This window comes from Ambystoma mexicanum, chromosome 3q (assembly GCF_040938575.1).
Source record: "Ambystoma mexicanum isolate Mex_15411 chromosome 3q, UKY_AmexF1_1, whole genome shotgun sequence".
Lineage (NCBI taxonomy): Eukaryota > Metazoa > Chordata > Amphibia > Caudata > Ambystomatidae > Ambystoma > Ambystoma mexicanum.
Genome location: NC_090926.1, coordinates 199,763,543 through 199,907,721, shown reverse-complemented (window position 1 = coordinate 199,907,721; position 144,179 = coordinate 199,763,543).

Genomic DNA, 144,179 nt, shown 5'->3' with positions numbered 1-144,179 from the left:
AGAAGCCTATTGAAATGAAGGGGTGTGCACCTCTCACTGGCCTCTGTTTACCCTCTGGCTAACTGAAATTAGTTCTGGGCTTTCCAGGCAAATGTATCCATTTCGGGAGAGAGCTAGGAATAGGAAGGCTCTTTCTGCAGGCTCGGTGGGAAAGAGTCAGAGAGCTACATGCCTGAGGCATCTTTCTTCCTCCTTCGCTCATTGTGTTCCCTAACTTCTAACTCTCTGCCAGGCCAGGCCCTGTTTCTTTTACTGCCAACCCCCCCTAACCCCTCGTCTTACACCTACTTCCCGCTCTATTATGCCTTCTCCTTTTTTGCTCTCTTCTGTGGCCCTTTGAAAATGAATGCAGGCCTAGCTAAGCCTCATGAAGGAAATCTACCAACAAAAGATGCATTCCTTGCTTATGGGAGGCGGGGTAGATCTAGAAGGGCATGGCGTAGGTTCCCTGGTAAAGGGAGGAAGAAAGAATAGAGGCGGCCAGGAAGTGCACGTTAGTGCCGGATGAGGATAAAAATTTCAGCCCATTGTGGGGTCCATTCCATCTTCCCCCTTCCTCATGGCCCCTTTCCCCACATTAGAACCCTCCCTCCACTATTCAGGGCCCACTTTATCCCACATCCCCATGCTTCTCTCGTTCTACCACCCCCCACTCACCCAGGCCGCTCCTCTTCTCCACAGGGACCCCTTCATCCAGCCCTACCTTCACTTTTTGCCTACCCGGCCTCCTCCTTTATTTACTCTGCACTTCCTCTCCCCCACCTCTACAGTCCTGCCTCTTTTCCACCCTCCCATTACCAGGGAACTCATTACATAACCACTGAACCTTTTAGAAGGACTGGGTCCCCTCAACTGATTACCCAACTACTCTGTTTCTGTGCCGAAAGCAGGACTCGAACCCAGGCCCCCAGTGCTGTAACACAAGCACTTAACCTCTAGGCCACTGCAGTTAGCTGGTGTTTGGTGGAGCGGGGGGCCAGATGGTCTATCCTCCTTGGCTCCAGTGAACATGTTTCACAACTGAAATGGTTATGCTCATGGGGGCATGCAGAAGAAAGATATATACGCCCAAAAGCTACCCTCAGAAGCACAGCCACCAGTCTTGGAATGCTGGAGACCTGAGTTCTAATCCAATGTCTGCAATCTCCTGGGCATGTTTTTTTTTAATTAAAAAAATATATTTTTTAATTGAAAATGGGTATGCATTGCCCTGAGCAATCAGCCAACAGCCAATGCCCCTTCAATACCTGCATTCCTACTAGCAGTTGTGCCTTTGTTTTCTGCACTCTGGCCTAGGTAACACCCATACAAAAGTTTGTCTCTCTGGCCCCAGTTGACTGGAAAAAAACGAGGGGAAAAGGTGTAATCTACGGGTCATGGTTGATACAATAATTGCCCTGGGACTCAAACAGGACACCTTCACGAGGTGCTATGAGGTGACCACCGGCCCCTGCATAGCAAGCAAACCTGTATCAGCATCTCACCAGCAACTGAATGTGTCGCCTGCAGGCTACACATAAGAGGCTGCAGTAGGTGCATTAACCCATCGGGCTGTGGACCCTCCTTCCTCTGAGAGCAGGAAACTGAATTTCCATGTTGCCTTCCTTTGGCACATTTGATCTATCTTTCAACCCAATTCAGAGGATGTTTTGCTTCACGGAGAGATGATAATCATTGTGAGGTGTCAGCCACTAATAGCTAAGCAGGTCAGTTAAATCTTTGACTTTGTCATTGGGGTGTACTGATATGCGCTGGGCAGTCTTCTGTCCTGTGCTACTGTATGCATTCTTATTGCTGCTTGTTCACGATTCCTAAATGTAAACAGTGAAATATTTGAAAGACTCTTGATGCAACAAGCATTTCCCACTCTTTGCCCTGGGGGTGAGAGGGCTGCTTTCGGCCTTCAACACCCTCAATTTTGGAGTGGCCGGCTCCACCACTGAGAATGAGGGGCTAATCCTGGTCGGAAACGGGCAGAGGTCTGCGCCCTGCGTCCTCCACGCGTCCCTAACGCTCCCAAACGCGACTACAGCCCTTACGGGCACAGCCCTATGTCGGTGCAGCCTCTATGGTGCAGCCACCCAGGTAGCTTAGGGTTAGGATATGTGCTCTTCAACATAAGCCTGGCCAACCAGGCCCTGGAGAGTGTCACAGCATGCTCTGTAATCCCCTAGTGATGGTGGCCTTGGTGACGATGATCTTGCTGGAATACTGATGCCTTTTTTCCTCCCAGAAGCCCCAGAAGCCTATTGAAATGAAGGGGTGTGCACCTCTCACTGGCCTCTGTTTACCCTCTGGCTAACTGAAATTAGTTCTGGGCTTTCCAGGCAAATGTATCCATTTCGGGAGAGAGCTAGGAATAGGAAGGCTCTTTCTGCAGGCTCGGTGGGAAAGAGTCAGAGAGCTACATGCCTGAGGCATCTTTCTTCCTCCTTCGCTCATTGTGTTCCCTAACTTCTAACTCTCTGCCAGGCCAGGCCCTGTTTCTTTTACTGCCAACCCCCCCTAACCCCTCGTCTTCCACCTACTTCCCGCTCTATTATGCCTTCTCCTTTTTTGCTCTCTTCTGTGGCCCTTTGAAAATGAATGCAGGCCTAGCTAAGCCTCATGAAGGAAATCTACCAACAAAAGATGCATTCCTTTCTTATGGGAGGCGGGGTAGATCTAGAAGGGCATGGCGTAGGTTCCCTGGTAAAGGGAGGAAGAAAGAATAGAGGCGGCCAGGAAGTGCACGTTAGTGCCGGATGAGGATAAAAATGTCAGCCCATTGTGGGGTCCATTCCATCTTCCCCCTTCCTCATGGCCCCTTTCCCCACATTAGAACCCTCCCTCCACTATTCAGGGCCCACTTTATCCCACATCCCCATGCTTCTCTCCTTCTACCACCCCCCACTCACCCAGGCCGCTCCTCTTCTCCACAGGGACCCCTTCATCCAGCCCTACCTTCCCTTTTTGCCTACCCGGCCTCCTCCTTTATTTACTCTGCACTTCCTCTCCCCCACCTCTACAGTCCTGCCTCTTTTCCACCCTCCCATTACCAGGGAACTCATTACATAACCACTGAACCTTTTAGAAGGACTGGGTCCCCTCAACTGATTACCCAACTACTCTGTTTCTGTGCCGAAAGCAGGACTCGAACCCAGGCCCCCAGTGCTGTAACACAAGCACTTAACCTCTAGGCCACTGCAGTTAGCTGGTGTTTGGTGGAGCGGGGGGCCAGATGGTCTATCCTCCTTGGCTCCAGTGAACATGTTTCACAACTGAAATGGTTATGCTCACGGGGGCATGCAGAAGAAAGATATATACGCCCAAAAGCTACCCTCAGAAGCACAGCCACCAGTGGCTCATGTGGTAAGTGCTTGGTCTTGGAATGCTGGAGACCTGAGTTCTAATCCAATGTCTGCAATCTCCTGGGCATGTTTTTTTTTTAATTAAAAAAATATATTTTTTAATTGAAAATGGGTATGCATTGCCCTGAGCAATCAGCCAACAGCCAATGCCCCTTCAATACCTGCATTCCTACTAGCAGTTGTGCCTTTGTTTTCTGCACTCTGGCCTAGGTAACACCCATACAAAAGTTTGTCTCTCTGGCCCCAGTTGACTGGAAAAAAACGAGGGGAAAAGGTGTAATCTACGGGTCATGGTTGATACAATAATTGCCCTGGGACTCAAACAGGACACCTTCACGAGGTGCTATGAGGTGACCACCGGCCGCTGCATAGCAAGCAAACCTGTATCAGCATCTCACCAGCAACTGAATGTGTCGCCTGCAGGCTACACATAAGAGGCTGCAGTAGGTGCATTAACCCATCGGGCTGTGGACCCTCCTTCCTCTGAGAGCAGGAAACTGAATTTCCATGTTGCCTTCCTTTGGCACATTTGATCTATCTTTCAACCCAATTCAGAGGATGTTTTGCTTCACGGAGAGATGATAATCATTGTGAGGTGTCAGCCACTAATAGCTAAGCAGGTCAGTTAAATCTTTGACTTTGTCATTGGGGTGTACTGATATGCGCTGGGCAGTCTTCTGTCCTGTGCTACTGTATGCATTCTTATTGCTGCTTGTTCACGATTCCTAAATGTAAACAGTGAAATATTTGAAAGACTCTTGATGCAACAAGCATTTCCCACTCTTTGCCCTGGGGGTGAGAGGGCTGCTTTCGGCCTTCAACACCCTCAATTTTGGAGTGGCCGGCTCCACCACTGAGAATGAGGGGCTAATCCTGGTCGGAAACGGGCAGAGGTCTGCGCCCTGCGTCCTCCACGCGTCCCTAACGCTCCCAAACGCGACTACAGCCCTTACGGGCACAGCCCTATGTCGGTGCAGCCTCTATGGTGCAGCCACCCAGGTAGCTTAGGGTTAGGATATGTGCTCTTCAACATAAGCCTGGCCAACCAGGCCCTGGAGAGTGTCACAGCATGCTCTGTAATCCCCTAGTGATGGTGGCCTTGGTGACGATGATCTTGCTGGAATACTGATGCCTTTTTTCCTCCCAGAAGCCCCAGAAGCCTATTGAAATGAAGGGGTGTGCACCTCTCACTGGCCTCTGTTTACCCTCTGGCTAACTGAAATTAGTTCTGGGCTTTCCAGGCAAATGTATCCATTTCGGGAGAGAGCTAGGAATAGGAAGGCTCTTTCTGCAGGCTCGGTGGGAAAGAGTCAGAGAGCTACATGCCTGAGGCATCTTTCTTCCTCCTTCGCTCATTGTGTTCCCTAACTTCTAACTCTCTGCCAGGCCAGGCCCTGTTTCTTTTACTGCCAACCCCCCCTAACCCCTCGTCTTCCACCTACTTCCCGCTCTATTATGCCTTCTCCTTTTTTGCTCTCTTCTGTGGCCCTTTGAAAATGAATGCAGGCCTAGCTAAGCCTCATGAAGGAAATCTACCAACAAAAGATGCATTCCTTGCTTATGGGAGGCGGGGTAGATCTAGAAGGGCATGGCGTAGGTTCCCTGGTAAAGGGAGGAAGAAAGAATAGAGGCGGCCAGGAAGTGCACGTTAGTGCCGGATGAGGATAAAAATGTCAGCCCATTGTGGGGTCCATTCCATCTTCCCCCTTCCTCATGGCCCCTTTCCCCACATTAGAACCCTCCCTCCACTATTCAGGGCCCACTTTATCCCACATCCCCATGCTTCTCTCGTTCTACCACCCCCCACTCACCCAGGCCGCTCCTCTTCTCCACAGGGACCCCTTCATCCAGCCCTACCTTCACTTTTTGCCTACCCGGCCTCCTCCTTTATTTACTCTGCACTTCCTCTCCCCCACCTCTACAGTCCTGCCTCTTTTCCACCCTCCCATTACCAGGGAACTCATTACATAACCACTGAACCTTTTAGAAGGACTGGGTCCCCTCAACTGATTACCCAACTACTCTGTTTCTGTGCCGAAAGCAGGACTCGAACCCAGGCCCCCAGTGCTGTAACACAAGCACTTAACCTCTAGGCCACTGCAGTTAGCTGGTGTTTGGTGGAGCGGGGGGCCAGATGGTCTATCCTCCTTGGCTCCAGTGAACATGTTTCACAACTGAAATGGTTATGCTCATGGGGGCATGCAGAAGAAAGATATATACGCCCAAAAGCTACCCTCAGAAGCACAGCCACCAGTCTTGGAATGCTGGAGACCTGAGTTCTAATCCAATGTCTGCAATCTCCTGGGCATGTTTTTTTTTAATTAAAAAAATATATTTTTTAATTGAAAATGGGTATGCATTGCCCTGAGCAATCAGCCAACAGCCAATGCCCCTTCAATACCTGCATTCCTACTAGCAGTTGTGCCTTTGTTTTCTGCACTCTGGCCTAGGTAACACCCATACAAAAGTTTGTCTCTCTGGCCCCAGTTGACTGGAAAAAAACGAGGGGAAAAGGTGTAATCTACGGGTCATGGTTGATACAATAATTGCCCTGGGACTCAAACAGGACACCTTCACGAGGTGCTATGAGGTGACCACCGGCCCCTGCATAGCAAGCAAACCTGTATCAGCATCTCACCAGCAACTGAATGTGTCGCCTGCAGGCTACACATAAGAGGCTGCAGTAGGTGCATTAACCCATCGGGCTGTGGACCCTCCTTCCTCTGAGAGCAGGAAACTGAATTTCCATGTTGCCTTCCTTTGGCACATTTGATCTATCTTTCAACCCAATTCAGAGGATGTTTTGCTTCACGGAGAGATGATAATCATTGTGAGGTGTCAGCCACTAATAGCTAAGCAGGTCAGTTAAATCTTTGACTTTGTCATTGGGGTGTACTGATATGCGCTGGGCAGTCTTCTGTCCTGTGCTACTGTATGCATTCTTATTGCTGCTTGTTCACGATTCCTAAATGTAAACAGTGAAATATTTGAAAGACTCTTGATGCAACAAGCATTTCCCACTCTTTGCCCTGGGGGTGAGAGGGCTGCTTTCGGCCTTCAACACCCTCAATTTTGGAGTGGCCAGCTCCACCACTGAGAATGAGGGGCTAATCCTGGTCGGAAACGGGCAGAGGTCTGCGCCCTGCGTCCTCCACGCGTCCCTAACGCTCCCAAACGCGACCACAGCCCTTACGGGCACAGCCCTATGTCGGTGCAGCCTCTATGGTGCAGCCACCCAGGTAGCTTAGGGTTAGGATATGTGCTCTTCAACATAAGCCTGGCCAACCAGGCCCTGGAGAGTGTCACAGCATGCTCTGTAATCCCCTAGTGATGGTGGCCTTGGTGACGATGATCTTGCTGGAATACTGATGCCTTTTTTCCTCCCAGAAGCCCCAGAAGCCTATTGAAATGAAGGGGTGTGCACCTCTCACTGGCCTCTGTTTACCCTCTGGCTAACTGAAATTAGTTCTGGGCTTTCCAGGCAAATGTATCCATTTCGGGAGAGAGCTAGGAATAGGAAGGCTCTTTCTGCAGGCTCGGTGTGAAAGAGTCAGAGAGCTACATGCCTGAGGCATCTTTCTTCCTCCTTCGCTCATTGTGTTCCCTAACTTCTAACTCTCTGCCAGGCCAGGCCCTGTTTCTTTTACTGCCAACCCCCCCTAACCCCTCGTCTTCCACCTACTTCCCGCTCTATTATGCCTTCTCCTTTTTTGCTCTCTTCTGTGGCCCTTTGAAAATGAATGCAGGCCTAGCTAAGCCTCATGAAGGAAATCTACCAACAAAAGATGCATTCCTTGCTTATGGGAGGCGGGGTAGATCTAGAAGGGCATGGCGTAGGTTCCCTGGTAAAGGGAGGAAGAAAGAATAGAGGCGGCCAGGAAGTGCACGTTAGTGCCGGATGAGGATAAAAATGTCAGCCCATTGTGGGGTCCATTCCATCTTCTCCCTTCCTCATGGCCCCTTTCCCCACATTAGAACCCTCCCTCCACTATTCAGGGCCCACTTTATCCCACTTCCCCATGCTTCTCTCCTTCTACCACCCCCCACTCACCCAGGCCGCTCCTCTTCTCCACAGGGACCCCTTCATCCAGCCCTACCTTCCCTTTTTGCCTACCCGGCCTCCTCCTTTATTTACTCTGCACTTCCTCTCCCCCACCTCTACAGTCCTGCCTCTTTTCCACCCTCCCATTACCAGGGAACTCATTACATAACCACTGAACCTTTTAGAAGGACTGGGTCCCCTCAACTGATTACCCAACTACTCTGTTTCTGTGCCGAAAGCAGGACTCGAACCCAGGCCCCCAGTGCTGTAACACAAGCACTTAACCTCTAGGCCACTGCAGTTAGCTGGTGTTTGGTGGAGCGGGGGGCCAGATGGTCTATCCTCCTTGGCTCCAGTGAACATGTTTCACAACTGAAATGGTTATGCTCATGGGGGCATGCAGAAGAAAGATATATACGCCCAAAAGCTACCCTCAGAAACACAGCCACCAGTGGCTCAAGTGGTAAGTGCTTGGTCTTGGAATGCTGGAGACCTGAGTTCTAATCCAATGTCTGCAATCTCCTGGGCATGTTTTTTTTTAATTAAAAAAATATATTTTTTAATTGAAAATGGGTATGCATTGCCCTGAGCAATCAGCCAACAGCCAATGCCCCTTCAATACCTGCATTCCTACTAGCAGTTGTGCCTTTGTTTTCTGCACTCTGGCCTAGGTAACACCCATACAAAAGTTTGTCTCTCTGGCCCCAGTTGACTGGAAAAAAACGAGGGGAAAAGGTGTAATCTACGGGTCATGGTTGATACAATAATTGCCCTGGGACTCAAACAGGACACCTTCACGAGGTGCTATGAGGTGACCACCGGCCCCTGCATAGCAAGCAAACCTGTATCAGCATCTCACCAGCAACTGAATGTGTCGCCTGCAGGCTACACATAAGAGGCTGCAGTAGGTGCATTAACCCATCGGGCTGTGGACCCTCCTTCCTCTGAGAGCAGGAAACTGAATTTCCATGTTGCCTTCCTTTGGCACATTTGATCTATCTTTCAACCCAATTCAGAGGATGTTTTGCTTCACGGAGAGATGATAATCATTGTGAGGTGTCAGCCACTAATAGCTAAGCAGGTCAGTTAAATCTTTGACTTTGTCATTGGGGTGTACTGATATGCGCTGGGCAGTCTTCTGTCCTGTGCTACTGTATGCATTCTTATTGCTGCTTGTTCACGATTCCTAAATGTAAACAGTGAAATATTTGAAAGACTCTTGATGCAACAAGCATTTCCCACTCTTTGCCCTGGGGGTGAGAGGGCTGCTTTCGGCCTTCAACACCCTCAATTTTGGAGTGGCCGGCTCCACCACTGAGAATGAGGGGCTAATCCTGGTCGGAAACGGGCAGAGGTCTGCGCCCTGCGTCCTCCACGCGTCCCTAACGCTCCCAAACGCGACCACAGCCCTTACGGGCACAGCCCTATGTCGGTGCAGCCTCTATGGTGCAGCCACCCAGGTAGCTTAGGGTTAGGATATGTGCTCTTCAACATAAGCCTGGCCAACCAGGCCCTGGAGAGTGTCACAGCATGCTCTGTAATCCCCTAGTGATGGTGGCCTTGGTGACGATGATCTTGCTGGAATACTGATGCCTTTTTTCCTCCCAGAAGCCCCAGAAGCCTATTGAAATGAAGGGGTGTGCACCTCTCACTGGCCTCTGTTTACCCTCTGGCTAACTGAAATTAGTTCTGGGCTTTCCAGGCAAATGTATCCATTTCGGGAGAGAGCTAGGAATAGGAAGGCTCTTTCTGCAGGCTCGGTGTGAAAGAGTCAGAGAGCTACATGCCTGAGGCATCTTTCTTCCTCCTTCGCTCATTGTGTTCCCTAACTTCTAACTCTCTGCCAGGCCAGGCCCTGTTTCTTTTACTGCCAACCCCCCCTAACCCCTCGTCTTCCACCTACTTCCCGCTCTATTATGCCTTCTCCTTTTTTGCTCTCTTCTGTGGCCCTTTGAAAATGAATGCAGGCCTAGCTAAGCCTCATGAAGGAAATCTACCAACAAAAGATGCATTCCTTGCTTATGGGAGGCGGGGTAGATCTAGAAGGGCATGGCGTAGGTTCCCTGGTAAAGGGAGGAAGAAAGAATAGAGGCGGCCAGGAAGTGCACGTTAGTGCCGGATGAGGATAAAAATGTCAGCCCATTGTGGGGTCCATTCCATCTTCCCCCTTCCTCATGGCCCCTTTCCCCACATTAGAACCCTCCCTCCACTATTCAGGGCCCACTTTATCCCACATCCCCATGCTTCTCTCCTTCTACCACCCCCCACTCACCCAGGCCGCTCCTCTTCTCCACAGGGACCCCTTCATCCAGCCCTACCTTCCCTTTTTGCCTACCCGGCCTCCTCCTTTATTTACTCTGCACTTCCTCTCCCCCACCTCTACAGTCCTGCCTCTTTTCCACCCTCCCATTACCAGGGAACTCATTACATAACCACTGAACCTTTTAGAAGGACTGGGTCCCCTCAACTGATTACCCAACTACTCTGTTTCTGTGCCGAAAGCAGGACTCGAACCCAGGCCCCCAGTGCTGTAACACAAGCACTTAACCTCTAGGCCACTGCAGTTAGCTGGTGTTTGGTGGAGCGGGGGGCCAGATGGTCTATCCTCCTTGGCTCCAGTGAACATGTTTCACAACTGAAATGGTTATGCTCATGGGTGCATGCAGAAGAAAGATATATACGCCCAAAAGCTACCCTCAGAAGCACAGCCACCAGTGGCTCAAGTGGTAAGTGCTTGGTCTTGGAATGCTGGAGACCTGAGTTCTAATCCAATGTCTGCAATCTCCTGGGCATGTTTTTTTTTAATTAAAAAAATATATTTTTTAATTGAAAATGGGTATGCATTGCCCTGAGCAATCAGCCAACAGCCAATGCCCCTTCAATACCTGCATTCCTACTAGCAGTTGTGCCTTTGTTTTCTGCACTCTGGCCTAGGTAACACCCATACAAAAGTTTGTCTCTCTGGCCCCAGTTGACTGAAAAAAAACGAGGGGAAAAGGTGTAATCTACGGGTCATGGTTGATACAATAATTGCCCTGGGACTCAAACAGGACACCTTCACGAGGTGCTATGAGGTGACCACCGGCCCCTGCATAGCAAGCAAACCTGTATCAGCATCTCACCAGCAACTGAATGTGTCGCCTGCAGGCTACACATAAGAGGCTGCAGTAGGTGCATTAACCCATCGGGCTGTGGACCCTCCTTCCTCTGAGAGCAGGAAACTGAATTTCCATGTTGCCTTCCTTTGGCACATTTGATCTATCTTTCAACCCAATTCAGAGGATGTTTTGCTTCACGGAGAGATGATAATCATTGTGAGGTGTCAGCCACTAATAGCTAAGCAGGTCAGTTAAATCTTTGACTTTGTCATTGGGGTGTACTGATATGCGCTGGGCAGTCTTCTGTCCTGTGCTACTGTATGCATTCTTATTGCTGCTTGTTCACGATTCCTAAATGTAAACAGTGAAATATTTGAAAGACTCTTGATGCAACAAGCATTTCCCACTCTTTGCCCTGGGGGTGAGAGGGCTGCTTTCGGCCTTCAACACCCTCAATTTTGGAGTGGCCGGCTCCACCACTGAGAATGAGGGGCTAATCCTGGTCGGAAACGGGCAGAGGTCTGCGCCCTGCGTCCTCCACGCGTCCCTAACGCTCCCAAACGCGACCACAGCCCTTACGGGCACAGCCCTATGTCGGTGCAGCCTCTATGGTGCAGCCACCCAGGTAGCTTAGGGTTAGGATATGTGCTCTTCAACATAAGCCTGGCCAACCAGGCCCTGGAGAGTGTCACAGCATGCTCTGTAATCCCCTAGTGATGGTGGCCTTGGTGACGATGATCTTGCTGGAATACTGATGCCTTTTTTCCTCCCAGAAGCCCCAGAAGCCTATTGAAATGAAGGGGTGTGCACCTCTCACTGGCCTCTGTTTACCCTCTGGCTAACTGAAATTAGTTCTGGGCTTTCCAGGCAAATGTATCCATTTCGGGAGAGAGCTAGGAATAGGAAGGCTCTTTCTGCAGGCTCGGTGTGAAAGAGTCAGAGAGCTACATGCCTGAGGCATCTTTCTTCCTCCTTCGCTCATTGTGTTCCCTAACTTCTAACTCTCTGCCAGGCCAGGCCCTGTTTCTTTTACTGCCAACCCCCCCTAACCCCTCGTCTTCCACCTACTTCCCGCTCTATTATGCCTTCTCCTTTTTTGCTCTCTTCTGTGGCCCTTTGAAAATGAATGCAGGCCTAGCTAAGCCTCATGAAGGAAATCTACCAACAAAAGATGCATTCCTTGCTTATGGGAGGCGGGGTAGATCTAGAAGGGCATGGCGTAGGTTCCCTGGTAAAGGGAGGAAGAAAGAATAGAGGCGGCCAGGAAGTGCACGTTAGTGCCGGATGAGGATAAAAATGTCAGCCCATTGTGGGGTCCATTCCATCTTCCCCCTTCCTCATGGCCCCTTTCCCCACATTAGAACCCTCCCTCCACTATTCAGGGCCCACTTTATCCCACATCCCCATGCTTCTCTCCTTCTACCACCCCCCACTCACCCAGGCCGCTCCTCTTCTCCACAGGGACCCCTTCATCCAGCCCTACCTTCCCTTTTTGCCTACCCGGCCTCCTCCTTTATTTACTCTGCACTTCCTCTCCCCCACCTCTACAGTCCTGCCTCTTTTCCACCCTCCCATTACCAGGGAACTCATTACATAACCACTGAACCTTTTAGAAGGACTGGGTCCCCTCAACTGATTACCCAACTACTCTGTTTCTGTGCCGAAAGCAGGACTCGAACCCAGGCCCCCAGTGCTGTAACACAAGCACTTAACCTCTAGGCCACTGCAGTTAGCTGGTGTTGGGTGGAGCGGGGGGCCAGATGGTCTATCCTCCTTGGCTCCAGTGAACATGTTTCACAACTGAAATGGTTATGCTCATGGGGGCATGCAGAAGAAAGATATATATGCCCAAAAGCTACCCTCAGAAGCACAGCCACCAGTGGCTCAAGTGGTAAGTGCTTGGTCTTGGAATGCTGGAGACCTGAGTTCTAATCCAATGTCTGCAATCTCCTGGGCATGTTTTTTTTTAATTAAAAAAATATATTTTTTAATTGAAAATGGGTATGCATTGCCCTGAGCAATCAGCCAACAGCCAATGCCCCTTCAATACCTGCATTCCTACTAGCAGTTGTGCCTTTGTTTTCTGCACTCTGGCCTAGGTAACACCCATACAAAAGTTTGTCTCTCTGGCCCCAGTTGACTGGAAAAAAACGAGGGGAAAAGGTGTAATCTACGGGTCATGGTTGATACAATAATTGCCCTGGGACTCAAACAGGACACCTTCACGAGGTGCTATGAGGTGACCACCGGCCCCTGCATAGCAAGCAAACCTGTATCAGCATCTCACCAGCAACTGAATGTGTCGCCTGCAGGCTACACATAAGAGGCTGCAGTAGGTGCATTAACCCATCGGGCTGTGGACCCTCCTTCCTCTGAGAGCAGGAAACTGAATTTCCATGTTGCCTTCCTTTGGCACATTTGATCTATCTTTCAACCCAATTCAGAGGATGTTTTGCTTCACGGAGAGATGATAATCATTGTGAGGTGTCAGCCACTAATAGCTAAGCAGGTCAGTTAAATCTTTGACTTTGTCATTGGGGTGTACTGATATGCGCTGGGCAGTCTTCTGTCCTGTGCTACTGTATGCATTCTTATTGCTGCTTGTTCACGATTCCTAAATGTAAACAGTGAAAGATTTGAAAGACTCTTGATGCAACAAGCATTTCCCACTCTTTGCCCTGGGGGTGAGAGGGCTGCTTTCGGCCTTCAACACCCTCAATTTTGGAGTGGCCGGCTCCACCACTGAGAATGAGGGGCTAATCCTGGTCGGAAACGGGCAGAGGTCTGCGCCCTGCGTCCTCCACGCGTCCCTAACGCTCCCAAACGCGACCACAGCCCTTACGGGCACAGCCCTATGTCGGTGCAGCCTCTATGGTGCAGCCACCCAGGTAGCTTAGGGTTAGGATATGTGCTCTTCAACATAAGCCTGGCCAACCAGGCCCTGGAGAGTGTCACAGCATGCTCTGTAATCCCCTAGTGATGGTGGCCTTGGTGACGATGATCTTGCTGGAATACTGATGCCTTTTTTCCTCCCAGAAGCCCCAGAAGCCTATTGAAATGAAGGGGTGTGCACCTCTCACTGGCCTCTGTTTACCCTCTGGCTAACTGAAATTAGTTCTGGGCTTTCCAGGCAAATGTATCCATTTCGGGAGAGAGCTAGGAATAGGAAGGCTCTTTCTGCAGGCTCGGTGTGAAAGAGTCAGAGAGCTACATGCCTGAGGCATCTTTCTTCCTCCTTCGCTCATTGTGTTCCCTAACTTCTAACTCTCTGCCAGGCCAGGCCCTGTTTCTTTTACTGCCAACCCCCCCTAACCCCTCGTCTTCCACCTACTTCCCGCTCTATTATGCCTTCTCCTTTTTTGCTCTCTTCTGTGGCCCTTTGAAAATGAATGCAGGCCTAGCTAAGCCTCATGAAGGAAATCTACCAACAAAAGATGCATTCCTTGCTTATGGGAGGCGGGGTAGATCTAGAAGGGCATGGCGTAGGTTCCCTGGTAAAGGGAGGAAGAAAGAATAGAGGCGGCCAGGAAGTGCACGTTAGTGCCGGATGAGGATAAAAATGTCAGCCCATTGTGGGGTCCATTCCATCTTCCCCCTTCCTCATGGCCCCTTTCCCCACATTAGAACCCTCCCTCCACTATTCAGGGCCCACTTTATCCCACATCCCCATGCTTCTCTCCTTCTACCACCCCCCACTCACCCAGGCCGCTCCTCTTCTCCACAGGGACCCCTTCATCCAGCCCTACCTTCCCTTTTTGCCTACCCGGCCTCCTCCTTTATTTACTCTGCACTTCCTCTCCCCCACCTCTACAGTCCTGCCTCTTTTCCACCCTCCCATTACCAGGGAACTCATTACATAACCACTGAACCTTTTAGAAGGACTGGGTCCCCTCAACTGATTACCCAACTACTCTGTTTCTGTGCCGAAAGCAGGACTCGAACCCAGGCCCCCAGTGCTGTAACACAAGCACTTAACCTCTAGGCCACTGCAGTTAGCTGGTGTTTGGTGGAGCGGGGGGCCAGATGGTCTATCCTCCTTGGCTCCAGTGAACATGTTTCACAACTGAAATGGTTATGCTCATGGGTGCATGCAGAAGAAAGATATATACGCCCAAAAGCTACCCTCAGAAGCACAGCCACCAGTGGCTCAAGTGGTAAGTGCTTGGTCTTGGAATGCTGGAGACCTGAGTTCTAATCCAATGTCTGCAATCTCCTGGGCATGTTTTTTTTTAATTAAAAAAATATATTTTTTAATTGAAAATGGGTATGCATTGCCCTGAGCAATCAGCCAACAGCCAATGCCCCTTCAATACCTGCATTCCTACTAGCAGTTGTGCCTTTGTTTTCTGCACTCTGGCCTAGGTAACACCCATACAAAAGTTTGTCTCTCTGGCCCCAGTTGACTGGAAAAAAACGAGGGGAAAAGGTGTAATCTACGGGTCATGGTTGATACAATAATTGCCCTGGGACTCAAACAGGACACCTTCACGAGGTGCTATGAGGTGACCACCGGCCCCTGCATAGCAAGCAAACCTGTATCAGCATCTCACCAGAAACTGAATGTGTCGCCTGCAGGCTACACATAAGAGGCTGCAGTAGGTGCATTAACCCATCGGGCTGTGGACCCTCCTTCCTCTGAGAGCAGGAAACTGAATTTCCATGTTGCCTTCCTTTGGCACATTTGATCTATCTTTCAACCCAATTCAGAGGATGTTTTGCTTCACGGAGAGATGATAATCATTGTGAGGTGTCAGCCACTAATAGCTAAGCAGGTCAGTTAAATCTTTGACTTTGTCATTGGGGTGTACTGATATGCGCTGGGCAGTCTTCTGTCCTGTGCTACTGTATGCATTCTTATTGCTGCTTGTTCACGATTCCTAAATGTAAACAGTGAAAGATTTGAAAGACTCTTGATGCAACAAGCATTTCCCACTCTTTTCCCTGGGGGTGAGAGGGCTGCTTTCGGCCTTCAACACCCTCAATTTTGGAGTGGCCGGCTCCACCACTGAGAATGAGGGGCTAATCCTGGTCGGAAACGGGCAGAGGTCTGCGCCCTGCGTCCTCCACGCGTCCCTAACGCTCCCAAACGCGACCACAGCCCTTACGGGCACAGCCCTATGTCGGTGCAGCCTCTATGGTGCAGCCACCCAGGTAGCTTAGGGTTAGGATATGTGCTCTTCAACATAAGCCTGGCCAACCAGGCCCTGGAGAGTGTCACAGCATGCTCTGTAATCCCCTAGTGATGGTGGCCTTGGTGACGATGATCTTGCTGGAATACTGATGCCTTTTTTCCTCCCAGAAGCCCCAGAAGCCTATTGAAATGAAGGGGTGTGCACCTCTCACTGGCCTCTGTTTACCCTCTGGCTAACTGAAATTAGTTCTGGGCTTTCCAGGCAAATGTATCCATTTCGGGAGAGAGCTAGGAATAGGAAGGCTCTTTCTGCAGGCTCGGTGTGAAAGAGTCAGAGAGCTACATGCCTGAGGCATCTTTCTTCCTCCTTCGCTCATTGTGTTCCCTAACTTCTAACTCTCTGCCAGGCCAGGCCCTGTTTCTTTTACTGCCAACCCCCCCTAACCCCTCGTCTTCCACCTACTTCCCGCTCTATTATGCCTTCTCCTTTTTTGCTCTCTTCTGTGGCCCTTTGAAAATGAATGCAGGCCTAGCTAAGCCTCATGAAGGAAATCTACCAACAAAAGATGCATTCCTTGCTTATGGGAGGCGGGGTAGATCTAGAAGGGCATGGCGTAGGTTCCCTGGTAAAGGGAGGAAGAAAGAATAGAGGCGGCCAGGAAGTGCACGTTAGTGCCGGATGAGGATAAAAATGTCAGCCCATTGTGGGGTCCATTCCATCTTCCCCCTTCCTCATGGCCCCTTTCCCCACATTAGAACCCTCCCTCCACTATTCAGGGCCCACTTTATCCCACATCCCCATGCTTCTCTCCTTCTACCACCCCCCACTCACCCAGGCCGCTCCTCTTCTCCACAGGGACCCCTTCATCCAGCCCTACCTTCCCTTTTTGCCTACCCGGCCTCCTCCTTTATTTACTCTGCACTTCCTCTCCCCCACCTCTACAGTCCTGCCTCTTTTCCACCCTCCCATTACCAGGGAACTCATTACATAACCACTGAACCTTTTAGAAGGACTGGGTCCCCTCAACTGATTACCCAACTACTCTGTTTCTGTGCCGAAAGCAGGACTCGAACCCAGGCCCCCAGTGCTGTAACACAAGCACTTAACCTCTAGGCCACTGCAGTTAGCTGGTGTTTGGTGGAGCGGGGGGCCAGATGGTCTATCCTCCTTGGCTCCAGTGAACATGTTTCACAACTGAAATGGTTATGCTCATGGGTGCATGCAGAAGAAAGATATATACGCCCAAAAGCTACCCTCAGAAGCACAGCCACCAGTGGCTCAAGTGGTAAGTGCTTGGTCTTGGAATGCTGGAGACCTGAGTTCTAATCCAATGTCTGCAATCTCCTGGGCATGTTTTTTTTTAATTAAAAAAATATATTTTTTAATTGAAAATGGGTATGCATTGCCCTGAGCAATCAGCCAACAGCCAATGCCCCTTCAATACCTGCATTCCTACTAGCAGTTGTGCCTTTGTTTTCTGCACTCTGGCCTAGGTAACACCCATACAAAAGTTTGTCTCTCTGGCCCCAGTTGACTGGAAAAAAACGAGGGGAAAAGGTGTAATCTACGGGTCATGGTTGATACAATAATTGCCCTGGGACTCAAACAGGACACCTTCACGAGGTGCTATGAGGTGACCACCGGCCCCTGCATAGCAAGCAAACCTGTATCAGCATCTCACCAGCAACTGAATGTGTCGCCTGCAGGCTACACATAAGAGGCTGCAGTAGGTGCATTAACCCATCGGGCTGTGGACCCTCCTTCCTCTGAGAGCAGGAAACTGAATTTCCATGTTGCCTTCCTTTGGCACATTTGATCTATCTTTCAACCCAATTCAGAGGATGTTTTGCTTCACGGAGAGATGATAATCATTGTGAGGTGTCAGCCACTAATATCTAAGCAGGTCAGTTAAATCTTTGACTTTGTCATTGGGGTGTACTGATATGCGCTGGGCAGTCTTCTGTCCTGTGCTACTGTATGCATTCTTATTGCTGCTTGTTCACGATTCCTAAATGTAAACAGTGAAAGATTTGAAAGACTCTTGATGCAACAAGCATTTCCCACTCTTTGCCCTGGGGGTGAGAGGGCTGCTTTCGGCCTTCAACACCCTCAATTTTGGAGTGGCCGGCTCCACCACTGAGAATGAGGGGCTAATCCTGGTCGGAAACGGGCAGAGGTCTGCGCCCTGCGTCCTCCACGCGTCCCTAACGCTCCCAAACGCGACCACAGCCCTTACGGGCACAGCCCTATGTCGGTGCAGCCTCTATGGTGCAGCCACCCAGGTAGCTTAGGGTTAGGATATGTGCTCTTCAACATAAGCCTGGCCAACCAGGCCCTGGAGAGTGTCACAGCATGCTCTGTAATCCCCTAGTGATGGTGGCCTTGGTGACGATGATCTTGCTGGAATACTGATGCCTTTTTTCCTCCCAGAAGCCCCAGAAGCCTATTGAAATGAAGGGGTGTGCACCTCTCACTGGCCTCTGTTTACCCTCTGGCTAACTGAAATTAGTTCTGGGCTTTCCAGGCAAATGTATCCATTTCGGGAGAGAGCTAGGAATAGGAAGGCTCTTTCTGCAGGCTCGGTGGGAAAGAGTCAGAGAGCTACATGCCTGAGGCATCTTTCTTCCTCCTTCGCTCATTGTGTTCCCTAACTTCTAACTCTCTGCCAGGCCAGGCCCTGTTTCTTTTACTGCCAACCCCCCCTAACCCCTCGTCTTCCACCTACTTCCCGCTCTATTATGCCTTCTCCTTTTTTGCTCTCTTCTGTGGCCCTTTGAAAATGAATGCAGGCCTAGCTAAGCCTCATGAAGGAAATCTACCAACAAAAGATGCATTCCTTGCTTATGGGAGGCGGGGTAGATCTAGAAGGGCATGGCGTAGGTTCCCTGGTAAAGGGAGGAAGAAAGAATAGAGGCGGCCAGGAAGTGCACGTTAGTGCCGGATGAGGATAAAAATGTCAGCCCATTGTGGGGTCCATTCCATCTTCCCCCTTCCTCATGGCCCCTTTCCCCACATTAGAACCCTCCCTCCACTATTCAGGGCCCACTTTATCCCACATCCCCATGCTTCTCTCGTTCTACCACCCCCCACTCACCCAGGCCGCTCCTCTTCTCCACAGGGACCCCTTCATCCAGCCCTACCTTCCCTTTTTGCCTACCCGGCCTCCTCCTTTATTTACTCTGCACTTCCTCTCCCCCACCTCTACAGTCCTGCCTCTTTTCCACCCTCCCATTACCAGGGAACTCATTACATAACCACTGAACCTTTTAGAAGGACTGGGTCCCCTCAACTGATTACCCAACTACTCTGTTTCTGTGCCGAAAGCAGGACTCGAACCCAGGCCCCCAGTGCTGTAACACAAGCACTTAACCTCTAGGCCACTGCAGTTAGCTGGTGTTTGGTGGAGCGGGGGGCCAGATGGTCTATCCTCCTTGGCTCCAGTGAACATGTTTCACAACTGAAATGGTTATGCTCATGGGGGCATGCAGAAGAAAGATATATACGCCCAAAAGCTACCCTCAGAAGCACAGCCACCAGTGGCTCAAGTGGTAAGTGCTTGGTCTTGGAATGCTGGAGACCTGAGTTCTAATCCAATGTCTGCAATCTCCTGGGCATGTTTTTTTTTAATTAAAAAAATATATTTTTTAATTGAAAATGGGTATGCATTGCCCTGAGAAATCAGCCAACAGCCAATGCCCCTTCAATAGCTGCATTCCTACTAGCAGTTGTGCCTTTGTTTTCTGCACTCTGGCCTAGGTAACACCCATACAAAAGTTTGTCTCTCTGGCCCCAGTTGACTGGAAAAAAACAAGGGGAAAAGGTGTAATCTACGGGTCATGGTTGATACAATAATTGCCCTGGGACTCAAACAGGACACCTTCACGAGGTGCTATGAGGTGACCACCGGCCCCTGCATAGCAAGCAAACCTGTATCAGCATCTCACCAGCAACTGAATGTGTCGCCTGCAGGCTACACATAAGAGGCTGCAGTAGGTGCATTAACCCATCGGGCTGTGGACCCTCCTTCCTCTGAGAGCAGGAAACTGAATTTCCATGTTGCCTTCCTTTGGCACATTTGATCTATCTTTCAACCCAATTCAGAGGATGTTTTGCTTCACGGAGAGATGATAATCATTGTGAGGTGTCAGCCACTAATAGCTAAGCAGGTCAGTTAAATCTTTGACTTTGTCATTGGGGTGTACTGATATGCGCTGGGCAGTCTTCTGTCCTGTGCTACTGTATGCATTCTTATTGCTGCTTGTTCACGATTCCTAAATGTAAACAGTGAAAGATTTGAAAGACTCTTGATGCAACAAGCATTTCCCACTCTTTGCCCTGGGGGTGAGAGGGCTGCTTTCGGCCTTCAACACCCTCAATTTTGGAGTGGCCGGCTCCACCACTGAGAATGAGGGGCTAATCCTGGTCGGAAACGGGCAGAGGTCTGCGCCCTGCGTCCTCCACGCGTCCCTAACGCTCCCAAACGCGACCACAGCCCTTACGGGCACAGCCCTATGTCGGTGCAGCCTCTATGGTGCAGCCACCCAGGTAGCTTAGGGTTAGGATATGTGCTCTTCAACATAAGCCTGGCCAACCAGGCCCTGGAGAGTGTCACAGCATGCTCTGTAATCCCCTAGTGATGGTGGCCTTGGTGACGATGATCTTGCTGGAATACTGATGCCTTTTTTCCTCCCAGAAGCCCCAGAAGCCTATTGAAATGAAGGGGTGTGCACCTCTCACTGGCCTCTGTTTACCCTCTGGCTAACTGAAATTAGTTCTGGGCTTTCCAGGCAAATGTATCCATTTCGGGAGAGAGCTAGGAATAGGAAGGCTCTTTCTGCAGGCTCGTTGGGAAAGAGTCAGAGAGCTACATGCCTGAGGCATCTTTCTTCCTCCTTCGCTCATTGTGTTCCCTAACTTCTAACTCTCTGCCAGGCCAGGCCCTGTTTCTTTTACTGCCAACCCCCCCCTAACCCCTCGTCTTACACCTACTTCCCGCTCTATTATGCCTTCTCCTTTTTTGCTCTCTTCTGTGGCCCTTTGAAAATGAATGCAGGCCTAGCTAAGCCTCATGAAGGAAATCTACCAACAAAAGATGCATTCCTTGCTTATGGGAGGCGGGGTAGATCTAGAAGGGCATGGCGTAGGTTCCCTGGTAAAGGGAGGAAGAAAGAATAGAGGCGGCCAGGAAGTGCACGTTAGTGCCGGATGAGGATAAAAATGTCAGCCCATTGTGGGGTCCATTCCATCTTCCCCCTTCCTCATGGCCCCTTTCCCCACATTAGAACCCTCCCTCATTCAGGGCCCACTTTATCCCACATCCCCATGCTTCTCTCGTTCTACCACCCCCCACTCACCCAGGCCGCTCCTCTTCTCCACAGGGACCCCTTCATCCAGCCCTACCTTCCCTTTTTGCCTACCCGGCCTCCTCCTTTATTTACTCTGCACTTCCTCTCCCCCACCTCTACAGTCCTGCCTCTTTTCCACCCTCCCATTACCAGGGAACTCATTACATAACCACTGAACCTTTTAGAAGGACTGGGTCCCCTCAACTGATTACCCAACTACTCTGTTTCTGTGCCGAAAGCAGGACTCGAACCCAGGCCCCCAGTGCTGTAACACAAGCACTTAACCTCTAGGCCACTGCAGTTAGCTGGTGTTTGGTGGAGCGGGGGGCCAGATGGTCTATCCTCCTTGGCTCCAGTGAACATGTTTCACAACTGAAATGGTTATGCTCATGGGGGCATGCAGAAGAAAGATATATACGCCCAAAAGCTACCCTCAGAAGCACAGCCACCAGTGGCTCAAGTGGTAAGTGCTTGGTCTTGGAATGCTGGAGACCTGAGTTCTAATCCAATGTCTGCAATCTCCTGGGCATGTTTTTTTTTAATTAAAAAAATATATTTTTTAATTGAAAATGGGTATGCATTGCCCTGAGCAATCAGCCAACAGCCAATGCCCCTTCAATACCTGCATTCCTACTAGCAGTTGTGCCTTTGTTTTCTGCACTCTGGCCTAGGTAACACCCATACAAAAGTTTGTCTCTCTGGCCCCAGTTGACTGGAAAAAAACGAGGGGAAAAGGTGTAATCTACGGGTCATGGTTGATACAATAATTGCCCTGGGACTCAAACAGGACACCTTCACGAGGTGCTATGAGGTGACCACCGGCCCCTGCATAGCAAGCAAACCTGTATCAGCATCTCACCAGCAACTGAATGTGTCGCCTGCAGGCTACACATAAGAGGCTGCAGTAGGTGCATTAACCCATCGGGCTGTGGACCCTCCTTCCTCTGAGAGCAGGAAACTGAATTTCCATGTTGCCTTCCTTTGGCACATTTGATCTATCTTTCAACCCAATTCAGAGGATGTTTTGCTTCACGGAGAGATGATAATCATTGTGAGGTGTCAGCCACTAATAGCTAAGCAGGTCAGTTAAATCTTTGACTTTGTCATTGGGGTGTACTGATATGCGCTGGGCAGTCTTCTGTCCTGTGCTACTGTATGCATTCTTATTGCTGCTTGTTCACGATTCCTAAATGTAAACAGTGAAAGATTTGAAAGACTCTTGATGCAACAAGCATTTCCCACTCTTTGCCCTGGGGGTGAGAGGGCTGCTTTCGGCCTTCAACACCCTCAATTTTGGAGTGGCCGGCTCCACCACTGAGAATGAGGGGCTAATCCTGGTCGGAAACGGGCAGAGGTCTGCGCCCTGCGTCCTCCACGCGTCCCTAACGCTCCCAAACGCGACCACAGCCCTTACGGGCACAGCCCTATGTCGGTGCAGCCTCTATGGTGCAGCCACCCAGGTAGCTTAGGGTTAGGATATGTGCTCTTCAACATAAGCCTGGCCAACCAGGCCCTGGAGAGTGTCACAGCATGCTCTGTAATCCCCTAGTGATGGTGGCCTTGGTGACGATGATCTTGCTGGAATACTGATGCCTTTTTTCCTCCCAGAAGCCCCAGAAGCCTATTGAAATGAAGGGGTGTGCACCTCTCACTGGCCTCTGTTTACCCTCTGGCTAACTGAAATTAGTTCTGGGCTTTCCAGGCAAATGTATCCATTTCGGGAGAGAGCTAGGAATAGGAAGGCTCTTTCTGCAGGCTCGGTGTGAAAGAGTCAGAGAGCTACATGCCTGAGGCATCTTTCTTCCTCCTTCGCTCATTGTGTTCCCTAACTTCTAACTCTCTGCCAGGCCAGGCCCTGTTTCTTTTACTGCCAACCCCCCCTAACCCCTCGTCTTCCACCTACTTCCCGCTCTATTATGCCTTCTCCTTTTTTGCTCTCTTCTGTGGCCCTTTGAAAATGAATGCAGGCCTAGCTAAGCCTCATGAAGGAAATCTACCAACAAAAGATGCATTCCTTGCTTATGGGAGGCGGGGTAGATCTAGAAGGGCATGGCGTAGGTTCCCTGGTAAAGGGAGGAAGAAAGAATAGAGGCGGCCAGGAAGTGCACGTTAGTGCCGGATGAGGATAAAAATGTCAGCCCATTGTGGGGTCCATTCCATCTTCCCCCTTCCTCATGGCCCCTTTCCCCACATTAGAACCCTCCCTCCACTATTCAGGGCCCACTTTATCCCACATCCCCATGCTTCTCTCCTTCTACCACCCCCCACTCACCCAGGCCGCTCCTCTTCTCCACAGGGACCCCTTCATCCAGCCCTACCTTCCCTTTTTGCCTACCCGGCCTCCTCCTTTATTTACTCTGCACTTCCTCTCCCCCACCTCTACAGTCCTGCCTCTTTTCCACCCTCCCATTACCAGGGAACTCATTACATAACCACTGAACCTTTTAGAAGGACTGGGTCCCCTCAACTGATTACCCAACTACTCTGTTTCTGTGCCGAAAGCAGGACTCGAACCCAGGCCCCCAGTGCTGTAACACAAGCACTTAACCTCTAGGCCACTGCAGTTAGCTGGTGTTTGGTGGAGCGGGGGGCCAGATGGTCTATCCTCCTTGGCTCCAGTGAACATGTTTCACAACTGAAATGGTTATGCTCATGGGGGCATGCAGAAGAAAGATATATACGCCCAAAAGCTACCCTCAGAAGCACAGCCACCAGTGGCTCAAGTGGTAAGTGCTTGGTCTTGGAATGCTGGAGACCTGAGTTCTAATCCAATGTCTGCAATCTCCTGGGCATGTTTTTTTTAAATTAAAAAAATATATTTTTTAATTGAAAATGGGTATGCATTGCCCTGAGCAATCAACCAACAGCCAATGCCCCTTCAATACCTGCATTCCTACTAGCAGTTGTGCCTTTGTTTTCTGCACTCTGGCCTAGGTAACACCCATACAAAAGTTTGTCTCTCTGGCCCCAGTTGACTGGAAAAAAACGAGGGGAAAAGGTGTAATCTACGGGTCATGGTTGATACAATAATTGCCCTGGGACTCAAACAGGACACCTTCACGAGGTGCTATGAGGTGACCACCGGCCCCTGCATAGCAAGCAAACCTGTATCAGCATCTCACCAGCAACTGAATGTGTCGCCTGCAGGCTACACATAAGAGGCTGCAGTAGGTGCATTAACCCATCGGGCTGTGGACCCTCCTTCCTCTGAGAGCAGGAAACTGAATTTCCATGTTGCCTTCCTTTGGCACATTTGATCTATCTTTCAACCCAATTCAGAGGATGTTTTGCTTCACGGAGAGATGATAATCATTGTGAGGTGTCAGCCACTAATAGCTAAGCAGGTCAGTTAAATCTTTGACTTTGTCATTGGGGTGTACTGATATGCGCTGGGCAGTCTTCTGTCCTGTGCTACTGTATGCATTCTTATTGCTGCTTGTTCACGATTCCTAAATGTAAACAGTGAAAGATTTGAAAGACTCTTGATGCAACAAGCATTTCCCACTCTTTGCCCTGGGGGTGAGAGGGCTGCTTTCGGCCTTCAACACCCTCAATTTTGGAGTGGCCGGCTCCACCACTGAGAATGAGGGGCTAATCCTGGTCGGAAACGGGCAGAGGTCTGCGCCCTGCGTCCTCCACGCGTCCCTAACGCTCCCAAACGCGACCACAGCCCTTACGGGCACAGCCCTATGTCGGTGCAGCCTCTATGGTGCAGCCACCCAGGTAGCTTAGGGTTAGGATATGTGCTCTTCAACATAAGCCTGGCCAACCAGGCCCTGGAGAGTGTCACAGCATGCTCTGTAATCCCCTAGTGATGGTGGCCTTGGTGACGATGATCTTGCTGGAATACTGATGCCTTTTTTCCTCCCAGAAGCCCCAGAAGCCTATTGAAATGAAGGGGTGTGCACCTCTCACTGGCCTCTGTTTACCCTCTGGCTAACTGAAATTAGTTCTGGGCTTTCCAGGCAAATGTATCCATTTCGGGAGAGAGCTAGGAATAGGAAGGCTCTTTCTGCAGGCTCGGTGGGAAAGAGTCAGAGAGCTACATGCCTGAGGCATCTTTCTTCCTCCTTCGCTCATTGTGTTCCCTAACTTCTAACTCTCTGCCAGGCCAGGCCCTGTTTCTTTTACTGCCAACCCCCCCTAACCCCTCGTCTTCCACCTACTTCCCGCTCTATTATGCCTTCTCCTTTTTTGCTCTCTTCTGTGGCCCTTTGAAAATGAATGCAGGCCTAGCTAAGCCTCATGAAGGAAATCTACCAACAAAAGATGCATTCCTTGCTTATGGGAGGCGGGGTAGATCTAGAAGGGCATGGCGTAGGTTCCCTGGTAAAGGGAGGAAGAAAGAATAGAGGCGGCCAGGAAGTGCACGTTAGTGCCGGATGAGGATAAAAATGTCAGCCCATTGTGGGGTCCATTCCATCTTCCCCCTTCCTCATGGCCCCTTTCCCCACATTAGAACCCTCCCTCCACTATTCAGGGCCCACTTTATCCCACATCCCCATGCTTCTCTCCTTCTACCACCCCCCACTCACCCAGGCCGCTCCTCTTCTCCACAGGGACCCCTTCATCCAGCCCTACCTTCCCTTTTTGCCTACCCGGCCTCCTCCTTTATTTACTCTGCACTTCCTCTCCCCCACCTCTACAGTCCTGCCTCTTTTCCACCCTCCCATTACCAGGGAACTCATTACATAACCACTGAACCTTTTAGAAGGACTGGGTCCCCTCAACTGATTACCCAACTACTCTGTTTCTGTGCCGAAAGCAGGACTCGAACCCAGGCCCCCAGTGCTGTAACACAAGCACTTAACCTCTAGGCCACTGCAGTTAGCTGGTGTTTGGTGGAGCGGGGGGCCAGATGGTCTATCCTCCTTGGCTCCAGTGAACATGTTTCACAACTGAAATGGTTATGCTCATGGGGGCATGCAGAAGAAAGATATATACGCCCAAAAGCTACCCTCAGAAGCACAGCCACCAGTGGCTCAAGTGGTAAGTGCTTGGTCTTGGAATGCTGGAGACCTGAGTTCTAATCCAATGTCTGCAATCTCCTGGGCATGTTTTTTTTTAATTAAAAAAATATATTTTTTAATTGAAAATGGGTATGCATTGCCCTGAGCAATCAGCCAACAGCCAATGCCCCTTCAATACCTGCATTCCTACTAGCAGTTGTGCCTTTGTTTTCTGCACTCTGGCCTAGGTAACACCCATACAAAAGTTTGTCTCTCTGGCCCCAGTTGACTGGAAAAAAACGAGGGGAAAAGGTGTAATCTACGGGTCATGGTTGATACAATAATTGCCCTGGGACTCAAACAGGACACCTTCACAAGGTGCTATGAGGTGACCACCGGCCCCTGCATAGCAAGCAAACCTGTATCAGCATCTCACCAGCAACTGAATGTGTCGCCTGCAGGCTACACATAAGAGGCTGCAGTAGGTGCATTAACCCATCGGGCTGTGGACCCTCCTTCCTCTGAGAGCAGGAAACTGAATTTCCATGTTGCCTTCCTTTGGCACATTTGATCTATCTTTCAACCCAATTCAGAGGATGTTTTGCTTCACGGAGAGATGATAATCATTGTGAGGTGTCAGCCACTAATAGCTAAGCAGGTCAGTTAAATCTTTGACTTTGTCATTGGGGTGTACTGATATGCGCTGGGCAGTCTTCTGTCCTGTGCTACTGTATGCATTCTTATTGCTGCTTGTTCACGATTCCTAAATGTAAACAGTGAAAGATTTGAAAGACTCTTGATGCAACAAGCATTTCCCACTCTTTGCCCTGGGGGTGAGAGGGCTGCTTTCGGCCTTCAACACCCTCAATTTTGGAGTGGCCGGCTCCACCACTGAGAATGAGGGGCTAATCCTGGTCGGAAACGGGCAGAGGTCTGCGCCCTGCGTCCTCCACGCGTCCCTAACGCTCCCAAACGCGACCACAGCCCTTACGGGCACAGCCCTATGTCGGTGCAGCCTCTATGGTGCAGCCACCCAGGTAGCTTAGGGTTAGGATATGTGCTCTTCAACATAAGCCTGGCCAACCAGGCCCTGGAGAGTGTCACAGCATGCTCTGTAATCCCCTAGTGATGGTGGCCTTGGTGACGATGATCTTGCTGGAATACTGATTCCTTTTTTCCTCCCAGAAGCCCCAGAAGCCTATTGAAATGAAGGGGTGTGCACCTCTCACTGGCCTCTGTTTACCCTCTGGCTAACTGAAATTAGTTCTGGGCTTTCCAGGCAAATGTATCCATTTCGGGAGAGAGCTAGGAATAGGAAGGCTCTTTCTGCAGGCTCGGTGGGAAAGAGTCAGAGAGCTACATGCCTGAGGCATCTTTCTTCCTCCTTCGCTCATTGTGTTCCCTAACTTCTAACTCTCTGCCAGGCCAGGCCCTGTTTCTTTTACTGCCAACCCCCCCTAACCCCTCGTCTTCCACCTACTTCCCGCTCTATTATGCCTTCTCCTTTTTTGCTCTCTTCTGTGGCCCTTTGAAAATAAATGCAGGCCTAGCTAAGCCTCATGAAGGAAATCTACCAACAAAAGATGCATTCCTTGCTTATGGGAGGCGGGGTAGATCTAGAAGGGCATGGCGTAGGTTCCCTGGTAAAGGGAGGAAGAAAGAATAGAGGCGGCCAGGAAGTGCACGTTAGTGCCGGATGAGGATAAAAATGTCAGCCCATTGTGGGGTCCATTCCATCTTCCCCCTTCCTCATGGCCCCTTTCCCCACATTAGAACCCTCCCTCCACTATTCAGGGCCCACTTTATCCCACATCCCCATGCTTCTCTCGTTCTACCACCCCCACTCACCCAGGCCGCTCCTCTTCTCCACAGGGACCCCTTCATCCAGCCCTACCTTCCCTTTTTGCCTACCCGGCCTCCTCCTTTATTTACTCTGCACTTCCTCTCCCCCACCTCTACAGTCCTGCCTCTTTTCCACCCTCCCATTACCAGGGAACTCATTACATAACCACTGAACCTTTTAGAAGGACTGGGTCCCCTCAACTGATTACCCAACTACTCTGTTTCTGTGCCGAAAGCAGGACTCGAACCCAGGCCCCCAGTGCTGTAACACAAGCACTTAACCTCTAGGCCACTGCAGTTAGCTGGTGTTTGGTGGAGCGGGGGGCCAGATGGTCTATCCTCCTTGGCTCCAGTGAACATGTTTCACAACTGAAATGGTTATGCTCATGGGGGCATGCAGAAGAAAGATATATACGCCCAAAAGCTACCCTCAGAAGCACAGCCACCAGTGGCTCAAGTGGTAAGTGCTTGGTCTTGGAATGCTGGAGACCTGAGTTCTAATCCAATGTCTGCAATCTCCTGGGCATGTTTTTTTTTAATTAAAAAAATATATTTTTTAATTGAAAATGGGTATGCATTGCCCTGAGCAATCAGCCAACAGCCAATGCCCCTTCAATACCTGCATTCCTACTAGCAGTTGTGCCTTTGTTTTCTGCACTCTGGCCTAGGTAACACCCATACAAAAGTTTGTCTCTCTGGCCCCAGTTGACTGGAAAAAAACGAGGGGAAAAGGTATAATCTACGGGTCATGGTTGATACAATAATTGCCCTGGGACTCAAACAGGACACCTTCACAAGGTGCTATGAGGTGACCACCGGCCCCTGCATAGCAAGCAAACCTGTATCAGCATCTCACCAGCAACTGAATGTGTCGCCTGCAGGCTACACATAAGAGGCTGCAGTAGGTGCATTAACCCATCGGGCTGTGGACCCTCCTTCCTCTGAGAGCAGGAAACTGAATTTCCATGTTGCCTTCCTTTGGCACATTTGATCTATCTTTCAACCCAATTCAGAGGATGTTTTGCTTCACGGAGAGATGATAATCATTGTGAGGTGTCAGCCACTAATAGCTAAGCAGGTCAGTTAAATCTTTGACTTTGTCATTGGGGTGTACTGATATGCGCTGGGCAGTCTTCTGTCCTGTGCTACTGTATGCATTCTTATTGCTGCTTGTTCACGATTCCTAAATGTAAACAGTGAAATATTTGAAAGACTCTTGATGCAACAAGCATTTCCCACTCTTTGCCCTGGGGGTGAGAGGGCTGCTTTCGGCCTTCAACACCCTCAATTTTGGAGTGGCCGGCTCCACCACTGAGAATGAGGGGCTAATCCTGGTCGGAAACGGGCAGAGGTCTGCGCCCTGCGTCCTCCACGCGTCCCTAACGCTCCCAAACGCGACCACAGCCCTTACGGGCACAGCCCTATGTCGGTGCAGCCTCTATGGTGCAGCCACCCAGGTAGCTTAGGGTTAGGATATGTGCTCTTCAACATAAGCCTGGCCAACCAGGCCCTGGAGAGTGTCACAGCATGCTCTGTAATCCCCTAGTGATGGTGGCCTTGGTGACGATGATCTTGCTGGAATACTGATGCCTTTTTTCCTCCCAGAAGCCCCAGAAGCCTATTGAAATGAAGGGGTGTGCACCTCTCACTGGCCTCTGTTTACCCTCTGGCTAACTGAAATTAGTTCTGGGCTTTCCAGGCAAATGTATCCATTTCGGGAGAGAGCTAGGAATAGGAAGGCTCTTTCTGCAGGCTCGGTGGGAAAGAGTCAGAGAGCTACATGCCTGAGGCATCTTTCTTCCTCCTTCGCTCATTGTGTTCCCTAACTTCTAACTCTCTGCCAGGCCAGGCCCTGTTTCTTTTACTGCCAACCCCCCCTAACCCCTCGTCTTCCACCTACTTCCCGCTCTATTATGCCTTCTCCTTTTTTGCTCTCTTCTGTGGCCCTTTGAAAATGAATGCAGGCCTAGCTAAGCCTCATGAAGGAAATCTACCAACAAAAGATGCATTCCTTGCTTATGGGAGGCGGGGTAGATCTAGAAGGGCATGGCGTAGGTTCCCTGGTAAAGGGAGGAAGAAAGAATAGAGGCGGCCAGGAAGTGCACGTTAGTGCCGGATGAGGATAAAAATGTCAGCCCATTGTGGGGTCCATTCCATCTTCCCCCTTCCTCATGGCCCCTTTCCCCACATTAGAACCCTCCCTCCACTATTCAGGGCCCACTTTATCCCACATCCCCATGCTTCTCTCCTTCTACCACCCCCCACTCACCCAGGCCGCTCCTCTTCTCCACAGGGACCCCTTCATCCAGCCCTACCTTCCCTTTTTGCCTACCCGGCCTCCTCCTTTATTTACTCTGCACTTCCTCTCCCCCACCTCTACAGTCCTGCCTCTTTTCCACCCTCCCATTACCAGGGAACTCATTACATAACCACTGAACCTTTTAGAAGGACTGGGTCCCCTCAACTGATTACCCAACTACTCTGTTTCTGTGCCGAAAGCAGGACTCGAACCCAGGCCCCCAGTGCTGTAACACAAGCACTTAACCTCTAGGCCACTGCAGTTAGCTGGTGTTTGGTGGAGCGGGGGGCCAGATGGTCTATCCTCCTTGGCTCCAGTGAACATGTTTCACAACTGAAATGGTTATGCTCATGGGGGCATGCAGAAGAAAGATATATACGCCCAAAAGCTACCCTCAGAAGCACAGCCACCAGTGGCTCAAGTGGTAAGTGCTTGGTCTTGGAATGCTGGAGACCTGAGTTCTAATCCAATGTCTGCAATCTCCTGGGCATGTTTTTTTTTAATTAAAAAAATATATTTTTTAATTGAAAATGGGTATGCATTGCCCTGAGCAATCAGCCAACAGCCAATGCCCCTTCAATACCTGCATTCCTACTAGCAGTTGTGCCTTTGTTTTCTGCACTCTGGCCTAGGTAACACCCATACAAAAGTTTGTCTCTCTGGCCCCAGTTGACTGGAAAAAAACGAGGGGAAAAGGTGTAATCTACGGGTCATGGTTGATACAATAATTGCCCTGGGACTCAAACAGGACACCTTCACGAGGTGCTATGAGGTGACCACCGGCCCCTGCATAGCAAGCAAACCTGTATCAGCATCTCACCAGCAACTGAATGTGTCGCCTGCAGGCTACACATAAGAGGCTGCAGTAGGTGCATTAACCCATCGGGCTGTGGACCCTCCTTCCTCTGAGAGCAGGAAACTGAATTTCCATGTTGCCTTCCTTTGGCACATTTGATCTATCTTTCAACCCAATTCAGAGGATGTTTTGCTTCACGGAGAGATGATAATCATTGTGAGGTGTCAGCCACTAATAGCTAAGCAGGTCAGTTAAATCTTTGACTTTGTCATTGGGGTGTACTGATATGCGCTGGGCAGTCTTCTGTCCTGTGCTACTGTATGCATTCTTATTGCTGCTTGTTCACGATTCCTAAATGTAAACAGTGAAAGATTTGAAAGACTCTTGATGCAACAAGCATTTCCCACTCTTTGCCCTGGGGGTGAGAGGGCTGCTTTCGGCCTTCAACACCCTCAATTTTGGAGTGGCCGGCTCCACCACTGAGAATGAGGGGCTAATCCTGGTCGGAAACGGGCAGAGGTCTGCGCCCTGCGTCCTCCACGCGTCCCTAACGCTCCCAAACGCGACCACAGCCCTTACGGGCACAGCCCTATGTCGGTGCAGCCTCTATGGTGCAGCCACCCAGGTAGCTTAGGGTTAGGATATGTGCTCTTCAACATAAGCCTGGCCAACCAGGCCCTGGAGAGTGTCACAGCATGCTCTGTAATCCCCTAGTGATGGTGGCCTTGGTGACGATGATCTTGCTGGAATACTGATGCCTTTTTTCCTCCCAGAAGCCCCAGAAGCCTATTGAAATGAAGGGGTGTGCACCTCTCACTGGCCTCTGTTTACCCTCTGGCTAACTGAAATTAGTTCTGGGCTTTCCAGGCAAATGTATCCATTTCGGGAGAGAGCTAGGAATAGGAAGGCTCTTTCTGCAGGCTCGGTGGGAAAGAGTCAGAGAGCTACATGCCTGAGGCATCTTTCTTCCTCCTTCGCTCATTGTGTTCCCTAACTTCTAACTCTCTGCCAGGCCAGGCCCTGTTTCTTTTACTGCCAACCCCCCCCTAACCCCTCGTCTTACACCTACTTCCCGCTCTATTATGCCTTCTCCTTTTTTGCTCTCTTCTGTGGCCCTTTGAAAATGAATGCAGGCCTAGCTAAGCCTCATGAAGGAAATCTACCAACAAAAGATGCATTCCTTGCTTATGGGAGGCGGGGTAGATCTAGAAGGGCATGGCGTAGGTTCCCTGGTAAAGGGAGGAAGAAAGAATAGAGGCGGCCAGGAAGTGCACGTTAGTGCCGGATGAGGATAAAAATGTCAGCCCATTGTGGGGTCCATTCCATCTTCCCCCTTCCTCATGGCCCCTTTCCCCACATTAGAACCCTCCCTCCACTATTCAGGGCCCACTTTATCCCACATCCCCATGCTTCTCTCGTTCTACCACCCCCCACTCACCCAGGCCGCTCCTCTTCTCCACAGGGACCCCTTCATCCAGCCCTACCTTCCCTTTTTGCCTACCCGGCCTCCTCCTTTATTTACTCTGCACTTCCTCTCCCCCACCTCTACAGTCCTGCCTCTTTTCCACCCTCCCATTACCAGGGAACTCATTACATAACCACTGAACCTTTTAGAAGGACTGGGTCCCCTCAACTGATTACCCAACTACTCTGTTTCTGTGCCGAAAGCAGGACTCGAACCCAGGCCCCCAGTGCTGTAACACAAGCACTTTACCTCTAGGCCACTGCAGTTAGCTGGTGTTTGGTGGAGCGGGGGGCCAGATGGTCTATCCTCCTTGGCTCCAGTGAACATGTTTCACAACTGAAATGGTTATGCTCATGGGGGCATGCAGAAGAAAGATATATACGCCCAAAAGCTACCCTCAGAAGCACAGCCACCAGTGGCTCAAGTGGTAAGTGCTTGGTCTTGGAATGCTGGAGACCTGAGTTCTAATCCAATGTCTGCAATCTCCTGGGCATGTTTTTTTTTAATTAAAAAAATATATTTTTTAATTGAAAATGGGTATGCATTGCCCTGAGCAATCAGCCAACAGCCAATGCCCCTTCAATACCTGCATTCCTACTAGCAGTTGTGCCTTTGTTTTCTGCACTCTGGCCTAGGTAACACCCATACAAAAGTTTGTCTCTCTGGCCCCAGTTGACTGGAAAAAAACGAGGGGAAAAGGTGTAATCTACGGGTCATGGTTGATACAATAATTGCCCTGGGACTCAAACAGGACACCTTCACGAGGTGCTATGAGGTGACCACCGGCCCCTGCATAGCAAGCAAACCTGTATCAGCATCTCACCAGCAACTGAATGTGTCGCCTGCAGGCTACACATAAGAGGCTGCAGTAGGTGCATTAACCCATCGGGCTGTGGACCCTCCTTCCTCTGAGAGCAGGAAACTGAATTTCCATGTTGCCTTCCTTTGGCACATTTGATCTATCTTTCAACCCAATTCAGAGGATGTTTTGCTTCACGGAGAGATGATAATCATTGTGAGGTGTCAGCCACTAATAGCTAAGCAGGTCAGTTAAATCTTTGACTTTGTCATTGGGGTGTACTGATATGCGCTGGGCAGTCTTCTGTCCTGTGCTACTGTATGCATTCTTATTGCTGCTTGTTCACGATTCCTAAATGTAAACAGTGAAAGATTTGAAAGACTCTTGATGCAACAAGCATTTCCCACTCTTTGCCCTGGGGGTGAGAGGGCTGCTTTCGGCCTTCAACACCCTCAATTTTGGAGTGGCCGGCTCCACCACTGAGAATGAGGGGCTAATCCTGGTCGGAAACGGGCAGAGGTCTGCGCCCTGCGTCCTCCACGCGTCCCTAACGCTCCCAAACGCGACCACAGCCCTTACGGGCACAGCCCTATGTCGGTGCAGCCTCTATGGTGCAGCCACCCAGGTAGCTTAGGGTTAGGATATGTGCTCTTCAACATAAGCCTGGCCAACCAGGCCCTGGAGAGTGTCACAGCATGCTCTGTAATCCCCTAGTGATGGTGGCCTTGGTGACGATGATCTTGCTGTAATACTGATGCCTTTTTTCCTCCCAGAAGCCCCAGAAGCCTATTGAAATGAAGGGGTGTGCACCTCTCACTGGCCTCTGTTTACCCTCTGGCTAACTGAAATTAGTTCTGGGCTTTCCAGGCAAATGTATCCATTTCGGGAGAGAGCTAGGAATAGGAAGGCTCTTTCTGCAGGCTCGGTGGGAAAGAGTCAGAGAGCTACATGCCTGAGGCATCTTTCTTCCTCCTTCGCTCATTGTGTTCCCTAACTTCTAACTCTCTGCCAGGCCAGGCCCTGTTTCTTTTACTGCCAACCCCCCCTAACCCCTCGTCTTCCACCTACTTCCCGCTCTATTATGCCTTCTCCTTTTTTGCTCTCTTCTGTGGCCCTTTGAAAATGAATGCAGGCCTAGCTAAGCCTCATGAAGGAAATCTACCAACAAAAGATGCATTCCTTGCTTATGGGAGGCGGGGTAGATCTAGAAGGGCATGGCGTAGGTTCCCTGGTAAAGGGAGGAAGAAAGAATAGAGGCGGCCAGGAAGTGCACGTTAGTGCCGGATGAGGATAAAAATGTCAGCCCATTGTGGGGTCCATTCCATCTTCCCCCTTCCTCATGGCCCCTTTCCCCACATTAGAACCCTCCCTCCACTATTCAGGGCCCACTTTATCCCACATCCCCATGCTTCTCTCGTTCTACCACCCCCCACTCACCCAGGCCGCTCCTCTTCTCCACAGGGACCCCTTCATCCAGCCCTACCTTCCCTTTTTGCCTACCCGGCCTCCTCCTTTATTTACTCTGCACTTCCTCTCCCCCACCTCTACAGTCCTGCCTCTTTTCCACCCTCCCATTACCAGGGAACTCATTACATAACCACTGAACCTTTTAGAAGGACTGGGTCCCCTCAACTGATTACCCAACTACTCTGTTTCTGTGCCGAAAGCAGGACTCGAACCCAGGCCCCCAGTGCTGTAACACAAGCACTTAACCTCTAGGCCACTGCAGTTAGCTGGTGTTTGGTGGAGCGGGGGGCCAGATGGTCTATCCTCCTTGGCTCCAGTGAACATGTTTCACAACTGAAATGGTTATGCTCATGGGGGCATGCAGAAGAAAGATATATACGCCCAAAAGCTACCCTCAGAAGTACAGCCACCAGTGGCTCAAGTGGTAAGTGCTTGGTCTTGGAATGCTGGAGACCTGAGTTCTAATCCAATGTCTGCAATCTCCTGGGCATGTTTTTTTTTAATTAAAAAAATATATTTTTTAATTGAAAATGGGTATGCATTGCCCTGAGCAATCAGCCAACAGCCAATGCCCCTTCAATACCTGCATTCCTACTAGCAGTTGTGCCTTTGTTTTCTGCACTCTGGCCTAGGTAACACCCATACAAAAGTTTGTCTCTCTGGCCCCAGTTGACTGGAAAAAAACGAGGGGAAAAGGTGTAATCTACGGGTCATGGTTGATACAATAATTGCCCTGGGACTCAAACAGGACACCTTCACAAGGTGCTATGAGGTGACCACCGGCCCCTGCATAGCAAGCAAACCTGTATCAGCATCTCACCAGCAACTGAATGTGTCGCCTGCAGGCTACACATAAGAGGCTGCAGTAGGTGCATTAACCCATCGGGCTGTGGACCCTCCTTCCTCTGAGAGCAGGAAACTGAATTTCCATGTTGCCTTCCTTTGGCACATTTGATCTATCTTTCAACCCAATTCAGAGGATGTTTTGCTTCACGGAGAGATGATAATCATTGTGAGGTGTCAGCCACTAATAGCTAAGCAGGTCAGTTAAATCTTTGACTTTGTCATTGGGGTGTACTGATATGCGCTGGGCAGTCTTCTGTCCTGTGCTACTGTATGCATTCTTATTGCTGCTTGTTCACGATTCCTAAATGTAAACAGTGAAAGATTTGAAAGACTCTTGATGCAACAAGCATTTCCCACTCTTTGCCCTGGGGGTGAGAGGGCTGCTTTCGGCCTTCAACATCCTCAATTTTGGAGTGGCCGGCTCCACCACTGAGAATGAGGGGCTAATCCTGGTCGGAAACGGGCAGAGGTCTGCGCCCTGCGTCCTCCACGCGTCCCTAACGCTCCCAAACGCGACCACAGCCCTTACGGGCACAGCCCTATGTCGGTGCAGCCTCTATGGTGCAGCCACCCAGGTAGCTTAGGGTTAGGATATGTGCTCTTCAACATAAGCCTGGCCAACCAGGCCCTGGAGAGTGTCACAGCATGCTCTGTAATCCCCTAGTGATGGTGGCCTTGGTGACGATGATCTTGCTGGAATACTGATGCCTTTTTTCCTCCCAGAAGCCCCAGAAGCCTATTGAAATGAAGGGGTGTGCACCTCTCACTGGCCTCTGTTTACCCTCTGGCTAACTGAAATTAGTTCTGGGCTTTCCAGGCAAATGTATCCATTTCGGGAGAGAGCTAGGAATAGGAAGGCTCTTTCTGCAGGCTCGGTGGGAAAGAGTCAGAGAGCTACATGCCTGAGGCATCTTTCTTCCTCCTTCGCTCATTGTGTTCCCTAACTTCTAACTCTCTGCCAGGCCAGGCCCTGTTTCTTTTACTGCCAACCCCCCCTAACCCCTCGTCTTCCACCTACTTCCCGCTCTATTATGCCTTCTCCTTTTTTGCTCTCTTCTGTGGCCCTTTGAAAATGAATGCAGGCCTAGCTAAGCCTCATGAAGGAAATCTACCAACAAAAGATGCATTCCTTGCTTATGGGAGGCGGGGTAGATCTAGAAGGGCATGGCGTAGGTTCCCTGGTAAAGGGAGGAAGAAAGAATAGAGGCGGCCAGGAAGTGCACGTTAGTGCCGGATGAGGATAAAAATGTCAGCCCATTGTGGGGTCCATTCCATCTTCCCCCTTCCTCATGGCCCCTTTCCCCACATTAGAACCCTCCCTCCACTATTCAGGGCCCACTTTATCCCACATCCCCATGCTTCTCTCGTTCTACCACCCCCCACTCACCCAGGCCGCTCCTCTTCTCCACAGGGACCCCTTCATCCAGCCCTACCTTCCCTTTTTGCCTACCCGGCCTCCTCCTTTATTTACTCTGCACTTCCTCTCCCCCACCTCTACAGTCCTGCCTCTTTTCCACCCTCCCATTACCAGGGAACTCATTACATAACCACTGAACCTTTTAGAAGGACTGGGTCCCCTCAACTGATTACCCAACTACTCTGTTTCTGTGCCGAAAGCAGGACTCGAACCCAGGCCCCCAGTGCTGTAACACAAGCACTTAACCTCTAGGCCACTGCAGTTAGCTGGTGTTTGGTGGAGCGGGGGGCCAGATGGTCTATCCTCCTTGGCTCCAGTGAACATGTTTCACAACTGAAATGGTTATGCTCATGGGGGCATGCAGAAGAAAGATATATACGCCCAAAAGCTACCCTCAGAAGTACAGCCACCAGTGGCTCAAGTGGTAAGTGCTTGGTCTTGGAATGCTGGAGACCTGAGTTCTAATCCAATGTCTGCAATCTCCTGGGCATGTTTTTTTTTAATTAAAAAAATATATTTTTTAATTGAAAATGGGTATGCATTGCCCTGAGCAATCAGCCAACAGCCAATGCCCCTTCAATACCTGCATTCCTACTAGCAGTTGTGCCTTTGTTTTCTGCACTCTGGCCTAGGTAACACCCATACAAAAGTTTGTCTCTCTGGCCCCAGTTGACTGGAAAAAAACGAGGGGAAAAGGTGTAATCTACGGGTCATGGTTGATACAATAATTGCCCTGGGACTCAAACAGGACACCTTCACAAGGTGCTATGAGGTGACCACCGGCCCCTGCATAGCAAGCAAACCTGTATCAGCATCTCACCAGCAACTGAATGTGTCGCCTGCAGGCTACACATAAGAGGCTGCAGTAGGTGCATTAACCCATCGGGCTGTGGACCCTCCTTCCTCTGAGAGCAGGAAACTGAATTTCCATGTTGCCTTCCTTTGGCACATTTGATCTATCTTTCAACCCAATTCAGAGGATGTTTTGCTTCACGGAGAGATGATAATCATTGTGAGGTGTCAGCCACTAATAGCTAAGCAGGTCAGTTAAATCTTTGACTTTGTCATTGGGGTGTACTGATATGCGCTGGGCAGTCTTCTGTCCTGTGCTACTGTATGCATTCTTATTGCTGCTTGTTCACGATTCCTAAATGTAAACAGTGAAAGATTTGAAAGACTCTTGATGCAACAAGCATTTCCCACTCTTTGCCCTGGGGGTGAGAGGGCTGCTTTCGGCCTTCAACATCCTCAATTTTGGAGTGGCCGGCTCCACCACTGAGAATGAGGGGCTAATCCTGGTCGGAAACGGGCAGAGGTCTGCGCCCTGCGTCCTCCACGCGTCCCTAACGCTCCCAAACGCGACCACAGCCCTTACGGGCACAGCCCTATGTCGGTGCAGCCTCTATGGTGCAGCCACCCAGGTAGCTTAGGGTTAGGATATGTGCTCTTCAACATAAGCCTGGCCAACCAGGCCCTGGAGAGTGTCACAGCATGCTCTGTAATCCCCTAGTGATGGTGGCCTTGGTGACGATGATCTTGCTGGAATACTGATGCCTTTTTTCCTCCCAGAAGCCCCAGAAGCCTATTGAAATGAAGGGGTGTGCACCTCTCACTGGCCTCTGTTTACCCTCTGGCTAACTGAAATTAGTTCTGGGCTTTCCAGGCAAATGTATCCATTTCGGGAGAGAGCTAGGAATAGGAAGGCTCTTTCTGCAGGCTCGGTGGGAAAGAGTCAGAGAGCTACATGCCTGAGGCATCTTTCTTCCTCCTTCGCTCATTGTGTTCCCTAACTTCTAACTCTCTGCCAGGCCAGGCCCTGTTTCTTTTACTGCCAACCCCCCCTAACCCCTCGTCTTCCACCTACTTCCCGCTCTATTATGCCTTCTCCTTTTTTGCTCTCTTCTGTGGCCCTTTGAAAATGAATGCAGGCCTAGCTAAGCCTCATGAAGGAAATCTACCAACAAAAGATGCATTCCTTGCTTATGGGAGGCGGGGTAGATCTAGAAGGGCATGGCGTAGGTTCCCTGGTAAAGGGAGGAAGAAAGAATAGAGGCGGCCAGGAAGTGCACGTTAGTGCCGGATGAGGATAAAAATGTCAGCCCATTGTGGGGTCCATTCCATCTTCCCCCTTCCTCATGGCCCCTTTCCCCACATTAGAACCCTCCCTCCACTATTCAGGGCCCACTTTATCCCACATCCCCATGCTTCTCTCGTTCTACCACCCCCCACTCACCCAGGCCGCTCCTCTTCTCCACAGGGACCCCTTCATCCAGCCCTACCTTCCCTTTTTGCCTACCCGGCCTCCTCCTTTATTTACTCTGCACCTCCTCTCCCCCACCTCTACAGTCCTGCCTCTTTTCCACCCTCCCATTACCAGGGAACTCATTACATAACCACTGAACCTTTTAGAAGGACTGGGTCCCCTCAACTGATTACCCAACTACTCTGTTTCTGTGCCGAAAGCAGGACTCGAACCCAGGCCCCCAGTGCTGTAACACAAGCACTTAACCTCTAGGCCACTGCAGTTAGCTGGTGTTTGGTGGAGCGGGGGGCCAGATGGTCTATCCTCCTTGGCTCCAGTGAACATGTTTCACAACTGAAATGGTTATGCTCATGGGGGCATGCAGAAGAAAGATATATACGCCCAAAAGCTACCCTCAGAAGCACAGCCACCAGTGGCTCAAGTGGTAAGTGCTTGGTCTTGGAATGCTGGAGACCTGAGTTCTAATCCAATGTCTGCAATCTCCTGGGCATGTTTTTTTTTAATTAAAAAAATATATTTTTTAATTGAAAATGGGTATGCATTGCCCTGAGCAATCAGCCAACAGCCAATGCCCCTTCAATACCTGCATTCCTACTAGCAGTTGTGCCTTTGTTTTCTGCACTCTGGCCTAGGTAACACCCATACAAAAGTTTGTCTCTCTGGCCCCAGTTGACTGGAAAAAAACGAGGGGAAAAGGTGTAATCTACGGGTCATGGTTGATACAATAATTGCCCTGGGACTCAAACAGGACACCTTCACAAGGTGCTATGAGGTGACCACCGGCCCCTGCATAGCAAGCAAACCTGTATCAGCATCTCACCAGCAACTGAATGTGTCGCCTGCAGGCTACACATAAGAGGCTGCAGTAGGTGCATTAACCCATCGGGCTGTGGACCCTCCTTCCTCTGAGAGCAGGAAACTGAATTTCCATGTTGCCTTCCTTTGGCACATTTGATCTATCTTTCAACCCAATTCAGAGGATGTTTTGCTTCACGGAGAGATGATAATCATTGTGAGGTGTCAGCCACTAATAGCTAAGCAGGTCAGTTAAATCTTTGACTTTGTCATTGGGGTGTACTGATATGCGCTGGGCAGTCTTCTGTCCTGTGCTACTGTATGCATTCTTATTGCTGCTTGTTCACGATTCCTAAATGTAAACAGTGAAAGATTTGAAAGACTCTTGATGCAACAAGCATTTCCCACTCTTTGCCCTGGGGGTGAGAGGGCTGCTTTCGGCCTTCAACACCCTCAATTTTGGAGTGGCCGGCTCCACCACTGAGAATGAGGGGCTAATCCTGGTCGGAAACGGGCAGAGGTCTGCGCCCTGCGTCCTCCACGCGTCCCTAACGCTCCCAAACGCGACCACAGCCCTTACGGGCACAGCCCTATGTCGGTGCAGCCTCTATGGTGCAGCCACCCAGGTAGCTTAGGGTTAGGATATGTGCTCTTCAACATAAGCCTGGCCAACCAGGCCCAGGAGAGTGTCACAGCATGCTCTGTAATCCCCTAGTGATGGTGGCCTTGGTGACGATGATCTTGCTGGAATACTGATGCCTTTTTTCCTCCCAGAAGCCCCAGAAGCCTATTGAAATGAAGGGGTGTGCACCTCTCACTGGCCTCTGTTTACCCTCTGGCTAACTGAAATTAGTTCTGGGCTTTCCAGGCAAATGTATCCATTTCGGGAGAGAGCTAGGAATAGGAAGGCTCTTTCTGCAGGCTCGGTGGGAAAGAGTCAGAGAGCTACATGCCTGAGGCATCTTTCTTCCTCCTTCGCTCATTGTGTTCCCTAACTTCTAACTCTCTGCCAGGCCAGGCCCTGTTTCTTTTACTGCCAACCCCCCCTAACCCCTCGTCTTCCACCTACTTCCCGCTCTATTATGCCTTCTCCTTTTTTGCTCTCTTCTGTGGCCCTTTGAAAATGAATGCAGGCCTAGCTAAGCCTCATGAAGGAAATCTACCAACAAAAGATGCATTCCTTGCTTATGGGAGGCGGGGTAGATCTAGAAGGGCATGGCGTAGGTTCCCTGGTAAAGGGAGGAAGAAAGAATAGAGGCGGCCAGGAAGTGCACGTTAGTGCCGGATGAGGATAAAAATGTCAGCCCATTGTGGGGTCCATTCCATCTTCCCCCTTCCTCATGGCCCCTTTCCCCACATTAGAACCCTCCCTCCACTATTCAGGGCCCACTTTATCCCACATCCCCATGCTTCTCTCCTTCTACCACCCCCCACTCACCCAGGCCGCTCCTCTTCTCCACAGGGACCCCTTCATCCAGCCCTACCTTCCCTTTTTGCCTACCCGGCCTCCTCCTTTATTTACTCTGCACTTCCTCTCCCCCACCTCTACAGTCCTGCCTCCACCCTCCCATTACCAGGGAACTCATTACATAACCACTGAACCTTTTAGAAGGACTGGGTCCCCTCAACTGATTACCCAACTACTCTGTTTCTGTGCCGAAAGCAGGACTCGAACCCAGGCCCCCAGTGCTGTAACACAAGCACTTAACCTCTAGGCCACTGCAGTTAGCTGGTGTTTGGTGGAGCGGGGGGCCAGATGGTCTATCCTCCTTGGCTCCAGTGAACATGTTTCACAACTGAAATGGTTATGCTCATGGGGGCATGCAGAAGAAAGATATATACGCCCAAAAGCTACCCTCAGAAGCACAGCCACCAGTGGCTCAAGTGGAAAGTGCTTGGTCTTGGAATGCTGGAGACCTGAGTTCTAATCCAATGTCTGCAATCTCCTGGGCATGTTTTTTTTTAATTAAAAAAATATATTTTTTAATTGAAAATGGGTATGCATTGCCCTGAGCAATCAGCCAACAGCCAATGCCCCTTCAATACCTGCATTCCTACTAGCAGTTGTGCCTTTGTTTTCTGCACTCTGGCCTAGGTAACACCCATACAAAAGTTTGTCTCTCTGGCCCCAGTTGACTGGAAAAAAACGAGGGGAAAAGGTGTAATCTACGGGTCATGGTTGATACAATAATTGCCCTGGGACTCAAACAGGACACCTTCACGAGGTGCTATGAGGTGACCACCGGCCCCTGCATAGCAAGCAAACCTGTATCAGCATCTCACCAGCAACTGAATGTGTCGCCTGCAGGCTACACATAAGAGGCTGCAGTAGGTGCATTAACCCATCGGGCTGTGGACCCTCCTTCCTCTGAGAGCAGGAAACTGAATTTCCATGTTGCCTTCCTTTGGCACATTTGATCTATTTTTCAACCCAATTCAGAGGATGTTTTGCTTCACGGAGAGATGATAATCATTGTGAGGTGTCAGCCACTAATAGCTAAGCAGGTCAGTTAAATCTTTGACTTTGTCATTGGGGTGTACTGATATGCGCTGGGCAGTCTTCTGTCCTGTGCTACTGTATGCATTCTTATTGCTGCTTGTTCACGATTCCTAAATGTAAACAGTGAAAGATTTGAAAGACTCTTGATGCAACAAGCATTTCCCACTCTTTGCCCTGGGGGTGAGAGGGCTGCTTTCGGCCTTCAACACCCTCAATTTTGGAGTGGCCGGCTCCACCACTGAGAATGAGGGGCTAATCCTGGTCGGAAACGGGCAGAGGTCTGCGCCCTGCGTCCTCCACGCGTCCCTAACGCTCCCAAACGCGACCACAGCCCTTACGGGCACAGCCCTATGTCGGTGCAGCCTCTATGGTGCAGCCACCCAGGTAGCTTAGGGTTAGGATATGTGCTCTTCAACATAAGCCTGGCCAACCAGGCCCTGGAGAGTGTCACAGCATGCTCTGTAATCCCCTAGTGATGGTGGCCTTGGTGACGATGATCTTGCTGGAATACTGATGCCTTTTTTCCTCCCAGAAGCCCCAGAAGCCTATTGAAATGAAGGGGTGTGCACCTCTCACTGGCCTCTGTTTACCCTCTGGCTAACTGAAATTAGTTCTGGGCTTTCCAGGCAAATGTATCCATTTCGGGAGAGAGCTAGGAATAGGAAGGCTCTTTCTGCAGGCTCGGTGGGAAAGAGTCAGAGAGCTACATGCCTGAGGCATCTTTCTTCCTCCTTCGCTCATTGTGTTCCCTAACTTCTAACTCTCTGCCAGGCCAGGCCCTGTTTCTTTTACTGCCAACCCCCCCCTAACCCCTCGTCTTACACCTACTTCCCGCTCTATTATGCCTTCTCCTTTTTTGCTCTCTTCTGTGGCCCTTTGAAAATGAATGCAGGCCTAGCTAAGCCTCATGAAGGAAATCTACCAACAAAAGATGCATTCCTTGCTTATGGGAGGCGGGGTAGATCTAGAAGGGCATGGCGTAGGTTCCCTGGTAAAGGGAGGAAGAAAGAATAGAGGCGGCCAGGAAGTGCACGTTAGTGCCGGATGAGGATAAAAATGTCAGCCCATTGTGGGGTCCATTCCATCTTCCCCCTTCCTCATGGCCCCTTTCCCCACATTAGAACCCTCCCTCCACTATTCAGGGCCCACTTTATCCCACATCCCCATGCTTCTCTCGTTCTACCACCCCCCACTCACCCAGGCCGCTCCTCTTCTCCACAGGGACCCCTTCATCCAGCCCTACCTTCCCTTTTTGCCTACCCGGCCTCCTCCTTTATTTACTCTGCACTTCCTCTCCCCCACCTCTACAGTCCTGCCTCTTTTCCACCCTCCCATTACCAGGGAACTCATTACATAACCACTGAACCTTTTAGAAGGACTGGGTCCCCTCAACTGATTACCCAACTACTCTGTTTCTGTGCCGAAAGCAGGACTCGAACCCAGGCCCCCAGTGCTGTAACACAAGCACTTAACCTCTAGGCCACTGCAGTTAGCTGGTGTTTGGTGGAGCGGGGGGCCAGATGGTCTATCCTCCTTGGCTCCAGTGAACATGTTTCACAACTGAAATGGTTATGCTCATGGGGGCATGCAGAAGAAAGATATATACGCCCAAAAGCTACCCTCAGAAGCACAGCCACCAGTGGCTCAAGTGGTAAGTGCTTGGTCTTGGAATGCTGGAGACCTGAGTTCTAATCCAATGTCTGCAATCTCCTGGGCATGTTTTTTTTTAATTAAAAAAATATATTTTTTAATTGAAAATGGGTATGCATTGCCCTGAGCAATCAGCCAACAGCCAATGCCCCTTCAATACCTGCATTCCTACTAGCAGTTGTGCCTTTGTTTTCTGCACTCTGGCCTAGGTAACACCCATACAAAAGTTTGTCTCTCTGGCCCCAGTTGACTGGAAAAAAACGAGGGGAAAAGGTGTAATCTACGGGTCATGGTTGATACAATAATTGCCCTGGGACTCAAACAGGACACCTTCACGAGGTGCTATGAGGTAACCACCGGCCCCTGCATAGCAAGCAAACCTGTATCAGCATCTCACCAGCAACTGAATGTGTCGCCTGCAGGCTACACATAAGAGGCTGCAGTAGGTGCATTAACCCATCGGGCTGTGGACCCTCCTTCCTCTGAGAGCAGGAAACTGAATTTCCATGTTGCCTTCCTTTGGCACATTTGATCTATCTTTCAACCCAATTCAGAGGATGTTTTGCTTCACGGAGAGATGATAATCATTGTGAGGTGTCAGCCACTAATAGCTAAGCAGGTCAGTTAAATCTTTGACTTTGTCATTGGGGTGTACTGATATGCGCTGGGCAGTCTTCTGTCCTGTGCTACTGTATGCATTCTTATTGCTGCTTGTTCACGATTCCTAAATGTAAACAGTGAAAGATTTGAAAGACTCTTGATGCAACAAGCATTTCCCACTCTTTGCCCTGGGGGTGAGAGGGCTGCTTTCGGCCTTCAACACCCTCAATTTTGGAGTGGCCGGCTCCACCACTGAGAATGAGGGGCTAATCCTGGTCGGAAACGGGCAGAGGTCTGCGCCCTGCGTCCTCCACGCGTCCCTAACGCTCCCAAACGCGACCACAGCCCTTACGGGCACAGCCCTATGTCGGTGCAGCCTCTATGGTGCAGCCACCCAGGTAGCTTAGGGTTAGGATATGTGCTCTTCAACATAAGCCTGGCCAACCAGGCCCTGGAGAGTGTCACAGCATGCTCTGTAATCCCCTAGTGATGGTGGCCTTGGTGACGATGATCTTGCTGGAATACTGATGCCTTTTTTCCTCCCAGAAGCCCCAGAAGCCTATTGAAATGAAGGGGTGTGCACCTCTCACTGGCCTCTGTTTACCCTCTGGCTAACTGAAATTAGTTCTGGGCTTTCCAGGCAAATGTATCCATTTCGGGAGAGAGCTAGGAATAGGAAGGCTCTTTCTGCAGGCTCGGTGGGAAAGAGTCAGAGAGCTACATGCCTGAGGCATCTTTCTTCCTCCTTCGCTCATTGTGTTCCCTAACTTCTAACTCTCTGCCAGGCCAGGCCCTGTTTCTTTTACTGCCAACCCCCCCTAACCCCTCGTCTTCCACCTACTTCCCGCTCTATTATGCCTTCTCCTTTTTTGCTCTCTTCTGTGGCCCTTTGAAAATGAATGCAGGCCTAGCTAAGCCTCATGAAGGAAATCTACCAACAAAAGATGCATTCCTTGCTTATGGGAGGCGGGGTAGATCTAGAAGGGCATGGCGTAGGTTCCCTGGTAAAGGGAGGAAGAAAGAATAGAGGCGGCCAGGAAGTGCACGTTAGTGCCGGATGAGGATAAAAATGTCAGCCCATTGTGGGGTCCATTCCATCTTCCCCCTTCCTCATGGCCCCTTTCCCCACATTAGAACCCTCCCTCCACTATTCAGGGCCCACTTTATCCCACATCCCCATGCTTCTCTCCTTCTACCACCCCCCACTCACCCAGGCCGCTCCTCTTCTCCACAGGGACCCCTTCATCCAGCCCTACCTTCCCTTTTTGCCTACCCGGCCTCCTCCTTTATTTACTCTGCACTTCCTCTCCCCCACCTCTACAGTCCTGCCTCTTTTCCACCCTCCCATTACCAGGGAACTCATTACATAACCACTGAACCTTTTAGAAGGACTGGGTCCCCTCAACTGATTACCCAACTACTCTGTTTCTGTGCCGAAAGCAGGACTCGAACCCAGGCCCCCAGTGCTGTAACACAAGCACTTAACCTCTAGGCCACTGCAGTTAGCTGGTGTTTGGTGGAGCGGGGGCCAGATGGTCTATCCTCCTTGGCTCCAGTGAACATGTTTCACAACTGAAATGGTTATGCTCATGGGGGCATGCAGAAGAAAGATATATACGCCCAAAAGCTACCCTCAGAAGCACAGCCACCAGTGGCTCAAGTGGTAAGTGCTTGGTCTTGGAATGCTGGAGACCTGAGTTCTAATCCAATGTCTGCAATCTCCTGGGCATGTTTTTTTTTAATTAAAAAAATATATTTTTTAATTGAAAATGGGTATGCATTGCCCTGAGCAATCAGCCAACAGCCAATGCCCCTTCAATACCTGCATTCCTACTAGCAGTTGTGCCTTTGTTTTCTGCACTCTGGCCTAGGTAACACCCATACAAAAGTTTGTCTCTCTGGCCCCAGTTGACTGGAAAAAAACGAGGGGAAAAGGTGTAATCTACGGGTCATGGTTGATACAATAATTGCCCTGGGACTCAAACAGGACACCTTCACGAGGTGCTATGAGGTGACCACCGGCCCCTGCATAGCAAGCAAACCTGTATCAGCATCTCACCAGCAACTGAATGTGTCGCCTGCAGGCTACACATAAGAGGCTGCAGTAGGTGCATTAACCCATCGGGCTGTGGACCCTCCTTCCTCTGAGAGCAGGAAACTGAATTTCCATGTTGCCTTCCTTTGGCACATTTGATCTATCTTTCAACCCAATTCAGAGGATGTTTTGCTTCACGGAGAGATGATAATCATTGTGAGGTGTCAGCCACTAATAGCTAAGCAGGTCAGTTAAATCTTTGACTTTGTCATTGGGGTGTACTGATATGCGCTGGGCAGTCTTCTGTCCTGTGCTACTGTATGCATTCTTATTGCTGCTTGTTCACGATTCCTAAATGTAAACAGTGAAAGATTTGAAAGACTCTTGATGCAACAAGCATTTCCCACTCTTTGCCCTGGGGGTGAGAGGGCTGCTTTCGGCCTTCAACACCCTCAATTTTGGAGTGGCCGGCTCCACCACTGAGAATGAGGGGCTAATCCTGGTCGGAAACGGGCAGAGGTCTGCGCCCTGCGTCCTCCACGCGTCCCTAACGCTCCCAAACGCGACTACAGCCCTTACGGGCACAGCCCTATGTCGGTGCAGCCTCTATGGTGCAGCCACCCAGGTAGCTTAGGGTTAGGATATGTGCTCTTCAACATAAGCCTGGCCAACCAGGCCCTGGAGAGTGTCACAGCATGCTCTGTAATCCCCTAGTGATGGTGGCCTTGGTGACGATGATCTTGCTGGAATACTGATGCCTTTTTTCCTCCCAGAAGCCCCAGAAGCCTATTGAAATGAAGGGGTGTGCACCTCTCACTGGCCTCTGTTTACCCTCTGGCTAACTGAAATTAGTTCTGGGCTTTCCAGGCAAATGTATCCATTTCGGGAGAGAGCTAGGAATAGGAAGGCTCTTTCTGCAGGCTCGGTGGGAAAGAGTCAGAGAGCTACATGCCTGAGGCATCTTTCTTCCTCCTTCGCTCATTGTGTTCCCTAACTTCTAACTCTCTGCCAGGCCAGGCCCTGTTTCTTTTACTGCCAACCCCCCCCTAACCCCTCGTCTTACACCTACTTCCCGCTCTATTATGCCTTCTCCTTTTTTGCTCTCTTCTGTGGCCCTTTGAAAATGAATGCAGGCCTAGCTAAGCCTCATGAAGGAAATCTACCAACAAAAGATGCATTCCTTGCTTATGGGAGGCGGGGTAGATCTAGAAGGGCATGGCGTAGGTTCCCTGGTAAAGGGAGGAAGAAAGAATAGAGGCGGCCAGGAAGTGCACGTTAGTGCCGGATGAGGATAAAAATGTCAGCCCATTGTGGGGTCCATTCCATCTTCCCCCTTCCTCATGGCCCCTTTCCCCACATTAGAACCCTCCCTCCACTATTCAGGGCCCACTTTATCCCACATCCCCATGCTTCTCTCGTTCTACCACCCCCCACTCACCCAGGCCGCTCCTCTTCTCCACAGGGACCCCTTCATCCAGCCCTACCTTCCCTTTTTGCCTACCCGGCCTCCTCCTTTATTTACTCTGCACTTCCTCTCCCCCACCTCTACAGTCCTGCCTCTTTTCCACCCTCCCATTACCAGGGAACTCATTACATAACCACTGAACCTTTTAGAAGGACTGGGTCCCCTCAACTGATTACCCAACTACTCTGTTTCTGTGCCGAAAGCAGGACTCGAACCCAGGCCCCCAGTGCTGTAACACAAGCACTTAACCTCTAGGCCACTGCAGTTAGCTGGTGTTTGGTGGAGCGGGGGGCCAGATGGTCTATCCTCCTTGGCTCCAGTGAACATGTTTCACAACTGAAATGGTTATGCTCATGGGGGCATGCAGAAGAAAGATATATACGCCCAAAAGCTACCCTCAGAAGCACAGCCACCAGTGGCTCAAGTGGTAAGTGCTTGGTCTTGGAATGCTGGAGACCTGAGTTCTAATCCAATGTCTGCAATCTCCTGGGCATGTTTTTTTTTAATTAAAAAAATATATTTTTTAATTGAAAATGGGTATGCATTGCCCTGAGCAATCAGCCAACAGCCAATGCCCCTTCAATACCTGCATTCCTACTAGCAGTTGTGCCTTTGTTTTCTGCACTCTGGCCTAGGTAACACCCATACAAAAGTTTGTCTCTCTGGCCCCAGTTGACTGGAAAAAAACGAGGGGAAAAGGTGTAATCTACGGGTCATGGTTGATACAATAATTGCCCTGGGACTCAAACAGGACACCTTCACGAGGTGCTATGAGGTGACCACCGGCCCCTGCATAGCAAGCAAACCTGTATCAGCATCTCACCAGCAACTGAATGTGTCGCCTGCAGGCTACACATAAGAGGCTGCAGTAGGTGCATTAACCCATCGGGCTGTGGACCCTCCTTCCTCTGAGAGCAGGAAACTGAATTTCCATGTTGCCTTCCTTTGGCACATTTGATCTATCTTTCAACCCAATTCAGAGGATGTTTTGCTTCACGGAGAGATGATAATCATTGTGAGGTGTCAGCCACTAATAGCTAAGCAGGTCAGTTAAATCTTTGACTTTGTCATTGGGGTGTACTGATATGCGCTGGGCAGTCTTCTGTCCTGTGCTACTGTATGCATTCTTATTGCTGCTTGTTCACGATTCCTAAATGTAAACAGTGAAAGATTTGAAAGACTCTTGATGCAACAAGCATTTCCCACTCTTTGCCCTGGGGGTGAGAGGGCTGCTTTCGGCCTTCAACACCCTCAATTTTGGAGTGGCCGGCTCCACCACTGAGAATGAGGGGCTAATCCTGGTCGGAAACGGGCAGAGGTCTGCGCCCTGCGTCCTCCACGCGTCCCTAACGCTCCCAAACGCGACTACAGCCCTTACGGGCACAGCCCTATGTCGGTGCAGCCTCTATGGTGCAGCCACCCAGGTAGCTTAGGGTTAGGATATGTGCTCTTCAACATAAGCCTGGCCAACCAGGCCCTGGAGAGTGTCACAGCATGCTCTGTAATCCCCTAGTGATGGTGGCCTTGGTGACGATGATCTTGCTGGAATACTGATGCCTTTTTTCCTCCCAGAAGCCCCAGAAGCCTATTGAAATGAAGGGGTGTGCACCTCTCACTGGCCTCTGTTTACCCTCTGGCTAACTGAAATTAGTTCTGGGCTTTCCAGGCAAATGTATCCATTTCGGGAGAGAGCTAGGAATAGGAAGGCTCTTTCTGCAGGCTCGGTGGGAAAGAGTCAGAGAGCTACATGCCTGAGGCATCTTTCTTCCTCCTTCGCTCATTGTGTTCCCTAACTTCTAACTCTCTGCCAGGCCAGGCCCTGTTTCTTTTACTGCCAACCCCCCCTAACCCCTCGTCTTCCACCTACTTCCCGCTCTATTATGCCTTCTCCTTTTTTGCTCTCTTCTGTGGCCCTTTGAAAATGAATGCAGGCCTAGCTAAGCCTCATGAAGGAAATCTACCAACAAAAGATGCATTCCTTGCTTATGGGAGGCGGGGTAGATCTAGAAGGGCATGGCGTAGGTTCCCTGGTAAAGGGAGGAAGAAAGAATAGAGGCGGCCAGGAAGTGCACGTTAGTGCCGGATGAGGATAAAAATGTCAGCCCATTGTGGGGTCCATTCCATCTTCCCCCTTCCTCATGGCCCCTTTCCCCACATTAGAACCTGCCCTCCACTATTCAGGGCCCACTTTATCCCACATCCCCATGCTTCTCTCGTTCTACCACCCCCCACTCACCCAGGTCGCTCCTCTTCTCCACAGGGACCCCTTCATCCAGCCCTACCTTCCCTTTTTGCCTACCCGGCCCCCTCCTTTATTTACTCTGCACTTCCTCTCCCCCACCTCTACAGTCCTGCCTCTTTTCCACCCTCCCATTACCAGGGAACTCATTACATAACCACTGAACCTTTTAGAAGGACTGGGTCCCCTCAACTGATTACCCAACTACTCTGTTTCTGTGCCGAAAGCAGGACTCGAACCCAGGCCCCCAGTGCTGTAACACAAGCACTTAACCTCTAGGCCACTGCAGTTAGCTGGTGTTTGGTGGAGCGGGGGGCCAGATGGTCTATCCTCCTTGGCTCCAGTGAACATGTTTCACAACTGAAATGGTTATGCTCATGGGGGCATGCAGAAGAAAGATATATACGCCCAAAAGCTACCCTCAGAAGCACAGCCACCAGTGGCTCAAGTGGTAAGTGCTTGGTCTTGGAATGCTGGAGACCTGAGTTCTAATCCAATGTCTGCAATCTCCTGGGCATGTTTTTTTTTAATTAAAAAAAATATTTTTTAATTGAAAATGGGTATGCATTGCCCTGAGCAATCAGCCAACAGCCAATGCCCCTTCAATACCTGCATTCCTACTAGCAGTTGTGCCTTTGTTTTCTGCACTCTGGCCTAGGTAACACCCATACAAAAGTTTGTCTCTCTGGCCCCAGTTGACTGGAAAAAAACGAGGGGAAAAGGTGTAATCTACGGGTCATGGTTGATACAATAATTGCCCTGGGACTCAAACAGGACACCTTCACGAGGTGCTATGAGGTGACCACCGGCCCCTGCATAGCAAGCAAACCTGTATCAGCATCTCACCAGCAACTGAATGTGTCGCCTGCAGGCTACACATAAGAGGCTGCAGTAGGTGCATTAACCCATCGGGCTGTGGACCCTCCTTCCTCTGAGAGCAGGAAACTGAATTTCCATGTTGCCTTCCTTTGGCACATTTGATCTATCTTTCAACCCAATTCAGAGGATGTTTTGCTTCACGGAGAGATGATAATCATTGTGAGGTGTCAGCCACTAATAGCTAAGCAGGTCAGTTAAATCTTTGACTTTGTCATTGGGGTGTACTGATATGCGCTGGGCAGTCTTCTGTCCTGTGCTACTGTATGCATTCTTATTGCTGCTTGTTCACGATTCCTAAATGTAAACAGTGAAAGATTTGAAAGACTCTTGATGCAACAAGCATTTCCCACTCTTTGCCCTGGGGGTGAGAGGGCTGCTTTCGGCCTTCAACACCCTCAATTTTGGAGTGGCCGGCTCCACCACTGAGAATGAGGGGCTAATCCTGGTCGGAAACGGGCAGAGGTCTGCGCCCTGCGTCCTCCACGCGTCCCTAACGCTCCCAAACGCGACCACAGCCCTTACGGGCACAGCCCTATGTCGGTGCAGCCTCTATGGTGCAGCCACCCAGGTAGCTTAGGGTTAGGATATGTGCTCTTCAACATAAGCCTGGCCAACCAGGCCCTGGAGAGTGTCACAGCATGCTCTGTAATCCCCTAGTGATGGTGGCCTTGGTGACGATGATCTTGCTGGAATACTGATGCCTTTTTTCCTCCCAGAAGCCCCAGAAGCCTATTGAAATGAAGGGGTGTGCACCTCTCACTGGCCTCTGTTTACCCTCTGGCTAACTGAAATTAGTTCTGGGCTTTCCAGGCAAATGTATCCATTTCGGGAGAGAGCTAGGAATAGGAAGGCTCTTTCTGCAGGCTCGGTGGGAAAGAGTCAGAGAGCTACATGCCTGAGGCATCTTTCTTCCTCCTTCGCTCATTGTGTTCCCTAACTTCTAACTCTCTGCCAGGCCAGGCCCTGTTTCTTTTACTGCCAACCCCCCCCTAACCCCTCGTCTTACACCTACTTCCCGCTCTATTATGCCTTCTCCTTTTTTGCTCTCTTCTGTGGCCCTTTGAAAATGAATGCAGGCCTAGCTAAGCCTCATGAAGGAAATCTACCAACAAAAGATGCATTCCTTGCTTATGGGAGGCGGGGTAGATCTAGAAGGGCATGGCGTAGGTTCCCTGGTAAAGGGAGGAAGAAAGAATAGAGGCGGCCAGGAAGTGCACGTTAGTGCCGGATGAGGATAAAAATGTCAGCCCATTGTGGGGTCCATTCCATCTTCCCCCTTCCTCATGGCCCCTTTCCCCACATTAGAACCCTCCCTCCACTATTCAGGGCCCACTTTATCCCACATCCCCATGCTTCTCTCGTTCTACCACCCCCCACTCACCCAGGCCGCTCCTCTTCTCCACAGGGACCCCTTCATCCAGCCCTACCTTCCCTTTTTGCCTACCCGGCCTCCTCCTTTATTTACTCTGCACTTCCTCTCCCCCACCTCTACAGTCCTGCCTCTTTTCCACCCTCCCATTACCAGGGAACTCATTACATAACCACTGAACCTTTTAGAAGGACTGGGTCCCCTCAACTGATTACCCAACTACTCTGTTTCTGTGCCGAAAGCAGGACTCGAACCCAGGCCCCCAGTGCTGTAACACAAGCACTTAACCTCTAGGCCACTGCAGTTAGCTGGTGTTTGGTGGAGCGGGGGGCCAGATGGTCTATCCTCCTTGGCTCCAGTGAACATGTTTCACAACTGAAATGGTTATGCTCATGGGGGCATGCAGAAGAAAGATATATACGCCCAAAAGCTACCCTCAGAAGCACAGCCACCAGTGGCTCAAGTGGTAAGTGCTTGGTCTTGGAATGCTGGAGACCTGAGTTCTAATCCAATGTCTGCAATCTCCTGGGCATGTTTTTTTTTAATTAAAAAAATATATTTTTTAATTGAAAATGGGTATGCATTGCCCTGAGCAATCAGCCAACAGCCAATGCCCCTTCAATACCTGCATTCCTACTAGCAGTTGTGCCTTTGTTTTCTGCACTCTGGCCTAGGTAACACCCATACAAAAGTTTGTCTCTCTGGCCCCAGTTGACTGGAAAAAAACGAGGGGAAAAGGTGTAATCTACGGGTCATGGTTGATACAATAATTGCCCTGGGACTCAAACAGGACACCTTCACGAGGTGCTATGAGGTGACCACCGGCCCCTGCATAGCAAGCAAACCTGTATCAGCATCTCACCAGCAACTGAATGTGTCGCCTGCAGGCTACACATAAGAGGCTGCAGTAGGTGCATTAACCCATCGGGCTGTGGACCCTCCTTCCTCTGAGAGCAGGAAACTGAATTTCCATGTTGCCTTCCTTTGGCACATTTGATCTATCTTTCAACCCATTCAGAGGATGTTTTGCTTCACGGAGAGATGATAATCATTGTGAGGTGTCAGCCACTAATAGCTAAGCAGGTCAGTTAAATCTTTGACTTTGTCATTGGGGTGTACTGATATGCGCTGGGCAGTCTTCTGTCCTGTGCTACTGTATGCATTCTTATTGCTGCTTGTTCACGATTCCTAAATGTAAACAGTGAAAGATTTGAAAGACTCTTGATGCAACAAGCATTTCCCACTCTTTGCCCTGGGGGTGAGAGGGCTGCTTTCGGCCTTCAACACCCTCAATTTTGGAGTGGCCGGCTCCACCACTGAGAATGAGGGGCTAATCCTGGTCGGAAACGGGCAGAGGTCTGCGCCCTGCGTCCTCCACGCGTCCCTAACGCTCCCAAACGCGACCACAGCCCTTACGGGCACAGCCCTATGTCGGTGCAGCCTCTATGGTGCAGCCACCCAGGTAGCTTAGGGTTAGGATATGTGCTCTTCAACATAAGCCTGGCCAACCAGGCCCTGGAGAGTGTCACAGCATGCTCTGTAATCCCCTAGTGATGGTGGCCTTGGTGACGATGATCTTGCTGGAATACTGATGCCTTTTTTCCTCCCAGAAGCCCCAGAAGCCTATTGAAATGAAGGGGTGTGCACCTCTCACTGGCCTCTGTTTACCCTCTGGCTAACTGAAATTAGTTCTGGGCTTTCCAGGCAAATGTATCCATTTCGGGAGAGAGCTAGGAATAGGAAGGCTCTTTCTGCAGGCTCGGTGGGAAAGAGTCAGAGAGCTACATGCCTGAGGCATCTTTCTTCCTCCTTCGCTCATTGTGTTCCCTAACTTCTAACTCTCTGCCAGGCCAGGCCCTGTTTCTTTTACTGCCAACCCCCCCTAACCCCTCGTCTTCCACCTACTTCCCGCTCTATTATGCCTTCTCCTTTTTTGCTCTCTTCTGTGGCCCTTTGAAAATGAATGCAGGCCTAGCTAAGCCTCATGAAGGAAATCTACCAACAAAAGATGCATTCCTTGCTTATGGGAGGCGGGGTAGATCTAGAAGGGCATGGCGTAGGTTCCCTGGTAAAGGGAGGAAGAAAGAATAGAGGCGGCCAGGAAGTGCACGTTAGTGCCGGATGAGGATAAAAATGTCAGCCCATTGTGGGGTCCATTCCATCTTCCCCCTTCCTCATGGCCCCTTTCCCCACATTAGAACCCTCCCTCCACTATTCAGGGCCCACTTTATCCCACATCCCCATGCTTCTCTCCTTCTACCACCCCCCACTCACCCAGGCCGCTCCTCTTCTCCACAGGGACCCCTTCATCCAGCCCTACCTTCCCTTTTTGCCTACCCGGCCTCCTCCTTTATTTACTCTGCACTTCCTCTGCCCCACCTCTACAGTCCTGCCTCTTTTCCACCCTCCCATTACCAGGGAACTCATTACATAACCACTGAACCTTTTAGAAGGACTGGGTCCCCTCAACTGATTACCCAACTACTCTGTTTCTGTGCCGAAAGCAGGACTCGAACCCAGGCCCCCAGTGCTGTAACACAAGCACTTAACCTCTAGGCCACTGCAGTTAGCTGGTGTTTGGTGGAGCGGGGGCCAGATGGTCTATCCTCCTTGGCTCCAGTGAACATGTTTCACAACTGAAATGGTTATGCTCATGGGGGCATGCAGAAGAAAGATATATACGCCCAAAAGCTACCCTCAGAAGCACAGCCACCAGTGGCTCAAGTGGTAAGTGCTTGGTCTTGGAATGCTGGAGACCTGAGTTCTAATCCAATGTCTGCAATCTCCTGGGCATGTTTTTTTTTAATTAAAAAAATATATTTTTTAATTGAAAATGGGTATGCATTGCCCTGAGCAATCAGCCAACAGCCAATGCCCCTTCAATACCTGCATTCCTACTAGCAGTTGTGCCTTTGTTTTCTGCACTCTGGCCTAGGTAACACCCATACAAAAGTTTGTCTCTCTGGCCCCAGTTGACTGGAAAAAAACGAGGGGAAAAGGTGTAATCTACGGGTCATGGTTGATACAATAATTGCCCTGGGACTCAAACAGGACACCTTCACGAGGTGCTATGAGGTGACCACCGGCCCCTGCATAGCAAGCAAACCTGTATCAGCATCTCACCAGCAACTGAATGTGTCGCCTGCAGGCTACACATAAGAGGCTGCAGTAGGTGCATTAACCCATCGGGCTGTGGACCCTCCTTCCTCTGAGAGCAGGAAACTGAATTTCCATGTTGCCTTCCTTTGGCACATTTGATCTATCTTTCAACCCAATTCAGAGGATGTTTTGCTTCACGGAGAGATGATAATCATTGTGAGGTGTCAGCCACTAATAGCTAAGCAGGTCAGTTAAATCTTTGACTTTGTCATTGGGGTGTACTGATATGCGCTGGGCAGTCTTCTGTCCTGTGCTACTGTATGCATTCTTATTGCTGCTTGTTCACGATTCCTAAATGTAAACAGTGAAAGATTTGAAAGACTCTTGATGCAACAAGCATTTCCCACTCTTTGCCCTGGGGGTGAGAGGGCTGCTTTCGGCCTTCAACACCCTCAATTTTGGAGTGGCCGGCTCCACCACTGAGAATGAGGGGCTAATCCTGGTCGGAAACGGGCAGAGGTCTGCGCCCTGCGTCCTCCACGCGTCCCTAACGCTCCCAAACGCGACTACAGCCCTTACGGGCACAGCCCTATGTCGGTGCAGCCTCTATGGTGCAGCCACCCAGGTAGCTTAGGGTTAGGATATGTGCTCTTCAACATAAGCCTGGCCAACCAGGCCCTGGAGAGTGTCACAGCATGCTCTGTAATCCCCTAGTGATGGTGGCCTTGGTGACGATGATCTTGCTGGAATACTGATGCCTTTTTTCCTCCCAGAAGCCCCAGAAGCCTATTGAAATGAAGGGGTGTGCACCTCTCACTGGCCTCTGTTTACCCTCTGGCTAACTGAAATTAGTTCTGGGCTTTCCAGGCAAATGTATCCATTTCGGGAGAGAGCTAGGAATAGGAAGGCTCTTTCTGCAGGCTCGGTGGGAAAGAGTCAGAGAGCTACATGCCTGAGGCATCTTTCTTCCTCCTTCGCTCATTGTGTTCCCTAACTTCTAACTCTCTGCCAGGCCAGGCCCTGTTTCTTTTACTGCCAACCCCCCCTAACCCCTCGTCTTCCACCTACTTCCCGCTCTATTATGCCTTCTCCTTTTTTGCTCTCTTCTGTGGCCCTTTGAAAATGAATGCAGGCCTAGCTAAGCCTCATGAAGGAAATCTACCAACAAAAGATGCATTCCTTGCTTATGGGAGGCGGGGTAGATCTAGAAGGGCATGGCGTAGGTTCCCTGGTAAAGGGAGGAAGAAAGAATAGAGGCGGCCAGGAAGTGCACGTTAGTGCCGGATGAGGATAAAAATGTCAGCCCATTGTGGGGTCCATTCCATCTTCCCCCTTCCTCATGGCCCCTTTCCCCACATTAGAACCTGCCCTCCACTATTCAGGGCCCACTTTATCCCACATCCCCATGCTTCTCTCGTTCTACCACCCCCCACTCACCCAGGTCGCTCCTCTTCTCCACAGGGACCCCTTCATCCAGCCCTACCTTCCCTTTTTGCCTACCCGGCCCCCTCCTTTATTTACTCTGCACTTCCTCTCCCCCACCTCTACAGTCCTGCCTCTTTTCCACCCTCCCATTACCAGGGAACTCATTACATAACCACTGAACCTTTTAGAAGGACTGGGTCCCCTCAACTGATTACCCAACTACTCTGTTTCTGTGCCGAAAGCAGGACTCGAACCCAGGCCCCCAGTGCTGTAACACAAGCACTTAACCTCTAGGCCACTGCAGTTAGCTGGTGTTTGGTGGAGCGGGGGGCCAGATGGTCTATCCTCCTTGGCTCCAGTGAACATGTTTCACAACTGAAATGGTTATGCTCATGGGGGCATGCAGAAGAAAGATATATACGCCCAAAAGCTACCCTCAGAAGCACAGCCACCAGTGGCTCAAGTGGTAAGTGCTTGGTCTTGGAATGCTGGAGACCTGAGTTCTAATCCAATGTCTGCAATCTCCTGGGCATGTTTTTTTTTAATTAAAAAAAATATTTTTTAATTGAAAATGGGTATGCATTGCCCTGAGCAATCAGCCAACAGCCAATGCCCCTTCAATACCTGCATTCCTACTAGCAGTTGTGCCTTTGTTTTCTGCACTCTGGCCTAGGTAACACCCATACAAAAGTTTGTCTCTCTGGCCCCAGTTGACTGGAAAAAAACGAGGGGAAAAGGTGTAATCTACGGGTCATGGTTGATACAATAATTGCCCTGGGACTCAAACAGGACACCTTCACGAGGTGCTATGAGGTGACCACCGGCCCCTGCATAGCAAGCAAACCTGTATCAGCATCTCACCAGCAACTGAATGTGTCGCCTGCAGGCTACACATAAGAGGCTGCAGTAGGTGCATTAACCCATCGGGCTGTGGACCCTCCTTCCTCTGAGAGCAGGAAACTGAATTTCCATGTTGCCTTCCTTTGGCACATTTGATCTATCTTTCAACCCAATTCAGAGGATGTTTTGCTTCACGGAGAGATGATAATCATTGTGAGGTGTCAGCCACTAATAGCTAAGCAGGTCAGTTAAATCTTTGACTTTGTCATTGGGGTGTACTGATATGCGCTGGGCAGTCTTCTGTCCTGTGCTACTGTATGCATTCTTATTGCTGCTTGTTCACGATTCCTAAATGTAAACAGTGAAAGATTTGAAAGACTCTTGATGCAACAAGCATTTCCCACTCTTTGCCCTGGGGGTGAGAGGGCTGCTTTCGGCCTTCAACACCCTCAATTTTGGAGTGGCCGGCTCCACCACTGAGAATGAGGGGCTAATCCTGGTCGGAAACGGGCAGAGGTCTGCGCCCTGCGTCCTCCACGCGTCCCTAACGCTCCCAAACGCGACCACAGCCCTTACGGGCACAGCCCTATGTCGGTGCAGCCTCTATGGTGCAGCCACCCAGGTAGCTTAGGGTTAGGATATGTGCTCTTCAACATAAGCCTGGCCAACCAGGCCCTGGAGAGTGTCACAGCATGCTCTGTAATCCCCTAGTGATGGTGGCCTTGGTGACGATGATCTTGCTGGAATACTGATGCCTTTTTTCCTCCCAGAAGCCCCAGAAGCCTATTGAAATGAAGGGGTGTGCACCTCTCACTGGCCTCTGTTTACCCTCTGGCTAACTGAAATTAGTTCTGGGCTTTCCAGGCAAATGTATCCATTTCGGGAGAGAGCTAGGAATAGGAAGGCTCTTTCTGCAGGCTCGTTGGGAAAGAGTCAGAGAGCTACATGCCTGAGGCATCTTTCTTCCTCCTTCGCTCATTGTGTTCCCTAACTTCTAACTCTCTGCCAGGCCAGGCCCTGTTTCTTTTACTGCCAACCCCCCCCTAACCCCTCGTCTTACACCTACTTCCCGCTCTATTATGCCTTCTCCTTTTTTGCTCTCTTCTGTGGCCCTTTGAAAATGAATGCAGGCCTAGCTAAGCCTCATGAAGGAAATCTACCAACAAAAGATGCATTCCTTGCTTATGGGAGGCGGGGTAGATCTAGAAGGGCATGGCGTAGGTTCCCTGGTAAAGGGAGGAAGAAAGAATAGAGGCGGCCAGGAAGTGCACGTTAGTGCCGGATGAGGATAAAAATGTCAGCCCATTGTGGGGTCCATTCCATCTTCCCCCTTCCTCATGGCCCCTTTCCCCACATTAGAACCCTCCCTCCACTATTCAGGGCCCACTTTATCCCACATCCCCATGCTTCTCTCCTTCTACCACCCCCCACTCACCCAGGCCGCTCCTCTTCTCCACAGGGACCCCTTCATCCAGCCCTACCTTCCCTTTTTGCCTACCCGGCCTCCTCCTTTATTTACTCTGCACTTCCTCTCCCCCACCTCTACAGTCCTGCCTCTTTTCCACCCTCCCATTACCAGGGAACTCATTACATAACCACTGAACCTTTTAGAAGGACTGGGTCCCCTCAACTGATTACCCAACTACTCTGTTTCTGTGCCGAAAGCAGGACTCGAACCCAGGCCCCCAGTGCTGTAACACAAGCACTTAACCTCTAGGCCACTGCAGTTAGCTGGTGTTTGGTGGAGCGGGGGGCCAGATGGTCTATCCTCCTTGGCTCCAGTGAACATGTTTCACAACTGAAATGGTTATGCTCATGGGGGCATGCAGAAGAAAGATATATACGCCCAAAAGCTACCCTTAGAAGCACAGCCACCAGTGGCTCAAGTGGTAAGTGCTTGGTCTTGGAATGCTGGAGACCTGAGTTCTAATCCAATGTCTGCAATCTCCTGGGCATGTTTTTTTTTAATTAAAAAAATATATTTTTTAATTGAAAATGGGTATGCATTGCCCTGAGCAATCAGCCAACAGCCAATGCCCCTTCAATACCTGCATTCCTACTAGCAGTTGTGCCTTTGTTTTCTGCACTCTGGCCTAGGTAACACCCATACAAAAGTTTGTCTCTCTGGCCCCAGTTGACTGGAAAAAAACGAGGGGAAAAGGTGTAATCTACGGGTCATGGTTGATACAATAATTGCCCTGGGACTCAAACAGGACACCTTCACGAGGTGCTATGAGGTGACCACCGGCCCCTGCATAGCAAGCAAACCTGTATCAGCATCTCACCAGCAACTGAATGTGTCGCCTGCAGGCTACACATAAGAGGCTGCAGTAGGTGCATTAACCCATCGGGCTGTGGACCCTCCTTCCTCTGAGAGCAGGAAACTGAATTTCCATGTTGCCTTCCTTTGGCACATTTGATCTATCTTTCAACCCAATTCAGAGGATGTTTTGCTTCACGGAGAGATGATAATCATTGTGAGGTGTCAGCCACTAATAGCTAAGCAGGTCAGTTAAATCTTTGACTTTGTCATTGGGGTGTACTGATATGCGCTGGGCAGTCTTCTGTCCTGTGCTACTGTATGCATTCTTATTGCTGCTTGTTCACGATTCCTAAATGTAAACAGTGAAAGATTTGAAAGACTCTTGATGCAACAAGCATTTCCCACTCTTTGCCCTGGGGGTGAGAGGGCTGCTTTCGGCCTTCAACACCCTCAATTTTGGAGTGGCCGGCTCCACCACTGAGAATGAGGGGCTAATCCTGGTCGGAAACGGGCAGAGGTCTGCGCCCTGCGTCCTCCACGCGTCCCTAACGCTCCCAAACGCGACCACAGCCCTTACGGGCACAGCCCTATGTCGGTGCAGCCTCTATGGTGCAGCCACCCAGGTAGCTTAGGGTTAGGATATGTGCTCTTCAACATAAGCCTGGCCAACCAGGCCCTGGAGAGTGTCACAGCATGCTCTGTAATCCCCTAGTGATGGTGGCCTTGGTGACGATGATCTTGCTGGAATACTGATGCCTTTTTTCCTCCCAGAAGCCCCAGAAGCCTATTGAAATGAAGGGGTGTGCACCTCTCACTGGCCTCTGTTTACCCTCTGGCTAACTGAAATTAGTTCTGGGCTTTCCAGGCAAATGTATCCATTTCGGGAGAGAGCTAGGAATAGGAAGGCTCTTTCTGCAGGCTCGTTGGGAAAGAGTCAGAGAGCTACATGCCTGAGGCATCTTTCTTCCTCCTTCGCTCATTGTGTTCCCTAACTTCTAACTCTCTGCCAGGCCAGGCCCTGTTTCTTTTACTGCCAACCCCCCCCTAACCCCTCGTCTTACACCTACTTCCCGCTCTATTATGCCTTCTCCTTTTTTGCTCTCTTCTGTGGCCCTTTGAAAATGAATGCAGGCCTAGCTAAGCCTCATGAAGGAAATCTACCAACAAAAGATGCATTCCTTGCTTATGGGAGGCGGGGTAGATCTAGAAGGGCATGGCGTAGGTTCCCTGGTAAAGGGAGGAAGAAAGAATAGAGGCGGCCAGGAAGTGCACGTTAGTGCCGGATGAGGATAAAAATGTCAGCCCATTGTGGGGTCCATTCCATCTTCCCCCTTCCTCATGGCCCCTTTCCCCACATTAGAACCCTCCCTCCACTATTCAGGGCCCACTTTATCCCACATCCCCATGCTTCTCTCGTTCTACCACCCCCCACTCACCCAGGCCGCTCCTCTTCTCCACAGGGACCCCTTCATCCAGCCCTACCTTCCCTTTTTGCCTACCCGGCCTCCTCCTTTATTTACTCTGCACTTCCTCTCCCCCACCTCTACAGTCCTGCCTCTTTTCCACCCTCCCATTACCAGGGAACTCATTACATAACCACTGAACCTTTTAGAAGGACTGGGTCCCCTCAACTGATTACCCAACTACTCTGTTTCTGTGCCGAAAGCAGGACTCGAACCCAGGCCCCCAGTGCTGTAACACAAGCACTTAACCTCTAGGCCACTGCAGTTAGCTGGTGTTTGGTGGAGCGGGGGGCCAGATGGTCTATCCTCCTTGGCTCCAGTGAACATGTTTCACAACTGAAATGGTTATGCTCATGGGGGCATGCAGAAGAAAGATATATACGCCCAAAAGCTACCCTCAGAAGCACAGCCACCAGTGGCTCAAGTGGTAAGTGCTTGGTCTTGGAATGCTGGAGACCTGAGTTCTAATCCAATGTCTGCAATCTCCTGGGCATGTTTTTTTTTAATTAAAAAAATATATTTTTTAATTGAAAATGGGTATGCATTGCCCTGAGCAATCAGCCAACAGCCAATGCCCCTTCAATACCTGCATTCCTACTAGCAGTTGTGCCTTTGTTTTCTGCACTCTGGCCTAGGTAACACCCATACAAAAGTTTGTCTCTCTGGCCCCAGTTGACTGGAAAAAAACGAGGGGAAAAGGTGTAATCTACGGGTCATGGTTGATACAATAATTGCCCTGGGACTCAAACAGGACACCTTCACGAGGTGCTATGAGGTGACCACCGGCCCCTGCATAGCAAGCAAACCTGTATCAGCATCTCACCAGCAACTGAATGTGTCGCCTGCAGGCTACACATAAGAGGCTGCAGTAGGTGCATTAACCCATCGGGCTGTGGACCCTCCTTCCTCTGAGAGCAGGAAACTGAATTTCCATGTTGCCTTCCTTTGGCACATTTGATCTATCTTTCAACCCAATTCAGAGGATGTTTTGCTTCACGGAGAGATGATAATCATTGTGAGGTGTCAGCCACTAATAGCTAAGCAGGTCAGTTAAATCTTTGACTTTGTCATTGGGGTGTACTGATATGCGCTGGGCAGTCTTCTGTCCTGTGCTACTGTATGCATTCTTATTGCTGCTTGTTCACGATTCCTAAATGTAAACAGTGAAATATTTGAAAGACTCTTGATGCAACAAGCATTTCCCACTCTTTGCCCTGGGGGTGAGAGGGCTGCTTTCGGCCTTCAACACCCTCAATTTTGGAGTGGCCGGCTCCACCACTGAGAATGAGGGGCTAATCCTGGTCGGAAACGGGCAGAGGTCTGCGCCCTGCGTCCTCCACGCGTCCCTAACGCTCCCAAACGCGACCACAGCCCTTACGGGCACAGCCCTATGTCGGTGCAGCCTCTATGGTGCAGCCACCCAGGTAGCTTAGGGTTAGGATATGTGCTCTTCAACATAAGCCTGGCCAACCAGGCCCTGGAGAGTGTCACAGCATGCTCTGTAATCCCCTAGTGATGGTGGCCTTGGTGACGATGATCTTGCTGGAATACTGATGCCTTTTTTCCTCCCAGAAGCCCCAGAAGCCTATTGAAATGAAGGGGTGTGCACCTCTCACTGGCCTCTGTTTACCCTCTGGCTAACTGAAATTAGTTCTGGGCTTTCCAGGCAAATGTATCCATTTCGGGAGAGAGCTAGGAATAGGAAGGCTCTTTCTGCAGGCTCGGTGGGAAAGAGTCAGAGAGCTACATGCCTGAGGCATCTTTCTTCCTCCTTCGCTCATTGTGTTCCCTAACTTCTAACTCTCTGCCAGGCCAGGCCCTATTTCTTTTACTGCCAACCCCCCCTAACCCCTCGTCTTCCACCTACTTCCCGCTCTATTATGCCTTCTCCTTTTTTGCTCTCTTCTGTGGCCCTTTGAAAATGAATGCAGGCCTAGCTAAGCCTCATGAAGGAAATCTACCAACAAAAGATGCATTCCTTGCTTATGGGAGGCGGGGTAGATCTAGAAGGGCATGGCGTAGGTTCCCTGGTAAAGGGAGGAAGAAAGAATAGAGGCGGCCAGGAAGTGCACGTTAGTGCCGGATGAGGATAAAAATGTCAGCCCATTGTGGGGTCCATTCCATCTTCCCCCTTCCTCATGGCCCCTTTCCCCACATTAGAACCCTCCCTCCACTATTCAGGGCCCACTTTATCCCACATCCCCATGCTTCTCTCGTTCTACCACCCCCCACTCACCCAGGCCGCTCCTCTTCTCCACAGGGACCCCTTCATCCAGCCCTACCTTCCCTTTTTGCCTACCCGGCCTCCTCCTTTATTTACTCTGCACTTCCTCTCCCCCACCTCTACAGTCCTGCCTCTTTTCCACCCTCCCATTACCAGGGAACTCATTACATAACCACTGAACCTTTTAGAAGGACTGGGTCCCCTCAACTGATTACCCAACTACTCTGTTTCTGTGCCGAAAGCAGGACTCGAACCCAGGCCCCCAGTGCTATAACACAAGCACTTAACCTCTAGGCCACTGCAGTTAGCTGGTGTTTGGTGGAGCGGGGGGCCAGATGGTCTATCCTCCTTGGCTCCAGTGAACATGTTTCACAACTGAAATGGTTATGCTCATGGGGGCATGCAGAAGAAAGATATATACGCCCAAAAGCTACCCTCAGAAGCACAGCCACCAGTGGCTCAAGTGGTAAGTGCTTGGTCTTGGAATGCTGGAGACCTGAGTTCTAATCCAATGTCTGCAATCTCCTGGGCATGTTTTTTTTAATTAAAAAAATATATTTTTTAATTGAAAATGGGTATGCATTGCCCTGAGCAATCAGCCAACAGCCAATGCCCCTTCAATACCTGCATTCCTACTAGCAGTTGTGCCTTTGTTTTCTGCACTCTGGCCTAGGTAACACCCATACAAAAGTTTGTCTCTCTGGCCCCAGTTGACTGGAAAAAAACGAGGGGAAAAGGTGTAATCTACGGGTCATGGTTGATACAATAATTGCCCTGGGACTCAAACAGGACACCTTCACGAGGTGCTATGAGGTGACCACCGGCCCCTGCATAGCAAGCAAACCTGTATCAGCATCTCACCAGCAACTGAATGTGTCGCCTGCAGGCTACACATAAGAGGCTGCAGTAGGTGCATTAACCCATCGGGCTGTGGACCCTCCTTCCTCTGAGAGCAGGAAACTGAATTTCCATGTTGCCTTCCTTTGGCACATTTGATCTATCTTTCAACCCAATTCAGAGGATGTTTTGCTTCACGGAGAGATGATAATCATTGTGAGGTGTCAGCCACTAATAGCTAAGCAGGTCAGTTAAATCTTTGACTTTGTCATTGGGGTGTACTGATATGCGCTGGGCAGTCTTCTGTCCTGTGCTACTGTATGCATTCTTATTGCTGCTTGTTCACGATTCCTAAATGTAAACAGTGAAAGATTTGAAAGACTCTTGATGCAACAAGCATTTCCCACTCTTTGCCCTGGGGGTGAGAGGGCTGCTTTCGGCCTTCAACACCCTCAATTTTGGAGTGGCCGGCTCCACCACTGAGAATGAGGGGCTAATCCTGGTCGGAAACGGGCAGAGGTCTGCGCCCTGCGTCCTCCACGCGTCCCTAACGCTCCCAAACGCGACCACAGCCCTTACGGGCACAGCCCTATGTCGGTGCAGCCTCTATGGTGCAGCCACCCAGGTAGCTTAGGGTTAGGATATGTGCTCTTCAACATAAGCCTGGCCAACCAGGCCCTGGAGAGTGTCACAGCATGCTCTGTAATCCCCTAGTGAAGGTGGCCTTGGTGACGATGATCTTGCTGGAATACTGATGCCTTTTTTCCTCCCAGAAGCCCCAGAAGCCTATTGAAATGAAGGGGTGTGCACCTCTCACTGGCCTCTGTTTACCCTCTGGCTAACTGAAATTAGTTCTGGGCTTTCCAGGCAAATGTATCCATTTCGGGAGAGAGCTAGGAATAGGAAGGCTCTTTCTGCAGGCTCGTTGGGAAAGAGTCAGAGAGCTACATGCCTGAGGCATCTTTCTTCCTCCTTCGCTCATTGTGTTCCCTAACTTCTAACTCTCTGCCAGGCCAGGCCCTGTTTCTTTTACTGCCAACCCCCCCCTAACCCCTCGTCTTCCACCTACTTCCCGCTCTATTATGCCTTCTCCTTTTTTGCTCTCTTCTGTGGCCCTTTGAAAATGAATGCAGGCCTAGCTAAGCCTCATGAAGGAAATCTACCAACAAAAGATGCATTCCTTGCTTATGGGAGGCGGGGTAGATCTAGAAGGGCATGGCGTAGGTTCCCTGGTAAAGGGAGGAAGAAAGAATAGAGGCGGCCAGGAAGTGCACGTTAGTGCCGGATGAGGATAAAAATGTCAGCCCATTGTGGGGTCCATTCCATCTTCCCCCTTCCTCATGGCCCCTTTCCCCACATTAGAACCCTCCCTCCACTATTCAGGGCCCACTTTATCCCACATCCCCATGCTTCTCTCGTTCTACCACCCCCCACTCACCCAGGCCGCTCCTCTTCTCCACAGGGACCCCTTCATCCAGCCCTACCTTCCCTTTTTGCCTACCCGGCCTCCTCCTTTATTTACTCTGCACTTCCTCTCCCCCACCTCTACAGTCCTGCCTCTTTTCCACCCTCCCATTACCAGGGAACTCATTACATAACCACTGAACCTTTTAGAAGGACTGGGTCCCCTCAACTGATTACCCAACTACTCTGTTTCTGTGCCAAAAGCAGGACTCGAACCCAGGCCCCCAGTGCTGTAACACAAGCACTTAACCTCTAGGCCACTGCAGTTAGCTGGTGTTTGGTGGAGCGGGGGGCCAGATGGTCTATCCTCCTTGGCTCCAGTGAACATGTTTCACAACTGAAATGGTTATGCTCATGGGGGCATGCAGAAGAAAGATATATACGCCCAAAAGCTACCCTCAGAAGCACAGCCACCAGTGGCTCAAGTGGTAAGTGCTTGGTCTTGGAATGCTGGAGACCTGAGTTCTAATCCAATGTCTGCAATCTCCTGGGCATGTTTTTTTTTAATTAAAAAAATATATTTTTTAATTGAAAATGGGTATGCATTGCCCTGAGCAATCAGCCAACAGCCAATGCCCCTTCAATACCTGCATTCCTACTAGCAGTTGTGCCTTTGTTTTCTGCACTCTGGCCTAGGTAACACCCATACAAAAGTTTGTCTCTCTGGCCCCAGTTGACTGGAAAAAAACGAGGGGAAAAGGTGTAATCTACGGGTCATGGTTGATACAATAATTGCCCTGGGACTCAAACAGGACACCTTCACGAGGTGCTATGAGGTGACCACCGGCCCCTGCATAGCAAGCAAACCTGTATCAGCATCTCACCAGCAACTGAATGTGTCGCCTGCAGGCTACACATAAGAGGCTGCAGTAGGTGCATTAACCCATCGGGCTGTGGACCCTCCTTCCTCTGAGAGCAGGAAACTGAATTTCCATGTTGCCTTCCTTTGGCACATTTGATCTATCTTTCAACCCAATTCAGAGGATGTTTTGCTTCACGGAGAGATGATAATCATTGTGAGGTGTCAGCCACTAATAGCTAAGCAGGTCAGTTAAATCTTTGACTTTGTCATTGGGGTGTACTGATATGCGCTGGGCAGTCTTCTGTCCTGTGCTACTGTATGCATTCTTATTGCTGCTTGTTCACGATTCCTAAATGTAAACAGTGAAAGATTTGAAAGACTCTTGATGCAACAAGCATTTCCCACTCTTTGCCCTGGGGGTGAGAGGGCTGCTTTCGGCCTTCAACACCCTCAATTTTGGAGTGGCCGGCTCCACCACTGAGAATGAGGGGCTAATCCTGGTCGGAAACGGGCAGAGGTCTGCGCCCTGCGTCCTCCACGCGTCCCTAACGCTCCCAAACGCGACCACAGCCCTTACGGGCACAGCCCTATGTCGGTGCAGCCTCTATGGTGCAGCCACCCAGGTAGCTTAGGGTTAGGATATGTGCTCTTCAACATAAGCCTGGCCAACCAGGCCCTGGAGAGTGTCACAGCATGCTCTGTAATCCCCTAGTGATGGTGGCCTTGGTGACGATGATCTTGCTGGAATACTGATGCCTTTTTTCCTCCCAGAAGCCCCAGAAGCCTATTGAAATGAAGGGGTGTGCACCTCTCACTGGCCTCTGTTTACCCTCTGGCTAACTGAAATTAGTTCTGGGCTTTCCAGGCAAATGTATCCATTTCGGGAGAGAGCTAGGAATAGGAAGGCTCTTTCTGCAGGCTCGGTGGGAAAGAGTCAGAGAGCTACATGCCTGAGGCATCTTTCTTCCTCCTTCGCTCATTGTGTTCCCTAACTTCTAACTCTCTGCCAGGCCAGGCCCTGTTTCTTTTACTGCCAACCCCCCCTAACCCCTCGTCTTCCACCTACTTCCCGCTCTATTATGCCTTCTCCTTTTTTGCTCTCTTCTGTGGCCCTTTGAAAATGAATGCAGGCCTAGCTAAGCCTCATGAAGGAAATCTACCAACAAAAGATGCATTCCTTGCTTATGGGAGGCGGGGTAGATCTAGAAGGGCATGGCGTAGGTTCCCTGGTAAAGGGAGGAAGAAAGAATAGAGGCGGCCAGGAAGTGCACGTTAGTGCCGGATGAGGATAAAAATGTCAGCCCATTGTGGGGTCCATTCCATCTTCCCCCTTCCTCATGGCCCCTTTCCCCACATTAGAACCCTCCCTCCACTATTCAGGGCCCACTTTATCCCACATCCCCATGCTTCTCTCGTTCTACCACCCCCCACTCACCCAGGCCGCTCCTCTTCTCCACAGGGACCCCTTCATCCAGCCCTACCTTCCCTTTTTGCCTACCCGGCCTCCTCCTTTATTTACTCTGCACTTCCTCTCCCCCACCTCTACAGTCCTGCCTCTTTTCCACCCTCCCATTACCAGGGAACTCATTACATAACCACTGAACCTTTTAGAAGGACTGGGTCCCCTCAACTGATTACCCAACTACTCTGTTTCTGTGCCGAAAGCAGGACTCGAACCCAGGCCCCCAGTGCTGTAACACAAGCACTTAACCTCTAGGCCACTGCAGTTAGCTGGTGTTTGGTGGAGCGGGGGGCCAGATGGTCTATCCTCCTTGGCTCCAGTGAACATGTTTCACAACTGAAATGGTTATGCTCATGGGGGCATGCAGAAGAAAGATATATACGCCCAAAAGCTACCCTCAGAAGCACAGCCACCAGTGGCTCAAGTGGTAAGTGCTTGGTCTTGGAATGCTGGAGACCTGAGTTCTAATCCAATGTCTGCAATCTCCTGGGCATGTTTTTTTTTAATTAAAAAAATATATTTTTTAATTGAAAATGGGTATGCATTGCCCTGAGCAATCAGCCAACAGCCAATGCCCCTTCAATACCTGCATTCCTACTAGCAGTTGTGCCTTTGTTTTCTGCACTCTGGCCTAGGTAACACCCATACAAAAGTTTGTCTCTCTGGCCCCAGTTGACTGGAAAAAAACGAGGGGAAAAGGTGTAATCTACGGGTCATGGTTGATACAATAATTGCCCTGGGACTCAAACAGGACACCTTCACGAGGTGCTATGAGGTGACCACCGGCCCCTGCATAGCAAGCAAACCTGTATCAGCATCTCACCAGCAACTGAATGTGTCGCCTGCAGGCTACACATAAGAGGCTGCAGTAGGTGCATTAACCCATCGGGCTGTGGACCCTCCTTCCTCTGAGAGCAGGAAACTGAATTTCCATGTTGCCTTCCTTTGGCACATTTGATCTATCTTTCAACCCAATTCAGAGGATGTTTTGCTTCACGGAGAGATGATAATCATTGTGAGGTGTCAGCCACTAATAGCTAAGCAGGTCAGTTAAATCTTTGACTTTGTCATTGGGGTGTACTGATATGCGCTGGGCAGTCTTCTGTCCTGTGCTACTGTATGCATTCTTATTGCTGCTTGTTCACGATTCCTAAATGTAAACAGTGAAATATTTGAAAGACTCTTGATGCAACAAGCATTTCCCACTCTTTGCCCTGGGGGTGAGAGGGCTGCTTTCGGCCTTCGACACCCTAAATTTTGGAGTGGCCGGCTCCACCACTGAGAATGAGGGGCTAATCCTGGTCGGAAACGGGCAGAGGTCTGCGCCCTGCGTCCTCAACGCTCCCAAACGCGACCACAGCCCTTACGGGCACAGCCCTATGTCGGTGCAGCCTCTATGGTGCAGCCACCCAGGTAGCTTAGGGTTAGGATATGTGCTCTTCAACATAAGCCTGGCCAACCAGGCCCTGGAGAGTGTCACAGCATGCTCTGTAATCCCCTAGTGATGGTGGCCTTGGTGACGATGATCTTGCTGGAATACTGATGCCTTTTTTCCTCCCAGAAGCCCCAGAAGCCTATTGAAATGAAGGGGTGTGCACCTCTCACTGGCCTCTGTTTACCCTCTGGCTAACTGAAATTAGTTCTGGGCTTTCCAGGCAAATGTATCCATTTCGGGAGAGAGCTAGGAATAGGAAGGCTCTTTCTGCAGGCTCGGTGGGAAAGAGTCAGAGAGCTACATGCCTGAGGCATCTTTCTTCCTCCTTCGCTCATTGTGTTCCCTAACTTCTAACTCTCTGCCAGGCCAGGCCCTGTTTCTTTTACTGCCAACCCCCCCTAACCCCTCGTCTTACACCTACTTCCCGCTCTATTATGCCTTCTCCTTTTTTGCTCTCTTCTGTGGCCCTTTGAAAATGAATGCAGGCCTAGCTAAGCCTCATGAAGGAAATCTACCAACAAAAGATGCATTCCTTGCTTATGGGAGGCGGGGTAGATCTAGAAGGGCATGGCGTAGGTTCCCTGGTAAAGGGAGGAATAAAGAATAGAGGCGGCCAGGAAGTGCACGTTAGTGCCGGATGAGGATAAAAATGTCAGCCCATTGTGGGGTCCATTCCATCTTCCCCCTTCCTCATGGCCCCTTTCCCCACATTAGAACCCTCCCTCCACTATTCAGGGCCCACTTTATCCCACATCCCCATGCTTCTCTCGTTCTACCACCCCCCACTCACCCAGGCCGCTCCTCTTCTCCACAGGGACCCCTTCATCCAGCCCTACCTTCCCTTTTTGCCTACCCGGCCTCCTCCTTTATTTACTCTGCACTTCCTCTCCCCCACCTCTACAGTCCTGCCTCTTTTCCACCCTCCCATTACCAGGGAACTCATTACATAACCACTGAACCTTTTAGAAGGACTGGGTCCCCTCAACTGATTACCCAACTACTCTGTTTCTGTGCCGAAAGCAGGACTCGAACCCAGGCCCCCAGTGCTGTAACACAAGCACTTAACCTCTAGGCCACTGCAGTTAGCTGGTGTTTGGTGGAGCGGGGGGCCAGATGGTCTATCCTCCTTGGCTCCAGTGAACATGTTTCACAACTGAAATGGTTATGCTCATGGGGGCATGCAGAAGAAAGATATATACGCCCAAAAGCTACCCTCAGAAGCACAGCCACCAGTGGCTCAAGTGGTAAGTGCTTGGTCTTGGAATGCTGGAGACCTGAGTTCTAATCCAATGTCTGCAATCTCCTGGGCATGTTTTTTTTTAATTAAAAAAATATATTTTTTAATTGAAAATGGGTATGCATTGCCCTGAGCAATCAGCCAACAGCCAATGCCCCTTCAATACCTGCATTCCTACTAGCAGTTGTGCCTTTGTTTTCTGCACTCTGGCCTAGGTAACACCCATACAAAAGTTTGTCTCTCTGGCCCCAGTTGACTGGAAAAAAACGAGGGGAAAAGGTGTAATCTACGGGTCATGGTTGATACAATAATTGCCCTGGGACTCAAACAGGACACCTTCACGAGGTGCTATGAGGTGACCACCGGCCCCTGCATAGCAAGCAAACCTGTATCAGCATCTCACCAGCAACTGAATGTGTCGCCTGCAGGCTACACATAAGAGGCTGCAGTAGGTGCATTAACCCATCGGGCTGTGGACCCTCCTTCCTCTGAGAGCAGGAAACTGAATTTCCATGTTGCCTTCCTTTGGCACATTTGATCTATCTTTCAACCCAATTCAGAGGATGTTTTGCTTCACGGAGAGATGATAATCATTGTGAGGTGTCAGCCACTAATAGCTAAGCAGGTCAGTTAAATCTTTGACTTTGTCATTGGGGTGTACTGATATGCGCTGGGCAGTCTTCTGTCCTGTGCTACTGTATGCATTCTTATTGCTGCTTGTTCACGATTCCTAAATGTAAACAGTGAAATATTTGAAAGACTCTTGATGCAACAAGCATTTCCCACTCTTTGCCCTGGGGGTGAGAGGGCTGCTTTCGGCCTTCAACACCCTCAATTTTGGAGTGGCCGGCTCCACCACTGAGAATGAGGGGCTAATCCTGGTCGGAAACGGGCAGAGGTCTGCGCCCTGCGTCCTCCACGCGTCCCTAACGCTCCCAAACGCGACCACAGCCCTTACGGGCACAGCCCTATGTCGGTGCAGCCTCTATGGTGCAGCCACCCAGGTAGCTTAGGGTTAGGATATGTGCTCTTCAACATAAGCCTGGCCAACCAGGCCCTGGAGAGTGTCACAGCATGCTCTGTAATCCCCTAGTGATGGTGGCCTTGGTGACGATGATCTTGCTGGAATACTGATGCCTTTTTTCCTCCCAGAAGCCCCAGAAGCCTATTGAAATGAAGGGGTGTGCACCTCTCACTGGCCTCTGTTTACCCTCTGGCTAACTGAAATTAGTTCTGGGCTTTCCAGGCAAATGTATCCATTTCGGGAGAGAGCTAGGAATAGGAAGGCTCTTTCTGCAGGCTCGGTGGGAAAGAGTCAGAGAGCTACATGCCTGAGGCATCTTTCTTCCTCCTTCGCTCATTGTGTTCCCTAACTTCTAACTCTCTGCCAGGCCAGGCCCTATTTCTTTTACTGCCAACCCCCCCTAACCCCTCGTCTTCCACCTACTTCCCGCTCTATTATGCCTTCTCCTTTTTTGCTCTCTTCTGTGGCCCTTTGAAAATGAATGCAGGCCTAGCTAAGCCTCATGAAGGAAATCTACCAACAAAAGATGCATTCCTTGCTTATGGGAGGCGGGGTAGATCTAGAAGGGCATGGCGTAGGTTCCCTGGTAAAGGGAGGAAGAAAGAATAGAGGCGGCCAGGAAGTGCACGTTAGTGCCGGATGAGGATAAAAATGTCAGCCCATTGTGGGGTCCATTCCATCTTCCCCCTTCCTCATGGCCCCTTTCCCCACATTAGAACCCTCCCTCCACTATTCAGGGCCCACTTTATCCCACATCCCCATGCTTCTCTCGTTCTACCACCCCCCACTCACCCAGGCCGCTCCTCTTCTCCACAGGGACCCCTTCATCCAGCCCTACCTTCCCTTTTTGCCTACCCGGCCTCCTCCTTTATTTACTCTGCACTTCCTCTCCCCCACCTCTACAGTCCTGCCTCTTTTCCACCCTCCCATTACCAGGGAACTCATTACATAACCACTGAACCTTTTAGAAGGACTGGGTCCCCTCAACTGATTACCCAACTACTCTGTTTCTGTGCCGAAAGCAGGACTCGAACCCAGGCCCCCAGTGCTGTAACACAAGCACTTAACCTCTAGGCCACTGCAGTTAGCTGGTGTTTGGTGGAGCGGGGGGCCAGATGGTCTATCCTCCTTGGCTCCAGTGAACATGTTTCACAACTGAAATGGTTATGCTCATGGGGGCATGCAGAAGAAAGATATATACGCCCAAAAGCTACCCTCAGAAGCACAGCCACCAGTGGCTCAAGTGGTAAGTGCTTGGTCTTGGAATGCTGGAGACCTGAGTTCTAATCCAATGTCTGCAATCTCCTGGGCATGTTTTTTTTTAATTAAAAAAATATATTTTTTAATTGAAAATGGGTATGCATTGCCCTGAGCAATCAGCCAACAGCCAATGCCCCTTCAATACCTGCATTCCTACTAGCAGTTGTGCCTTTGTTTTCTGCACTCTGGCCTAGGTAACACCCATACAAAAGTTTGTCTCTCTGGCCCCAGTTGACTGGAAAAAAACGAGGGGAAAAGGTGTAATCTACGGGTCATGGTTGATACAATAATTGCCCTGGGACTCAAACAGGACACCTTCACGAGGTGCTATGAGGTGACCACCGGCCCCTGCATAGCAAGCAAACCTGTATCAGCATCTCACCAGCAACTGAATGTGTCGCCTGCAGGCTACACATAAGAGGCTGCAGTAGGTGCATTAACCCATCGGGCTGTGGACCCTCCTTCCTCTGAGAGCAGGAAACTGAATTTCCATGTTGCCTTCCTTTGGCACATTTGATCTATCTTTCAACCCAATTCAGAGGATGTTTTGCTTCACGGAGAGATGATAATCATTGTGAGGTGTCAGCCACTAATAGCTAAGCAGGTCAGTTAAATCTTTGACTTTGTCATTGGGGTGTACTGATATGCGCTGGGCAGTCTTCTGTCCTGTGCTACTGTATGCATTCTTATTGCTGCTTGTTCACGATTCCTAAATGTAAACAGTGAAATATTTGAAAGACTCTTGATGCAACAAGCATTTCCCACTCTTTGCCCTGGGGGTGAGAGGGCTGCTTTCGGCCTTCAACACCCTCAATTTTGGAGTGGCCGGCTCCACCACTGAGAATGAGGGGCTAATCCTGGTCGGAAACGGGCAGAGGTCTGCGCCCTGCGTCCTCCACGCGTCCCTAACGCTCCCAAACGCGACCACAGCCCTTACGGGCACAGCCCTATGTCGGTGCAGCCTCTATGGTGCAGCCACCCAGGTAGCTTAGGGTTAGGATATGTGCTCTTCAACATAAGCCTGGCCAACCAGGCCCTGGAGAGTGTCACAGCATGCTCTGTAATCCCCTAGTGATGGTGGCCTTGGTGACGATGATCTTGCTGGAATACTGATGCCTTTTTTCCTCCCAGAAGCCCCAGAAGCCTATTGAAATGAAGGGGTGTGCACCTCTCACTGGCCTCTGTTTACCCTCTGGCTAACTGAAATTAGTTCTGGGCTTTCCAGGCAAATGTATCCATTTCGGGAGAGAGCTAGGAATAGGAAGGCTCTTTCTGCAGGCTCGGTGGGAAAGAGTCAGAGAGCTACATGCCTGAGGCATCTTTCTTCCTCCTTCGCTCATTGTGTTCCCTAACTTCTAACTCTCTGCCAGGCCAGGCCCTATTTCTTTTACTGCCAACCCCCCCTAACCCCTCGTCTTCCACCTACTTCCCGCTCTATTATGCCTTCTCCTTTTTTGCTCTCTTCTGTGGCCCTTTGAAAATGAATGCAGGCCTAGCTAAGCCTCATGAAGGAAATCTACCAACAAAAGATGCATTCCTTGCTTATGGGAGGCGGGGTAGATATAGAAGGGCATGGCGTAGGTTCCCTGGTAAAGGGAGGAAGAAAGAATAGAGGCGGCCAGGAAGTGCACGTTAGTGCCGGATGAGGATAAAAATGTCAGCCCATTGTGGGGTCCATTCCATCTTCCCCCTTCCTCATGGCCCCTTTCCCCACATTAGAACCCTCCCGCCACTATTCAGGGCCCACTTTATCCCACATCCCCATGCTTCTCTCCTTCTACCACCCCCCACTCACCCAGGCCGCTCCTCTTCTCCACAGGGACCCCTTCATCCAGCCCTACCTTCCCTTTTTGCCTACCCGGCCTCCTCCTTTATTTACTCTGCACTTCCTCTCCCCCACCTCTACAGTCCTGCCTCTTTTCCACCCTCCCATTACCAGGGAACTCATTACATAACCACTGAACCTTTTAGAAGGACTGGGTCCCCTCAACTGATTACCCAACTACTCTGTTTCTGTGCCGAAAGCAGGACTCGAACCCAGGCCCCCAGTGCTGTAACACAAGCACTTAACCTCTAGGCCACTGCAGTTAGCTGGTGTTTGGTGGAGCGGGGGGCCAGATGGTCTATCCTCCTTGGCTCCAGTGAACATGTTTCACAACTGAAATGGTTATGCTCATGGGGGCATGCAGAAGAAAGATATATACGCCCAAAAGCTACCCTCAGAAGCACAGCCACCAGTGGCTCAAGTGGTAAGTGCTTGGTCTTGGAATGCTGGAGACCTGAGTTCTAATCCAATGTCTGCAATCTCCTGGGCATGTTTTTTTTTAATTAAAAAAATATATTTTTTAATTGAAAATGGGTATGCATTGCCCTGAGCAATCAGCCAACAGCCAATGCCCCTTCAATACCTGCATTCCTACTAGCAGTTGTGCCTTTGTTTTCTGCACTCTGGCCTAGGTAACACCCATACAAAAGTTTGTCTCTCTGGCCCCAGTTGACTGGAAAAAAACGAGGGGAAAAGGTGTAATCTACGGGTCATGGTTGATACAATAATTGCCCTGGGACTCAAACAGGACACCTTCACGAGGTGCTATGAGGTGACCACCGGCCCCTGCATAGCAAGCAAACCTGTATCAGCATCTCACCAGCAACTGAATGTGTCGCCTGCAGGCTACACATAAGAGGCTGCAGTAGGTGCATTAACCCATCGGGCTGTGGACCCTCCTTCCTCTGAGAGCAGGAAACTGAATTTCCATGTTGCCTTCCTTTGGCACATTTGATCTATCTTTCAACCCAATTCAGAGGATGTTTTGCTTCACGGAGAGATGATAATCATTGTGAGGTGTCAGCCACTAATAGCTAAGCAGGTCAGTTAAATCTTTGACTTTGTCATTGGGGTGTACTGATATGCGCTGGGCAGTCTTCTGTCCTGTGCTACTGTATGCATTCTTATTGCTGCTTGTTCACGATTCCTAAATGTAAACAGTGAAAGATTTGAAAGACTCTTGATGCAACAAGCATTTCCCACTCTTTGCCCTGGGGGTGAGAGGGCTGCTTTCGGCCTTCAACACCCTCAATTTTGGAGTGGCCGGCTCCACCACTGAGAATGAGGGGCTAATCCTGGTCGGAAACGGGCAGAGGTCTGCGCCCTGCGTCCTCCACGCGTCCCTAACGCTCCCAAACGCGACCACAGCCCTTACGGGCACAGCCCTATGTCGGTGCAGCCTCTATGGTGCAGCCACCCAGGTAGCTTAGGGTTAGGATATGTGCTCTTCAACATAAGCCTGGCCAACCAGGCCCTGGAGAGTGTCACAGCATGCTCTGTAATCCCCTAGTGATGGTGGCCTTGGTGACGATGATCTTGCTGGAATACTGATGCCTTTTTTCCTCCCAGAAGCCCCAGAAGCCTATTGAAATGAAGGGGTGTGCACCTCTCACTGGCCTCTGTTTACCCTCTGGCTAACTGAAATTAGTTCTGGGCTTTCCAGGCAAATGTATCCATTTCGGGAGAGAGCTAGGAATAGGAAGGCTCTTTCTGCAGGCTCGTTGGGAAAGAGTCAGAGAGCTACATGCCTGAGGCATCTTTCTTCCTCCTTCGCTCATTGTGTTCCCTAACTTCTAACTCTCTGCCAGGCCAGGCCCTGTTTCTTTTACTGCCAACCCCCCCCTAACCCCTCGTCTTACACCTACTTCCCGCTCTATTATGCCTTCTCCTTTTTTGCTCTCTTCTGTGGCCCTTTGAAAATGAATGCAGGCCTAGCTAAGCCTCATGAAGGAAATCTACCAACAAAAGATGCATTCCTTGCTTATGGGAGGCGGGGTAGATCTAGAAGGGCATGGCGTAGGTTCCCTGGTAAAGGGAGGAAGAAAGAATAGAGGCGGCCAGGAAGTGCACGTTAGTGCTGGATGAGGATAAAAATGTCAGCCCATTGTGGGGTCCATTCCATCTTCCCCCTTCCTCATGGCCCCTTTCCCCACATTAGAACCCTCCCTCCACTATTCAGGGCCCACTTTATCCCACATCCCCATGCTTCTCTCGTTCTACCACCCCCCACTCACCCAGGCCGCTCCTCTTCTCCACAGGGACCCCTTCATCCAGCCCTACCTTCCCTTTTTGCCTACCCGGCCTCCTCCTTTATTTACTCTGCACTTCCTCTCCCCCACCTCTACAGTCCTGCCTCTTTTCCACCCTCCCATTACCAGGGAACTCATTACATAACCACTGAACCTTTTAGAAGGACTGGGTCCCCTCAACTGATTACCCAACTACTCTGTTTCTGTGCCGAAAGCAGGACTCGAACCCAGGCCCCCAGTGCTGTAACACAAGCACTTAACCTCTAGGCCACTGCAGTTAGCTGGTGTTTGGTGGAGCGGGGGGCCAGATGGTCTATCCTCCTTGGCTCCAGTGAACATGTTTCACAACTGAAATAGTTATGCTCATGGGGGCATGCAGAAGAAAGATATATACGCCCAAAAGCTACCCTCAGAAGCACAGCCACCAGTGGCTCAAGTGGTAAGTGCTTGGTCTTGGAATGCTGGAGACCTGAGTTCTAATCCAATGTCTGCAATCTCCTGGGCATGTTTTTTTTTAATTAAAAAAATATATTTTTTAATTGAAAATGGGTATGCATTGCCCTGAGCAATCAGCCAACAGCCAATGCCCCTTCAATACCTGCATTCCTACTAGCAGTTGTGCCTTTGTTTTCTGCACTCTGGCCTAGGTAACACCCATACAAAAGTTTGTCTCTCTGGCCCCAGTTGACTGGAAAAAAACGAGGGGAAAAGGTGTAATCTACGGGTCATGGTTGATACAATAATTGCCCTGGGACTCAAACAGGACACCTTCACGAGGTGCTATGAGGTGACCACCGGCCCCTGCATAGCAAGCAAACCTGTATCAGCATCTCACCAGCAACTGAATGTGTCGCCTGCAGGCTACACATAAGAGGCTGCAGTAGGTGCATTAACCCATCGGGCTGTGGACCCTCCTTCCTCTGAGAGCAGGAAACTGAATTTCCATGTTGCCTTCCTTTGGCACATTTGATCTATCTTTCAACCCAATTCAGAGGATGTTTTGCTTCACGGAGAGATGATAATCATTGTGAGGTGTCAGCCACTAATAGCTAAGCAGGTCAGTTAAATCTTTGACTTTGTCATTGGGGTGTACTGATATGCGCTGGGCAGTCTTCTGTCCTGTGCTACTGTATGCATTCTTATTGCTGCTTGTTCACGATTCCTAAATGTAAACAGTGAAATATTTGAAAGACTCTTGATGCAACAAGCATTTCCCACTCTTTGCCCTGGGGGTGAGAGGGCTGCTTTCGGCCTTCAACACCCTCAATTTTGGAGTGGCCGGCTCCACCACTGAGAATGAGGGGCTAATCCTGGTCGGAAACGGGCAGAGGTCTGCGCCCTGCGTCCTCCACGCGTCCCTAACGCTCCCAAACGCGACCACAGCCCTTACGGGCACAGCCCTATGTCGGTGCAGCCTCTATGGTGCAGCCACCCAGGTAGCTTAGGGTTAGGATATGTGCTCTTCAACATAAGCCTGGCCAACCAGGCCCTGGAGAGTGTCACAGCATGCTCTGTAATCCCCTAGTGATGGTGGCCTTGGTGACGATGATCTTGCTGGAATACTGATGCCTTTTTTCCTCCCAGAAGCCCCAGAAGCCTATTGAAATGAAGGGGTGTGCACCTCTCACTGGCCTCTGTTTACCCTCTGGCTAACTGAAATTAGTTCTGGGCTTTCCAGGCAAATGTATCCATTTCGGGAGAGAGCTAGGAATAGGAAGGCTCTTTCTGCAGGCTCGGTGGGAAAGAGTCAGAGAGCTACATGCCTGAGGCATCTTTCTTCCTCCTTCGCTCATTGTGTTCCCTAACTTCTAACTCTCTGCCAGGCCAGGCCCTGTTTCTTTTACTGCCAACCCCCCCTAACCCCTCGTCTTCCACCTACTTCCCGCTCTATTATGCCTTCTCCTTTTTTGCTCTCTTCTGTGGCCCTTTGAAAATGAATGCAGGCCTAGCTAAGCCTCATGAAGGAAATCTACCAACAAAAGATGCATTCCTTGCTTATGGGAGGCGGGGTAGATCTAGAAGGGCATGGCGTAGGTTCCCTGGTAAAGGGAGGAAGAAAGAATAGAGGCGGCCAGGAAGTGCACGTTAGTGCCGGATGAGGATAAAAATGTCAGCCCATTGTGGGGTCCATTCCATCTTCCCCCTTCCTCATGGCCCCTTTCCCCACATTAGAACCCTCCCTCCACTATTCAGGGCCCACTTTATCCCACATCCCCATGCTTCTCTCCTTCTACCACCCCCCACTCACCCAGGCCGCTCCTCTTCTCCACAGGGACCCCTTCATCCAGCCCTACCTTCCCTTTTTGCCTACCCGGCCTCCTCCTTTATTTACTCTGCACTTCCTCTCCCCCACCTCTACAGTCTTGCCTCTTTTCCACCCTCCCATTACCAGGGAACTCATTACATAACCACTGAACCTTTTAGAAGGACTGGGTCCCCTCAACTGATTACCCAACTACTCTGTTTCTGTGCCGAAAGCAGGACTCGAACCCAGGCCCCCAGTGCTGTAACACAAGCACTTAACCTCTAGGCCACTGCAGTTAGCTGGTGTTTGGTGGAGCGGGGGGCCAGATGGTCTATCCTCCTTGGCTCCAGTGAACATGTTTCACAACTGAAATGGTTATGCTCATGGGGGCATGCAGAAGAAAGATATATACGCCCAAAAGCTACCCTCAGAAGCACAGCCACCAGTGGCTCAAGTGGTAAGTGCTTGGTCTTGGAATGCTGGAGACCTGAGTTCTAATCCAATGTCTGCAATCTCCTGGGCATGTTTTTTTTTAATTAAAAAAATATATTTTTTAATTGAAAATGGGTATGCATTGCCCTGAGCAATCAGCCAACAGCCAATGCCCCTTCAATACCTGCATTCCTACTAGCAGTTGTGCCTTTGTTTTCTGCACTCTGGCCTAGATAACACCCATACAAAAGTTTGTCTCTCTGGCCCCAGTTGACTGGAAAAAAACGAGGGGAAAAGGTGTAATCTACGGGTCATGGTTGATACAATAATTGCCCTGGGACTCAAACAGGACACCTTCACGAGGTGCTATGAGGTGACCACCGGCCCCTGCATAGCAAGCAAACCTGTATCAGCATCTCACCAGCAACTGAATGTGTCGCCTGCAGGCTACACATAAGAGGCTGCAGTAGGTGCATTAACCCATCGGGCTGTGGACCCTCCTTCCTCTGAGAGCAGGAAACTGAATTTCCATGTTGCCTTCCTTTGGCACATTTGATCTATCTTTCAACCCAATTCAGAGGATGTTTTGCTTCACGGAGAGATGATAATCATTGTGAGGTGTCAGCCACTAATAGCTAAGCAGGTCAGTTAAATCTTTGACTTTGTCATTGGGGTGTACTGATATGCGCTGGGCAGTCTTCTGTCCTGTGCTACTGTATGCATTCTTATTGCTGCTTGTTCACGATTCCTAAATGTAAACAGTGAAAGATTTGAAAGACTCTTGATGCAACAAGCATTTCCCACTCTTTGCCCTGGGGGTGAGAGGGCTGCTTTCGGCCTTCAACACCCTCAATTTTGGAGTGGCCGGCTCCACCACTGAGAATGAGGGGCTAATCCTGGTCGGAAACGGGCAGAGGTCTGCGCCCTGCGTCCTCCACGCGTCCCTAACGCTCCCAAACGCGACCACAGCCCTTACGGGCACAGCCCTATGTCGGTGCAGCCTCTATGGTGCAGCCACCCAGGTAGCTTAGGGTTAGGATATGTGCTCTTCAACATAAGCCTGGCCAACCAGGCCCTGGAGAGTGTCACAGCATGCTCTGTAATCCCCTAGTGATGGTGGCCTTGGTGACGATGATCTTGCTGGAATACTGATGCCTTTTTTCCTCCCAGAAGCCCCAGAAGCCTATTGAAATGAAGGGGTGTGCACCTCTCACTGGCCTCTGTTTACCCTCTGGCTAACTGAAATTAGTTCTGGGCTTTCCAGGCAAATGTATCCATTTCGGGAGAGAGCTAGGAATAGGAAGGCTCTTTCTGCAGGCTCGGTGGGAAAGAGTCAGAGAGCTACATGCCTGAGGCATCTTTCTTCCTCCTTCGCTCATTGTGTTCCCTAACTTCTAACTCTCTGCCAGGCCAGGCCCTGTTTCTTTTACTGCCAACCCCCCCTAACCCCTCGTCTTCCACCTACTTCCCGCTCTATTATGCCTTCTCCTTTTTTGCTCTCTTCTGTGGCCCTTTGAAAATGAATGCAGGCCTAGCTAAGCCTCATGAAGGAAATCTACCAACAAAAGATGCATTCCTTGCTTATGGGAGGCGGGGTAGATCTAGAAGGGCATGGCGTAGGTTCCCTGGTAAAGGGAGGAAGAAAGAATAGAGGCGGCCAGGAAGTGCACGTTAGTGCCCGATGAGGATAAAAATGTCAGCCCATTGTGGGGTCCATTCCATCTTCCCCCTTCCTCATGGCCCCTTTCCCCACATTAGAACCCTCCCTCCACTATTCAGGGCCCACTTTATCCCACATCTCCATGCTTCTCTCGTTCTACCACCCCCCACTCACCCAGGCCGCTCCTCTTCTCCACAGGGACCCCTTCATCCAGCCCTACCTTCCCTTTTTGCCTACCCGGCCTCCTCCTTTATTTACTCTGCACTTCCTCTCCCCCACCTCTACAGTCCTGCCTCTTTTCCACCCTCCCATTACCAGGGAACTCATTACATAACCACTGAACCTTTTAGAAGGACTGGGTCCCCTCAACTGATTACCCAACTACTCTGTTTCTGTGCCGAAAGCAGGACTCGAACCCAGGCCCCCAGTGCTGTAACACAAGCACTTAACCTCTAGGCCACTGCAGTTAGCTGGTGTTTGGTGGAGCGGGGGGCCAGATGGTCTATCCTCCTTGGCTCCAGTGAACATGTTTCACAACTGAAATGGTTATGCTCATGGGGGCATGCAGAAGAAAGATATATACGCCCAAAAGCTACCCTCAGAAGCACAGCCACCAGTGGCTCAAGTGGTAAGTGCTTGGTCTTGGAATGCTGGAGACCTGAGTTCTAATCCAATGTCTGCAATCTCCTGGGCATGTTTTTTTTTAATTAAAAAAATATATTTTTTAATTGAAAATGGGTATGCATTGCCCTGAGCAATCAGCCAACAGCCAATGCCCCTTCAATACCTGCATTCCTACTAGCAGTTGTGCCTTTGTTTTCTGCACTCTGGCCTAGGTAACACCCATACAAAAGTTTGTCTCTCTGGCCCCAGTTGACTGGAAAAAAACGAGGGGAAAAGGTGTAATCTACGGGTCATGGTTGATACAATAATTGCCCTGGGACTCAAACAGGACACCTTCACGAGGTGCTATGAGGTGACCACCGGCCCCTGCATAGCAAGCAAACCTGTATCAGCATCTCACCAGCAACTGAATGTGTCGCCTGCAGGCTACACATAAGAGGCTGCAGTAGGTGCATTAACCCATCGGGCTGTGGACCCTCCTTCCTCTGAGAGCAGGAAACTGAATTTCCATGTTGCCTTCCTTTGGCACATTTGATCTATCTTTCAACCCAATTCAGAGGATGTTTTGCTTCACGGAGAGATGATAATCATTGTGAGGTGTCAGCCACTAATAGCTAAGCAGGTCAGTTAAATCTTTGACTTTGTCATTGGGGTGTACTGATATGCACTGGGCAGTCTTCTGTCCTGTGCTACTGTATGCATTCTTATTGCTGCTTGTTCACGATTCCTAAATGTAAACAGTGAAAGATTTGAAAGACTCTTGATGCAACAAGCATTTCCCACTCTTTGCCCTGGGGGTGAGAGGGCTGCTTTCGGCCTTCAACACCCTCAATTTTGGAGTGGCCGGCTCCACCACTGAGAATGAGGGGCTAATCCTGGTCGGAAACGGGCAGAGGTCTGCGCCCTGCGTCCTCAACGCTCCCAAACGCGACCACAGCCCTTACGGGCACAGCCCTATGTCGGGGCAGCCTCTATGGTGCAGCCACCCAGGTAGCTTAGGGTTAGGATATGTGCTCTTCAACATAAGCCTGGCCAACCAGGCCCTGGAGAGTGTCACAGCATGCTCTGTAATCCCCTAGTGATGGTGGCCTTGGTGACGATGATCTTGCTGGAATACTGATGCCTTTTTTCCTCCCAGAAGCCCCAGAAGCCTATTGAAATGAAGGGGTGTGCACCTCTCACTGGCCTCTGTTTACCCTCTGGCTAACTGAAATTAGTTCTGGGCTTTCCAGGCAAATGTATCCATTTCGGGAGAGAGCTAGGAATAGGAAGGCTCTTTCTGCAGGCTCGGTGGGAAAGAGTCAGAGAGCTACATGCCTGAGGCATCTTTCTTCCTCCTTCGCTCATTGTGTTCCCTAACTTCTAACTCTCTGCCAGGCCAGGCCCTGTTTCTTTTACTGCCAACCCCCCCTAACCCCTCGTCTTACACCTACTTCCCGCTCTATTATGCCTTCTCCTTTTTTGCTCTCTTCTGTGGCCCTTTGAAAATGAATGCAGACCTAGCTAAGCCTCATGAAGGAAATCTACCAACAAAAGATGCATTCCTTGCTTATGGGAGGCGGGGTAGATCTAGAAGGGCATGGCGTAGGTTCCCTGGTAAAGGGAGGAAGAAAGAATAGAGGCGGCCAGGAAGTGCACGTTAGTGCCGGATGAGGATAAAAATGTCAGCCCATTGTGGGGTCCATTCCATCTTCCCCCTTCCTCATGGCCCCTTTCCCCACATTAGAACCCTCCCTCCACTATTCAGGGCCCACTTTATCCCACATCCCCATGCTTCTCTTGTTCTACCACCCCCCACTCACCCAGGCCGCTCCTCTTCTCCACAGGGACTCCTTCATCCAGCCCTACCTTCCCTTTTTGCCTACCCGGCCTCCTCCTTTATTTACTCTGCACTTCCTCTCCCCCACCTCTACAGTCCTGCCTCTTTTCCACCCTCCCATTACCAGGGAACTCATTACATAACCACTGAACCTTTTAGAAGGACTGGGTCCCCTCAACTGATTACCCAACTACTCTGTTTCTGTGCCGAAAGCAGGACTCGAACCCAGGCCCCCAGTGCTGTAACACAAGCACTTAACCTCTAGGCCACTGCAGTTAGCTGGTGTTTGGTGGAGCGGGGGGCCAGATGGTCTATCCTCCTTGGCTCCAGTGAACATGTTTCACAACTGAAATGGTTATGCTCATGGGGGCATGCAGAAGAAAGATATATACGCCCAAAAGCTACCCTCAGAAGCACAGCCACCAGTGGCTCAAGTGGTAAGTGCTTGGTCTTGGAATGCTGGAGACCTGAGTTCTAATCCAATGTCTGCAATCTCCTGGGCATGTTTTTTTTTAATTAAAAAAATATATTTTTTAATTGAAAATGGGTATGCATTGCCCTGAGCAATCAGCCAACAGCCAATGCCCCTTCAATACCTGCATTCCTACTAGCAGTTGTGCCTTTGTTTTCTGCACTCTGGCCTAGGTAACACCCATACAAAAGTTTGTCTCTCTGGCCCCAGTTGACTGGAAAAAAACGAGGGGAAAAGGTGTAATCTACGGGTCATGGTTGATACAATAATTGCCCTGGGACTCAAACAGGACACCTTCACGAGGTGCTATGAGGTGACCACCGGCCCCTGCATAGCAAGCAAACCTGTATCAGCATCTCACCAGCAACTGAATGTGTCGCTTGCAGGCTACACATAAGAGGCTGCAGTAGGTGCATTAACCCATCGGGCTGTGGACCCTCCTTCCTCTGAGAGCAGGAAACTGAATTTCCATGTTGCCTTCCTTTGGCACATTTGATCTATCTTTCAACCCAATTCAGAGGATGTTTTGCTTCACGGAGAGATGATAATCATTGTGAGGTGTCAGCCACTAATAGCTAAGCAGGTCAGTTAAATCTTTGACTTTGTCATTGGGGTGTACTGATATGCGCTGGGCAGTCTTCTGTCCTGTGCTACTGTATGCATTCTTATTGCTGCTTGTTCACGATTCCTAAATGTAAACAGTGAAATATTTGAAAGACTCTTGATGCAACAAGCATTTCCCACTCTTTGCCCTGGGGGTGAGAGGGCTGCTTTCGGCCTTCAACACCCTCAATTTTGGAGTGGCCGGCTCCACCACTGAGAATGAGGGGCTAATCCTGGTCGGAAACGGGCAGAGGTCTGCGCCCTGCGTCCTCCACGCGTCCCTAACGCTCCCAAACGCGACCACAGCCCTTACGGGCACAGCCCTATGTCGGTGCAGCCTCTATGGTGCAGCCACCCAGGTAGCTTAGGGTTAGGATATGTGCTCTTCAACATAAGCCTGGCCAACCAGGCCCTGGAGAGTGTCACAGCATGCTCTGTAATCCCCTAGTGATGGTGGCCTTGGTGACGATGATCTTGCTGGAATACTGATGCCTTTTTTCCTCCCAGAAGCCCCAGAAGCCTATTGAAATGAAGGGGTGTGCACCTCTCACTGGCCTCTGTTTACCCTCTGGCTAACTGAAATTAGTTCTGGGCTTTCCAGGCAAATGTATCCATTTCGGGAGAGAGCTAGGAATAGGAAGGCTCTTTCTGCAGGCTCGGTGGGAAAGAGTCAGAGAGCTACATGCCTGAGGCATCTTTCTTCCTCCTTCGCTCATTGTGTTCCCTAACTTCTAACTCTCTGCCAGGCCAGGCCCTGTTTCTTTTACTGCCAACCCCCCCTAACCCCTCGTCTTCCACCTACTTCCCGCTCTATTATGCCTTCTCCTTTTTTGCTCTCTTCTGTGGCCCTTTGAAAATGAATGCAGGCCTAGCTAAGCCTCATGAAGGAAATCTACCAACAAAAGATGCATTCCTTGCTTATGGGAGGCGGGGTAGATCTAGAAGGGCATGGCGTAGGTTCCCTGGTAAAGGGAGGAAGAAAGAATAGAGGCGGCCAGGAAGTGCACGTTAGTGCCGGATGAGGATAAAAATGTCAGCCCATTGTGGGGTCCATTCCATCTTCCCCCTTCCTCATGGCCCCTTTCCCCACATTAGAACCCTCCCTCCACTATTCAGGGCCCACTTTATCCCACATCCCCATGCTTCTCTCCTTCTACCACCCCCCACTCACCCAGGCCGCTCCTCTTCTCCACAGGGACCCCTTCATCCAGCCCTACCTTCCCTTTTTGCCTACCCGGCCTCCTCCTTTATTTACTCTGCACTTCCTCTCCCCCACCTCTACAGTCCTGCCTCTTTTCCACCCTCCCATTACCAGGGAACTCATTACATAACCACTGAACCTTTTAGAAGGACTGGGTCCCCTCAACTGATTACCCAACTACTCTGTTTCTGTGCCGAAAGCAGGACTCGAACCCAGGCCCCCAGTGCTGTAACACAAGCACTTAACCTCTAGGCCACTGCAGTTAGCTGGTGTTTGGTGGAGCGGGGGGCCAGATGGTCTATCCTCCTTGGCTCCAGTGAACATGTTTCACAACTGAAATGGTTATGCTCATGGGGGCATGCAGAAGAAAGATATATACGCCCAAAAGCTACCCTCAGAAGCACAGCCACCAGTGGCTCAAGTGGTAAGTGCTTGGTCTTGGAATGCTGGAGACCTGAGTTCTAATCCAATGTCTGCAATCTCCTGGGCATGTTTTTTTTTAATTAAAAAAATATATTTTTTAATTGAAAATGGGTATGCATTGCCCTGAGCAATCAGCCAACAGCCAATGCCCCTTCAATACCTGCATTCCTACTAGCAGTTGTGCCTTTGTTTTCTGCACTCTGGCCTAGGTAACACCCATACAAAAGTTTGTCTCTCTGGCCCCAGTTGACTGGAAAAAAACGAGGGGAAAAGGTGTAATCTACGGGTCATGGTTGATACAATAATTGCCCTGGGACTCAAACAGGACACCTTCACGAGGTGCTATGAGGTGACCACCGGCCCCTGCATAGCAAGCAAACCTGTATCAGCATCTCACCAGCAACTGAATGTGTCGCCTGCAGGCTACACATAAGAGGCTGCAGTAGGTGCATTAACCCATCGGGCTGTGGACCCTCCTTCCTCTGAGAGCAGGAAACTGAATTTCCATGTTGCCTTCCTTTGGCACATTTGATCTATCTTTCAACCCAATTCAGAGGATGTTTTGCTTCACGGAGAGATGATAATCATTGTGAGGTGTCAGCCACTAATAGCTAAGCAGGTCAGTTAAATCTTTGACTTTGTCATTGGGGTGTACTGATATGCGCTGGGCAGTCTTCTGTCCTGTGCTACTGTATGCATTCTTATTGCTGCTTGTTCACGATTCCTAAATGTAAACAGTGAAAGATTTGAAAGACTCTTGATGCAACAAGCATTTCCCACTCTTTGCCCTGGGGGTGAGAGGGCTGCTTTCGGCCTTCAACACCCTCAATTTTGGAGTGGCCGGCTCCACCACTGAGAATGAGGGGCTAATCCTGGTCGGAAACGGGCAGAGGTCTGCGCCCTGCGTCCTCCACGCGTCCCTAACGCTCCCAAACGCGACCACAGCCCTTACGGGCACAGCCCTATGTCGGTGCAGCCTCTATGGTGCAGCCACCCAGGTAGCTTAGGGTTAGGATATGTGCTCTTCAACATAAGCCTGGCCAACCAGGCCCTGGAGAGTGTCACAGCATGCTCTGTAATCCCCTAGTGATGGTGGCCTTGGTGACGATGATCTTGCTGGAATACTGATGCCTTTTTTCCTCCCAGAAGCCCCAGAAGCCTATTGAAATGAAGGGGTGTGCACCTCTCACTGGCCTCTGTTTACCCTCTGGCTAACTGAAATTAGTTCTGGGCTTTCCAGGCAAATGTATCCATTTCGGGAGAGAGCTAGGAATAGGAAGGCTCTTTCTGCAGGCTCGGTGGGAAAGAGTCAGAGAGCTACATGCCTGAGGCATCTTTCTTCCTCCTTCGCTCATTGTGTTCCCTAACTTCTAACTCTCTGCCAGGCCAGGCCCTGTTTCTTTTACTGCCAACCCCCCCCTAACCCCTCGTCTTACACCTACTTCCCGCTCTATTATGCCTTCTCCTTTTTTGCTCTCTTCTGTGGCCCTTTGAAAATGAATGCAGGCCTAGCTAAGCCTCATGAAGGAAATCTACCAACAAAAGATGCATTCCTTGCTTATGGGAGGCGGGGTAGATCTAGAAGGGCATGGCGTAGGTTCCCTGGTAAAGGGAGGAAGAAAGAATAGAGGCGGCCAGGAAGTGCACGTTAGTGCCGGATGAGGATAAAAATGTCAGCCCATTGTGGGGTCCATTCCATCTTCCCCCTTCCTCATGGCCCCTTTCCCCACATTAGAACCCTCCCTCCACTATTCAGGGCCCACTTTATCCCACATCCCCATGCTTCTCTCGTTCTACCACCCCCCACTCACCCAGGCCGCTCCTCTTCTCCACAGGGACCCCTTCATCCAGCCCTACCTTCCCTTTTTGCCTACCCGGCCTCCTCCTTTATTTACTCTGCACTTCCTCTCCCCCACCTCTACAGTCCTGCCTCTTTTCCACCCTCCCATTACCAGGGAACTCATTACATAACCACTGAACCTTTTAGAAGGACTGGGTCCCCTCAACTGATTACCCAACTACTCTGTTTCTGTGCCGAAAGCAGGACTCGAACCCAGGCCCCCAGTGCTGTAACACAAGCACTTAACCTCTAGGCCACTGCAGTTAGCTGGTGTTTGGTGGAGCGGGGGGCCAGATGGTCTATCCTCCTTGGCTCCAGTGAACATGTTTCACAACTGAAATGGTTATGCTCATGGGGCATGCAGAAGAAAGATATATACGCCCAAAAGCTACCCTCAGAAGCACAGCCACCAGTGGCTCAAGTGGTAAGTGCTTGGTCTTGGAATGCTGGAGACCTGAGTTCTAATCCAATGTCTGCAATCTCCTGGGCATGTTTTTTTTTAATTAAAAAAATATATTTTTTAATTGAAAATGGGTATGCATTGCCCTGAGCAATCAGCCAACAGCCAATGCCCCTTCAATACCTGCATTCCTACTAGCAGTTGTGCCTTTGTTTTCTGCACTCTGGCCTAGGTAACACCCATACAAAAGTTTGTCTCTCTGGCCCCAGTTGACTGGAAAAAAACGAGGGGAAAAGGTGTAATCTACGGGTCATGGTTGATACAATAATTGCCCTGGGACTCAAACAGGACACCTTCACGAGGTGCTATGAGGTGACCACCGGCCCCTGCATAGCAAGCAAACCTGTATCAGCATCTCACCAGCAACTGAATGTGTCGCCTGCAGGCTACACATAAGAGGCTGCAGTAGGTGCATTAACCCATCGGGCTGTGGACCCTCCTTCCTCTGAGAGCAGGAAACTGAATTTCCATGTTGCCTTCCTTTGGCACATTTGATCTATCTTTCAACCCAATTCAGAGGATGTTTTGCTTCACGGAGAGATGATAATCATTGTGAGGTGTCAGCCACTAATAGCTAAGCAGGTCAGTTAAATCTTTGACTTTGTCATTGGGGTGTACTGATATGCGCTGGGCAGTCTTCTGTCCTGTGCTACTGTATGCATTCTTATTGCTGCTTGTTCACGATTCCTAAATGTAAACAGTGAAATATTTGAAAGACTCTTGATGCAACAAGCATTTCCCACTCTTTGCCCTGGGGGTGAGAGGGCTGCTTTCGGCCTTCAACACCCTCAATTTTGGAGTGGCCGGCTCCACCACTGAGAATGAGGGGCTAATCCTGGTCGGAAACGGGCAGAGGTCTGCGCCCTGCGTCCTCCACGCGTCCCTAACGCTCCCAAACGCGACCACAGCCCTTACGGGCACAGCCCTATGTCGGTGCAGCCTCTATGGTGCAGCCACCCAGGTAGCTTAGGGTTAGGATATGTGCTCTTCAACATAAGCCTGGCCAACCAGGCCCTGGAGAGTGTCACAGCATGCTCTGTAATCCCCTAGTGATGGTGGCCTTGGTGACGATGATCTTGCTGGAATACTGATGCCTTTTTTCCTCCCAGAAGCCCCAGAAGCCTATTGAAATGAAGGGGTGTGCACCTCTCACTGGCCTCTGTTTACCCTCTGGCTAACTGAAATTAGTTCTGGGCTTTCCAGGCAAATGTATCCATTTCGGGAGAGAGCTAGGAATAGGAAGGCTCTTTCTGCAGGCTCGGTGGGAAAGAGTCAGAGAGCTACATGCCTGAGGCATCTTTCTTCCTCCTTCGCTCATTGTGTTCCCTAACTTCTAACTCTCTGCCAGGCCAGGCCCTGTTTCTTTTACTGCCAACCCCCCCTAACCCCTCGTCTTCCACCTACTTCCCGCTCTATTATGCCTTCTCCTTTTTTGCTCTCTTCTGTGGCCCTTTGAAAATGAATGCAGGCCTAGCTAAGCCTCATGAAGGAAATCTACCAACAAAAGATGCATTCCTTGCTTATGGGAGGCGGGGTAGATCTAGAAGGGCATGGCGTAGGTTCCCTGGTAAAGGGAGGAAGAAAGAATAGAGGCGGCCAGGAAGTGCACGTTAGTGCCGGATGAGGATAAAAATGTCAGCCCATTGTGGGGTCCATTCCATCTTCCCCCTTCCTCATGGCCCCTTTCCCCACATTAGAACCCTCCCTCCACTATTCAGGGCCCACTTTATCCCACATCCCCATGCTTCTCTCCTTCTACCACCCCCCACTCACCCAGGCCGCTCCTCTTCTCCACAGGGACCCCTTCATCCAGCCCTACCTTCCCTTTTTGCCTACCCGGCCTCCTCCTTTATTTACTCTGCACTTCCTCTCCCCCACCTCTACAGTCCTGCCTCTTTTCCACCCTCCCATTACCAGGGAACTCATTACATAACCACTGAACCTTTTAGAAGGACTGGGTCCCCTCAACTGATTACCCAACTACTCTGTTTCTGTGCCGAAAGCAGGACTCGAACCCAGGCCCCCAGTGCTGTAACACAAGCACTTAACCTCTAGGCCACTGCAGTTAGCTGGTGTTTGGTGGAGCGGGGGGCCAGATGGTCTATCCTCCTTGGCTCCAGTGAACATGTTTCACAACTGAAATGGTTATGCTCATGGGGGCATGCAGAAGAAAGATATATACGCCCAAAAGCTACCCTCAGAAGCACAGCCACCAGTGGCTCAAGTGGTAAGTGCTTGGTCTTGGAATGCTGGAGACCTGAGTTCTAATCCAATGTCTGCAATCTCCTGGGCATGTTTTTTTTTAATTAAAAAAATATATTTTTTAATTGAAAATGGGTATGCATTGCCCTGAGCAATCAGCCAACAGCCAATGCCCCTTCAATACCTGCATTCCTACTAGCAGTTGTGCCTTTGTTTTCTGCACTCTGGCCTAGGTAACACCCATACAAAAGTTTGTCTCTCTGGCCCCAGTTGACTGGAAAAAAACGAGGGGAAAAGGTGTAATCTACGGGTCATGGTTGATACAATAATTGCCCTGGGACTCAAACAGGACACCTTCACGAGGTGCTATGAGGTGACCACCGGCCCCTGCATAGCAAGCAAACCTGTATCAGCATCTCACCAGCAACTGAATGTGTCGCCTGCAGGCTACACATAAGAGGCTGCAGTAGGTGCATTAACCCATCGGGCTGTGGACCCTCCTTCCTCTGAGAGCAGGAAACTGAATTTCCATGTTGCCTTCCTTTGGCACATTTGATCTATCTTTCAACCCAATTCAGAGGATGTTTTGCTTCACGGAGAGATGATAATCATTGTGAGGTGTCAGCCACTAATAGCTAAGCAGGTCAGTTAAATCTTTGACTTTGTCATTGGGGTGTACTGATATGCGCTGGGCAGTCTTCTGTCCTGTGCTACTGTATGCATTCTTATTGCTGCTTGTTCACGATTCCTAAATGTAAACAGTGAAAGATTTGAAAGACTCTTGATGCAACAAGCATTTCCCACTCTTTGCCCTGGGGGTGAGAGGGCTGCTTTCGGCCTTCAACACCCTCAATTTTGGAGTGGCCGGCTCCACCACTGAGAATGAGGGGCTAATCCTGGTCGGAAACGGGCAGAGGTCTGCGCCCTGCGTCCTCCACGCGTCCCTAACGCTCCCAAACGCGACCACAGCCCTTACGGGCACAGCCCTATGTCGGTGCAGCCTCTATGGTGCAGCCACCCAGGTAGCTTAGGGTTAGGATATGTGCTCTTCAACATAAGCCTGGCCAACCAGGCCCTGGAGAGTGTCACAGCATGCTCTGTAATCCCCTAGTGATGGTGGCCTTGGTGACGATGATCTTGCTGGAATACTGATGCCTTTTTTCCTCCCAGAAGCCCCAGAAGCCTATTGAAATGAAGGGGTGTGCACCTCTCACTGGCCTCTGTTTACCCTCTGGCTAACTGAAATTAGTTCTGGGCTTTCCAGGCAAATGTATCCATTTCGGGAGAGAGCTAGGAATAGGAAGGCTCTTTCTGCAGGCTCGGTGGGAAAGAGTCAGAGAGCTACATGCCTGAGGCATCTTTCTTCCTCCTTCGCTCATTGTGTTCCCTAACTTCTAACTCTCTGCCAGGCCAGGCCCTGTTTCTTTTACTGCCAACCCCCCCCTAACCCCTCGTCTTACACCTACTTCCCGCTCTATTATGCCTTCTCCTTTTTTGCTCTCTTCTGTGGCCCTTTGAAAATGAATGCAGGCCTAGCTAAGCCTCATGAAGGAAATCTACCAACAAAAGATGCATTCCTTGCTTATGGGAGGCGGGGTAGATCTAGAAGGGCATGGCGTAGGTTCCCTGGTAAAGGGAGGAAGAAAGAATAGAGGCGGCCAGGAAGTGCACGTTAGTGCCGGATGAGGATAAAAATGTCAGCCCATTGTGGGGTCCATTCCATCTTCCCCCTTCCTCATGGCCCCTTTCCCCACATTAGAACCCTCCCTCCACTATTCAGGGCCCACTTTATCCCACATCCCCATGCTTCTCTCGTTCTACCACCCCCCACTCACCCAGGCCGCTCCTCTTCTCCACAGGGACCCCTTCATCCAGCCCTACCTTCCCTTTTTGCCTACCCGGCCTCCTCCTTTATTTACTCTGCACTTCCTCTCCCCCACCTCTACAGTCCTGCCTCTTTTCCACCCTCCCATTACCAGGGAACTCATTACATAACCACTGAACCTTTTAGAAGGACTGGGTCCCCTCAACTGATTACCCAACTACTCTGTTTCTGTGCCGAAAGCAGGACTCGAACCCAGGCCCCCAGTGCTGTAACACAAGCACTTAACCTCTAGGCCACTGCAGTTAGCTGGTGTTTGGTGGAGCGGGGGGCCAGATGGTCTATCCTCCTTGGCTCCAGTGAACATGTTTCACAACTGAAATGGTTATGCTCATGGGGCATGCAGAAGAAAGATATATACGCCCAAAAGCTACCCTCAGAAGCACAGCCACCAGTGGCTCAAGTGGTAAGTGCTTGGTCTTGGAATGCTGGAGACCTGAGTTCTAATCCAATGTCTGCAATCTCCTGGGCATGTTTTTTTTTAATTAAAAAAATATATTTTTTAATTGAAAATGGGTATGCATTGCCCTGAGCAATCAGCCAACAGCCAATGCCCCTTCAATACCTGCATTCCTACTAGCAGTTGTGCCTTTGTTTTCTGCACTCTGGCCTAGGTAACACCCATACAAAAGTTTGTCTCTCTGGCCCCAGTTGACTGGAAAAAAACGAGGGGAAAAGGTGTAATCTACGGGTCATGGTTGATACAATAATTGCCCTGGGACTCAAACAGGACACCTTCACGAGGTGCTATGAGGTGACCACCGGCCCCTGCATAGCAAGCAAACCTGTATCAGCATCTCACCAGCAACTGAATGTGTCGCCTGCAGGCTACACATAAGAGGCTGCAGTAGGTGCATTAACCCATCGGGCTGTGGACCCTCCTTCCTCTGAGAGCAGGAAACTGAATTTCCATGTTGCCTTCCTTTGGCACATTTGATCTATCTTTCAACCCAATTCAGAGGATGTTTTGCTTCACGGAGAGATGATAATCATTGTGAGGTGTCAGCCACTAATAACTAAGCAGGTCAGTTAAATCTTTGACTTTGTCATTGGGGTGTACTGATATGCGCTGGGCAGTCTTCTGTCCTGTGCTACTGTATGCATTCTTATTGCTGCTTGTTCACGATTCCTAAATGTAAACAGTGAAATATTTGAAAGACTCTTGATGCAACAAGCATTTCCCACTCTTTGCCCTGGGGGTGAGAGGGCTGCTTTCGGCCTTCAACACCCTCAATTTTGGAGTGGCCGGCTCCACCACTGAGAATGAGGGGCTAATCCTGGTCGGAAACGGGCAGAGGTCTGCGCCCTGCGTCCTCCACGCGTCCCTAACGCTCCCAAACGCGACCACAGCCCTTACGGGCACAGCCCTATGTCGGTGCAGCCTCTATGGTGCAGCCACCCAGGTAGCTTAGGGTTAGGATATGTGCTCTTCAACATAAGCCTGGCCAACCAGGCCCTGGAGAGTGTCACAGCATGCTCTGTAATCCCCTAGTGATGGTGGCCTTGGTGACGATGATCTTGCTGGAATACTGATGCCTTTTTTCCTCCCAGAAGCCCCAGAAGCCTATTGAAATGAAGGGGTGTGCACCTCTCACTGGCCTCTGTTTACCCTCTGGCTAACTGAAATTAGTTCTGGGCTTTCCAGGCAAATGTATCCATTTCGGGAGAGAGCTAGGAATAGGAAGGCTCTTTCTGCAGGCTCGGTGGGAAAGAGTCAGAGAGCTACATGCCTGAGGCATCTTTCTTCCTCCTTCGCTCATTGTGTTCCCTAACTTCTAACTCTCTGCCAGGCCAGGCCCTGTTTCTTTTACTGCCAACCCCCCCTAACCCCTCGTCTTCCACCTACTTCCCGCTCTATTATGCCTTCTCCTTTTTTGCTCTCTTCTGTGGCCCTTTGAAAATGAATGCAGGCCTAGCTAAGCCTCATGAAGGAAATCTACCAACAAAAGATGCATTCCTTGCTTATGGGAGGCGGGGTAGATCTAGAAGGGCATGGCGTAGGTTCCCTGGTAAAGGGAGGAAGAAAGAATAGAGGCGGCCAGGAAGTGCACGTTAGTGCCGGATGAGGATAAAAATGTCAGCCCATTGTGGGGTCCATTCCATCTTCCCCCTTCCTCATGGCCCCTTTCCCCACATTAGAACCCTCCCTCCACTATTCAGGGCCCACTTTATCCCACATCCCCATGCATCTCTCCTTCTACCACCCCCCACTCACCCAGGCCGCTCCTCTTCTCCACAGGGACCCCTTCATCCAGCCCTACCTTCCCTTTTTGCCTACCCGGCCTCCTCCTTTATTTACTCTGCACTTCCTCTCCCCCACCTCTACAGTCCTGCCTCTTTTCCACCCTCCCATTACCAGGGAACTCATTACATAACCACTGAACCTTTTAGAAGGACTGGGTCCCCTCAACTGATTACCCAACTACTCTGTTTCTGTGCCGAAAGCAGGACTCGAACCCAGGCCCCCAGTGCTGTAACACAAGCACTTAACCTCTAGGCCACTGCAGTTAGCTGGTGTTTGGTGGAGCGGGGGGCCAGATGGTCTATCCTCCTTGGCTCCAGTGAACATGTTTCACAACTGAAATGGTTATGCTCATGGGGGCATGCAGAAGAAAGATATATACGCCCAAAAGCTACCCTCAGAAGCACAGCCACCAGTGGCTCAAGTGGTAAGTGCTTGGTCTTGGAATGCTGGAGACCTGAGTTCTAATCCAATGTCTGCAATCTCCTGGGCATGTTTTTTTTTAATTAAAAAAATATATTTTTTAATTGAAAATGGGTATGCATTGCCCTGAGCAATCAGCCAACAGCCAATGCCCCTTCAATACCTGCATTCCTACTAGCAGTTGTGCCTTTGTTTTCTGCACTCTGGCCTAGGTAACACCCATACAAAAGTTTGTCTCTCTGGCCCCAGTTGACTGGAAAAAAATGAGGGGAACAGGTGTAATCTACGGGTCATGGTTGATACAATAATTGCCCTGGGACTCAAACAGGACACCTTCACGAGGTGCTATGAGGTGACCACCGGCCCCTGCATAGCAAGCAAACCTGTATCAGCATCTCACCAGCAACTGAATGTGTCGCCTGCAGGCTACACATAAGAGGCTGCAGTAGGTGCATTAACCCATCGGGCTGTGGACCCTCCTTCCTCTGAGAGCAGGAAACTGAATTTCCATGTTGCCTTCCTTTGGCACATTTGATCTATCTTTCAACCCAATTCAGAGGATGTTTTGCTTCACGGAGAGATGATAATCATTGTGAGGTGTCAGCCACTAATAGCTAAGCAGGTCAGTTAAATCTTTGACTTTGTCATTGGGGTGTACTGATATGCGCTGGGCAGTCTTCTGTCCTGTGCTACTGTATGCATTCTTATTGCTGCTTGTTCACGATTCCTAAATGTAAACAGTGAAATATTTGAAAGACTCTTGATGCAACAAGCATTTCCCACTCTTTGCCCTGGGGGTGAGAGGGCTGCTTTCGGCCTTCAACACCCTCAATTTTGGAGTGGCCGGCTCCACCACTGAGAATGAGGGGCTAATCCTGGTCGGAAACGGGCAGAGGTCTGCGCCCTGCGTCCTCCACGCGTCCCTAACGCTCCCAAACGCGACTACAGCCCTTACGGGCACAGCCCTATGTCGGTGCAGCCTCTATGGTGCAGCCACCCAGGTAGCTTAGGGTTAGGATATGTGCTCTTCAACATAAGCCTGGCCAACCAGGCCCTGGAGAGTGTCACAGCATGCTCTGTAATCCCCTAGTGATGGTGGCCTTAGTGACGATGATCTTGCTGGAATACTGATGCCTTTTTTCCTCCCAGAAGCCCCAGAAGCCTATTGAAATGAAGGGGTGTGCACCTCTCACTGGCCTCTGTTTACCCTCTGGCTAACTGAAATTAGTTCTGGGCTTTCCAGGCAAATGTATCCATTTCGGGAGAGAGCTAGGAATAGGAAGGCTCTTTCTGCAGGCTCGGTGGGAAAGAGTCAGAGAGCTACATGCCTGAGGCATCTTTCTTCCTCCTTCGCTCATTGTGTTCCCTAACTTCTAACTCTCTGCCAGGCCAGGCCCTGTTTCTTTTACTGCCAACCCCCCCTAACCCCTCGTCTTACACCTACTTCCCGCTCTATTATGCCTCTCCTTTTTTGCTCTCTTCTGTGGCCCTTTGAAAATGAATGCAGGCCTAGCTAAGCCTCATGAAGGAAATCTACCAACAAAAGATGCATTCCTTGCTTATGGGAGGCGGGGTAGATCTAGAAGGGCATGGCGTAGGTTCCCTGGTAAAGGGAGGAAGAAAGAATAGAGGCGGCCAGGAAGTGCACGTTAGTGCCGGATGAGGATAAAAATGTCAGCCCATTGTGGGGTCCATTCCATCTTCCCCCTTCCTCATGGCCCCTTTCCCCACATTAGAACCCTCCCTCCACTATTCAGGGCCCACTTTATCCCACATCCCCATGCTTCTCTCGTTCTACCACCCCCCACTCACCCAGGCCGCTCCTCTTCTCCACAGGGACCCCTTCATCCAGCCCTACCTTCCCTTTTTGCCTACCCGGCCTCCTCCTTTATTTACTCTGCACTTCCTCTCCCCCACCTCTATAGTCCTGCCTCTTTTCCACCCTCCCATTACCAGGGAACTCATTACATAACCACTGAACCTTTTAGAAGGACTGGGTCCCCTCAACTGATTACCCAACTACTCTGTTTCTGTGCCGAAAGCAGGACTCGAACCCAGGCCCCCAGTGCTGTAACACAAGCACTTAACCTCTAGGCCACTGCAGTTAGCTGGTGTTTGGTGGAGCGGGGGGCCAGATGGTCTATCCTCCTTGGCTCCAGTGAACATGTTTCACAACTGAAATGGTTATGCTCACGGGGGCATGCAGAAGAAAGATATATACGCCCAAAAGCTACCCTCAGAAGCACAGCCACCAGTGGCTCAAGTGGTAAGTGCTTGGTCTTGGAATGCTGGAGACCTGAGTTCTAATCCAATGTCTGCAATCTCCTGGGCATGTTTTTTTTTAATTAAAAAAATATATTTTTTAATTGAAAATGGGTATGCATTGCCCTGAGCAATCAGCCAACAGCCAATGCCCCTTCAATACCTGCATTCCTACTAGCAGTTGTGCCTTTGTTTTCTGCACTCTGGCCTAGGTAACACCCATACAAAAGTTTGTCTCTCTGGCCCCAGTTGACTGGAAAAAAACGAGGGGAAAAGGTGTAATCTACGGGTCATGGTTGATACAATAATTGCCCTGGGACTCAAACAGGACACCTTCACGAGGTGCTATGAGGTGACCACCGGCCCCTGCATAGCAAGCAAACCTGTATCAGCATCTCACCAGCAACTGAATGTGTCGCCTGCAGGCTACACATAAGAGGCTGCAGTAGGTGCATTAACCCATCGGGCTGTGGACCCTCCTTCCTCTGAGAGCAGGAAACTGAATTTCCATGTTGCCTTCCTTTGGCACATTTGATCTATCTTTCAACCCAATTCAGAGGATGTTTTGCTTCACGGAGAGATGATAATCATTGTGAGGTGTCAGCCACTAATAGCTAAGCAGGTCAGTTAAATCTTTGACTTTGTCATTGGGGTGTACTGATATGCGCTGGGCAGTCTTCTGTCCTGTGCTACTGTATGCATTCTTATTGCTGCTTGTTCACGATTCCTAAATGTAAACAGTGAAATATTTGAAAGACTCTTGATGCAACAAGCATTTCCCACTCTTTGCCCTGGGGGTGAGAGGGCTGCTTTCGGCCTTCAACACCCTCAATTTTGGAGTGGCCGGCTCCACCACTGAGAATGAGGGGCTAATCCTGGTCGGAAACGGGCAGAGGTCTGCGCCCTGCGTCCTCCACGCGTCCCTAACGCTCCCAAACGCGACCACAGCCCTTACGGGCACAGCCCTATGTCGGTGCAGCCTCTATGGTGCAGCCACCCAGGTAGCTTAGGGTTAGGATATGTGCTCTTCAACATAAGCCTGGCCAACCAGGCCCTGGAGAGTGTCACAGCATGCTCTGTAATCCCCTAGTGATGGTGGCCTTGGTGACGATGATCTTGCTGGAATACTGATGCCTTTTTTCCTCCCAGAAGCCCCAGAAGCCTATTGAAATGAAGGGGTGTGCACCTCTCACTGGCCTCTGTTTACCCTCTGGCTAACTGAAATTAGTTCTGGGCTTTCCAGGCAAATGTATCCATTTCGGGAGAGAGCTAGGAATAGGAAGGCTCTTTCTGCAGGCTCGGTGGGAAAGAGTCAGAGAGCTACATGCCTGAGGCATCTTTCTTCCTCCTTCGCTCATTGTGTTCCCTAACTTCTAACTCTCTGCCAGGCCAGGCCCTGTTTCTTTTACTGCCAACCCCCCCTAACCCCTCGTCTTCCACCTACTTCCCGCTCTATTATGCCTTCTCCTTTTTTGCTCTCTTCTGTGGCCCTTTGAAAATGAATGCAGGCCTAGCTAAGCCTCATGAAGGAAATCTACCAACAAAAGATGCATTCCTTGCTTATGGGAGGCGGGGTAGATCTAGAAGGGCATGGCGTAGGTTCCCTGGTAAAGGGAGGAAGAAAGAATAGAGGCGGCCAGGAAGTGCACGTTAGTGCCGGATGAGGATAAAAATGTCAGCCCATTGTGGGGTCCATTCCATCTTCCCCCTTCCTCATGGCCCCTTTCCCCACATTAGAACCCTCCCTCCACTATTCAGGGCCCACTTTATCCCACATCCCCATGCTTCTCTCCTTCTACCACCCCCCACTCACCCAGGCCGCTCCTCTTCTCCACAGGGACCCCTTCATCCAGCCCTACCTTCCCTTTTTGCCTACCCGGCCTCCTCCTTTATTTACTCTGCACTTCCTCTCCCCCACCTCTACAGTCCTGCCTCTTTTCCACCCTCCCATTACCAGGGACCTCATTACATAACCACTGAACCTTTTAGAAGGACTGGGTCCCCTCAACTGATTACCCAACTACTCTGTTTCTGTGCCGAAAGCAGGACTCGAACCCAGGCCCCCAGTGCTGTAACACAAGCACTTAACCTCTAGGCCACTGCAGTTAGCTGGTGTTTGGTGGAGCGGGGGGCCAGATGGTCTATCCTCCTTGGCTCCAGTGAACATGTTTCACAACTGAAATGGTTATGCTCACGGGGGCATGCAGAAGAAAGATATATACGCCCAAAAGCTACCCTCAGAAGCACAGCCACCAGTGGCTCAAGTGGTAAGTGCTTGGTCTTGGAATGCTGGAGACCTGAGTTCTAATCCAATGTCTGCAATCTCCTGGGCATGTTTTTTTTTAATTAAAAAAATATATTTTTTAATTGAAAATGGGTATGCATTGCCCTGAGCAATCAGCCAACAGCCAATGCCCCTTCAATACCTTCATTCCTACTAGCAGTTGTGCCTTTGTTTTCTGCACTCTGGCCTAGGTAACACCCATACAAAAGTTTGTCTCTCTGGCCCCAGTTGACTGGAAAAAAACGAGGGGAAAAGGTGTAATCTACGGGTCATGGTTGATACAATAATTGCCCTGGGACTCAAACAGGACACCTTCACGAGGTGCTATGAGGTGACCACCGGCCCCTGCATAGCAAGCAAACCTGTATCAGCATCTCACCAGCAACTGAATGTGTCGCCTGCAGGCTACACATAAGAGGCTGCAGTAGGTGCATTAACCCATCGGGCTGTGGACCCTCCTTCCTCTGAGAGCAGGAAACTGAATTTCCATGTTGCCTTCCTTTGGCACATTTGATCTATCTTTCAACCCAATTCAGAGGATGTTTTGCTTCACGGAGAGATGATAATCATTGTGAGGTGTCAGCCACTAATAGCTAAGCAGGTCAGTTAAATCTTTGACTTTGTCATTGGGGTGTACTGATATGCGCTGGGCAGTCTTCTGTCCTGTGCTACTGTATGCATTCTTATTGCTGCTTGTTCACGATTCCTAAATGTAAACAGTGAAATATTTGAAAGACTCTTGATGCAACAAGCATTTCCGACTCTTTGCCCTGGGGGTGAGAGGGCTGCTTTCGGCCTTCAACACCCTCAATTTTGGAGTGGCCGGCTCCACCACTGAGAATGAGGGGCTAATCCTGGTCGGAAACGGGCAGAGGTCTGCGCCCTGCGTCCTCCACGCGTCCCTAACGCTCCCAAACGCGACCACAGCCCTTACGGGCACAGCCCTATGTCGGTGCAGCCTCTATGGTGCAGCCACCCAGGTAGCTTAGGGTTAGGATATGTGCTCTTCAACATAAGCCTGGCCAACCAGGCCCTGGAGAGTGTCACAGCATGCTCTGTAATCCCCTAGTGATGGTGGCCTTGGTGACGATGATCTTGCTGGAATACTGATGCCTTTTTTCCTCCCAGAAGCCCCAGAAGCCTATTGAAATGAAGGGGTGTGCACCTCTCACTGGCCTCTGTTTACCCTCTGGCTAACTGAAATTAGTTCTGGGCTTTCCAGGCAAATGTATCCATTTCGGGAGAGAGCTAGGAATAGGAAGGCTCTTTCTGCAGGCTCGGTGGGAAAGAGTCAGAGAGCTACATGCCTGAGGCATCTTTCTTCCTCCTTCGCTCATTGTGTTCCCTAACTTCTAACTCTCTGCCAGGCCAGGCCCTGTTTCTTTTACTGCCAACCCCCCCTAACCCCTCGTCTTCCACCTACTTCCCGCTCTATTATGCCTTCTCCTTTTTTGCTCTCTTCTGTGGCCCTTTGAAAATGAATGCAGGCCTAGCTAAGCCTCATGAAGGAAATCTACCAACAAAAGATGCATTCCTTTCTTATGGGAGGCGGGGTAGATCTAGAAGGGCATGGCGTAGGTTCCCTGGTAAAGGGAGGAAGAAAGAATAGAGGCGGCCAGGAAGTGCACGTTAGTGCCGGATGAGGATAAAAATGTCAGCCCATTGTGGGGTCTATTCCATCTTCCCCCTTCCTCATGGCCCCTTTCCCCACATTAGAACCCTCCCTCCACTATTCAGGGCCCACTTTATCCCACATCCCCATGCTTCTCTCGTTCTACCACCCCCCACTCACCCAGGCCGCTCCTCTTCTCCACAGGGACCTCTTCATCCAGCCCTACCTTCCCTTTTTGCCTACCCGGCCTCCTCCTTTATTTACTCTGCACTTCCTCTCCCCCACCTCTACAGTCCTGCCTCTTTTCCACCCTCCCATTACCAGGGAACTCATTACATAACCACTGAACCTTTTAGAAGGACTGGGTCCCCTCAACTGATTACCCAACTACTCTGTTTCTGTGCCGAAAGCAGGACTCGAACCCAGGCCCCCAGTGCTGTAACACAAGCACTTAACCTCTAGGCCACTGCAGTTAGCTGGTGTTTGGTGGAGCGGGGGGGCCAGATGGTCTATCCTCCTTGGCTCCAGTGAACATGTTTCACAACTGAAATGGTTATGCTCACGGGGGCATGCCTAAGAAAGATATATACGCCCAAAAGCTACCCTCAAAAGCACAGCCACCAGTGGCTCAAGTGGTAAGTGCTTGGTCTTGGAATGCTGGAGACCTGAGTTCTAATCCAATGTCTGCAATCTCCTGGGCATGTTTTTTTTTAATTAAAAAAATATATTTTTTAATTGAAAATGGGTATGCATTGCCCTGAGCAATCAGCCAACAGCCAATGCCCCTTCAATACCTGCATTCCTACTAGCAGTTGTGCCTTTGTTTTCTGCACTCTGGCCTAGGTAACACCCATACAAAAGTTTGTCTCTCTGGCCCCAGTTGACTGGAAAAAAACGAGGGGAAAAGGTGTAATCTACGGGTCATGGTTGATACAATAATTGCCCTGGGACTCAAACAGGACACCTTCACGAGGTGCTATGAGGTGACCACCGGCCCCTGCATAGCAAGCAAACCTGTATCAGCATCTCACCAGCAACTGAATGTGTCGCCTGCAGGCTACACATAAGAGGCTGCAGTAGGTGCATTAACCCATCGGGCTGTGGACCCTCCTTCCTCTGAGAGCAGGAAACTGAATTTCCATGTTGCCTTCCTTTGGCACATTTGATCTATCTTTCAACCCAATTCAGAGGATGTTTTGCTTCACGGAGAGATGATAATCATTGTGAGGTGTCAGCCACTAATAGCTAAGCAGGTCAGTTAAATCTTTGACTTTGTCATTGGGGTGTACTGATATGCGCTGGGCAGTCTTCTGTCCTGTGCTACTGTATGCATTCTTATTGCTGCTTGTTCACGATTCCTAAATGTAAACAGTGAAATATTTGAAAGACTCTTGATGCAACAAGCATTTCCCACTCTTTGCCCTGGGGGTGAGAGGGCTGCTTTCGGCCTTCAACACCCTCAATTTTGGAGTGGCCGGCTCCACCACTGAGAATGAGGGGCTAATCCTGGTCGGAAACGGGCAGAGGTCTGCGCCCTGCGTCCTCCACGCGTCCCTAACGCTCCCAAACGCGACCACAGCCCTTACGGGCACAGCCCTATGTCGGTGCAGCCTCTATGGTGCAGCCACCCAGGTAGCTTAGGGTTAGGATATGTGCTCTTCAACATAAGCCTGGCCAACCAGGCCCTGGAGAGTGTCACAGCATGCTCTGTAATCCCCTAGTGATGGTGGCCTTGGTGACGATGATCTTGCTGGAATACTGATGCCTTTTTTCCTCCCAGAAGCCCCAGAAGCCTATTGAAATGAAGGGGTGTGCACCTCTCACTGGCCTCTGTTTACCCTCTGGCTAACTGAAATTAGTTCTGGGCTTTCCAGGCAAATGTATCCATTTCGGGAGAGAGCTAGGAATAGGAAGGCTCTTTCTGCAGGCTCGGTGGGAAAGAGTCAGAGAGCTACATGCCTGAGGCATCTTTCTTCCTCCTTCGCTCATTGTGTTCCCTAACTTCTAACTCTCTGCCAGGCCAGGCCCTGTTTCTTTTACTGCCAACCCCCCCTAACCCCTCGTCTTCCACCTACTTCCCGCTCTATTATGCCTTCTCCTTTTTTGCTCTCTTCTGTGGCCCTTTGAAAATGAATGCAGGCCTAGCTAAGCCTCATGAAGGAAATCTACCAACAAAAGATGCATTCCTTGCTTATGGGAGGCGGGGTAGATCTAGAAGGGCATGGCGTAGGTTCCCTGGTAAAGGGAGGAAGAAAGAATAGAGGCGGCCAGGAAGTGCACGTTAGTGCCGGATGAGGATAAAAATGTCAGCCCATTGTGGGGTACATTCCATCTTCACCCTTCCTCATGGCCCCTTTCCCCACATTAGAACCCTCCCTCCACTATTCAGGGCCCACTTTATCCCACATCCCCATGCTTCTCTCCTTCTACCACCCCCCACTCACCCAGGCCGCTCCTCTTCTCCACAGGGACCCCTTCATCCAGCCCTACCTTCCCTTTTTGCCTACCCGGCCTCCTCCTTTATTTACTCTGCACTTCCTCTCCCCCACCTCTACAGTCCTGCCTCTTTTCCACCCTCCCATTACCAGGGACCTCATTACATAACCACTGAACCTTTTAGAAGGACTGGGTCCCCTCAACTGATTACCCAACTACTCTGTTTCTGTGCCGAAAGCAGGACTCGAACCCAGGCCCCCAGTGCTGTAACACAAGCACTTAACCTCTAGGCCACTGCAGTTAGCTGGTGTTTGGTGGAGCGGGGGGCCAGATGGTCTATCCTCCTTGGCTCCAGTGAACATGTTTCACAACTGAAATGGTTATGCTCACGGGGGCATGCAGAAGAAAGATATATACGCCCAAAAGCTACCCTCAGAAGCACAGCCACCAGTGGCTCAAGTGGTAAGTGCTTGGTCTTGGAATGCTGGAGACCTGAGTTCTAATCCAATGTCTGCAATCTCCTGGGCATGTTTTTTTTTAATTAAAAAAATATATTTTTTAATTGAAAATGGGTATGCATTGCCCTGAGCAATCAGCCAACAGCCAATGCCCCTTCAATACCTTCATTCCTACTAGCAGTTGTGCCTTTGTTTTCTGCACTCTGGCCTAGGTAACACCCATACAAAAGTTTGTCTCTCTGGCCCCAGTTGACTGGAAAAAAACGAGGGGAAAAGGTGTAATCTACGGGTCATGGTTGATACAATAATTGCCCTGGGACTCAAACAGGACACCTTCACGAGGTGCTATGAGGTGACCACCGGCCCCTGCATAGCAAGCAAACCTGTATCAGCATCTCACCAGCAACTGAATGTGTCGCCTGCAGGCTACACATAAGAGGCTGCAGTAGGTGCATTAACCCATCGGGCTGTGGACCCTCCTTCCTCTGAGAGCAGGAAACTGAATTTCCATGTTGCCTTCCTTTGGCACATTTGATCTATCTTTCAACCCAATTCAGAGGATGTTTTGCTTCACGGAGAGATGATAATCATTGTGAGGTGTCAGCCACTAATAGCTAAGCAGGTCAGTTAAATCTTTGACTTTGTCATTGGGGTGTACTGATATGCGCTGGGCAGTCTTCTGTCCTGTGCTACTGTATGCATTCTTATTGCTGCTTGTTCACGATTCCTAAATGTAAACAGTGAAATATTTGAAAGACTCTTGATGCAACAAGCATTTCCGACTCTTTGCCCTGGGGGTGAGAGGGCTGCTTTCGGCCTTCAACACCCTCAATTTTGGAGTGGCCGGCTCCACCACTGAGAATGAGGGGCTAATCCTGGTCGGAAACGGGCAGAGGTCTGCGCCCTGCGTCCTCCACGCGTCCCTAACGCTCCCAAACGCGACCACAGCCCTTACGGGCACAGCCCTATGTCGGTGCAGCCTCTATGGTGCAGCCACCCAGGTAGCTTAGGGTTAGGATATGTGCTCTTCAACATAAGCCTGGCCAACCAGGCCCTGGAGAGTGTCACAGCATGCTCTGTAATCCCCTAGTGATGGTGGCCTTGGTGACGATGATCTTGCTGGAATACTGATGCCTTTTTTCCTCCCAGAAGCCCCAGAAGCCTATTGAAATGAAGGGGTGTGCACCTCTCACTGGCCTCTGTTTACCCTCTGGCTAACTGAAATTAGTTCTGGGCTTTCCAGGCAAATGTATCCATTTCGGGAGAGAGCTAGGAATAGGAAGGCTCTTTCTGCAGGCTCGGTGGGAAAGAGTCAGAGAGCTACATGCCTGAGGCATCTTTCTTCCTCCTTCGCTCATTGTGTTCCCTAACTTCTAACTCTCTGCCAGGCCAGGCCCTGTTTCTTTTACTGCCAACCCCCCCTAACCCCTCGTCTTCCACCTACTTCCCGCTCTATTATGCCTTCTCCTTTTTTGCTCTCTTCTGTGGCCCTTTGAAAATGAATGCAGGCCTAGCTAAGCCTCATGAAGGAAATCTACCAACAAAAGATGCATTCCTTTCTTATGGGAGGCGGGGTAAATCTAGAAGGGCATGGCGTAGGTTCCCTGGTAAAGGGAGGAAGAAAGAATAGAGGCGGCCAGGAAGTGCACGTTAGTGCCGGATGAGGATAAAAATGTCAGCCCATTGTGGGGTCCATTCCATCTTCCCCCTTCCTCATGGCCCCTTTCCCCACATTAGAACCCTCCCTCCACTATTCAGGGCCCACTTTATCCCACATCCCCATGCTTCTCTCGTTCTACCACCCCCCACTCACCCAGGCCGCTCCTCTTCTCCACAGGGACCTCTTCATCCAGCCCTACCTTCCCTTTTTGCCTACCCGGCCTCCTCCTTTATTTACTCTGCACTTCCTCTCCCCCACCTCTACAGTCCTGCCTCTTTTCCACCCTCCCATTACCAGGGAACTCATTACATAACCACTGAACCTTTTAGAAGGACTGGGTCCCCTCAACTGATTACCCAACTACTCTGTTTCTGTGCCGAAAGCAGGACTCGAACCCAGGCCCCCAGTGCTGTAACACAAGCACTTAACCTCTAGGCCACTGCAGTTAGCTGGTGTTTGGTGGAGCGGGGGGGCCAGATGGTCTATCCTCCTTGGCTCCAGTGAACATGTTTCACAACTGAAATGGTTATGCTCACGGGGGCATGCCTAAGAAAGATATATACGCCCAAAAGCTACCCTCAAAAGCACAGCCACCAGTGGCTCAAGTGGTAAGTGCTTGGTCTTGGAATGCTGGAGACCTGAGTTCTAATCCAATGTCTGCAATCTCCTGGGCATGTTTTTTTTTAATTAAAAAAATATATTTTTTAATTGAAAATGGGTATGCATTGCCCTGAGCAAGCAGCCAACAGCCAATGCCCCTTCAATACCTGCATTCCTACTAGCAGTTGTGCCTTTGTTTTCTGCACTCTGGCCTAGGTAACACCCATACAAAAGTTTGTCTCTCTGGCCCCAGTTGACTGGAAAAAAACGAGGGGAAAAGGTGTAATCTACGGGTCATGGTTGATACAATAATTGCCCTGGGACTCAAACAGGACACCTTCACGAGGTGCTATGAGGTGACCACCGGCCCCTGCATAGCAAGCAAACCTGTATCAGCATCTCACCAGCAACTGAATGTGTCGCCTGCAGGCTACACATAAGAGGCTGCAGTAGGTGCATTAACCCATCGGGCTGTGGACCCTCCTTCCTCTGAGAGCAGGAAACTGAATTTCCATGTTGCCTTCCTTTGGCACATTTGATCTATCTTTCAACCCAATTCAGAGGATGTTTTGCTTCACGGAGAGATGATAATCATTGTGAGGTGTCAGCCACTAATAGCTAAGCAGGTCAGTTAAATCTTTGACTTTGTCATTGGGGTGTACTGATATGCGCTGGGCAGTCTTCTGTCCTGTGCTACTGTATGCATTCTTATTGCTGCTTGTTCACGATTCCTAAATGTAAACAGTGAAATATTTGAAAGACTCTTGATGCAACAAGCATTTCCCACTCTTTGCCCTGGGGGTGAGAGGGCTGCTTTCGGCCTTCAACACCCTCAATTTTGGAGTGGCCGGCTCCACCACTGAGAATGAGGGGCTAATCCTGGTCGGAAACGGGCAGAGGTCTGCGCCCTGCGTCCTCCACGCGTCCCTAACGCTCCCAAACGCGACCACAGCCCTTACGGGCACAGCCCTATGTCGGTGCAGCCTCTATGGTGCAGCCACCCAGGTAGCTTAGGGTTAGGATATGTGCTCTTCAACATAAGCCTGGCCAACCAGGCCCTGGAGAGTGTCACAGCATGCTCTGTAATCCCCTAGTGATGGTGGCCTTGGTGACGATGATCTTGCTGGAATACTGATGCCTTTTTTCCTCCCAGAAGCCCCAGAAGCCTATTGAAATGAAGGGGTGTGCACCTCTCACTGGCCTCTGTTTACCCTCTGGCTAACTGAAATTAGTTCTGGGCTTTCCAGGCAAATGTATCCATTTCGGGAGAGAGCTAGGAATAGGAAGGCTCTTTCTGCAGGCTCGGTGGGAAAGAGTCAGAGAGCTGCATGCCTGAGGCATCTTTCTTCCTCCTTCGCTCATTGTGTTCCCTAACTTCTAACTCTCTGCCAGGCCAGGCCCTGTTTCTTTTACTGCCAACCCCCCCTAACCCCTCGTCTTCCACCTACTTCCCGCTCTATTATGCCTTCTCCTTTTTTGCTCTCTTCTGTGGCCCTTTGAAAATGAATGCAGGCCTAGCTAAGCCTCATGAAGGAAATCTACCAACAAAAGATGCATTCCTTGCTTATGGGAGGCGGGGTAGATCTAGAAGGGCATGGCGTAGGTTCCCTGGTAAAGGGAGGAAGAAAGAATAGAGGCGGCCAGGAAGTGCACGTTAGTGCCGATGAGGATAAAAATGTCAGCCCATTGTGGGGTCCATTCCATCTTCCCCCTTCCTCATGGCCCCTTTCCCCACATTAGAACCCTCCCTCCACTATTCAGGGCCCACTTTATCCCACATCCCCATGCTTCTCTCCTTCTACCACCCCCCACTCACCCAGGCCGCTCCTCTTCTCCACAGGGACCCCTTCATCCAGCCCTACCTTCCCTTTTTGCCTACCCGGCCTCCTCCTTTATTTACTCTGCACTTCCTCTCCCCCACCTCTACAGTCCTGCCTCTTTTCCACCCTCCCATTACCAGGGAACTCATTACATAACCACTGAACCTTTTAGAAGGACTGGGTCCCCTCAACTGATTACCCAACTACTCTGTTTCTGTGCCGAAAGCAGGACTCGAACCCAGGCCCCCAGTGCTGTAACACAAGCACTTAACCTCTAGGCCACTGCAGTTAGCTGGTGTTTGGTGGAGCGGGGGGCCAGATGGTCTATCCTCCTTGGCTCCAGTGAACATGTTTCACAACTGAAATGGTTATGCTCACGGGGGCATGCAGAAGAAAGATATATACGCCCAAAAGCTACCCTCAGAAGCACAGCCACCAGTGGCTCAAGTGGTAAGTGCTTGGTCTTGGAATGCTGGAGACCTGAGTTCTAATCCAATGTCTGCAATCTCCTGGGCATGTTTTTTTTTAATTAAAAAAATATATTTTTTAATTGAAAATGGGTATGCATTGCCCTGAGCAATCAGCCAACAGCCAATGCCCCTTCAATACCTGCATTCCTACTAGCAGTTGTGCCTTTGTTTTCTGCACTCTGGCCTAGGTAACACCCATACAAAAGTTTGTCTCTCTGGCCCCAGTTGACTGGAAAAAAACGAGGGGAAAAGGTGTAATCTACGGGTCATGGTTGATACAATAATTGCCCTGGGACTCAAACAGGACACCTTCACGAGGTGCTATGAGGTGACCACCGGCCCCTGCATAGCAAGCAAACCTGTATCAGCATCTCACCAGCAACTGAATGTGTCGCCTGCAGGCTACACATAAGAGGCTGCAGTAGGTGCATTAACCCATCGGGCTGTGGACCCTCCTTCCTCTGAGAGCAGGAAACTGAATTTCCATGTTGCCTTCCTTTGGCACATTTGATCTATCTTTCAACCCAATTCAGAGGATGTTTTGCTTCACGGAGAGATGATAATCATTGTGAGGTGTCAGCCACTAATAGCTAAGCAGGTCAGTTAAATCTTTGACTTTGTCATTGGGGTGTACTGATATGCGCTGGGCAGTCTTCTGTCCTGTGCTACTGTATGCATTCTTATTGCTGCTTGTTCACGATTCCTAAATGTAAACAGTGAAATATTTGAAAGACTCTTGATGCAACAAGCATTTCCCACTCTTTGCCCTGGGGGTGAGAGGGCTGCTTTCGGCCTTCAACACCCTCAATTTTGGAGTGGCCGGCTCCACCACTGAGAATGAGGGGCTAATCCTGGTCGGAAACGGGCAGAGGTCTGCGCCCTGCGTCCTCCACGCGTCCCTAACGCTCCCAAACGCGACCACAGCCCTTACGGGCACAGCCCTATGTCGGTGCAGCCTCTATGGTGCAGCCACCCAGGTAGCTTAGGGTTAGGATATGTGCTCTTCAACATAAGCCTGGCCAACCAGGCCCTGGAGAGTGTCACAGCATGCTCTGTAATCCCCTAGTGATGGTGGCCTTGGTGACGATGATCTTGCTGGAATACTGATGCCTTTTTTCCTCCCAGAAGCCCCAGAAGCCTATTGAAATGAAGGGGTGTGCACCTCTCACTGGCCTCTGTTTACCCTCTGGCTAACTGAAATTAGTTCTGGGCTTTCCAGGCAAATGTATCCATTTCGGGAGAGAGCTAGGAATAGGAAGGCTCTTTCTGCAGGCTCGGTGGGAAAGAGTCAGAGAGCTACATGCCTGAGGCATCTTTCTTCCTCCTTCGCTCATTGTGTTCCCTAACTTCTAACTCTCTGCCAGGCCAGGCCCTGTTTCTTTTACTGCCAACCCCCCCTAACCCCTCGTCTTACACCTACTTCCCGCTCTATTATGCCTTCTCCTTTTTTGCTCTCTTCTGTGGCCCTTTGAAAATGAATGCAGGCCTAGCTAAGCCTCATGAAGGAAATCTACCAACAAAAGATGCATTCCTTGCTTATGGGAGGCGGGGTAGATCTAGAAGGGCATGGCGTAGGTTCCCTGGTAAAGGGAGGAAGAAAGAATAGAGGCGGCCAGGAAGTGCACGTTAGTGCCGGATGAGGATAAAAATGTCAGCCCATTGTGGGGTCCATTCCATCTTCCCCCTTCCTCATGGCCCCTTTCCCCACATTAGAACCCTCCCTCCACTATTCAGGGCCCACTTTATCCCACATCCCCATGCTTCTCTCGTTCTACCACCCCCCACTCACCCAGGCCGCTCCTCTTCTCCACAGGGACCCCTTCATCCAGCCCTACCTTCCCTTTTTGCCTACCCGGCCTCCTCCTTTATTTACTCTGCACTTCCTCTCCCCCACCTCTACAGTCCTGCCTCTTTTCCACCCTCCCATTACCAGGGAACTCATTACATAACCACTGAACCTTTTAGAAGGACTGGGTCCCCTCAACTGATTACCCAACTACTCTGTTTCTGTGCCGAAAGCAGGACTCGAACCCAGGCCCCCAGTGCTGTAACACAAGCACTTAACCTCTAGGCCACTGCAGTTAGCTGGTGTTTGGTGGAGCGGGGGGCCAGATGGTCTATCCTCCTTGGCTCCAGTGAACATGTTTCACAACTGAAATGGTTATGCTCATGGGGGCATGCAGAAGAAAGATATATACGCCCAAAAGCTACCCTCAGAAGCACAGCCACCAGTGGCTCAAGTGGTAAGTGCTTGGTCTTGGAATGCTGGAGACCTGAGTTCTAATCCAATGTCTGCAATCTCCTGGGCATGTTTTTTTTTAATTAAAAAAATATATTTTTTAATTGAAAATGGGTATGCATTGCCCTGAGCAATCAGCCAACAGCCAATGCCCCTTCAATACCTGCATTCCTACTAGCAGTTGTGCCTTTGTTTTCTGCACTCTGGCCTAGGTAACACCAATACAAAAGTTTGTCTCTCTGGCCCCAGTTGACTGGAAAAAAACGAGGGGAAAAGGTGTAATCTACGGGTCATGGTTGATACAATAATTGCCCTGGGACTCAAACAGGACACCTTCACGAGGTGCTATGAGGTGACCACCGGCCCCTGCATAGCAAGCAAACCTGTATCAGCATCTCACCAGCAACTGAATGTGTCGCCTGCAGGCTACACATAAGAGGCTGCAGTAGGTGCATTAACCCATCGGGCTGTGGACCCTCCTTCCTCTGAGAGCAGGAAACTGAATTTCCATGTTGCCTTCCTTTGGCACATTTGATCTATCTTTCAACCCAATTCAGAGGATGTTTTGCTTCACGGAGAGATGATAATCATTGTGAGGTGTCAGCCACTAATAGCTAAGCAGGTCAGTTAAATCTTTGACTTTGTCATTGGGGTGTACTGATATGCGCTGGGCAGTCTTCTGTCCTGTGCTACTGTATGCATTCTTATTGCTGCTTGTTCACGATTCCTAAATGTAAACAGTGAAATATTTGAAAGACTCTTGATGCAACAAGCATTTCCCACTCTTTGCCCTGGGGGTGAGAGGGCTGCTTTCGGCCTTCAACACCCTCAATTTTGGAGTGGCCGGCTCCACCACTGAGAATGAGGGGCTAATCCTGGTCGGAAACGGGCAGAGGTCTGCGCCCTGCGTCCTCCACGCGTCCCTAACGCTCCCAAACGCGACCACAGCCCTTACGGGCACAGCCCTATGTCGGTGCAGCCTCTATGGTGCAGCCACCCAGGTAGCTTAGGGTTAGGATATGTGCTCTTCAACATAAGCCTGGCCAACCAGGCCCTGGAGAGTGTCACAGCATGCTCTGTAATCCCCTAGTGATGGTGGCCTTGGTGACGATGATCTTGCTGGAATACTGATGCCTTTTTTCCTCCCAGAAGCCCCAGAAGCCTATTGAAATGAAGGGGTGTGCACCTCTCACTGGCCTCTGTTTACCCTCTGGCTAACTGAAATTAGTTCTGGGCTTTCCAGGCAAATGTATCCATTTCGGGAGAGAGCTAGGAATAGGAAGGCTCTTTCTGCAGGCTCGGTGGGAAAGAGTCAGAGAGCTACATGCCTGAGGCATCTTTCTTCCTCCTTCGCTCATTGTGTTCCCTAACTTCTAACTCTCTGCCAGGCCAGGCCCTGTTTCTTTTACTGCCAACCCCCCCTAACCCCTCGTCTTCCACCTACTTCCCGCTCTATTATGCCTTCTCCTTTTTTGCTCTCTTCTGTGGCCCTTTGAAAATGAATGCAGGCCTAGCTAAGCCTCATGAAGGAAATCTACCAACAAAAGATGCATTCCTTTCTTATGGGAGGCGGGGTAGATCTAGAAGGGCATGGCGTAGGTTCCCTGGTAAAGGGAGGAAGAAAGAATAGAGGCGGCCAGGAAGTGCACGTTAGTGCCGGATGAGGATAAAAATGTCAGCCCATTGTGGGGTCCATTCCATCTTCCCCCTTCCTCATGGCCCCTTTCCCCACATTAGAACCCTCCCTCCACTATTCAGGGCCCACTTTATCCCACATCCCCATGCTTCTCTCGTTCTACCACCCCCCACTCACCCAGGCCGCTCCTCTTCTCCACAGGGACCCCTTCATCCAGCCCTACCTTCCCTTTTTGCCTACCCGGCCTCCTCCTTTATTTACTCTGCACTTCCTCTCCCCCACCTCTACAGTCCTGCCTCTTTTCCACCCTCCCATTACCAGGGAACTCATTACATAACCACTGAACCTTTTAGAAGGACTGGGTCCCCTCAACTGATTACCCAACTACTCTGTTTCTGTGCCGAAAGCAGGACTCGAACCCAGGCCCCCAGTGCTGTAACACAAGCACTTAACCTCTAGGCCACTGCAGTTAGCTGGTGTTTGGTGGAGCGGGGGGCCAGATGGTCTATCCTCCTTGGCTCCAGTGAACATGTTTCACAACTGAAATGGTTATGCTCACGGGGGCATGCAGAAGAAAGATATATACGCCCAAAAGCTACCCTCAGAAGCACAGCCACCAGTGGCTCAAGTGGTAAGTGCTTGGTCTTGGAATGCTGGAGACCTGAGTTCTAATCCAATGTCTGCAATCTCCTGGGCATGTTTTTTTTTAATTAAAAAAATATATTTTTTAATTGAAAATGGGTATGCATTGCCCTGAGCAATCAGCCAACAGCCAATGCCCCTTCAATACCTGCATTCCTACTAGCAGTTGTGCCTTTGTTTTCTGCACTCTGGCCTAGGTAACACCCATACAAAAGTTTGTCTCTCTGGCCCCAGTTGACTGGAAAAAAACGAGGGGAAAAGGTGTAATCTACGGGTCATGGTTGATACAATAATTGCCCTGGGACTCAAACAGGACACCTTCACGAGGTGCTATGAGGTGACCACCGGCCCCTGCATAGCAAGCAAACCTGTATCAGCATCTCACCAGCAACTGAATGTGTCGCCTGCAGGCTACACATAAGAGGCTGCAGTAGGTGCATTAACCCATCGGGCTGTGGACCCTCCTTCCTCTGAGAGCAGGAAACTGAATTTCCATGTTGCCTTCCTTTGGCACATTTGATCTATCTTTCAACCCAATTCAGAGGATGTTTTGCTTCACGGAGAGATGATAATCATTGTGAGGTGTCAGCCACTAATAGCTAAGCAGGTCAGTTAAATCTTTGACTTTGTCATTGGGGTGTACTGATATGCGCTGGGCAGTCTTCTGTCCTGTGCTACTGTATGCATTCTTATTGCTGCTTGTTCACGATTCCTAAATGTAAACAGTGAAATATTTGAAAGACTCTTGATGCAACAAGCATTTCCCACTCTTTGCCCTGGGGGTGAGAGGGCTGCTTTCGGCCTTCAACACCCTCAATTTTGGAGTGGCCGGCTCCACCACTGAGAATGAGGGGCTAATCCTGGTCGGAAACGGGCAGAGGTCTGCGCCCTGCGTCCTCCACGCGTCCCTAACGCTCCCAAACGCGACCACAGCCCTTACGGGCACAGCCCTATGTCGGTGCAGCCTCTATGGTGCAGCCACCCAGGTAGCTTAGGGTTAGGATATGTGCTCTTCAACATAAGCCTGGCCAACCAGGCCCTGGAGAGTGTCACAGCATGCTCTGTAATCCCCTAGTGATGGTGGCCTTGGTGACGATGATCTTGCTGGAATACTGATGCCTTTTTTCCTCCCAGAAGCCCCAGAAGCCTATTGAAATGAAGGGGTGTGCACCTCTCACTGGCCTCTGTTTACCCTCTGGCTAACTGAAATTAGTTCTGGGCTTTCCAGGCAAATGTATCCATTTCGGGAGAGAGCTAGGAATAGGAAGGCTCTTTCTGCAGGCTCGGTGGGAAAGAGTCAGAGAGCTACATGCCTGAGGCATCTTTCTTCCTCCTTCGCTCATTGTGTTCCCTAACTTCTAACTCTCTGCCAGGCCAGGCCCTGTTTCTTTTACTGCCAACCCCCCCTAACCCCTCGTCTTACACCTACTTCCCGCTCTATTATGCCTTCTCCTTTTTTGCTCTCTTCTGTGGCCCTTTGAAAATGAATGCAGGCCTAGCTAAGCCTCATGAAGGAAATCTACCAACAAAAGATGCATTCCTTGCTTATGGGAGGCGGGGTAGATCTAGAAGGGCATGGCGTAGGTTCCCTGGTAAAGGGAGGAAGAAAGAATAGAGGCGGCCAGGAAGTGCACGTTAGTGCCGGATGAGGATAAAAATGTCAGCCCATTGTGGGGTCCATTCCATCTTCCCCCTTCCTCATGGCCCCTTTCCCCACATTAGAACCCTCCCTCCACTATTCAGGGCCCACTTTATCCCACATCCCCATGCTTCTCTCGTTCTACCACCCCCCACTCACCCAGGCCGCTCCTCTTCTCCACAGGGACCCCTTCATCCAGCCCTACCTTCCCTTTTTGCCTACCCGGCCTCCTCCTTTATTTACTCTGCACTTCCTCTCCCCCACCTCTACAGTCCTGCCTCTTTTCCACCCTCCCATTACCAGGGAACTCATTACATAACCACTGAACCTTTTAGAAGGACTGGGTCCCCTCAACTGATTACCCAACTACTCTGTTTCTGTGCCGAAAGCAGGACTCGAACCCAGGCCCCCAGTGCTGTAACACAAGCACTTAACCTCTAGGCCACTGCAGTTAGCTGGTGTTTGGTGGAGCGGGGGGCCAGATGGTCTATCCTCCTTGGCTCCAGTGAACATGTTTCACAACTGAAATGGTTATGCTCATGGGGGCATGCAGAAGAAAGATATATACGCCCAAAAGCTACCCTCAGAAGCACAGCCACCAGTGGCTCAAGTGGTAAGTGCTTGGTCTTGGAATGCTGGAGACCTGAGTTCTAATCCAATGTCTGCAATCTCCTGGGCATGTTTTTTTTTAATTAAAAAAATATATTTTTTAATTGAAAATGGGTATGCATTGCCCTGAGCAATCAGCCAACAGCCAATGCCCCTTCAATACCTGCATTCCTACTAGCAGTTGTGCCTTTGTTTTCTGCACTCTGGCCTAGGTAACACCCATACAAAAGTTTGTCTCTCTGGCCCCAGTTGACTGGAAAAAAACGAGGGGAAAAGGTGTAATCTACGGGTCATGGTTGATACAATAATTGCCCTGGGACTCAAACAGGACACCTTCACGAGGTGCTATGAGGTGACCACCGGCCCCTGCATAGCAAGCAAACCTGTATCAGCATCTCACCAGCAACTGAATGTGTCGCCTGCAGGCTACACATAAGAGGCTGCAGTAGGTGCATTAACCCATCGGGCTGTGGACCCTCCTTCCTCTGAGAGCAGGAAACTGAATTTCCATGTTGCCTTCCTTTGGCACATTTGATCTATCTTTCAACCTAATTCAGAGGATGTTTTGCTTCACGGAGAGATGATAATCATTGTGAGGTGTCAGCCACTAATAGCTAAGCAGGTCAGTTAAATCTTTGACTTTGTCATTGGGGTGTACTGATATGCGCTGGGCAGTCTTCTGTCCTGTGCTACTGTATGCATTCTTATTGCTGCTTGTTCACGATTCCTAAATGTAAACAGTGAAATATTTGAAAGACTCTTGATGCAACAAGCATTTCCCACTCTTTGCCCTGGGGGTGAGAGGGCTGCTTTCGGCCTTCAACACCCTCAATTTTGGAGTGGCCGGCTCCACCACTGAGAATGAGGGGCTAATCCTGGTCGGAAACGGGCAGAGGTCTGCGCCCTGCGTCCTCCACGCGTCCCTAACGCTCCCAAACGCGACCACAGCCCTTACGGGCACAGCCCTATGTCGGTGCAGCCTCTATGGTGCAGCCACCCAGGTAGCTTAGGGTTAGGATATGTGCTCTTCAACATAAGCCTGGCCAACCAGGCCCTGGAGAGTGTCACAGCATGCTCTGTAATCCCCTAGTGATGGTGGCCTTGGTGACGATGATCTTGCTGGAATACTGATGCCTTTTTTCCTCCCAGAAGCCCCAGAAGCCTATTGAAATGAAGGGGTGTGCACCTCTCACTGGCCTCTGTTTACCCTCTGGCTAACTGAAATTAGTTCTGGGCTTTCCAGGCAAATGTATCCATTTCGGGAGAGAGCTAGGAATAGGAAGGCTCTTTCTGCAGGCTCGGTGGGAAAGAGTCAGAGAGCTACATGCCTGAGGCATCTTTCTTCCTCCTTCGCTCATTGTGTTCCCTAACTTCTAACTCTCTGCCAGGCCAGGCCCTGTTTCTTTTACTGCCAACCCCCCCTAACCCCTCGTCTTCCACCTACTTCCCGCTCTATTATGCCTTCTCCTTTTTTGCTCTCTTCTGTGGCCCTTTGAAAATGAATGCAGGCCTAGCTAAGCCTCATGAAGGAAATCTACCAACAAAAGATGCATTCCTTTCTTATGGGAGGCGGGGTAGATCTAGAAGGGCATGGCGTAGGTTCCCTGGTAAAGGGAGGAAGAAAGAATAGAGGCGGCCAGGAAGTGCACGTTAGTGCCGGATGAGGATAAAAATGTCAGCCCATTGTGGGGTCCATTCCATCTTCCCCCTTCCTCATGGCCCCTTTCCCCACATTAGAACCCTCCCTCCACTATTCAGGGCCCACTTTATCCCACATCCCCATGCTTCTCTCGTTCTACCACCCCCCACTCACCCAGGCCGCTCCTCTTCTCCACAGGGACCCCTTCATCCAGCCCTACCTTCCCTTTTTGCCTACCCGGCCTCCTCCTTTATTTACTCTGCACTTCCTCTCCCCCACCTCTACAGTCCTGCCTCTTTTCCACCCTCCCATTACCAGGGAACTCATTACATAACCACTGAACCTTTTAGAAGGACTGGGTCCCCTCAACTGATTACCCAACTACTCTGTTTCTGTGCCGAAAGCAGGACTCGAACCCAGGCCCCCAGTGCTGTAACACAAGCACTTAACCTCTAGGCCACTGCAGTTAGCTGGTGTTTGGTGGAGCGGGGGGCCAGATGGTCTATCCTCCTTGGCTCCAGTGAACATGTTTCACAACTGAAATGGTTATGCTCACGGGGGCATGCAGAAGAAAGATATATACGCCCAAAAGCTACCCTCAGAAGCACAGCCACCAGTGGCTCAAGTGGTAAGTGCTTGGTCTTGGAATGCTGGAGACCTGAGTTCTAATCCAATGTCTGCAATCTCCTGGGCATGTTTTTTTTTAATTAAAAAAATATATTTTTTAATTGAAAATGGGTATGCATTGCCCTGAGCAATCAGCCAACAGCCAATGCCCCTTCAATACCTGCATTCCTACTAGCAGTTGTGCCTTTGTTTTCTGCACTCTGGCCTAGGTAACACCCATACAAAAGTTTGTCTCTCTGGCCCCAGTTGACTGGAAAAAAACGAGGGGAAAAGGTGTAATCTACGGGTCATGGTTGATACAATAATTGCCCTGGGACTCAAACAGGACACCTTCACGAGGTGCTATGAGGTGACCACCGGCCCCTGCATAGCAAGCAAACCTGTATCAGCATCTCACCAGCAACTGAATGTGTCGCCTGCAGGCTACACATAAGAGGCTGCAGTAGGTGCATTAACCCATCGGGCTGTGGACCCTCCTTCCTCTGAGAGCAGGAAACTGAATTTCCATGTTGCCTTCCTTTGGCACATTTGATCTATCTTTCAACCCAATTCAGAGGATGTTTTGCTTCACGGAGAGATGATAATCATTGTGAGGTGTCAGCCACTAATAGCTAAGCAGGTCAGTTAAATCTTTGACTTTGTCATTGGGGTGTACTGATATGCGCTGGGCAGTCTTCTGTCCTGTGCTACTGTATGCATTCTTATTGCTGCTTGTTCACGATTCCTAAATGTAAACAGTGAAATATTTGAAAGACTCTTGATGCAACAAGCATTTCCCACTCTTTGCCCTGGGGGTGAGAGGGCTGCTTTCGGCCTTCAACACCCTCAATTTTGGAGTGGCCGGCTCCACCACTGAGAATGAGGGGCTAATCCTGGTCGGAAACGGGCAGAGGTCTGCGCCCTGCGTCCTCCACGCGTCCCTAACGCTCCCAAACGCGACCACAGCCCTTACGGGCACAGCCCTATGTCGGTGCAGCCTCTATGGTGCAGCCACCCAGGTAGCTTAGGGTTAGGATATGTGCTCTTCAACATAAGCCTGGCCAACCAGGCCCTGGAGAGTGTCACAGCATGCTCTGTAATCCCCTAGTGATGGTGGCCTTGGTGACGATGATCTTGCTGGAATACTGATGCCTTTTTTCCTCCCAGAAGCCCCAGAAGCCTATTGAAATGAAGGGGTGTGCACCTCTCACTGGCCTCTGTTTACCCTCTGGCTAACTGAAATTAGTTCTGGGCTTTCCAGGCAAATGTATCCATTTCGGGAGAGAGCTAGGAATAGGAAGGCTCTTTCTGCAGGCTCGGTGGGAAAGAGTCAGAGAGCTACATGCCTGAGGCATCTTTCTTCCTCCTTCGCTCATTGTGTTCCCTAACTTCTAACTCTCTGCCAGGCCAGGCCCTGTTTCTTTTACTGCCAACCCCCCCTAACCCCTCGTCTTACACCTACTTCCCGCTCTATTATGCCTTCTCCTTTTTTGCTCTCTTCTGTGGCCCTTTGAAAATGAATGCAGGCCTAGCTAAGCCTCATGAAGGAAATCTACCAACAAAAGATGCATTCCTTGCTTATGGGAGGCGGGGTAGATCTAGAAGGGCATGGCGTAGGTTCCCTGGTAAAGGGAGGAAGAAAGAATAGAGGCGGCCAGGAAGTGCACGTTAGTGCCGGATGAGGATAAAAATGTCAGCCCATTGTGGGGTCCATTCCATCTTCCCCCTTCCTCATGGCCCCTTTCCCCACATTAGAACCCTCCCTCCACTATTCAGGGCCCACTTTATCCCACATCCCCATGCTTCTCTCGTTCTACCACCCCCCACTCACCCAGGCCGCTCCTCTTCTCCACAGGGACCCCTTCATCCAGCCCTACCTTCCCTTTTTGCCTACCCGGCCTCCTCCTTTATTTACTCTGCACTTCCTCTCCCCCACCTCTACAGTCCTGCCTCTTTTCCACCCTCCCATTACCAGGGAACTCATTACATAACCACTGAACCTTTTAGAAGGACTGGGTCCCCTCAACTGATTACCCAACTACTCTGTTTCTGTGCCGAAAGCAGGACTCGAACCCAGGCCCCCAGTGCTGTAACACAAGCACTTAACCTCTAGGCCACTGCAGTTAGCTGGTGTTTGGTGGAGCGGGGGGCCAGATGGTCTATCCTCCTTGGCTCCAGTGAACATGTTTCACAACTGAAATGGTTATGCTCATGGGGGCATGCAGAAGAAAGATATATACGCCCAAAAGCTACCCTCAGAAGCACAGCCACCAGTGGCTCAAGTGGTAAGTGCTTGGTCTTGGAATGCTGGAGACCTGAGTTCTAATCCAATGTCTGCAATCTCCTGGGCATGTTTTTTTTTAATTAAAAAAATATATTTTTTAATTGAAAATGGGTATGCATTGCCCTGAGCAATCAGCCAACAGCCAATGCCCCTTCAATACCTGCATTCCTACTAGCAGTTGTGCCTTTGTTTTCTGCACTCTGGCCTAGGTAACACCCATACAAAAGTTTGTCTCTCTGGCCCCAGTTGACTGGAAAAAAACGAGGGGAAAAGGTGTAATCTACGGGTCATGGTTGATACAATAATTGCCCTGGGACTCAAACAGGACACCTTCACGAGGTGCTATGAGGTGACCACCGGCCCCTGCATAGCAAGCAAACCTGTATCAGCATCTCACCAGCAACTGAATGTGTCGCCTGCAGGCTACACATAAGAGGCTGCAGTAGGTGCATTAACCCATCGGGCTGTGGACCCTCCTTCCTCTGAGAGCAGGAAACTGAATTTCCATGTTGCCTTCCTTTGGCACATTTGATCTATCTTTCAACCCAATTCAGAGGATGTTTTGCTTCACGGAGAGATGATAATCATTGTGAGGTGTCAGCCACTAATAGCTAAGCAGGTCAGTTAAATCTTTGACTTTGTCATTGGGGTGTACTGATATGCGCTGGGCAGTCTTCTGTCCTGTGCTACTGTATGCATTCTTATTGCTGCTTGTTCACGATTCCTAAATGTAAACAGTGAAATATTTGAAAGACTCTTGATGCAACAAGCATTTCCCACTCTTTGCCCTGGGGGTGAGAGGGCTGCTTTCGGCCTTCAACACCCTCAATTTTGGAGTGGCCGGCTCCACCACTGAGAATGAGGGGCTAATCCTGGTCGGAAACGGGCAGAGGTCTGCGCCCTGCGTCCTCCACGCGTCCCTAACGCTCCCAAACGCGACCACAGCCCTTACGGGCACAGCCCTATGTCGGTGCAGCCTCTATGGTGCAGCCACCCAGGTAGCTTAGGGTTAGGATATGTGCTCTTCAACATAAGCCTGGCCAACCAGGCCCTGGAGAGTGTCACAGCATGCTCTGTAATCCCCTAGTGATGGTGGCCTTGGTGACGATGATCTTGCTGGAATACTGATGCCTTTTTTCCTCCCAGAAGCCCCAGAAGCCTATTGAAATGAAGGGGTGTGCACCTCTCACTGGCCTCTGTTTACCCTCTGGCTAACTGAAATTAGTTCTGGGCTTTCCAGGCAAATGTATCCATTTCGGGAGAGAGCTAGGAATAGGAAGGCTCTTTCTGCAGGCTCGGTGGGAAAGAGTCAGAGAGCTACATGCCTGAGGCATCTTTCTTCCTCCTTCGCTCATTGTGTTCCCTAACTTCTAACTCTCTGCCAGGCCAGGCCCTGTTTCTTTTACTGCCAACCCCCCCTAACCCCTCGTCTTCCACCTACTTCCCGCTCTATTATGCCTTCTCCTTTTTTGCTCTCTTCTGTGGCCCTTTGAAAATGAATGCAGGCCTAGCTAAGCCTCATGAAGGAAATCTACCAACAAAAGATGCATTCCTTTCTTATGGGAGGCGGGGTAGATCTAGAAGGGCATGGCGTAGGTTCCCTGGTAAAGGGAGGAAGAAAGAATAGAGGCGGCCAGGAAGTGCACGTTAGTGCCGGATGAGGATAAAAATGTCAGCCCATTGTGGGGTCCATTCCATCTTCCCCCTTCCTCATGGCCCCTTTCCCCACATTAGAACCCTCCCTCCACTATTCAGGGCCCACTTTATCCCACATCCCCATGCTTCTCTCGTTCTACCACCCCCCACTCACCCAGGCCGCTCCTCTTCTCCACAGGGACCTCTTCATCCAGCCCTACCTTCCCTTTTTGCCTACCCGGCCTCCTCCTTTATTTACTCTGCACTTCCTCTCCCCCACCTCTACAGTCCTGCCTCTTTTCCACCCTCCCATTACCAGGGAACTCATTACATAACCACTGAACCTTTTAGAAGGACTGGGTCCCCTCAACTGATTACCCAACTACTCTGTTTCTGTGCCGAAAGCAGGACTCGAACCCAGGCCCCCAGTGCTGTAACACAAGCACTTAACCTCTAGGCCACTGCAGTTAGCTGGTGTTTGGTGGAGCGGGGGGGCCAGATGGTCTATCCTCCTTGGCTCCAGTGAACATGTTTCACAACTGAAATGGTTATGCTCACGGGGGCATGCCGAAGAAAGATATATACGCCCAAAAGCTACCCTCAAAAGCACAGCCACCAGTGGCTCAAGTGGTAAGTGCTTGGTCTTGGAATGCTGGAGACCTGAGTTCTAATCCAATGTCTGCAATCTCCTGGGCATGTTTTTTTTTAATTAAAAAAATATATTTTTTAATTGAAAATGGGTATGCATTGCCCTGAGCAATCAGCCAACAGCCAATGCCCCTTCAATACCTGCATTCCTACTAGCAGTTGTGCCTTTGTTTTCTGCACTCTGGCCTAGGTAACACCCATACAAAAGTTTGTCTCTCTGGCCCCAGTTGACTGGAAAAAAACGAGGGGAAAAGGTGTAATCTACGGGTCATGGTTGATACAATAATTGCCCTGGGACTCAAACAGGACACCTTCACGAGGTGCTATGAGGTGACCACCGGCCCCTGCATAGCAAGCAAACCTGTATCAGCATCTCACCAGCAACTGAATGTGTCGCCTGCAGGCTACACATAAGAGGCTGCAGTAGGTGCATTAACCCATCGGGCTGTGGACCCTCCTTCCTCTGAGAGCAGGAAACTGAATTTCCATGTTGCCTTCCTTTGGCACATTTGATCTATCTTTCAACCCAATTCAGAGGATGTTTTGCTTCACGGAGAGATGATAATCATTGTGAGGTGTCAGCCACTAATAGCTAAGCAGGTCAGTTAAATCTTTGACTTTGTCATTGGGGTGTACTGATATGCGCTGGGCAGTCTTCTGTCCTGTGCTACTGTATGCATTCTTATTGCTGCTTGTTCACGATTCCTAAATGTAAACAGTGAAATATTTGAAAGACTCTTGATGCAACAAGCATTTCCCACTCTTTGCCCTGGGGGTGAGAGGGCTGCTTTCGGCCTTCAACACCCTCAATTTTGGAGTGGCCGGCTCCACCACTGAGAATGAGGGGCTAATCCTGGTCGGAAACGGGCAGAGGTCTGCGCCCTGCGTCCTCCACGCGTCCCTAACGCTCCCAAACGCGACCACAGCCCTTACGGGCACAGCCCTATGTCGGTGCAGCCTCTATGGTGCAGCCACCCAGGTAGCTTAGGGTTAGGATATGTGCTCTTCAACATAAGCCTGGCCAACCAGGCCCTGGAGAGTGTCACAGCATGCTCTGTAATCCCCTAGTGATGGTGGCCTTGGTGACGATGATCTTGCTGGAATACTGATGCCTTTTTTCCTCCCAGAAGCCCCAGAAGCCTATTGAAATGAAGGGGTGTGCACCTCTCACTGGCCTCTGTTTACCCTCTGGCTAACTGAAATTAGTTCTGGGCTTTCCAGGCAAATGTATCCATTTCGGGAGAGAGCTAGGAATAGGAAGGCTCTTTCTGCAGGCTCGGTGGGAAAGAGTCAGAGAGCTGCATGCCTGAGGCATCTTTCTTCCTCCTTCGCTCATTGTGTTCCCTAACTTCTAACTCTCTGCCAGGCCAGGCCCTGTTTCTTTTACTGCCAACCCCCCCTAACCCCTCGTCTTCCACCTACTTCCCGCTCTATTATGCCTTCTCCTTTTTTGCTCTCTTCTGTGGCCCTTTGAAAATGAATGCAGGCCTAGCTAAGCCTCATGAAGGAAATCTACCAACAAAAGATGCATTCCTTGCTTATGGGAGGCGGGGTAGATCTAGAAGGGCATGGCGTAGGTTCCCTGGTAAAGGGAGGAAGAAAGAATAGAGGCGGCCAGGAAGTGCACGTTAGTGCCGGATGAGGATAAAAATGTCAGCCCATTGTGGGGTCCATTCCATCTTCCCCCTTCCTCATTTCCCCTTTCCCCACATTAGAACCCTCCCTCCACTATTCAGGGCCCACTTTATCCCACATCCCCATGCTTCTCTCGTTCTACCACCCCCCACTCACCCAGGCCGCTCCTCTTCTCCACAGGGACCTCTTCATCCAGCCCTACCTTCCCTTTTTGCCTACCCGGCCTCCTCCTTTATTTACTCTGCACTTCCTCTCCCCCACCTCTACAGTCCTGCCTCTTTTGCACCCTCCCATTACCAGGGAACTCATTACATAACCACTGAACCTTTTAGAAGGACTGGGTCCCCTCAACTGATTACCCAACTACTCTGTTTCTGTGCCGAAAGCAGGACTCGAACCCAGGCCCCCAGTGCTGTAACACAAGCACTTAACCTCTAGGCCACTGCAGTTAGCTGGTGTTTGGTGGAGCGGGGGGGCCAGATGGTCTATCCTCCTTGGCTCCAGTGAACATGTTTCACAACTGAAATGATTATGCTCACGGGGGCATGCCGAAGAAAGATATATACGCCCAAAAGCTACCCTCAAAAGCACAGCCACCAGTGGCTCAAGTGGTAAGTGCTTGGTCTTGGAATGCTGGAGACCTGAGTTCTAATCCAATGTCTGCAATCTCCTGGGCATGTTTTTTTTTAATTAAAAAAATATATTTTTTAATTGAAAATGGGTATGCATTGCCCTGAGCAATCAGCCAACAGCCAATGCCCCTTCAATACCTGCATTCCTACTAGCAGTTGTGCCTTTGTTTTCTGCACTCTGGCCTAGGTAACACCCATACAAAAGTTTGTCTCTCTGGCCCCAGTTGACTGGAAAAAAACGAGGGGAAAAGGTGTAATCTACGGGTCATGGTTGATACAATAATTGCCCTGGGACTCAAACAGGACACCTTCACGAGGTGCTATGAGGTGACCACCGGCCCCTGCATAGCAAGCAAACCTGTATCAGCATCTCACCAGCAACTGAATGTGTCGCCTGCAGGCTACACATAAGAGGCTGCAGTAGGTGCATTAACCCATCGGGCTGTGGACCCTCCTTCCTCTGAGAGCAGGAAACTGAATTTCCATGTTGCCTTCCTTTGGCACATTTGATCTATCTTTCAACCCAATTCAGAGGATGTTTTGCTTCACGGAGAGATGATAATCATTGTGAGGTGTCAGCCACTAATAGCTAAGCAGGTCAGTTAAATCTTTGACTTTGTCATTGGGGTGTACTGATATGCGCTGGGCAGTCTTCTGTCCTGTGCTACTGTATGCATTCTTATTGCTGCTTGTTCACGATTCCTAAATGTAAACAGTGAAATATTTGAAAGACTCTTGATGCAACAAGCATTTCCCACTCTTTGCCCTGGGGGTGAGAGGGCTGCTTTCGGCCTTCAACACCCTCAATTTTGGAGTGGCCGGCTCCACCACTGAGAATGAGGGGCTAATCCTGGTCGGAAACGGGCAGAGGTCTGCGCCCTGCGTCCTCCACGCGTCCCTAACGCTCCCAAACGCGACCACAGCCCTTACGGGCACAGCCCTATGTCGGTGCAGCCTCTATGGTGCAGCCACCCAGGTAGCTTAGGGTTAGGATATGTGCTCTTCAACATAAGCCTGGCCAACCAGGCCCTGGAGAGTGTCACAGCATGCTCTGTAATCCCCTAGTGATGGTGGCCTTGGTGACGATGATCTTGCTGGAATACTGATGCCTTTTTTCCTCCCAGAAGCCCCAGAAGCCTATTGAAATGAAGGGGTGTGCACCTCTCACTGGCCTCTGTTTACCCTCTGGCTAACTGAAATTAGTTCTGGGCTTTCCAGGCAAATGTATCCATTTCGGGAGAGAGCTAGGAATAGGAAGGCTCTTTCTGCAGGCTCGGTGGGAAAGAGTCAGAGAGCTACATGCCTGAGGCATCTTTCTTCCTCCTTCGCTCATTGTGTTCCCTAACTTCTAACTCTCTGCCAGGCCAGGCCCTGTTTCTTTTACTGCCAACCCCCCCTAACCCCTCGTCTTCCACCTACTTCCCGCTCTATTATGCCTTCTCCTTTTTTGCTCTCTTCTGTGGCCCTTTGAAAATGAATGCAGGCCTAGCTAAGCCTCATGAAGGAAATCTACCAACAAAAGATGCATTCCTTGCTTATGGGAGGCGGGGTAGATCTAGAAGGGCATGGCGTAGGTTCCCTGGTAAAGGGAGGAAGAAAGAATAGAGGCGGCCAGGAAGTGCACGTTAGTGCCGGATGAGGATAAAAATGTCAGCCCATTGTGGGGTCCATTCCATCTTCCCCCTTCCTCATGGCCCCTTTCCCCACATTAGAACCCTCCCTCCACTATTCAGGGCCCACTTTATCCCACATCCCCATGCTTCTCTCGTTCTACCACCCCCCACTCACCCAGGCCGCTCCTCTTCTCCACAGGGACCCCTTCATCCAGCCCTACCTTCCCTTTTTGCCTACCCGGCCTCCTCCTTTATTTACTCTGCACTTCCTCTCCCCCACCTCTACAGTCCTGCCTCTTTTCCACCCTCCCATTACCAGGGAACTCATTACATAACCACTGAACCTTTTAGAAGGACTGGGTCCCCTCAACTGATTACCCAACTACTCTGTTTCTGTGCCGAAAGCAGGACTCGAACCCAGGCCCCCAGTGCTGTAACACAAGCACTTAACCTCTAGGCCACTGCAGTTAGCTGGTGTTTGGTGGAGCGGGGGGCCAGATGGTCTATCCTCCTTGGCTCCAGTGAACATGTTTCACAACTGAAATGGTTATGCTCATGGGGGCATGCAGAAGAAAGATATATACGCCCAAAAGCTACCCTCAGAAGCACAGCCACCAGTGGCTCAAGTGGTAAGTGCTTGGTCTTGGAATGCTGGAGACCTGAGTTCTAATCCAATGTCTGCAATCTCCTGGGCATGTTTTTTTTTAATTAAAAAAATATATTTTTTAATTGAAAATGGGTATGCATTGCCCTGAGCAATCAGCCAACAGCCAATGCCCCTTCAATACCTTCATTCCTACTAGCAGTTGTGCCTTTGTTTTCTGCACTCTGGCCTAGGTAACACCCATACAAAAGTTTGTCTCTCTGGCCCCAGTTGACTGGAAAAAAACGAGGGGAAAAGGTGTAATCTACGGGTCATGGTTGATACAATAATTGCCCTGGGACTCAAACAGGACACCTTCACGAGGTGCTATGAGGTGACCACCGGCCCCTGCATAGCAAGCAAACCTGTATCAGCATCTCACCAGCAACTGAATGTGTCGCCTGCAGGCTACACATAAGAGGCTGCAGTAGGTGCATTAACCCATCGGGCTGTGGACCCTCCTTCCTCTGAGAGCAGGAAACTGAATTTCCATGTTGCCTTCCTTTGGCACATTTGATCTATCTTTCAACCCAATTCAGAGGATGTTTTGCTTCACGGAGAGATGATAATCATTGTGAGGTGTCAGCCACTAATAGCTAAGCAGGTCAGTTAAATCTTTGACTTTGTCATTGGGGTGTACTGATATGCGCTGGGCAGTCTTCTGTCCTGTGCTACTGTATGCATTCTTATTGCTGCTTGTTCACGATTCCTAAATGTAAACAGTGAAATATTTGAAAGACTCTTGATGCAACAAGCATTTCCCACTCTTTGCCCTGGGGGTGAGAGGGCTGCTTTCGGCCTTCAACACCCTCAATTTTGGAGTGGCCGGCTCCACCACTGAGAATGAGGGGCTAATCCTGGTCGGAAACGGGCAGAGGTCTGCGCCCTGCGTCCTCCACGCGTCCCTAACGCTCCCAAACGCGACCACAGCCCTTACGGGCACAGCCCTATGTCGGTGCAGCCTCTATGGTGCAGCCACCCAGGTAGCTTAGGGTTAGGATATGTGCTCTTCAACATAAGCCTGGCCAACCAGGCCCTGGAGAGTGTCACAGCATGCTCTGTAATCCCCTAGTGATGGTGGCCTTGGTGACGATGATCTTGCTGGAATACTGATGCCTTTTTTCCTCCCAGAAGCCCCAGAAGCCTATTGAAATGAAGGGGTGTGCACCTCTCACTGGCCTCTGTTTACCCTCTGGCTAACTGAAATTAGTTCTGGGCTTTCCAGGCAAATGTATCCATTTCGGGAGAGAGCTAGGAATAGGAAGGCTCTTTCTGCAGGCTCGGTGGGAAAGAGTCAGAGAGCTACATGCCTGAGGCATCTTTCTTCCTCCTTCGCTCATTGTGTTCCCTAACTTCTAACTCTCTGCCAGGCCAGGCCCTGTTTCTTTTACTGCCAACCCCCCCTAACCCCTCGTCTTCCACCTACTTCCCGCTCTATTATGCCTTCTCCTTTTTTGCTCTCTTCTGTGGCCCTTTGAAAATGAATGCAGGCCTAGCTAAGCCTCATGAAGGAAATCTACCAACAAAAGATGCATTCCTTTCTTATGGGAGGCGGGGTAGATCTAGAAGGGCATGGCGTAGGTTCCCTGGTAAAGGGAGGAAGAAAGAATAGAGGCGGCCAGGAAGTGCACGTTAGTGCCGGATGAGGATAAAAATGTCAGCCCATTGTGGGGTCCATTCCATCTTCCCCCTTCCTCATGGCCCCTTTCCCCACATTAGAACCCTCCCTCCACTATTCAGGGCCCACTTTATCCCACATCCCCATGCTTCTCTCGTTCTACCACCCCCCACTCACCCAGGCCGCTCCTCTTCTCCACAGGGACCTCTTCATCCAGCCCTACCTTCCCTTTTTGCCTACCAGGCCTCCTCCTTTATTTACTCTGCACTTCCTCTCCCACACCTCTACAGTCCTGCCTCTTTTCCACCCTCCCATTACCAGGGAACTCATTACATAACCACTGAACCTTTTAGAAGGACTGGGTCCCCTCAACTGATTACCCAACTACTCTGTTTCTGTGCCGAAAGCAGGACTCGAACCCAGGCCCCCAGTGCTGTAACACAAGCACTTAACCTCTAGGCCACTGCAGTTAGCTGGTGTTTGGTGGAGCGGGGGGGCCAGATGGTCTATCCTCCTTGGCTCCAGTGAACATGTTTCACAACTGAAATGGTTATGCTCACGGGGGCATGCCGAAGAAAGATATATACGCCCAAAAGCTACCCTCAAAAGCACAGCCACCAGTGGCTCAAGTGGTAAGTGCTTGGTCTTGGAATGCTGGAGACCTGAGTTCTAATCCAATGTCTGCAATCTCCTGGGCATGTTTTTTTTTAATTAAAAAAATATATTTTTTAATTGAAAATGGGTATGCATTGCCCTGAGCAATCAGCCAACAGCCAATGCCCCTTCAATACCTACATTCCTACTAGCAGTTGTGCCTTTGTTTTCTGCACTCTGGCCTAGGTAACACCCATACAAAAGTTTGTCTCTCTGGCCCCAGTTGACTGGAAAAAAACGAGGGGAAAAGGTGTAATCTACGGGTCATGGTTGATACAATAATTGCCCTGGGACTCAAACAGGACACCTTCACGAGGTGCTATGAGGTGACCACCGGCCCCTGCATAGCAAGCAAACCTGTATCAGCATCTCACCAGCAACTGAATGTGTCGCCTGCAGGCTACACATAAGAGGCTGCAGTAGGTGCATTAACCCATCGGGCTGTGGACCCTCCTTCCTCTGAGAGCAGGAAACTGAATTTCCATGTTGCCTTCCTTTGGCACATTTGATCTATCTTTCAACCCAATTCAGAGGATGTTTTGCTTCACGGAGAGATGATAATCATTGTGAGGTGTCAGCCACTAATAGCTAAGCAGGTCAGTTAAATCTTTGACTTTGTCATTGGGGTGTACTGATATGCGCTGGGCAGTCTTCTGTCCTGTGCTACTGTATGCATTCTTATTGCTGCTTGTTCACGATTCCTAAATGTAAACAGTGAAATATTTGAAAGACTCTTGATGCAACAAGCATTTCCCACTCTTTGCCCTGGGGGTGAGAGGGCTGCTTTCGGCCTTCAACACCCTCAATTTTGGAGTGGCCGGCTCCACCACTGAGAATGAGGGGCTAATCCTGGTCGGAAACGGGCAGAGGTCTGCGCCCTGCGTCCTCCACGCGTCCCTAACGCTCCCAAACGCGACCACAGCCCTTACGGGCACAGCCCTATGTCGGTGCAGCCTCTATGGTGCAGCCACCCAGGTAGCTTAGGGTTAGGATATGTGCTCTTCAACATAAGCCTGGCCAACCAGGCCCTGGAGACTGTCACAGCATGCTCTGTAATCCCCTAGTGATGGTGGCCTTGGTGACGATGATCTTGCTGGAATACTGATGCCTTTTTTCCTCCCAGAAGCCCCAGAAGCCTATTGAAATGAAGGGGTGTGCACCTCTCACTGGCCTCTGTTTACCCTCTGGCTAACTGAAATTAGTTCTGGGCTTTCCAGGCAAATGTATCCATTTCGGGAGAGAGCTAGGAATAGGAAGGCTCTTTCTGCAGGCTCGGTGGGAAAGAGTCAGAGAGCTACATGCCTGAGGCATCTTTCTTCCTCCTTCGCTCATTGTGTTCCCTAACTTCTAACTCTCTGCCAGGCCAGGCCCTGTTTCTTTTACTGCCAACCCCCCCTAACCCCTCGTCTTACACCTACTTCCCGCTCTATTATGCCTTCTCCTTTTTTGCTCTCTTCTGTGGCCCTTTGAAAATGAATGCAGGCCTAGCTAAGCCTCATGAAGGAAATCTACCAACAAAAGATGCATTCCTTGCTTATGGGAGGCGGGGTAGATCTAGAAGGGCATGGCGTAGGTTCCCTGGTAAAGGGAGGAAGAAAGAATAGAGGCGGCCAGGAAGTGCACGTTAGTGCCGGATGAGGATAAAAATGTCAGCCCATTGTGGGGTCCATTCCATCTTCCCCCTTCCTCATGGCCCCTTTCCCCACATTAGAACCCTCCCTCCACTATTCAGGGCCCACTTTATCCCACATCTCCATGCTTCTCTCGTTCTACCACCCCCCACTCACCCAGGCCGCTCCTCTTCTCCACAGGGACCCCTTCATCCAGCCCTACCTTCCCTTTTTGCCTACCCGGCCTCCTCCTTTATTTACTCTGCACTTCCTCTCCCCCACCTCTACAGTCCTGCCTCTTTTCCACCCTCCCATTACCAGGGAACTCATTACATAACCACTGAACCTTTTAGAAGGACTGGGTCCCCTCAACTGATTACCCAACTACTCTGTTTCTGTGCCGAAAGCAGGACTCGAACCCAGGCCCCCAGTGCTGTAACACAAGCACTTAACCTCTAGGCCACTGCAGTTAGCTGGTGTTTGGTGGAGCGGGGGGCCAGATGGTCTATCCTCCTTGGCTCCAGTGAACATGTTTCACAACTGAAATGGTTATGCTCATGGGGGCATGCAGAAGAAAGATATATACGTCCAAAAGCTACCCTCAGAAGCACAGCCTCCAGTGGCTCAAGTGGTAAGTGCTTGGTCTTGGAATGCTGGAGACCTGAGTTCTAATCCAATGTCTGCAATCTCCTGGGCATGTTTTTTTTTAATTAAAAAAATATATTTTTTAATTGAAAATGGGTATGCATTGCCCTGAGCAATCAGCCAACAGCCAATGCCCCTTCAATACCTGCATTCCTACTAGCAGTTGTGCCTTTGTTTTCTGCACTCTGGCCTAGGTAACACCCATACAAAAGTTTGTCTCTCTGGCCCCAGTTGACTGGAAAAAAACGAGGGGAAAAGGTGTAATCTACGGGTCATGGTTGATACAATAATTGCCCTGGGACTCAAACAGGACACCTTCACGAGGTGCTATGAGGTGACCACCGGCCCCTGCATAGCAAGCAAACCTGTATCAGCATCTCACCAGCAACTGAATGTGTCGCCTGCAGGCTACACATAAGAGGCTGCAGTAGGTGCATTAACCCATCGGGCTGTGGACCCTCCTTCCTCTGAGAGCAGGAAACTGAATTTCCATGTTGCCTTCCTTTGGCACATTTGATCTATCTTTCAACCCAATTCAGAGGATGTTTTGCTTCACGGAGAGATGATAATCATTGTGAGGTGTCAGCCACTAATAGCTAAGCAGGTCAGTTAAATCTTTGACTTTGTCATTGGGGTGTACTGATATGCGCTGGGCAGTCTTCTGTCCTGTGCTACTGTATGCATTCTTATTGCTGCTTGTTCACGATTCCTAAATGTAAACAGTGAAATATTTGAAAGACTCTTGATGCAACAAGCATTTCCCACTCTTTGCCCTGGGGGTGAGAGGGCTGCTTTCGGCCTTCAACACCCTCAATTTTGGAGTGGCCGGCTCCACCACTGAGAATGAGGGGCTAATCCTGGTCGGAAACGGGCAGAGGTCTGCGCCCTGCGTCCTCCACGCGTCCCTAACGCTCCCAAACGCGACCACAGCCCTTACGGGCACAGCCCTATGTCGGTGCAGCCTCTATGGTGCAGCCACCCAGGTAGCTTAGGGTTAGGATATGTGCTCTTCAACATAAGCCTGGCCAACCAGGCCCTGGAGAGTGTCACAGCATGCTCTGTAATCCCCTAGTGATGGTGGCCTTGGTGACGATGATCTTGCTGGAATACTTATGCCTTTTTTCCTCCCAGAAGCCCCAGAAGCCTATTGAAATGAAGGGGTGTGCACCTCTCACTGGCCTCTGTTTACCCTCTGGCTAACTGAAATTAGTTCTGGGCTTTCCAGGCAAATGTATCCATTTCGGGAGAGAGCTAGGAATAGGAAGGCTCTTTCTGCAGGCTCGGTGGGAAAGAGTCAGAGAGCTACATGCCTGAGGCATCTTTCTTCCTCCTTCGCTCATTGTGTTCCCTAACTTCTAACTCTCTGCCAGGCCAGGCCCTGTTTCTTTTACTGCCAACCCCCCCTAACCCCTCGTCTTCCACCTACTTCCCGCTCTATTATGCCTTCTCCTTTTTTGCTCTCTTCTGTGGCCCTTTGAAAATGAATGCAGGCCTAGCTAAGCCTCATGAAGGAAATCTACCAACAAAAGATGCATTCCTTGCTTATGGGAGGCGGGGTAGATCTAGAAGGGCATGGCGTAGGTTCCCTGGTAAAGGGAGGAAGAAAGAATAGAGGCGGCCAGGAAGTGCACGTTAGTGCCGGATGAGGATAAAAGTGTCAGCCCATTGTGGGGTCCATTCCATCTTCCCCCTTCCTCATGGCCCCTTTCCCCACACTAGAACCCTCCCTCCACTATTCAGGGCCCACTTTATCCCACATCCCCATGCTTCTCTCGTTCTACCACCCCCCACTCACCCAGGCCGCTCCTCTTCTCCACAGGGACCCCTTCATCCAGCCCTACCTTCCCTTTTTGCCTACCCGGCCTCCTCCTTTATTTACTCTGCACTTCCTCTCCCCCACCTCTACAGTCCTGCCTCTTTTCCACCCTCCCATTACCAGGGAACTCATTACATAACCACTGAACCTTTTAGAAGGACTGGGTCCCCTCAACTGATTACCCAACTACTCTGTTTCTGTGCCGAAAGCAGGACTCGAACCCAGGCCCCCAGTGCTGTAACACAAGCACTTAACCTCTAGGCCACTGCAGTTAGCTGGTGTTTGGTGGAGCGGGGGGCCAGATGGTCTATCCTCCTTGGCTCCAGTGAACATGTTTCACAACTGAAATGGTTATGCTCATGGGGGCATGCAGAAGAAAGATATATACGCCCAAAAGCTACCCTCAGAAGCACAGCCACCAGTGGCTCAAGTGGTAAGTGCTTGGTCTTGGAATGCTGGAGACCTGAGTTCTAATCCAATGTCTGCAATCTCCTGGGCATGTTTTTTTTTAATTAAAAAAATATATTTTTTAATTGAAAATGGGTATGCATTGCCCTGAGCAATCAGCCAACAGCCAATGCCCCTTCAATACCTGCATTCCTACTAGCAGTTGTGCCTTTGTTTTCTGCACTCTGGCCTAGGTAACACCCATACAAAAGTTTGTCTCTCTGGCCCCAGTTGACTGGAAAAAAACGAGGGGAAAAGGTGTAATCTACGGGTCATGGTTGATACAATAATTGCCCTGGGACTCAAACAGGACACCTTCACGAGGTGCTATGAGGTGACCACCGGCCCCTGCATAGCAAGCAAACCTGTATCAGCATCTCACCAGCAACTGAATGTGTCGCCTGCAGGCTACACATAAGAGGCTGCAGTAGGTGCATTAACCCATCGGGCTGTGGACCCTCCTTCCTCTGAGAGCAGGAAACTGAATTTCCATGTTGCCTTCCTTTGGCACATTTGATCTATCTTTCAACCCAATTCAGAGGATGTTTTGCTTCACGGAGAGATGATAATCATTGTGAGGTGTCAGCCACTAATAGCTAAGCAGGTCAGTTAAATCTTTGACTTTGTCATTGGGGTGTACTGATATGCGCTGGGCAGTCTTCTGTCCTGTGCTACTGTATGCATTCTTATTGCTGCTTGTTCACGATTCCTAAATGTAAACAGTGAAATATTTGAAAGACTCTTGATGCAACAAGCATTTCCCACTCTTTGCCCTGGGGGTGAGAGGGCTGCTTTCGGCCTTCAACACCCTCAATTTTGGAGTGGCCGGCTCCACCACTGAGAATGAGGGGCTAATCCTGGTCGGAAACGGGCAGAGGTCTGCGCCCTGCGTCCTCCACGCGTCCCTAACGCTCCCAAGCGCGACCACAGCCCTTACGGGCACAGCCCTATGTCGGTGCAGCCTCTATGGTGCAGCCACCCAGGTAGCTTAGGGTTAGGATATGTGCTCTTCAACATAAGCCTGGCCAACCAGGCCCTGGAGAGTGTCACAGCATGCTCTGTAATCCCCTAGTGATGGTGGCCTTGGTGACGATGATCTTGCTGGAATACTGATGCCTTTTTTCCTCCCAGAAGCCCCAGAAGCCTATTGAAATGAAGGGGTGTGCACCTCTCACTGGCCTCTGTTTACCCTCTGGCTAACTGAAATTAGTTCTGGGCTTTCCAGGCAAATGTATCCATTTCGGGAGAGAGCTAGGAATAGGAAGGCTCTTTCTGCAGGCTCGGTGGGAAAGAGTCAGAGAGCTACATGCCTGAGGCATCTTTCTTCCTCCTTTGCTCATTGTGTTCCCTAACTTCTAACTCTCTGCCAGGCCAGGCCCTGTTTCTTTTACTGCCAACCCCCCCTAACCCCTCGTCTTCCACCTACTTCCCGCTCTATTATGCCTTCTCCTTTTTTGCTCTCTTCTGTGGCCCTTTGAAAATGAATGCAGGCCTAGCTAAGCCTCATGAAGGAAATCTACCAACAAAAGATGCATTCCTTGCTTATGGGAGGCGGGGTAGATCTAGAAGGGCATGGCGTAGGTTCCCTGGTAAAGGGAGGAAGAAAGAATAGAGGCGGCCAGGAAGTGCACGTTAGTGCCGGATGAGGATAAAAATGTCAGCCCATTGTGGGGTCCATTCCATCTTCCCCCTTCCTCATGGCCCCTTTCCCCACATTAGAACCCTCCCTCCACTATTCAGGGCCCACTTTATCCCACATCCCCATGCTTCTCTCGTTCTACCACCCCCCACTCACCCAGGCTGCTCCTCTTCTCCACAGGGACCCCTTCATCCAGCCCTACCTTCCCTTTTTGCCTACCCGGCCTCCTCCTTTATTTACTCTGCACTTCCTCTCCCCCACCTCTACAGTCCTGCCTCTTTTCCACCCTCCCATTACCAGGGAACTCATTACATAACCACTGAACCTTTTAGAAGGACTGGGTCCCCTCAACTGATTACCCAACTACTCTGTTTCTGTGCCGAAAGCAGGACTCGAACCCAGGCCCCCAGTGCTGTAACACAAGCACTTAACCTCTAGGCCACTGCAGTTAGCTGGTGTTTGGTGGAGCGGGGGGCCAGATGGTCTATCCTCCTTGGCTCCAGTGAACATGTTTCACAACTGAAATGGTTATGCTCATGGGGGCATGCAGAAGAAAGATATATACGCCCAAAAGCTACCCTCAGAAGCACAGCCACCAGTGGCTCAAGTGGTAAGTGCTTGGTCTTGGAATGCTGGAGACCTGAGTTCTAATCCAATGTCTGCAATCTCCTGGGCATGTTTTTTTTTAATTAAAAAAATATATTTTTTAATTGAAAATGGGTATGCATTGCCCTGAGCAATCAGCCAACAGCCAATGCCCCTTCAATACCTGCATTCCTACTAGCAGTTGTGCCTTTGTTTTCTGCACTCTGGCCTAGGTAACACCCATACAAAAGTTTGTCTCTCTGGCCCCAGTTGACTGGAAAAAAACGAGGGGAAAAGGTGTAATCTACGGGTCATGGTTGATACAATAATTGCCCTGGGACTCAAACAGGACACCTTCACGAGGTGCTATGAGGTGACCACCGGCCCCTGCATAGCAAGCAAACCTGTATCAGCATCTCACCAGCAACTGAATGTGTCGCCTGCAGGCTACACATAAGAGGCTGCAGTAGGTGCATTAACCCATCGGGCTGTGGACCCTCCTTCCTCTGAGAGCAGGAAACTGAATTTCCATGTTGCCTTCCTTTGGCACATTTGATCTATCTTTCAACCCAATTCAGAGGATGTTTTGCTTCACGGAGAGATGATAATCATTGTGAGGTGTCAGCCACTAATAGCTAAGCAGGTCAGTTAAATCTTTGACTTTGTCATTGGGGTGTACTGATATGCGCTGGGCAGTCTTCTGTCCTGTGCTACTGTATGCATTCTTATTGCTGCTTGTTCACGATTCCTAAATGTAAACAGTGAAATATTTGAAAGACTCTTGATGCAACAAGCATTTCCCACTCTTTGCCCTGGGGGTGAGAGGGCTGCTTTCGGCCTTCAACACCCTCAATTTTGGAGTGGCCGGCTCCACCACTGAGAATGAGGGGCTAATCCTGGTCGGAAACGGGCAGAGGTCTGCGCCCTGCGTCCTCCAGGCGTCCCTAACGCTCCCAAACGCGACCACAGCCCTTACGGGCACAGCCCTATGTCGGTGCAGCCTCTATGGTGCAGCCACCCAGGTAGCTTAGGGTTAGGATATGTGCTCTTCAACATAAGCCTGGCCAACCAGGCCCTGGAGAGTGTCACAGCATGCTCTGTAATCCCCTAGTGATGGTGGCCTTGGTGACGATGATCTTGCTGGAATACTGATGCCTTTTTTCCTCCCAGAAGCCCCAGAAGCCTATTGAAATGAAGGGGTGTGCACCTCTCACTGGCCTCTGTTTACCCTCTGGCTAACTGAAATTAGTTCTGGGCTTTCCAGGCAAATGTATCCATTTCGGGAGAGAGCTAGGAATAGGAAGGCTCTTTCTGCAGGCTCGGTGGGAAAGAGTCAGAGAGCTACATGCCTGAGGCATCTTTCTTCCTCCTTCGCTCATTGTGTTCCCTAACTTCTAACTCTCTGCCAGGCCAGGCCCTGTTTCTTTTACTGCCAACCCCCCCTAACCCCTCGTCTTCCACCTACTTCCCGCTCTATTATGCCTTCTCCTTTTTTGCTCTCTTCTGTGGCCCTTTGAAAATGAATGCAGGCCTAGCTAAGCCTCATGAAGGAAATCTACCAACAAAAGATGCATTCCTTGCTTATGGGAGGCGGGGTAGATCTAGAAGGGCATGGCGTAGGTTCCCTGGTAAAGGGAGGAAGAAAGAATAGAGGCGGCCAGGAAGTGCACGTTAGTGCCGGATGAGGATAAAAATGTCAGCCCATTGTGGGGTCCATTCCATCTTCCCCCTTCCTCATGGCCCCTTTCCCCACATTAGAACCCTCCCTCCACTATTCAGGGCCCACTTTATCCCACATCCCCATGCTTCTCTCGTTCTACCACCCCCCACTCACCCAGGCCGCTCCTCTTCTCCACAGGGACCCCTTCATCCAGCCCTACCTTCCCTTTTTGCCTACCCGGCCTCCTCCTTTATTTACTCTGCACTTCCTCTCCCCCACCTCTACAGTCCTGCCTCTTTTCCACCCTCCCATTACCAGGGACCTCATTACATAACCACTGAACCTTTTAGAAGGACTGGGTCCCCTCAACTGATTACCCAACTACTCTGTTTCTGTGCCGAAAGCAGGACTCGAACCCAGGCCCCCAGTGCTGTAACACAAGCACTTAACCTCTAGGCCACTGCAGTTAGCTGGTGTTTGGTGGAGCGGGGGGCCAGATGGTCTATCCTCCTTGGCTCCAGTGAACATGTTTCACAACTGAAATGGTTATGCTCATGGGGGCATGCAGAAGAAAGATATATACGCCCAAAAGCTACCCTCAGAAGCACAGCCACCAGTGGCTCAAGTGGTAAGTGCTTGGTCTTGGAATGCTGGAGACCTGAGTTCTAATCCAATGTCTGCAATCTCCTGGGCATGTTTTTTTTTAATTAAAAAAATATATTTTTTAATTGAAAATGGGTATGCATTGCCCTGAGCAATCAGCCAACAGCCAATGCCCCTTCAATACCTGCATTCCTACTAGCAGTTGTGCCTTTGTTTTCTGCACTCTGGCCTAGGTAACACCCATACAAAAGTTTGTCTCTCTGGCCCCAGTTGACTGGAAAAAAACGAGGGGAAAAGGTGTAATCTACGGGTCATGGTTGATACAATAATTGCCCTGGGACTCAAACAGGACACCTTCACGAGGTGCTATGAGGTGACCACCGGCCCCTGCATAGCAAGCAAACCTGTATCAGCATCTCACCAGCAACTGAATGTGTCGCCTGCAGGCTACACATAAGAGGCTGCAGTAGGTGCATTAACCCATCGGGCTGTGGACCCTCCTTCCTCTGAGAGCAGGAAACTGAATTTCCATGTTGCCTTCCTTTGGCACATTTGATCTATCTTTCAACCCAATTCAGAGGATGTTTTGCTTCACGGAGAGATGATAATCATTGTGAGGTGTCAGCCACTAATAGCTAAGCAGGTCAGTTAAATCTTTGACTTTGTCATTGGGGTGTACTGATATGCGCTGGGCAGTCTTCTGTCCTGTGCTACTGTATGCATTCTTATTGCTGCTTGTTCACGATTCCTAAATGTAAACAGTGAAAGATTTGAAAGACTCTTGATGCAACAAGCATTTCCCACTCTTTGCCCTGGGGGTGAGAGGGCTGCTTTCGGCCTTCAACACCCTCAATTTTGGAGTGGCCGGCTCCACCACTGAGAATGAGGGGCTAATCCTGGTCGGAAACGGGCAGAGGTCTGCGCCCTGCGTCCTCCACGCGTCCCTAACGCTCCCAAACGCGACCACAGCCCTTACGGGCAGAGCCCTATGTCGGTGCAGCCTCTATGGTGCAGCCACCCAGGTAGCTTAGGGTTAGGATATGTGCTCTTCAACATAAGCCTGGCCAACCAGGCCCTGGAGAGTGTCACAGCATGCTCTGTAATCCCCTAGTGATGGTGGCCTTGGTGACGATGATCTTGCTGGAATACTGATGCCTTTTTTCCTCCCAGAAGCCCCAGAAGCCTATTGAAATGAAGGGGTGTGCACCTCTCACTGGCCTCTGTTTACCCTCTGGCTAACTGAAATTAGTTCTGGGCTTTCCAGGCAAATGTATCCATTTCGGGAGAGAGCTAGGAATAGGAAGGCTCTTTCTGCAGGCTCGGTGGGAAAGAGTCAGAGAGCTACATGCCTGAGGCATCTTTCTTCCTCCTTCGCTCATTGTGTTCCCTAACTTCTAACTCTCTGCCAGGCCAGGCCCTGTTTCTTTTACTGCCAACCCCCCCTAACCCCTCGTCTTCCACCTACTTCCCGCTCTATTATGCCTTCTCCTTTTTTGCTCTCTTCTGTGGCCCTTTGAAAATGAATGCAGGCCTAGCTAAGCCTCATGAAGGAAATCTACCAACAAAAGATGCATTCCTTGCTTATGGGAGGCGGGGTAGATCTAGAAGGGCATGGCGTAGGTTCCCTGGTAAAGGGAGGAAGAAAGAATAGAGGCGGCCAGGAAGTGCACGTTAGTGCCGGATGAGGATAAAAATGTCAGCCCATTGTGGGGTCCATTCCATCTTCCCCCTTCCTCATGGCCCCTTTCCCCACATTAGAACCCTCCCTCCACTATTCAGGGCCCACTTTATCCCACATCCCCATGCTTCTCTCGTTCTACCACCCCCCACTCACCCAGGCCGCTCCTCTTCTCCACAGGGACCCCTTCATCCAGCCCTACCTTCCCTTTTTGCCTACCCGGCCTCCTCCTTTATTTACTCTGCACTTCCTCTCCCCCACCTCTACAGTCCTGCCTCTTTTCCACCCTCCCATTACCAGGGAACTCATTACATAACCACTGAACCTTTTAGAAGGACTGGGTCCCCTCAACTGATTACCCAACTACTCTGTTTCTGTGCCGAAAGCAGGACTCGAACCCAGGCCCCCAGTGCTGTAACACAAGCACTTAACCTCTAGGCCACTGCAGTTAGCTGGTGTTTGGTGGAGCGGGGGGCCAGATGGTCTATCCTCCTTGGCTCCAGTGAACATGTTTCACAACTGAAATGGTTATGCTCATGGGGGCATGCAGAAGAAAGATATATACGCCCAAAAGCTACCCTCAGAAGCACAGCCACCAGTGGCTCAAGTGGTAAGTGCTTGGTCTTGGAATGCTGGAGACCTGAGTTCTAATCCAATGTCTGCAATCTCCTGGGCATGTTTTTTTTTAATTAAAAAAATATATTTTTTAATTGAAAATGGGTATGCATTGCCCTGAGCAATCAGCCAACAGCCAATGCCCCTTCAATACCTGCATTCCTACTAGCAGTTGTGCCTTTGTTTTCTGCACTCTGGCCTAGGTAACACCCATACAAAAGTTTGTCTCTCTGGCCCCAGTTGACTGGAAAAAAACGAGGGGAAAAGGTGTAATCTACGGGTCATGGTTGATACAATAATTGCCCTGGGACTCAAACAGGACACCTTCACGAGGTGCTATGAGGTGACCACCGGCCCCTGCATAGCAAGCAAACCTGTATCAGCATCTCACCAGCAACTGAATGTGTCGCCTGCAGGCTACACATAAGAGGCTGCAGTAGGTGCATTAACCCATCGGGCTGTGGACCCTCCTTCCTCTGAGAGCAGGAAACTGAATTTCCATGTTGCCTTCCTTTGGCACATTTGATCTATCTTTCAACCCAATTCAGAGGATGTTTTGCTTCACGGAGAGATGATAATCATTGTGAGGTGTCAGCCACTAATAGCTAAGCAGGTCAGTTAAATCTTTGACTTTGTCATTGGGGTGTACTGATATGCGCTGGGCAGTCTTCTGTCCTGTGCTACTGTATGCATTCTTATTGCTGCTTGTTCACGATTCCTAAATGTAAACAGTGAAATATTTGAAAGACTCTTGATGCAACAAGCATTTCCCACTCTTTGCCCTGGGGGTGAGAGGGCTGCTTTCGGCCTTCAACACCCTCAATTTTGGAGTGGCCGGCTCCACCACTGAGAATGAGGGGCTAATCCTGGTCGGAAACGGGCAGAGGTCTGCGCCCTGCGTCCTCCACGCATCCCTAACGCTCCCAAACGCGACCACAGCCCTTACGGGCACAGCCCTATGTCGGTGCAGCCTCTATGGTGCAGCCACCCAGGTAGCTTAGGGTTAGGATATGTGCTCTTCAACATAAGCCTGGCCAACCAGGCCCTGGAGAGTGTCACAGCATGCTCTGTAATCCCCTAGTGATGGTGGCCTTGGTGACGATGATCTTGCTGGAATACCGATGCCTTTTTTCCTCCCAGAAGCCCCAGAAGCCTATTGAAATGAAGGGGTGTGCACCTCTCACTGGCCTCTGTTTACCCTCTGGCTAACTGAAATTAGTTCTGGGCTTTCCAGGCAAATGTATCCATTTCGGGAGAGAGCTAGGAATAGGAAGGCTCTTTCTGCAGGCTCGGTGGGAAAGAGTCAGAGAGCTACATGCCTGAGGCATCTTTCTTCCTCCTTCGCTCATTGTGTTCCCTAACTTCTAACTCTCTGCCAGGCCAGGCCCTGTTTCTTTTACTGACAACCCCCCCTAACCCCTCGTCTTCCACCTACTTCCCGCTCTATTATGCCTTCTCCTTTTTTGCTCTCTTCTGTGGCCCTTTGAAAATGAATGCAGGCCTAGCTAAGCCTCATGAAGGAAATCTACCAACAAAAGATGCATTCCTTGCTTATGGGAGGCGGGGTAGATCTAGAAGGGCATGGCGTAGGTTCCCTGGTAAAGGGAGGAAGAAAGAATAGAGGCGGCCAGGAAGTGCACGTTAGTGCCGGATGAGGATAAAAATGTCAGCCCATTGTGGGGTCCATTCCATCTTCCCCCTTCCTCATGGCCCCTTTCCCCACATTAGAACCCTCCCTCCACTATTCAGGGCCCACTTTATCCCACATCCCCATGCTTCTCTCGTTCTACCACCCCCCACTCACCCAGGCCGCTCCTCTTCTCCACAGGGACCCCTTCATCCAGCCCTACCTTCCCTTTTTGCCTACCCGGCCTCCTCCTTTATTTACTCTGCACTTCCTCTCCCCCACCTCTACAGTCCTGCCTCTTTTCCACCCTCCCATTACCAGGGAACTCATTACATAACCACTGAACCTTTTAGAAGGACTGGGTCCCCTCAACTGATTACCCAACTACTCTGTTTCTGTGCCGAAAGCAGGACTCGAACCCAGGCCCCCAGTGCTGTAACACAAGCACTTAACCTCTAGGCCACTGCAGTTAGCTGGTGTTTGGTGGAGCGGGGGGCCAGATGGTCTATCCTCCTTGGCTCCAGTGAACATGTTTCACAACTGAAATGGTTATGCTCATGGGGGCATGCAGAAGAAAGATATATACGCCCAAAAGCTACCCTCAGAAGCACAGCCACCAGTGGCTCAAGTGGTAAGTGCTTGGTCTTGGAATGCTGGAGACCTGAGTTCTAATCCAATGTCTGCAATCTCCTGGGCATGTTTTTTTTTAATTAAAAAAATATATTTTTTAATTGAAAATGGGTATGCATTGCCCTGAGCAATCAGCCAACAGCCAATGCCCCTTCAATACCTGCATTCCTACTAGCAGTTGTGCCTTTGTTTTCTGCACTCTGGCCTAGGTAACACCCATACAAAAGTTTGTCTCTCTGGCCCCAGTTGACTGGAAAAAAACGAGGGGAAAAGGTGTAATCTACGGGTCATGGTTGATACAATAATTGCCCTGGGACTCAAACAGGACACCTTCACGAGGTGCTATGAGGTGACCACCGGCCCCTGCATAGCAAGCAAACCTGTATCAGCATCTCACCAGCAACTGAATGTGTCGCCTGCAGGCTACACATAAGAGGCTGCAGTAGGTGCATTAACCCATCGGGCTGTGGACCCTCCTTCCTCTGAGAGCAGGAAACTGAATTTCCATGTTGCCTTCCTTTGGCACATTTGATCTATCTTTCAACCCAATTCAGAGGATGTTTTGCTTCAC